At 48.9% G+C, this 144,179-nt stretch overlaps 3 protein-coding genes and 1 long non-coding RNA gene across 9 annotated transcripts; 1 reads left to right on the top strand and 3 right to left on the bottom strand.

The window, feature by feature from the left end:
- Positions 1–68,909: 68,909 nt before the first annotated feature.
- On the bottom strand, positions 68,910–91,617 carry gmeb1 (glucocorticoid modulatory element binding protein 1). 6 transcript variants are annotated; one of them, XM_079259013.1, is made up of 10 exons: positions 91,579–91,617; positions 89,050–89,231; positions 88,925–88,977; positions 88,742–88,851; positions 88,120–88,223; positions 87,867–88,015; positions 75,515–75,643; positions 75,304–75,441; positions 73,181–73,318; positions 68,910–70,260 (listed from the first exon to the last, which is right to left on the bottom strand). In XM_079259013.1, exons 2-10 carry the CDS (start codon positions 89,169–89,171, stop codon positions 69,410–69,412), a joined length of 1,794 nt encoding a protein of 597 aa, XP_079115139.1. In that variant the 5' UTR covers positions 89,172–89,231; positions 91,579–91,617; the 3' UTR covers positions 68,910–69,409. The 6 variants fall into 6 exon arrangements, 5 of the variants coding, with proteins under 5 accessions (XP_079115139.1, XP_079115140.1, XP_079115142.1 ...); XM_079259014.1 differs by lacking the exon at positions 91,579–91,617 and adding an exon at positions 90,171–91,286; XM_079259016.1 differs by lacking the exon at positions 91,579–91,617 and having other exon boundaries at positions 73,181–73,303; positions 89,050–91,286.
- Positions 91,618–106,099: 14,482 nt separating this feature from the next.
- rab42a (RAB42, member RAS oncogene family a) lies at positions 106,100–114,175 on the bottom strand (the record flags this gene model as incomplete). Its single annotated transcript, XM_079259154.1, has 2 exons — positions 113,949–114,175; positions 106,100–106,544 (listed from the first exon to the last, which is right to left on the bottom strand). Exons 1-2 carry the CDS (start codon positions 114,161–114,163, stop codon positions 106,100–106,102), a joined length of 660 nt encoding a protein of 219 aa, XP_079115280.1. The 5' UTR covers positions 114,164–114,175.
- Positions 114,176–114,724: 549 nt separating this feature from the next.
- On the top strand, positions 114,725–116,525 carry LOC306770326. The gene is made up of 5 exons (XR_013771733.1): positions 114,725–114,795; positions 115,613–115,651; positions 115,874–115,923; positions 116,093–116,250; positions 116,419–116,525. It is a non-coding gene; the product is annotated as an uncharacterized lncRNA (long non-coding RNA).
- A 1-nt stretch (position 116,526) lies between these two features.
- ctps1a (CTP synthase 1a) lies at positions 116,527–131,949 on the bottom strand. The gene is made up of 18 exons (XM_079259182.1): positions 131,863–131,949; positions 130,643–130,824; positions 130,395–130,565; positions 130,207–130,307; positions 129,293–129,409; positions 129,064–129,147; positions 124,900–124,980; positions 124,681–124,832; positions 124,471–124,603; positions 123,994–124,082; positions 123,817–123,911; positions 123,659–123,721; positions 117,517–117,560; positions 117,342–117,435; positions 117,215–117,270; positions 117,046–117,142; positions 116,803–116,947; positions 116,527–116,733 (listed from the first exon to the last, which is right to left on the bottom strand). The coding sequence occupies exons 2-18, from the start codon at positions 130,818–130,820 to the stop codon at positions 116,643–116,645; spliced, it is 1,791 nt and encodes a 596-aa protein (XP_079115308.1). The 5' UTR covers positions 130,821–130,824; positions 131,863–131,949; the 3' UTR covers positions 116,527–116,642.
- Positions 131,950–144,179: the final 12,230 nt, after the last annotated feature.

Below are 144,179 nucleotides of genomic sequence, written 5' to 3'. Positions count from 1 at the left end.
TCATGGTGATGTGGTGGAACGGGAGATTCTCATCGTGATGTGGTGGAACGGGAGATTCTCATGGTGATGTGGTGGAAAGGGAGAGTTTCATGGTGATGTGGTGGAACGGGAGATTCTCATGGTGATGAGGTGGACCGGGAGATTCTCATGGTGATGTGGTGGAACGGGAGATTCTCATCGTGATGTGGTGGAACGGGAGATTCTCATGGTGATGTGGTGGAAAGGGAGAGTTTCATGGTGATGTGGTGGAACGGGAGAGTTTCATCATGATGTGGTGGAACGGGAGATTCTCATGGTGATGTGGTGGAACGGGAGATTCTCATCATGATGTGGTGGAACGGGAGATTCTCATGGTGATGTGGTGGAAAGGGAGAGTTTCATGGTGATGTGGTGGAACGGGAGATTCTCATGGTGATGAGGTGGAACAGGAGATTCTCATCATGATGTGGTGGAACAGAGATTCTCATGGTGATGAGGTGGAACGGGAGATTCTCAATGTGATGTGGTGAAATGGGAATTTCTCATGGTTATGACGTTGAACGGGAGATTCTCATCATGATGTGTTGGAACAGAGATTCTCATGGTGATGCGATAGAATGGAATATTCCTATTGTGATGTGGTGGAACGAAAGATTCTCATGGTGATGTGGTGAAATGGGAGATTCTCATCATGATGTGGTGGAACGGGAGATTCTCATGGTGATGTGGTGGAAAGGGAGAGTTTCATGGTGTTGTGGTGGAACGGGAGATTCTCATGGTGATGAGGTGGACCGGGAGATTCTCATCATGATGTGGTGGAACGGGAGATTCTCATGGTGATGTGGTGGAACGGGAGATTCTCATCATGATGTGGTGGAACGGGAGATTCTCATGGTGATGTGGTGGAAAGGGAGAGTTTCATGGTGATGTGGTGGAACGGGAGATTCTCATGGTGATGAGGTGGACCGGGAGATTCTCATCATGATGTGTTGGAACAGAGTTTCTAATAGTGATGAGGTTGAACGGGAGATTCTCATGGTGATGTGGTGGAACGGCAGATTCTCATGGTGATGAGGTGGAAAGGGAGATTCTCATCATGATGTGTTGGAACAGAGACTCTAATGGTGATGAGGTTGAACGGGAGATTGTCATGGTGATGTGGTGGAATGGGAGATTCTCATCATGATGTGGTGGAACGGGAGATTCTCATGGTGATGTGGTGGAATGGGAGATTCTCATCATGATGTGGTGGAACGGGAGATTCTCATGGTGATGAGGTGGAAAGGGAGATTCTCATCATGATGTGTTGGAACAGAGACTCTAATGGTGATGAGGTTGAACGGGAGATTCTCATGGTGATGTGGTGGAACGGGAGATTCTCATCATGATGTGGTGGAACGGGAGATTTTCATGGTGATGTGGTGGAACGGGAGATTCTCATCATGATGATGTGGAACGGGAGAGTTTCATGGTGATGTGGTGGAACAGAGATTCTCATGGTGATGAGGTGGAACGGGAGATTCTCATCGTGATGGGGCAGAACGGGAGATTCTCATGGTGATGAGGTGGAACGGGAGATTTTCATGGAGATGTGGTGGAACGGGAAATTCTCATGGTGATGAGGTGGAACGGGAGATTCTCATGGTGATGAGGTGGAACGGGAGATTCTCATCATGATGTGGTGGAATGGGAGATTCTCATGGTGATGTGGTGGAAAGGGAGATTCTCATGTGATGTGGTGGAACGGGAGATTCTCATGGTGATGTGGTGGAACGGGAGATTCTCAATGTGATGTGGTGGAACGGGAGATTCTCATGGTGATGTGGTGGAATGGGAGATTCTCATCATGATGTGGTGGAACGGGAGAGTTTCATGGTGATGTGGTGGAACGGGAGATTCTCAATGTGATGTGGTGGAACGGGAGATTCTCATGGTGATGTGGTGGAACGGGAGATTCTCATCATGATGTGGTGGAACGGGAGATTCTCATGGTGATGTGGTGGAACGGGAGATTCTCATCATGATGTGGTTGAACGGGAGATTCTCATGGTGATGTGGTGGAACGGGAGATTCTCAATGTGATGTGGTGGAACGGGAGATTCTCATGGTGATGTGGTGGAACGGGAGATTCTCATCATGATGTGGTGGAACGGGAGATTCTCATGGTGATGTGGTGGAATGGGAGATTCTCATCATGATGTGGTGGAACGGGAGAGTTTCATGGTGATGTGGTGGAACGGGAGATTCTCATCATGATGTGGTGGAACGGGAGAGTTTCATGGTGATGTGGTGGAATGGGAGATTCTCATCATGATGTGGTGGAACGGGAGAGTTTCATGGTGATGTGGTGGAACGGAAGATTCTCATGGTTATGAGGTGGAACGGGAGATTCTCATGGTGATGCGGTGGAATGGGAGGTTCTCATCATGATGTGGTGGAACGGGAGAGTTTCATGGTGATGTGGTGGAACGGGAGATTCTCATGGTGATGAGGTGGAACGGGAGATTCTCATGGTGATGAGGTGGAAAGGGAGATTCTCATCATGATGTGTTGGAACAGAGACTCTAATGGTGATGAGGTGGAACGGTAGATTCTCATGGTGATGTGGTGGAACAGAGATTCTCATCATGATGTGGTGGAACGGGAGATTCTCATGGTGATGTGGTGGAACGGGAGATTCTCATGGTGATGAGGTGGAACGGGAGATTCTCAATGTGATGTGGTGAAATGGGAATTTCTCATGGTGATGACGTGGAACGGGAGATTCTCATCATGATGTGTTGGAACAGAGATTCTCATGGTGATGAGGTATAATGGGAGATTCTAATGGTGATGCGATAGAATGGAATATTCCTGTTGTGATGTGGTGGAACGAAAGATTCTCATGGTGATGAGGTGGAACGGTAGATTCTCATGGTGATGAGGTGGAACGGGAGATTCTCATGGTAATGTGGTGGAACGGGAGTTTCTAATAGTGATGAGGTTGAACGGGAGATTCTCATGGTGATGTGGTGGAACGGCAGATTCTCATGGTGATGAGGTGGAAAGGGAGATTCTCATGGTGATGTGTTGGAACAGAGACTCTAATGGTGATGAGGTTGAACGGGAGATTCTCATGGTGATGTGGTGGAATGGGAGATTCTCATCATGATGTGGTGGAACGGGAGATTTTCATGGTGATGTGGTGGAACGGGAGATTCTCATCATGATGATGTGGAACGGGAGATTCTCATGGTGATGTGGTGGAACGGGAGAGTTTCATGGTGATGTGGTGGAACAGAGATTCTCATGGTGATGAGGTGGAACGGGAGATTCTCATCGTGATGGGGCAGAACGGGAGATTCTCATGGTGATGAGGTGGAACGGGAGAGTTTCATGGTGATGTGGTGGAACAGAGATTCTAATGGTGATGAGGTGTAATGGGAGATTCTCAACATGATGTGGTGGAACGGGAGATTTTCATGGAGATGTGGTGGAACGGGAAATTCTCATGGTGATGAGGTGGAACGGGAGATTCTCATGGTGATGAGGTGGAACGGGAGATTCTCATGGTGATGAGGTGGAACGGGAGATTCTCATCATGATGTGGTGGAATGGGAGATTCTCATGGTGATGTGGTGGAAAGGGAGATTCTCATGTGATGTGGTGGAACGGGAGATTCTCATGGTGATGTGGTGGAACGGGAGATTCTCAATGTGATGTGGTGGAACGGGAGATTCTCATGGTGATGTGGTGGAACGGGAGATTCTCATGTGGATGTGGTGGAACGGGAGAGTTTCATGGTGATGTGGTGGAATGGGAGATTCTCATCATGATGTGGTGGAACGGGAGAGTTTCATGGTGATGTGGTGGAACGGGAGATTCTCAATGTGATGTGGTGGAACGGGAGATTCTCATGGTGATGTGGTGGAACGGGAGATTCTCATCATGATGTGGTGGAACGGAAGATTCTCATGGTGATGTGGTGGAATGGGAGATTCTCATCATGATGTGGTGGAACGGGAGAGTTTCATGGTGATGTGGTGGAACGGGAGATTCTCATCATGATGTGGTGGAACGGGAGAGTTTCATGGTGATGTGGTGGAATGGGAGATTCTCATCATGATGTGGTGGAACGGGAGAGTTTCATGGTGATGTGGTGGAACGGAAGATTCTCATGGTTATGAGGTGGAACGGGAGATTCTCATGGTGATGCGGTGGAATGGGAGGTTCTCATCATGATGTGGTGGAACGGGAGAGTTTCATGGTGATGTGGTGGAACGGGAGATTCTCATGGTGATGTGGTGGAACGGGAGATTCCTATGGTGATGTGGTGGAATGGGAGATTCTCATCATGAAGTGGTGGAACGGTAGATTCTCATGGTGATGTGGTGGAACAGAGATTCTCATCATGATGTGGTGGAACGGGAGATTCTCATGGTGATGTGGTGGAACGGGAGATTCTCATGGTGATGAGGTGGAACGGGAGATTCTCATGGTGATGAGGTGAAATGGGAATTTCTCATGGTGATGACGTGGAACGGGAGATTCTCATCTTGATGTGTTGGAACAGAGATTCTCATGGTGATGAGGTATAATGGGAGATTCTAATGGTGATGCGATAGAATGGAATATTCCTATTGTGATGTGGTGGAACGAAAGATTCTCATGGTGATGAGGTGGAACGGTAGATTCCCATGGTGATGAGGTGGAACGGGAGATTCTCATGGTAATGTGGTGGAACGGGAGTTTCTAATAGTGATGAGGTTGAACGGGAGATTCTCATGGTGATGTGGTGGAACGGCAGATTCTCATGGTGATGAGGTGGAAAGGGAGATTCTCATCATGATGTGTTGGAACAGAGACTCTAATGGTGATGAGGTTGAACGGGAGATTGTCATGGTGATGTGGTGGAATGGGAGATTCTCATCATGATGTGGTGGAACGGGAGATTCTCATGGTGATGTGGTGGAATGGGAGATTCTCATCATGATGTGGTGGAACGGGAGATTCTCATGGTGATGAGGTGGAAAGGGAGATTCTCATCATGATGTGTTGGAACAGAGACTCTAATGGTGATGAGGTTGAACGGGAGATTCTCATGGTGATGTGGTGGAATGGGAGATTCTCATCATGATGTGGTGGAACGGGAGATTTTCATGGTGATGTGGTGGAACGGGAGATTCTCATCATGATGATGTGGAACGGGAGATTCTCATGGTGATGTGGTGGAACGGGAGAGTTTCATGGTGATGTGGTGGAACAGAGATTCTCATGGTGATGAGGTGGAACGGGAGATTCTCATCGTGATGGGGCAGAACGGGAGATTCTCATGGTGATGAGGTGGAACGGGAGAGTTTCATGGTGATGTGGTGGAACAGAGATTCTAATGGTGATGAGGTGTAATGGGAGATTCTCAACATGATGTGGTGGAACGGGAGATTTTCATGGAGATGTGGTGGAACGGGAAATTCTCATGGTGATGAGGTGGAACGGGAGATTCTCATGGTGATGAGGTGGAACGGGAGATTCTCATGGTGATGAGGTGGAACGGGAGATTCTCATCATGATGTGGTGGAATGGGAGATTCTCATGGTGATGTGGTGGAACGGGAGATTCTCATGGTGATGTGGTGGAAAGGGAGATTCTCATGTGATGTGGTGGAACGGGAGATTCTCATGGTGATGTGGTGGAACGGGAGATTCTCATGTGGATGTGGTGGAACGGGAGAGTTTCATGGTGATGTGGTGGAATGGGAGATTCTCATCATGATGTGGTGGAACGGGAGAGTTTCATGGTGATGTGGTGGAACGGGAGATTCTCAATGTGATGTGGTGGAACGGGAGATTCTCATCATGATGTGGTGGAACGGGAGATTCTCATCATGATGTGGTGGAACGGAAGATTCTCATGGTGATGTGGTGGAATGGGAGATTCTCATCATGATGTGGTGGAACGGGAGAGTTTCATGGTGATGTGGTGGAACGGGAGATTCTCATCATGATGTGGTGGAACGGGAGAGTTTCATGGTGATGTGGTGGAATGGGAGATTCTCATCATGATGTGGTTGAACGGGAGAGTTTCATGGTGATGTGGTGGAACGGAAGATTCTCATGGTTATGAGGTGGAACGGGAGATTCTCATGGTGATGCGGTGGAATGGGAGGTTCTCATCATGATGTGGTGGAACGGGAGAGTTTCATGGTGATGTGGTGGAACGGGAGATTCTCATGGTGATGTGGTGGAACGGGAGATTCCTATGGTGATGTGGTGGAATGGGAGATTCTCATCATGAAGTGGTGGAACGGTAGATTCTCATGGTGATGTGGTGGAACAGAGATTCTCATCATGACGTGGTGGAACGGGAGATTCTCATGGTGATGTGGTGGAACGGGAGATTCTCATGGTGATGAGGTGGAACGGGAGATTCTCATGGTGATGAGGTGAAATGGGAATTTCTCATGGTGATGACGTGGAACGGGAGATTCTCATCATGATGTGTTGGAACAGAGATTCTCATGGTGATGAGGTATAATGGGAGATTCTAATGGTGATGCGATAGAATGGAATATTCCTATTGTGATGTGGTGGAACGAAAGATTCTCATGGTGATGAGGTGGAACGGTAGATTCTCATGGTGATGAGGTGGAACGGGAGATTCTCATGGTAATGTGGTGGAACGGGAGTTTCTAATAGTGATGAGGTTGAACGGGAGATTCTCATGGTGATGTGGTGGAACGGCAGATTCTCATGGTGATGAGGTGGAAAGGGAGATTCTCATCATGATGTGTTGGAACAGAGACTCTAATGGTGATGAGGTTGAACGGGAGATTGTCATGGTGATGTGGTGGAATGGGAGATTCTCATCATGATGTGGTGGAACGGGAGATTCTCATGGTGATGTGGTGGAATGGGAGATTCTCATCATGATGTGGTGGAACGGGAGATTCTCATGGTGATGTGGTGGAATGGGAGATTCTCATCATGATGTGGTGGAACGGGAGATTCTCATGGTGATGAGGTGGAAAGGGAGATTCTCATCATGATGTGTTGGAACAGAGACTCTAATGGTGATGAGGTTGAACGGGAGATTCTCATGGTGATGTGGTGGAATGGGAGATTCTCATCATGATGTGGTGGAACGGGAGATTTTCATGGTGATGTGGTGGAACGGGAGATTCTCATCATGATGATGTGGAACGGGAGATTCTCATGGTGATGTGGTGGAACGGGAGAGTTTCATGGTGATGTGGTGGAACAGAGATTCTCATGGTGATGAGGTGGAACGGGAGATTCTCATCGTGATGGGGCAGAACGGGAGATTCTCATGGTGATGAGGTGGAACGGGAGAGTTTCATGGTGATGTGGTGGAACAGAGATTCTAATGGTGATGAGGTGTAATGGGAGATTCTCAACATGATGTGGTGGAACGGGAGATTTTCATGGAGATGTGGTGGAACGGGAAATTCTCATGGTGATGAGGTGGAACGGGAGATTCTCATGGTGATGAGGTGGAACGGGAGATTCTCATGGTGATGAGGTGGAACGGGAGATTCTCATCATGATGTGGTGGAATGGGAGATTCTCATGGTGATGTGGTGGAAAGGGAGATTCTCATGTGATGTGGTGGAACGGGAGATTCTCATGGTGATGTGGTGGAACGGGAGATTCTCATGTGGATGTGGTGGAACGGGAGAGTTTCATGGTGATGTGGTGGAATGGGAGATTCTCATCATGATGTGGTGGAACGGGAGAGTTTCATGGTGATGTGGTGGAACGGGAGATTCTCAATGTGATGTGGTGGAACGGGAGATTCTCATCATGATGTGGTGGAACGGGAGATTCTCATCATGATGTGGTGGAACGGAAGATTCTCATGGTGATGTGGTGGAATGGGAGATTCTCATCATGATGTGGTGGAACGGGAGAGTTTCATGGTGATGTGGTGGAACGGGAGATTCTCATCATGATGTGGTGGAACGGGAGAGTTTCATGGTGATGTGGTGGAATGGGAGATTCTCATCATGATGTGGTTGAACGGGAGAGTTTCATGGTGATGTGGTGGAACGGAAGATTCTCATGGTTATGAGGTGGAACGGGAGATTCTCATGGTGATGCGGTGGAATGGGAGGTTCTCATCATGATGTGGTGGAACGGGAGAGTTTCATGGTGATGTGGTGGAACGGGAGATTCTCATGGTGATGTGGTGGAACGGGAGATTCCTATGGTGATGTGGTGGAATGGGAGATTCTCATCATGAAGTGGTGGAACGGTAGATTCTCATGGTGATGTGGTGGAACAGAGATTCTCATCATGACGTGGTGGAACGGGAGATTCTCATGGTGATGTGGTGGAACGGGAGATTCTCATGGTGATGAGGTGGAACGGGAGATTCTCATGGTGATGAGGTGAAATGGGAATTTCTCATGGTGATGACGTGGAACGGGAGATTCTCATCATGATGTGTTGGAACAGAGATTCTCATGGTGATGAGGTATAATGGGAGATTCTAATGGTGATGCGATAGAATGGAATATTCCTATTGTGATGTGGTGGAACGAAAGATTCTCATGGTGATGAGGTGGAACGGTAGATTCTCATGGTGATGAGGTGGAACGGGAGATTCTCATGGTAATGTGGTGGAACGGGAGTTTCTAATAGTGATGAGGTTGAACGGGAGATTCTCATGGTGATGTGGTGGAACGGCAGATTCTCATGGTGATGAGGTGGAAAGGGAGATTCTCATCATGATGTGTTGGAACAGAGACTCTAATGGTGATGAGGTTGAACGGGAGATTGTCATGGTGATGTGGTGGAATGGGAGATTCTCATCATGATGTGGTGGAACGGGAGATTCTCATGGTGATGTGGTGGAATGGGAGATTCTCATCATGATGTGGTGGAACGGGAGATTCTCATGGTGATGAGGTGGAAAGGGAGATTCTCATCATGATGTGTTGGAACAGAGACTCTAATGGTGATGAGGTTGAACGGGAGATTCTCATGGTGATGTGGTGGAACGGGAGATTTTCATGGTGATGTGGTGGAACGGGAGATTCTCATCATGATGATGTGGAACGGGAGATTCTCATGGTGATGTGGTGGAACGGGAGAGTTTCATGGTGATGTGGTGGAACAGAGATTCTCATGGTGATGAGGTGGAACGGGAGATTCTCATCGTGATGGGGCAGAACGGGAGATTCTCATGGTGATGAGGTGGAACGGGAGAGTTTCATGGTGATGTGGTGGAACAGAGATTCTAATGGTGATGAGGTGTAATGGGAGATTCTCAACATGATGTGGTGGAACGGGAGATTTTCATGGAGATGTGGTGGAACGGGAAATTCTCATGGTGATGAGGTGGAACGGGAGATTCTCATGGTGATGAGGTGGAACGGGAGATTCTCATGGTGATGAGGTGGAACGGGAGATTCTCATCATGATGTGGTGGAATGGGAGATTCTCATGGTGATGTGGTGGAAAGGGAGATTCTCATGTGATGTGGTGGAACGGGAGATTCTCATGGTGATGTGGTGGAACGGGAGATTCTCAATGTGATGTGGTGGAACGGGAGATTCTCATGGTGATGTGGTGGAACGGGAGATTCTCATGTGGATGTGGTGGAACGGGAGAGTTTCATGGTGATGTGGTGGAATGGGAGATTCTCATCATGATGTGGTGGAACGGGAGAGTTTCATGGTGATGTGGTGGAACGGGAGATTCTCAATGTGATGTGGTGGAACGGGAGATTCTCATGGTGATGTGGTGGAACGGGAGATTCTCATCATGATGTGGTGGAACGGGAGATTCTCATGGTGATGTGGTGGAATGGGAGATTCTCATCATGATGTGGTGGAACGGGAGAGTTTCATGGTGATGTGGTGGAACGGGAGATTCTCATCATGATGTGGTGGAACGGGAGAGTTTCATGGTGATGTGGTGGAATGGGAGATTCTCATCATGATGTGGTGGAACGGGAGAGTTTCATGGTGATGTGGTGGAACGGAAGATTCTCATGGTTATGAGGTGGAACGGGAGATTCTCATGGTGATGTGGTGGAATGGGAGGTTCTCATCATGATGTGGTGGAACGGGAGAGTTTCATGGTGATGTGGTGGAACGGGAGATTCTCATGGTGATGTGGTGGAACGGGAGATTCCTATGGTGATGTGGTGGAACGGGAGATTCTCATGGTGATGTGGTGGAACAGAGATTCTCATCACGATGTGGTGGAACGGGAGATTCTCATGGTGATGTGGTGGAACGGGAGATTCTCATGGTGATGAGGTGGAACGGGAGATTCTCATCATGATGTGGTGGAACAGAGATTCTCATGGTGATGAGGTGGAACGGGAGATTCTCAATGTGATGTGGTGAAATGGGAATTTCTCATGGTGATGACGTGGAACGGGAGATTCTCATCATGATGTGTTGGAACAGAGATTCTCATGGTGATGAGGTATAATGGGAGATTCTAATGGTGATGCGATAGAATGGAATATTCCTATTGTGATGTGGTGGAACGAAAGATTCTCATGGTGATGAGGTGGAACGGTAGATTCTCATGGTGATGAGGTGGAACGGCAGATTCTCATCATGATGTGGTGGAACGGGAGATTCTCATGGTGATGTGATGGAATGGGAGATTCTCATGGTGATGTGGTGGAACGGGAGATTCTCATCATGATGTGGTGGAACGGGAGATTCTCATGGTGATGTGGTGGAACGGGAGATTCTCATGGTGATGTGGTGGAACGGGAGATTCTCATGGTGATGTGGTGGAACGGGAGATTCTCATGGTGATGTGGTGGAATGGGAGATTCTCATGGTGATGAGGTGGAACGGGAGATTCTCATGGTGATGTGATGGAATGGGAGATTCTCATGGTGATGTGGTGGAACGGGAGATTCTCATGGTGATGTGGTGGAACGGGAAATTCTCATCATGATGTGGTGGAACGGGAGATTCTCATGGTGATGTGGTGGAACGGGAGATTCTCATGGTGATGTGGTGGAACGGGAGATTCTCATGGTGATGTGGTGGAACGGGAGATTCTCATGGTGATGAGGTGGAACGGGAGATTCTAATGGTGATGAGGTGGAACGGGAGATTCTCACGGTGAAGTGGTGGAACGGGAGATTCTATTGGTGATGTGGTGGAAAGGGAGAGTTTCATGGTGATGTGGTGGAACAGAGATTCTCATGGTTATGAGGTGGAACGGGAGATTCTCATCGTGATGGGGCAGAATGGGAGATTCTCATGGTGATGAGGTGGAACGGGAGATTTTCATGGTGATGTGGTGGAACAGAGATTCTCATGGTGATGTGGTGGAACGGGAGAGTTTCATCATGATGTGTTGGAACGGGACATTCTCATCATGATGTGGTGGAACGGGAGATTTTCATCATGATGTGGTGGAATGGGAGATTCTCATGGTGATGTGGTGGAACGGGAGATTCTCAATGTGATGTGGTGGAACGGGAGATTCTCATGATGATGTGGTGGAATGGGAGATTCTCATCATGATGTGGTGGAACGGGAGATTCTCATGGTGATGTGGTGGAACGGGAGAGTTTCATCATGATGTGGTGGAACGGGAGAGTTTCATGGTGATGTGGTGGAACGGGAGATTCTCATGGTGATGAGGTGGAACGGGAGATTCTCATCATGATGTGGTGGAACAGAGATTCTCATGGTGATGGGGTGGAACGGGAGATTCTCAATGTGATGTGGTGAAATGGGAATTTCTAATGGTGATGAGGTGGAACGGGAGATTCTCATCATGATGTGTTGGAACAGAGATTCTAATGGTGATGAGGTATAATGGGAGATTCTCATGGTGATGCGCTAGAATGGAATATTCCTATTGTGATGTGGTGGAACGAAAGATTCTCATGGTGATGAGGTGGAACGGGAGATTCTCATGGTGATGAGGTGGAACGGGAGATTCTCATGGTGATGAGGTGGAACAGAGATTCTCATGGTGATGAGGTGGAACAGAGATTCTCATGGTGATGAGGTGGAACGGGAGATTCTCATGGTGATGTGGTGGAACGGGAGATTCTCATGGTGATGTGGTGGAACGGGAGATTCTCATGGTGATGAGGTGGAACGGGAGATTCTCATGGTGATGAGGTGGAACGGGAGATTCTCATGGTGATGAGGTGGAACGGGAGATTCTCATCATGATGTGGTGGAATGGGAGATTCTCATGGTGATGTGGTGGAAAGGGAGATTCTCATGTGATGTGGTGGAACGGGAGATTCTCATGGTGATGTGGTGGAACGGGAGATTCTCAATGTGATGTGGTGGAACGGGAGATTCTCATGGTGATGTGGTGGAACGGGAGATTCTCATGTGGATGTGGTGGAACGGGAGAGTTTCATGGTGATGTGGTGGAATGGGAGATTCTCATCATGATGTGGTGGAACGGGAGAGTTTCATGGATATGTGGTGGAACGGGAGATTCTCAATGTGATGTGGTGGAACGGGAGATTCTCATGGTGATGTGGTGGAACGGGAGATTCTCATCATGATGTGGTGGAACGGGAGATTCTCATGGTGATGTGGTGGAATGGGAGATTCTCATCATGATGTGGTGGAACGGGAGAGTTTCATGGTGATGTGGTGGAACGGGAGATTCTCATCATGATGTGGTGGAACGGGAGAGTTTCATGGTGATGTGGTGGAATGGGAGATTCTCATCATGATGTGGTGGAACGGGAGAGTTTCATGGTGATGTGGTGGAACGGAAGATTCTCATGGTTATGAGGTGGAACGGGAGATTCTCATGGTGATGTGGTGGAATGGGAGGTTCTCATCATGATGTGGTGGAACGGGAGAGTTTCATGGTGATGTGGTGGAACGGGAGATTCTCATGGTGATGTGGTGGAACGGGAGATTCCTATGGTGATGTGGTGGAATGGGAGATTCTCATCATGAAGTGGTGGAACGGGAGATTCTCATGGTGATGTGGTGGAACAGAGATTCTCATCACGATGTGGTGGAACGGGAGATTCTCATGGTGATGTGGTGGAACGGGAGATTCTCATGGTGATGAGGTGGAACGGGAGATTCTCATCATGATGTGGTGGAACAGAGATTCTCATGGTGATGAGGTGGAACGGGAGATTCTCAATGTGATGTGGTGAAATGGGAATTTCTCATGGTGATGACGTGGAACGGGAGATTCTCATCATGATGTGTTGGAACAGAGATTCTCATGGTGATGAGGTATAATGGGAGATTCTAATGGTGATGCGATAGAATGGAATATTCCTATTGTGATGTGGTGGAACGAAAGATTCTCATGGTGATGAGGTGGAACGGTAGATTCTCATGGTGATGAGGTGGAACGGCAGATTCTCATCATGATGTGGTGGAACGGGAGATTCTCATGGTGATGTGATGGAATGGGAGATTCTCATGGTGATGTGGTGGAACGGGAGATTCTCATCATGATGTGGTGGAACGGGAGATTCTCATGGTGATGTGGTGGAACGGGAGATTCTCATGGTGATGTGGTGGAACGGGAGATTCTCATGGTGATGTGGTGGAACGGGAGATTCTCATGGTGATGTGGTGGAATGGGAGATTCTCATGGTGATGAGGTGGAACGGGAGATTCTCATGGTGATGTGATGGAATGGGAGATTCTCATGGTGATGTGGTGGAACGGGAGATTCTCATGGTGATGTGGTGGAACGGGAAATTCTCATCATGATGTGGTGGAACGGGAGATTCTCATGGTGATGTGGTGGAACGGGAGATTCTCATGGTGATGTGGTGGAACGGGAGATTCTCATGGTGATGTGGTGGAACGGGAGATTCTCATGGTGATGAGGTGGAACGGGAGATTCTAATGGTGATGAGGTGGAACGGGAGATTCTCACGGTGAAGTGGTGGAACGGGAGATTCTATTGGTGATGTGGTGGAAAGGGAGAGTTTCATGGTGATGTGGTGGAACAGAGATTCTCATGGTTATGAGGTGGAACGGGAGATTCTCATCGTGATGGGGCAGAATGGGAGATTCTCATGGTGATGAGGTGGAACGGGAGATTTTCATGGTGATGTGGTGGAACAGAGATTCTCATGGTGATGTGGTGGAACGGGAGAGTTTCATCATGATGTGTTGGAACGGGACATTCTCATCATGATGTGGTGGAACGGGAGATTTTCATCATGATGTGGTGGAATGGGAGATTCTCATGGTGATGTGGTGGAACGGGAGATTCTCAATGTGATGTGGTGGAACGGGAGATTCTCATGATGATGTGGTGGAATGGGAGATTCTCATCATGATGTGGTGGAACGGGAGATTCTCATGGTGATGTGGTGGAACGGGAGAGTTTCATCATGATGTGGTGGAACGGGAGAGTTTCATGGTGATGTGGTGGAACGGGAGATTCTCATGGTGATGAGGTGGAACGGGAGATTCTCATCATGATGTGGTGGAACAGAGATTCTCATGGTGATGGGGTGGAACGGGAGATTCTCAATGTGATGTGGTGAAATGGGAATTTCTAATGGTGATGAGGTGGAACGGGAGATTCTCATCATGATGTGTTGGAACAGAGATTCTAATGGTGATGAGGTATAATGGGAGATTCTCATGGTGATGCGCTAGAATGGAATATTCCTATTGTGATGTGGTGGAACGAAAGATTCTCATGGTGATGAGGTGGAACGGGAGATTCTCATGGTGATGAGGTGGAACGGGAGATTCTCATGGTGATGAGGTGGAACAGAGATTCTCATGGTGATGAGGTGGAACAGAGATTCTCATGGTGATGAGGTGGAACGGGAGATTCTCATGGTGATGTGGTGGAACGGGAGATTCTCATGGTGATGTGGTGGAACGGGAGATTCTCATGGTGATGAGGTGAAACGGGAGATTCTCATGGTGATGAGGTGGAACGGATGAGTTTCATGGTGATGAGGTGGAACGGGAGATTGTCATGGTGATGAGGTGGAACGGGAGATTCTCAATGTGATGTGGTGAAATGGGAATTTCTCATGGTGATGAGGTGGAACGGGAGATTCTCATCATGATGTGTTGGAACAGAGATTCTAATGGTGATGAGGTTGAACGGGAGATTCTCATGGTGATGAGGTGGAACGGGAGATTCTCATCATGATGTGGTGGAACGAGAGATTTTCATGGTGATGTGGTGGAACGGGAGATTCTCATGGTAATGAGGTGGAACGGGAGATTCTCATGGTGATGTGGTGGAACGGGAGATTCTCATGGTGATGAGGTGGAACGGGAGATTCTCATCGTGATGAGGTGGAACGGGAGATTCTCATGGTGATGTGGTGGAACGGGAGATTCTCATGGTGATGTGGTGGAACGGGAGAGTTTCATGGTGATGTGGTGGAACGGGAGATTCTCATCATGATGTGGTGGAACGGGAGATTCTCATGGTGATGTGGTGGAATGGGAGATTCTCATCATGATGTGGTGGAACAGGATTTTCTCATGGTGATGTGGTGGAATGGGAGATTCTCATCATGATGTGGTGGAACGGGAGATTCTCATGGTGATGAGGTGGAATGGGAGATTCTCATGGTGATGAGGTGGAACAGGAGATTCTCATCATGATGTGGTGGAACGGGAGATTCTCATGGTGATGAGGTGGAACGGGAGATTCTCAATGTGATGTGGTGAAATGGGAATTTCTCATGGTGATGAGGTGGAACGGGAGATTCTCATCATGATGTGTTGGAACAGAGATTCTAATGGTGATGAGGTAGAACGGGAGATTCTCATGGTGATGTGGTGGAACGCGAGATTCTCATCATGATGTGGTGGAATGGGAGATTCTCATCATGATGTGGTGGAACGGGAGATTATCATGGTGATGTGGTGGAACGGGAGATTCTCATGGTGATGTGATGGAACGCGAGAGTTTCATGGTGATGTGGTAGAACGGGAGATTCTCATGGTGATGTGGTGGAATGGGAGATTCTCATCATGATGTGGTGGAACGGGAGATTCTCATGGTGATGAGGTGGAACGGGAGATTCTCATGGTGATGTGGTGGAACAGGAGATTCTCAATGTGATGTGGTGAAATGGGAATTTCTCATGGTGATGAGGTGGAACGGGGATTCTCATGGTGATGAGGTGGAACAGGAGATTCTCATCCTGATGTGGTGGAACAGTGATTCTCATGGTGATGAGCTGGAACGGGAGATTCTCAATGTGATGTGGTGAAATGGGAATTTCTCATGGTGATGAGGTGGAACGGGAGATTCTCATCATGATGTTTTGGAACAGAGATTCTAATGGTGATGAGGTGGAACAGGAGATTCTCATGGTGATGTGTTGGAACGGAAGATTCTCGTTCTGATGTGGTGGAACAGGAGATTCTCATGGTGATGAGGTGGAACAGGAGATTCTCATTATGAGGTGGAACGGGAGATTCTCATGGTGATGAGGTGGAACAGGAGATTCTCATGGTGATGAGGTGGAACGGGAGAGTCTCATGGTGATGAGGTGGAACGGGAGAGTCTCATGGTGATGATGTGGAACGGGAGATTCTCATGGTGATGTGGTGGAACGGGAGAGTTTCATGGTGATGTGGTGGAACGGGAGATTCTCATCATGATGTGGTGGAACAGAGATTCTCATGGTGATGAGGTGGAACGGGAGATTCTCATCGTGATGGGGCAGAACGGGAGATTCTCATGGTGATGAGGTAGAACGGGAGAGTTTCATGGTGATGTGGTGGAAAAGAGATTCTCATGGTGATTTGGTGAAATGGGAATTTCTCATGGTGATGAGGTGGAACGGGAGATTCTCAACATGATGTGGTGGAACGGGAGATTTTCATGGAGATGTGGTGGAACGGGAAATTCTCATGGTGATGAGGTGGAACGGGAGATTCTCATGGTGATGAGGTGGAACGGGAGATTCTCATGGTGATGAGGTGGAACGGGAGATTCTCATCATGATGTGGTGGAATGGGAGATTCTCATGGTGATGTGGTGGAAAGGGAGATTCTCATGTGATGTGGTGGAACGGGAGATTCTCATGGTGATGTGGTGGAACGGGAGATTCTCAATGTGATGTGGTGGAACGGGAGATTCTCATGGTGATGTGGTGGAACGGGAGATTCTCATGTGGATGTGGTGGAACGGGAGAGTTTCATGGTGATGTGGTGGAATGGGAGATTCTCATCATGATGTGGTGGAACGGGAGAGTTTCATGGTGATGTGGTGGAACGGGAGATTCTCAATGTGATGTGGTGGAACGGGAGATTCTCATGGTGATGTGGTGGAACGGGAGATTCTCATCATGATGTGGTGGAACGGGAGATTCTCATGGTGATGTGGTGGAATGGGAGATTCTCATCATGATGTGGTGGAACGGGAGAGTTTCATGGTGATGTGGTGGAACGGGAGATTCTCATCATGATGTGGTGGAACGGGAGAGTTTCATGGTGATGTGGTGGAATGGGAGATTCTCATCATGATGTGGTGGAACGGGAGAGTTTCATGGTGATGTGGTGGAACGGAAGATTCTCATGGTTATGAGGTGGAACGGGAGATTCTCATGGTGATGTGGTGGAATTGGAGGTTCTCATCATGATGTGGTGGAACGGGAGAGTTTCATGGTGATGTGGTGGAACGGGAGATTCTCATGGTGATGTGGTGGAACGGGAGATTCCTATGGTGATGTGGTGGAATGGGAGATTCTCATCATGAAGTGGTGGAACGGGAGATTCTCATGGTGATGTGGTGGAACAGAGATTCTCATCATGATGTGGTGGAACGGGAGATTCTCATGGTGATGTGGTGGAACGGGAGATTCTCATGGTGATGAGGTGGAACGGGAGATTCTCATCATGATGTGGTGGAACAGAGATTCTCATGGTGATGAGGTGGAACGGGAGATTCTCAATGTGATGTGGTGAAATGGGAATTTCTCATGGTGATGACGTGGAACGGGAGATTCTCATCATGATGTGTTGGAACAGAGATTCTCATGGTGATGAGGTATAATGGGAGATTCTAATGGTGATGCGATAGAATGGAATATTCCTATTGTGATGTGGTGGAACGAAAGATTCTCATGGTGATGAGGTGGAACGGTAGATTCTCATGGTGATGAGGTGGAACGGCATATTCTCATCATGATGTGGTGGAACGGGAGATTCTCATGGTGATGTGATGGAATGGGAGATTCTCATGGTGATGTGGTGGAACGGGAGATTCTCATCATGATGTGGTGGAACGGGAGATTCTCATGGTGATGTGGTGGAACGGGAGATTCTCATGGTGATGTGGTGGAACGGGAGATTCTCATGGTGATGTGGTGGAACGGGAGATTCTCATGGTGATGTGGTGGAACGGGAGATTCTCATGTTGATGAGGTGGAACGGGAGATTCTCATGGTGATGTGATGGAATGGGAGATTCTCATGGTGATGTGGTGGAACGGGAGATTCTCATGGTGATGTGGTGGAACGGGAAATTCTCATCATGATGTGGTGGAACGGGAGATTCTCATGGTGATGTGGTGGAACGGGAGATTCTCATGGTGATGTGGTGGAACGGGAGATTCTCATGGTGATGTGGTGGAACGGGAGATTCTCATGGTGATGAGGGGGAACGGGAGATTCTAATGGTGATGAGGTGGAACGGGAGATTCTCACGGTGAAGTGGTGGAACGGGAGATTCTATTGGTGATGTGGTGGAAAGGGAGAGTTTCATGGTGATGTGGTGGAACAGAGATTCTCATGGTTATGAGGTTGAACGGGAGATTCTCATCGTGATGGGGCAGAATGGGAGATTCTCATGGTGATGAGGTGGAACGGGAGATTTTCATGGTGATGTGGTGGAACAGAGATTCTCATGGTGATGTGGTGGAACGGGACATTCTCATCATGATGTGGTGGAACGGGAGATTTTCATCATGATGTGGTGGAATGGGAGATTCTCATGGTGATGTGGTGGAACGGGAGATTTTCATCATGATGTGGTGGAACGGGAGAGTTTCATGGTGATGTGGTGGAACGGGAGATTCTCATGGTGATGAGGTGGAACGGGAGATTCTCATCATGATGTGGTGGAACAGAGATTCTCATGGTGATGGGGTGGAACGGGAGATTCTCAATGTGATGTGGTGAAATGGGAATTTCTAATGGTGATGAGGTGGAACGGGAGATTCTCATCATGATGTGTTGGAACAGAGATTCTAATGGTGATGAGGTATAATGGGAGATTCTCATGGTGATGCGCTAGAATGGAATATTCCTATTGTGATGTGGTGGAACGAAAGATTCTCATGGTGATGAGGTGGAACGGGAGATTCTCATGGTGATGAGGTGGAACGGGAGATTCTCATGGTGATGAGGTGGAACAGAGATTCTCATGGTGATGAGGTGGAACAGAGATTCTCATGGTGATGAGGTGGAACGGGAGATTCTCATGGTGATGTGGTGGAACGGGAGATTCTCATGGTGATGTGGTGGAACGGGAGATTCTCATGGTGATGAGGTGAAACGGGAGATTCTCATGGTGATGAGGTGGAACGGATGAGTTTCATGGTGATGAGGTGGAACGGGAGATTGTCATGGTGATGAGGTGGAACGGGAGATTCTCAATGTGATGTGGTGAAATGGGAATTTCTCATGGTGATGAGGTGGAACGGGAGATTCTCATCATGATGTGTTGGAACAGAGATTCTAATGGTGATGAGGTTGAACGGGAGATTCTCATGGTGATGAGGTGGAACGGGAGATTCTCATCATGATGTGGTGGAACGAGAGATTTTCATGGTGATGTGGTGGAACGGGAGATTCTCATGGTAATGAGGTGGAACGGGAGATTCTCATGGTGATGTGGTGGAACGGGAGATTCTCATGGTGATGAGGTGGAACGGGAGATTCTCATCGTGATGAGGTGGAACGGGAGATTCTCATGGTGATGTGGTGGAACGGGAGATTCTCATGGTGATGTGGTGGAACGGGAGAGTTTCATCATGATGTGGTGGAACGGGAGAGTTTCATGGTGATGTGGTGGAACGGGAGATTCTCATGGTGATGAGGTGGAACGGGAGATTCTCATCATGATGTGGTGGAACAGAGATTCTCATGGTGATGGGGTGGAACGGGAGATTCTCAATGTGATGTGGTGGAACGGGAGATTCTCATGGTGATGTGGTGGAATCGGAGATTCTCATCATGATGTGGTGGAACGGGAGAGTTTCATGGTGATGTGATGGAATGGGAGATTCTCATGGTGATGTGGTGGAACGGGAGATTCTCATGGTGATGTGATGGAATGGGAGATTCTCATGGTGATGTGGTGGAACGGGAGAGTTTCATGGTGATGTGGTGGAATCGGAGATTCTCATCATGATGTGGTGGAACGGGAGAGTTTCATGGTGATGTGGTGGAACGGGAGATTCTCATCATGATGTGGTGGAACGGGAGATTCTCATGGTGATGTGGTGGAATGGGAGATTCTCATCATGATGTGGTGGAACGGGACAGTTTCATGGTGATGTGGTGGAACGGGAGATTCTCATCATGATGTGGTGGAACGGGAGAGTTTCATGGTGATGTGGTGGAATGGGAGATTCTCATCATGATGTGGTGGAACAGAGATTCTCATGGTGATGTGGTGAAATGGGAATTTCTCATGGTGATGAGGTGGACCGGGAGATTCTCATCATGATGTGTTGGAACAGAGATTCTAATGGTGATGAGGTGGAATTGGAGATTCTCATCATGATGTGGTGGAACGGGAGATTCTCATGGTGATGTGGTGGAACGGGAGATTCTCATCATGATGTGGTGGAACGGGAGATTTTCATCATGATGTGGTGGAATGGGAGATTCTCATGGTGATGTGGTGGAACGGGAGATTCTCAATGTGATGTGGTGGAACGGGAGATTCTCATGATGATGTGGTGGAATGGGAGATTCTCATCACAATGTGGTGGAACGGGAGATTCTCATGGTGATGTGGTGGAACGGGAGAGTTTCATCATGATGTGGTGGAACGGGAGAGTTTCATGGTGATGTGGTGGAACGGGAGATTCTCATGGTGATGAGGTGGAACAGGAGATTCTCATCATGATGTGGTGGAACAGAGATTCTCATGGTGATGAGGTGGAACGGGAGATTCTCAATGTGATGTGGTGAAATGGGAATTTCTCATGGTGATGAGGTGGAACGGGAGATTCTCATCATGATGTGTTGGAACAGAGATTCTAATGGTGATGAGGTATAATGGGAGATTCTCATGGTGATGCGATAGAATGGAATATTCCTATTGTGATGTGGTGGAACGAAAGATTCTCATGGTGATGAGGTGGAACGGGAGATTCTCATGGTGATGAGGTGGAACGGGAGATTCTCATGGTGATGTGGTGGAACGGGAGAGTTTCATGGTGATGTGGTGGAATGGGAGATTCTCATCATGATGTGGTGGAACGGGAGAGTTTCATGGTGATGTGGTGGAACGGAAGATTCTCATCGTGATGTGGTGGAACGGGAGATTGTCATGGTGATGTGGTGGAATGGGAGATTCTCATCATGATGTGGTGGAACGGGAGAGTTTCATGGTGATGTGGTGGAATGGGAGATTCTCATCATGATGTGGTGGAACGGGAGAGTTTCATGGTGATGTGGTGGAACGGAAGATTCTCATCATGATGTGGTGGAACGGGAGATTCTCATGGTGATGTGGTGGAACGGGAGATTCTCATCATGATGTGGTGGAACGGGAGATTCTCATGGTGATGTGGTGGAATGGGAGATTCTCATCATGATGTGGTGGAACGGGACAGTTTCATGGTGATGTGGTGGAACGGGAGATTCTCATCATGATGTGGTGGAACGGGAGAGTTTCATGGTGATGTGGTGGAATGGGAGATTCTCATCATGATGTGGTGGAACGGGAGAGTTTCATGGTGATGTGGTGGAACGGAAGATTCTCATGGTTATGAGGTGGAACGGGAGATTATCATGGTGATGTGGTGGAACGGGAGATTCTCATCATGATGTGGTGGAACGGGAGATTCTCATGGTGATGTGGTGGAATGGGAGATTCTCATCATGATGTGGTGGAACGGGACAGTTTCATGGTGATGTGGTGGAACGGGAGATTCTCATCATGATGTGGTGGAACGGGAGAGTTTCATGGTGATGTGGTGGAATGGGAGATTCTCATCATGATGTGGTGGAACGGGAGAGTTTCATGGTGATGTGGTGGAACGGAAGATTCTCATGGTTATGAGGTGGAACGGGAGAGTTTCATGGTGATGTGGTGGAATGGGAGATTCTCATCATGATGTGGTGGAACGGGAGGTTTTCATCGTGATGTGGTGGAACAGAGATTCTCATGGTGATGTGGTGAAATGGGAATTTCTCATGGTGATGAGGTGGACCGGGAGATTCTCATCATGATGTGTTGGAACAGAGATTCTAATGGTGATGAGGTGGAACGGGAGATTCTCATGGTGATGTGGTGGAATTGGAGATTCTCATCATGATGTGGTGGAACGGGAGATTCTCATGGTGATGTGGTGGAACGGGAGATTCTCATCATGATGTGGTGGAACGGGAGATTTTCATCATGATGTGGTGGAATGGGAGATTCTCATGGTGATGTGGTGGAACGGGAGATTCTCAATGTGATGTGGTGGAACAGGAGATTCTCATGATGATGTGGTGGAATGGGAGATTCTCATCACAATGTGGTGGAACGGGAGATTCTCATGGTGATGTGGTGGAATTGGAGATTCTCATCATGATGTGGTGGAACGGGACATTCTCATGGTGATGAGGTGGAACAGGAGATTCTCATCATGATGTGGTGGAACAGAGATTCTCATGGTGATGAGGTGGAACGGGAGATTCTCAATGTGATGTGGTGAAATGGGAATTTCTCATGGTGATGAGGAGGAACGGGAGATTCTCATCATGATGTGTTGGAACAGAGATTCTAATGGTGATGAGGTATAATGGGAGATTCTCATGGTGATGCGATAGAATGGAATATTCCTATTGTGATGTGGTGGAACGAGAGATTCTCATGGTGATGAGGTGGAACGGGAGATGCTCATGGTGATGAGGTGGAACGGGAGATTCTCATGGTGATGAGGTGGAACAGAGATTCTCATGGTGATGTGGTGGAACGGGAGATTCTCATGGTGATGAGTTGAAACGGGAGAGTTTCATGGTGATGAGTTGGAACGGGAGATTCTCATGGTGATGAGGTGGAAGGGGAGAGTTTCATGGTGATGAGTTGGAACGGGAGATTCTCATGGTGATGAGTTGGAACGGGAGAGTTTCATGGTGATGAGTTGGAACGGGAGATTCTCATCATGATGTGGTGGAACAGAGATTCTAATGGTGATGAGGTATAATGGCACATTCTCATGGTGATGCGATAGAATGGAATATTCCTATTGTGATGTGGTGGAACGAAAGATTCTCATGGTGATGGGGCAGAACGGGAGATTCTCATGGTGATGGGGTGGAACGGGAGATTCTCAATGTGATGTGGTGAAATGGGAATTTCTCATGGTCATGAGGTGGAACGGGAGATTCTCATCATGATGTGTTGGAACAGAGATTCTAATGGTGATGAGGTATAATGGCACATTCTCATGGTGATGCGATAGAATGGAATATTCCTATTGTGATGTGGTGGAACGAAAGATTCTCATGGTGATGAGGTGGAACGGGAGATTCTCATGGTGATGAGGTGGAACAGAGATTCTCATGGTGATGAGGTGGAACAGAGATTCTCATGGTGATGAGGTGGAACGGGAGATTCTCATGGTGATGAGGTGGAACGGGAGATTCTCATGGTTATGAGGTGAAACGGGAGATTCTCATGGTGATGGGGTGGAACGGGAGATTCACAATGTGATGTGGTGAAATGGGAATTTCTCATGGTGATGAGGTGGAACGGGAGATTCTCATCATGATGTGGTGGAACAGAGATTCTCATGGTGATGGGGTGGAACGGGAGATTCTCAATGTGATGTGGTGAAATGGGAATTTCTCATGGTGATGAGGTGGAACGGGAGATTCTCATCATGATGTGTTGGAACAGAGATTCTAATGGTGATGAGGTATAATGGCACATTCTCATGGTGATGCGATAGAATGGAAGATTCCTATTGTGATGTGGTGGAACGAAAGATTCTCATGGTGATGAGGTGGAACGGGAGATTCTCATGGTGATGAGGTGGAACAGAGATTCTCATGGTGATGGGGTGGAACAGAGATTCTCATGGTGATGAGGTGGAACGGGAGATTCTCATGGTGATGAGGTGAAACGGGAGATTCTCATGGTGATGACGTGGAACGGGAGATTCTCATGGTGATGAGGTGGAACAGAGATTCTCATGGTGATGAGGTGGAACAGAGATTCTCATGGTGATGAGGTGGAACGGGAGATTCTCATCATGATGTGTTGGAACAGAGATTCTAATGGTGATGAGGTATAATGGCACATTCTCATGGTGATGCGATAGAATGGAATATTCCTATTGTGATGTGGTGGAACGAAAGATTCTCATGGTGATGAGGTGGAACGGGAGATTCTCATGGTGATGAGGTGGAACAGAGATTCTCATGGTGATGAGGTGGAACAGAGATTCTCATGGTGATGAGGTGGAACAGAGATTCTCATGGTGATGTGGTGGAACGGGAGATTCTCATGGTGATGAGGTGAAACGGGAGATTCTCATGGTGATGAGGTGGAACGGATGAGTTTCATGGTGATGAGGTGGAACGGGAGATTGTCATGGTGATGAGGTGGAACGGGAGATTCTCATGGTGATGTGGTGGAACGAGAGATTCTCATGGTGATGTGGTGGAACGGGAGATTCTCATCATGATGTGGTGGAACGGGAGATTCTCATGGTGATGAGGTGGAAAAGAAGATTCTCATCGTGAAAGGGGCAGAACGGGAGATTCTCATGGTGATGAGGTGGAATGGGAGAGTTTCATGGTGATGTGGTGGAACAGAGATTCTCATGGTGATGTGGTGAAATGGGAATTTCTCATGGTGATGAGGTGGAACGGGAGATTCTCATCATGATGTGTTGGAACAGAGATTCTAATGGTGATGAGGTTGAACGGGAGATTCTCATGGTGATGAGGTGGAACGGGAGATTCTCATCATGATGTGGTGGAACGAGAGATTCTCATCATGATGTGGTGGAACGGGAGATTCTCATGGTGATGTGGTGGAACGGGAGATTCTCATGGTGATGTGGTGGAACAGGGAGATTCTCATGGTGACGTGGTGGAATGGGAGATAACCTCATCATGATGTGGTGGAACGGGAGATTCTCATGGTGATGTGGTGGAACGGGAGAGTTTCATGGTGATGTGGTGGAACGGGAGATTCTCATGATGTGGTGGAACGGGAGATTCTCAAGGTGATGTGGTGGAACGGGAGATTCTCATCATGATGTGGTGGAACGGGAGATTCTCATGGTGATGTGGTGGAACGGGAGATTCTCATCATGATGTGGTGGAACAGGATTTTCTCATGGTGATGTGGTGGAACGGGAGATTCTCATGGTGATGTGGTGGAATGGGAGATTCTCATCATGATGTGGTGGAACCGGAGATTCTCATGGTGATGTGGTGGAACGGGAGAGTTTCATGGTGATGTGGTGGAAAAGGAGATTCTCATGGTGATGAGGTGGAACGGGAGAGTTTCATGGTGATGAGGTGGAACAGGAGATTCTCATCATGATGTGGTGGAACGGGAGATTCTCATGGTGATGAGGTGGAACGGGAGATTCTCAATGTGATGGGGCAGAACGGGAGATTCTCAAGGTGATGAGGTGGAATGGGAGAGTTTCATGGTGATGTGGTGGAACAGAGATTCTCATGGTGATGTGGTGAAATGGGAATTTCTCATGGTAATGAGGTGGAACGGGAGATTCTCATGGTGATGTGGTGGAACAGAGATTCTAATGGTGATGAGGTTGAACGGGAGATTCTCATGGTGATGAGGTGGAACGGGAGATTCTCATCATGATGTGGTGGAACGAGAGATTTTCATGGTGATGTGGTGGAACGGGAGATTCTCATGGTAATGAGGTGGAACGGGAGATTCTCATGGTGATGTGGTGGAACAGAGATTCTCATCATGATGTGGTGGAACGGGAGAGTTTCATGGTGATGTGGTGGAATGGGAGATTCTCATCATGATGTGGTGGAACGGGAGAGTTTCATGGTGATGTTGTGGAACGGAAGATTCTCATGGTTATGAGGTGGAACGGGAGATTCTCATGGTGATGTGGTGGAATGGGAGGTTTTCATGATGATGTGGTGGAACAGAGATTCTCATGGTGATGTGGTGAAATGGGAATTTCTCATGGTGATGAGGTGGACCGGGAGATTCTCATCATGATGTGTTGGAACAGAGATTCTAATGGTGATGAGGTGGAACGGGAGATTCTCATGGTGATGTGGTGGAATTGGAGATTCTCATCATGATGTGGTGGAACGGGAGATTCTCATGGTGATGTGGTGGAACGGGAGATTCTCATCATGATGTGGTGGAACGGGAGATTTTCATCATGATGTGGTGGAATGGGAGATTCTCATGGTGATGTGGAGGAACGGGAGATTCTCAATGTGATGTGGTGGAACGGGAGATTCTCATGATGATGTGGTGGAATGGGAGATTCTCATCATGATGTGGTGGAACGGGAGATTCTCATGGTGATGTGGTGGAACGGGAGAGTTTCATCATGATGTGGTGGAACGGGAGAGTTTCATGGTGATGTGGTGGAACGGGAGATTCTCATGGTGATGAGGTGGAACAGGAGATTCTCATCATGATGTGGTGGAACAGAGATTCTCATGGTGATGAGGTGAAACGGGAGATTCTCATCATGATGTGTTGGAACAGAGATTCTCATGGTGATGCGATAGAATGGAATATTCCTATTGTGATGTGGTGGAACGAAAGATTCTCATGGTGATGAGGTGGAACGGGAGATTCTCATGGTGATGTGGTGGAACGGGAGATTCTCATGGTAATGAGGTGGAACGGGAGATTCTCATGGTGATGAGGTGGAACGGGAGATTCTCATCATGATGTGGTGGAACGGGAGATTCTCATGGTGATGTGGTGGAACGGGAGATTCTCATGGTGATGAGGTGGAACGGGAGATTCTCATGGTGATGAGTTGGAACGGGAGAGTTTCATGGTGATGAGTTGGAACGGGAGATTCTCATGGTGATGAGGTGGAACGGGAGAGTTTCATGGTGATGAGTTGGAACGGGAGATTCTCATGGTGATGAGTTGGAACGGGAGAGTTTCATGGTGATGAGTTGGAACGGGAGATTCTCATCATGATGTGGTGGAACAGAGATTCTCATGGTGATGAGGTATAATGGCACATTCTCATGGTGATGCGATAGAATGGAATATTCCTATTGTGATGTGGTGGAACGAAAGATTCTCATGGTGATGAGGTGGAACGGGAGATTCTCATGGTGATGAGGTGGAACGGGAGATTCTCATGGTGATGAGGTGGAACAGAGATTCTCATGGTGATGAGGTGGAACAGAGATTCTCATGGTGATGAGGTGGAACGGGAGATTCTCATGGTGATGTGGTGGAACGGGAGATTCTCATGGTGATGTGGTGGAACGGGAGATTCTCATGGTGATGAGGTGAAACGGGAGATTCTCATCGTGATGGGGCAGAACGGGAGATTCTCATGGTGATGAGGTGGAATGGGAGAGTTTCATGGAGATGTGGTGGAACAGAGATTCTCATGGTGATGTGGTGAAATGGGAATTTCTCATGGTGATGAGGTGGAACGGGAGATTCTCATCATGATGTGTTGGAACAGAGATTCTAATGGTGATGAGGTTGAACGGGAGATTCTCATGGTGATGAGGTGGAACGGGAGATTCTCATCATGATGTGGTGGAACGAGAGATTTTCATGGTGATGTGGTGGAACGGGAGATTCTCATGGTAATGAGGTGGAACGGGAGATTCTCATGGTGATGTGGTGGAACGGGAGATTCTCATGGTGATGAGGTGGTACGGGAGATTCTCATGGTGATGTGGTGGAACGGGAGATTCTCATGGTAATGAGGTGGAACGGGAGATTCTCATGGTGATGAGGTGGAATGGGAGATTCTCATCATGATGTGGTGGAACGGGAGATTCTCATGGTGATGTGGTGGAACGGGAGATTCTCATGGTGATGTGGTGGAACGGGAGATTCTCATGGTGACGTGGTGGAATGGGAGATATTCTCATCATGATGTGGTGGAACGGGAGATGCTCATGGTGATGTGGTGGAACGGGAGATTCTCATCATGATGTGGTGGAACGGGAGATTCTCAAGGTGATGTGGTGGAACGGGAGATTCTCATCATGATGTGGTGGAACGGGAGATTCTCATGGTGATGTGGTGGAATGGGAGATTCTCATCATGATGTGGTGGAACAGGATTTTCTCATGGTGATGTGGTGGAACGGGAGATTCTCATGGTGATGTGGTGGAATGGGAGATTCTCATCATGATGTGGTGGAACGGGAGATTCTCATGGTGATGTGGTGGAACGGGAGAGTTTCATGGTGATGTGGTGGAACGGGAGATTCTCATGGTGATGACGTGGAACGGGAGAGTTTCATGGTGATGAGGTGGAACAGGAGATTCTCATCATGATGTGGTGGAACGGGAGATTCTCATGGTGATGAGGTGGAATGGGAGAGTTTCATGGTGATGTGGTGGAACAGAGATTCTCATGGTGATGTGGTGAAATGGGAATTTCTCATGGTAATGAGGTGGAACGGGAGATTCTCATGGTGATGTGGTGGAACAGAGATTCTAATGGTGATGAGGTTCAACGGGAGATTCTCATGGTGATGAGGTGGAACGGGAGATTCTCATCATGATGTGGTGGAACGAGAGATTTTCATGGTGATGTGGTGGAACGGGAGATTCTCATGGTAATGAGGTGGAACGGGAGATTCTCATGGTGATGTGGTGGAACAGAGATTCTCATGGTGATGAGGTGGAACGGGAGATTCTCATCATGATGTGTTGGAACAGAGATTCTTATGGTGATGAGGTATAATGGGAGATTCTCATGGTGATGCGATAGAATGGAATATTCCTATTGTGATGTGGTGGAACGAAAGATTCTCATGGTGATGAGGTGGAACGGGAGATTCTCATGGTGATGTGGTGGAACGGGAGATTCTCATGGTAATGAGGTGGAACGGGAGATTCTCATGGTGATGAGGTGGAACGGGAGATTCTCATCATGATGTGGTGGAACGGGAGATTCTCATGGTGATGTGGTGGAACGGGAGATTCTCATGGTGATGAGGTGGAACGGGAGATTCTCATGGTGATGAGTTGGAACGGGAGAGTTTCATGGTGATGAGTTGGAACGGGAGATTCTCATGGTGATGAGGTGGAACGGGAGAGTTTCATGGTGATGAGTTGGAACGGGAGATTCTCATGGTGATGAGTTGGAACGGGAGAGTTTCATGGTGATGAGTTGGAACGGGAGATTCTCATCATGATGTGGTGGAACAGAGATTCTCATGGTTATGGGGTGGAACGGGAGATTCTCAATGTGATGTGGTGAAATGGGAGATTCTCATCATGATGTTGTGGAACGGGAGATTCTAATGGTGATGAGGTTGAACGGGAGATTCTCATGGTGATGAGGTGGAACGGGAGATTCTCATGATAATGAGGTGGAACGGGAGATTCTCATGGTGATGTGGTGGAACAGAGATTCTCATGGTGATGAGGTGGAACGGGAGATTCTCATGGTGATGTGGTGGAACGGGAGATTCTCATGGTAATGAGGTGGAACGGGAGATTCTCATGGTGATGAGGTGGAACGGGGGATTCTCATCATGATGTGGTGGAACGGGAGATTCTCATGGTGATGTGGTGGAACGGGAGATTCTCATGGTGATGTGGTGGAACGGGAGATTCTCATGGTGACGTGGTGGAATGGGAGATATTCTCATCATGATGTGGTGGAACGGGAGATTCTAATGGTGATGAGGTTGAACGGGAGATTCTCATGGTGATGAGGTGGAACGGGAGATTCTCATCATGATGTGGTGGAACGGGAGATTCTAATGGTGATGAGGTGGAACGGGAGATTCTCATGGTGATGAGGTGGAACGGGAGATTCTCATCATGATGTGGTGGAACGAGAGATTTTCATGGTGATGTGGTGGAACGGGAGATTCTCATGGTGATGTGGTGGAACAGAGATTCTCATGGTGATGAGGTGGAACGGGAGATTCTCATCATGATGTGGTGGAACGGGAGATTCTAATGGTGATGAGGTGGAACGGGAGATTCTCATGGTGATGAGGTGGAACGGGAGATTCTCATCATGATGTGGTGGAACGAGAGATTCTCATGGTGATGTGGTGGAACGGGAGATTCTCATGGTAATGAGGTGGAACGGGAGATTCTCATGGTGATGAGGTGGAACGGGAGATTCTCATCATGATGTGGTGGAACGGGAGATTCTCATGGTGATGTGGTGGAACGGGAGATTCTCATGGTGATGTGTTGGAACGGGAGATTCTCATGGTGATGTGGTGGAATGGGAGATTCTCATGGTGATGAGGTGGAACGGGAGATTCTCATGGTGATGAGGTGGAACGGGAGATTCTCATGGTGATGTGGTGGAACAGGAGATTCTCAATGTGATGTGGTGAAATGGGAATTTGTCATGGTGATGAGGTGGAACGGGAGATTCTCATGGTGATGAGGTGGAACAGGAGATTCTCATCGTGATGTGGTGGAACAGAGATTCTCATGGTGATGAGGTGAAATGGGAATTTCTCATGGTGATGAGGTGGAACGGGAGATTCTCATCATGATGTGTTGGAACAGAGATTCTAATGGTGATGTGTTGGAACGGATGATTCTCATGGTTATGAGGTGGAACGGGAGATTCTCATGGTGATGTGGTGGAATGGGAGGTTCTCATCATTATGTGGTGGAACGGGAGAGTTTCATGGTGATGTGGTGGAATGGGAGATTCTCATTATGATGTGGTGGAACGGGAGATTCGCATGGTGATGTGGTGGAACGGGAGATTCTCATCATGATGTGGTGGAACGGGAGATTCTCATGGTGATGTGGTGGAATGGGAGATTCTCATCATGATGTGGTGGAACGGGAGATTCTCATCATGATGTGGTGGAACGGGAGATTTTCATCATGATGTGGTGGAACGGGAGATTCTCATGATGATGTGGTGGAATGGGAGATTTTCATCATGATGTGGTGGAACGGGAGAGTTTCATGGTGATGTGGTGGAATGGGAGATTCTCAATGTGATGTGGTGAAATGGGAATTTCTCATGGTGATGAGGTGGAACGGGAGATTCTCATCATGATGTGTTGGAACAGAGATTCTAATGGTGATGAGGTATAATGGGAGATTCTCATGGTGATGCGATAGAATGGAATATTCCTATTGTGATGTGGTGGAACGAAAGGTTCTCATGGTGATGAGGTGGAACGGGAGATTCTAAATGTGATGTGGTGAAATGGGAATTTCTCATGGTGATGACGTGGAACGGGAGATTCTCATCATGATGTGTTGGAACAGAGATTCTCATGGTGATGAGGTATAATGGGAGATTCTCATGGTGATGTGGTGGAACGGGAGATTCTCATGGTGATGAGGTGGAACGGTAGATTCTCATGGTGATGAGGTGGAACGGGAGATTCTCATGGTGATGAGGTGGAACGGGAGATTCTCATGGTGATGAGGTGGAACGGCAGATTCTCATGGTGATGTGATGGAATGGGAGATTCTCATGGTGATGAGGTGGAACGGGAGATTCTCATGGTGATGTGGTGGAACGGGAGATTCTCATGGTGATGAGGTGGAACGGGAGATTCTCATGGTGATGAGGTGGAACGGCAGATTCTCATGGTGATGTGATGGAATGGGAGATTCTCATGGTGATGTGGTGGAACGGGAGATTCTCATGGTGATGTGGTGGAACGGGAAATTCTCATCATGATGTGGTGGAACGGCAGATTCTCATGGTGATGTGATGGAATGGGAGATTCTCATGGTGATGTGGTGGAACGGGAGATTCTCATGGTGATGTGGTGGAACGGGAAATTCTCATGGTGATGTGGTGGAACGGAAGATTTTCATGGTTATGAGGTGGAACGGGAGATTCTCATGGTGATGTGGTGGAATGGGAGGTTCTCATCATGATGTGGTGGAACGGGAGAGTTTCATGGTGATGTGGTGGAATGGGAGATTCTCATCATGATGTGGTGGAACGGGAGATTCTCATGGTGATGTGGTGGAATGGAATATTCCTATTGTGATGTGGTGGAACGAAAGATTCTCATGGTGATGAGATGGAACGGTAGATTCTCATGGTGATGAGGTGGAACGGGAGATTCTCATGGTGATGTGGTGGAACGGGAGATTCTCATGGTGATGAGGTGGAACGGGAGATTCTCATGGTGATGTGATGGAATGGGAGATTCTCATGGTGATGTGGTGGAACGGGAGATTCTGTTGGTGATGTCGTGGAACGGGAAATTCTCATCATGATGTGGTGGAACGGGAGATTCTCATGGTGATGTGGTGGAATGGAATATTCCTATTGTGATGTGGTGGAACGAAAGATTCTCATGGTGATGAGATGGAACGGTAGATTCTCATGGTGATGAGGTGGAACGGGAGATTCTCATGGTGATGTGGTGGAACGGGAGATTCTCATGGTGATGAGGTGGAACGGGAGATTCTCATGGTGATGTGATGGAATGGGAGATTCTCATGGTGATGTGGTGGAACGGGAGATTCTCTTGGTGATGTGGTGGAACGGGAAATTCTCATCATGATGTGGTGGAACGGGAGATTCTCATGGTGATGTGGTGGAACGGGAGATTCTCATGGTGATGTGGTGGAACGGGAGATTCTCATGGTGATGTGGTGGAACGGGAGATTCTCATGGTGATGAGGTGGAACGGGAGATTCTCATGGTGATGTGATGGAATGGGAGATTCTCGTGGTGATGTGGTGGAACGGGAGATTCTCATGGTGATGAGGTGGAACGGGATATTCTAATGGTGATGAGGTGGAACGGCAGATTCTCATGGTGATGTGATGGAATGGGAGATTCTCATGGTGATGTGGTGGAACGGGAGATTCTCTTGGTGATGTGGTGGAACGGGAAGTTCTCATCATGATGTGGTGGAACGGGAGATTCTCATGGTGATGTGGTGGAACGGGAGATTCTCATGGTGATGTGGTGGAACGGGAGATTCTCATGGTGATGTGGTGGAACGGGAGATTCTCATGGTGATGAGGTGGAACGGGAGATTCTCATGGTGATGTGGTGGAACGGGAAATTCTCATCATGATGTGGTGGAACGGGAGATTCTCGTGGTGATGTGGTGGAACGGGAGATTCTCATGGTGATGTGGTGGAACGGGAAATTCTCATCATGATGTGGTGGAACGGGAGATTCTCATGGTGATGTGGTGGAACGGGAGATTCTCATGGTGATGTGGTGGAACGGGAGATTCTCAAGGTGATGTGGTGGAACGGGAGATTCTCATGGTGATGTGGTGGAACGGGAGAGTTTCACGGTGATGTGGTGGAACAGAGATTCTCATGGTGATGAGGTGGAACGGGAGATTCTCATCGTGATGGGGTAGAACGGGAGATTCTCATGGTGATGTGGTGGAACAGAGATTCTCATGGTGATGAGGTGGAACGGGAGATTCTCATCGTGATGGGGCAGAATGGGAGATTCTCATGGTGATGAGGTGGAACGGCAGATTCTCATGGTGATGTGATGGAATGGGAGATTCTCATGGTGATGTGGTGGAACGGGAGATTCTCATGGTGATGTGGTGGAACGGGAAATTCTCATCATGATGTGGTGGAACGGCAGATTCTCATGGTGATGTGATGGAATGGGAGATTCTCATGGTGATGTGGTGGAACGGGAGATTCTCATGGTGATGTGGTGGAACGGGAAAATCTCATGGTGATGTGGTGGAACGGGAGATTCTCATGGTGATGTGGTGGAACGGGAGATTCTCATGGTGATGAGGTGGAACGGGAGATTCTCATGGTGATGTGATGGAATGGGAGATTCTCGTGGTGATGTGGTGGAACGGGAGATTCTCATGGTGATGTGGTGGAACGGGAAATTCTCATCATGATGTGGTGGAACGGGAGATTCTCATGGTGATGTGGTGGAACGGGAGATTCTCATGGTGATGTGGTGGAACGGGAGATTCTCATGGTGATGTGGTGGAACGGGAGATTCTCATGGTGATGAGGTGGAACGGGAGATTCTCATGGTGATGTGGTGGAACGGGAAATTCTCATCATGATGTGGTGGAACGGGAGATTCTCGTGGTGATGTGGTGGAACGGGAGATTCTCATGGTGATGTGGTGGAACGGGAAATTCTCATCATGATGTGGTGGAACGGGAGATTCTCATGGTGATGTGGTGGAACGGGAGATTCTCATGGTGATGTGGTGGAACGGGAGATTCTCATGGTGATGTGGTGGAACGGGAGATTCTCATGGTGATGAGGTGGAACGGGAGAGTTTCACGGTGATGTGGTGGAACAGAGATTCTCATGGTGATGAGGTGGAACGGGAGATTCTCATCGTGATGGGGCAGAACGGGAGATTCTCATGGTGATGTGGTGGAACAGAGATTCTCATGGTGATGAGGTGGAACGGGAGATTCTCATCGTGATGGGGCAGAATGGGAGATTCTCATGGTGATGAGGTGGAACGGCAGATTCTCATGGTGATGTGATGGAATGGGAGATTCTCATGGTGATGTGGTGGAACGGGAGATTCTCATGGTGATGTGGTGGAACTGGAAATTCTCATCATGATGTGGTGGAACGGCAGATTCTCATGGTGATGTGATGGAATGGGAGATTCTCATGGTGATGTGGTGGAACGGGAGATTCTCATGGTGATGTGGTGGAACGGGAAATTCTCATGGTGATGTGGTGGAACGGGAGATTCTCATGGTGATGTGGTGGAACGGGAGATTCTCATGGTGATGAGGTGGAACGGGAGATTCTCATGGTGATGTGATGGAATGGGAGATTCTCGTGGTGATGTGGTGGAACGGGAGATTCTCATGGTGATGTGGTGGAACGGGAAATTCTCATCATGATGTGGTGGAACGGGAGATTCTCATGGTGATGTGGTGGAACGGGAGATTCTCATGGTGATGTGGTGGAACGGGAGATTCTCATGGTGATGTGGTGGAACGGGAGATTCTCATGGTGATGTGGTGGAACGGGAGATTCTCATGGTGATGAGGTGGAACGGGAGATTCTCACGGTGAAGTGGTGGAACGGGAGATTCTCATGGTGATGTGGTGGAACGGGAGAGTTTCATGGTGATGTGGTGGAACAGAGATTCTCATGGTGATGAGGTGGAACGGGAGATTCTCATCGAGATGGGCCAGAATGGGAGATTCTCATGGTGATGAGGTGGAACGGGAGATTTTCATGGTGATGTGGTGGAAAAGAGATTCTCATGGTGATGTGGTGAAATGGGAATTTCTCATGGTGATGAGGTGGAACGGGAGATTCTCATCATGATGTGTTGGAACAGAGATTCTAATGGTGATGAGGTTGAACGGGAGATTCTCATGGTGATGTGGTGGAATTGGAGATTCTCATCATGATGTGGTGGAACGGGAGATTCTCATGGTGAAGTGGTGGAACGGGAGATTCTCATCATGATGTGGTGGAACGGGAGATTCTCATGATGATGTGGTGGAATGGGAGATTCTCATCATGATGTGGTGGAACGGGAGAGTTTCATGGTGATGTGGTGGAACGGGAGATTCTCAATGTGATGTGGTGAAATGGGAATTTCTCATGGTGATGAGGTGGAACGGGAGATTCTCATCATGATGTGTTGGAACAGAGATTCTAATGGTGATGAGGTATAATGGGAGATTCTCATGGTGATGCGATAGAATGGAATATTCCTATTGTGATGTGGTGGAACGAAAGGTTCTCATGGTGATGAGGTGGAACGGGAGATTCTAAATGTGATGTGGTGAAATGGGAATTTCTCATGGTGATGACGTGGAACGGGAGATTCTCATCATGATTTGTTGGAACAGAGATTCTCATGGTGATGAGGTATAATGGGAGATTCTCATGGTGATGTGGTGGAACGGGAGATTCTCATGGTGATGTGGTGGAACGGGAGATTCTCATGGTGATGAGGTGGAACGGGAGATTCTCATGGTGATGAGGTGGAACGGCAGATTCTCATGGTGATGTGATGGAATGGGAGATTCTCATGGTGATGTGGTGGAACGGGAGATTCTCATGGTGATGTGGTGGAACGGGAAATTCTCATCATGATGTGGTGGAACGGCAGATTCTCATGGTGATGTGATGGAATGGGAGATTCTCATGGTGATGTGGTGGAACGGGAGATTCTCATGGTGATGTGGTGGAACGGGAAATTCTCATGGTGATGTGGTGGAACGGAAGATTTTCATGGTTATGAGGTGGAATGGGAGATTCTCATGGTGATGTGGTGGAATGGGAGGTTCTCATCATGATGTGGTGGAACGGGAGAGTTTCATGGTGATGTGGTGGAATGGGAGATTCTCATCATGATGTGGTGGAACGGGAGATTCTCATGGTGATGTGGTGGAATGGAATATTCCTATTGTGATGTGGTGGAACGAAAGATTCTCATGGTGATGAGATGGAACGGTAGATTCTCATGGTGATGAGGTGGAACGGGAGATTCTCATGGTGATGTGGTGGAACGGGAGATTCTCATGGTGATGAGGTGGAACGGGAGATTCTCATGGTGATGTGATGGAATGGGAGATTCTCATGGTGATGTGGTGGAACGGGAGATTCTCTTGGTGATGTGATGGAATGGGAGATTCTCATGGTGATGTGGTGGAACGGGAGATTCTCATGGTGATGTGGTGGAACGGGAAATTCTCATGGTGATGTGGTGGAACGGAAGATTTTCATGGTTATGAGGTGGAATGGGAGATTCTCATGGTGATGTGGTGGAATGGGAGGTTCTCATCATGATGTGGTGGAACGGGAGAGTTTCATGGTGATGTGGTGGAATGGGAGATTCTCATCATGATGTGGTGGAACGGGAGATTCTCATGGTGATGTGGTGGAATGGAATATTCCTATTGTGATGTGGTGGAACGAAAGATTCTCATGGTGATGAGATGGAACGGTAGATTCTCATGGTGATGAGGTGGAACGGGAGATTCTCATGGTGATGTGGTGGAATGGAATATTCCTATTGTGATGTGGTGGAACGAAAGATTCTCATGGTGATGAGATGGAACGGTAGATTCTCATGGTGATGAGGTGGAACGGGAGATTCTCATGGTGATGAGATGGAACGGTAGATTCTCATGGTGATGAGATGGAACGGTAGATTCTCATGGTGATGTGGTGGAACGGGAGATTCTCATGGTGATGAGGTGGAACGGGAGATTCTCATGGTGATGTGATGGAATGGGAGATTCTCATGGTGATGTGGTGGAACGGGAGATTCTCTTGGTGATGTGGTGGAACGGGAAATTCTCATCATGATGTGGTGGAACGGGAGATTCTCATGGTGATGTGGTGGAATGGAATATTCCTATTGTGATGTGGTGGAACGAAAGATTCTCATGGTGATGAGATGGAACGGTAGATTCTCATGGTGATGAGGTGGAACTGGAGATTCTCATGGTGATGTGGTGGAACGGGAGATTCTCATGGTGATGAGGTGGAACGGGAGATTCTCATGGTGATGTGATGGAATGGGAGATTCTCATGGTGATGTGGTGGAACGGGAGATTCTCTTGGTGATGTGGTGGAACGGGGAAATTCTCATCATGATGTGGTGGAACGGGAGATTCTCATGGTGATGTGGTGGAACGGGAGATTCTCATGGTGATGTGGTGGAACGGGAGATTCTCATGGTGATGTGGTGGAACGGGAGATTCTCATGGTGATGAGGTGGAACGGGAGATTCTCATGGTGATGTGATGGAATGGGAGATTCTCGTGGTGATGTGGTGGAACGGGAGATTCTCATGGTGATGAGGTGGAACGGGATATTCTAATGGTGATGAGGTGGAACGGCAGATTCTCATGGTGATGTGATGGAATGGGAGATTCTCATGGTGATGTGGTGGAACGGGAGATTCTCTTGGTGATGTGGTGGAACGGGAAATTCTCATCATGATGTGGTGGAACGGGAGATTCTCATGGTGATGTGGTGGAACGGGAGATTCTCATGGTGATGTGGTGGAACGGGATATTCTCATGGTGATGTGGTGGAACGGGAGATTCTCATGGTGATGAGGTGGAACGGGAGATTCTCATGGTGATGTGGTGGAACGGGAAATTCTCATCATGATGTGGTGGAACGGGAGATTCTCGTGGTGATGTGGTGGAACGGGAGATTCTCATGGTGATGTGGTGGAACGGGAAATTCTCATCATGATGTGGTGGAACGGGAGATTCTCATGGTGATGTGGTGGAACGGGAGATTCTCATGGTGATGTGGTGGAACGGGAGATTCTCATGGTGATGTGGTGGAACGGGAGATTCTCATGGTGATGTGGTGGAACGGGAGAGTTTCACGGTGATGTGGTGGAACAGAGATTCTCATGGTGATGAGGTGGAACGGGAGATTCTCATCGTGATGGGGCAGAACGGGAGATTCTCATGGTGATGTGGTGGAACAGAGATTCTCATGGTGATGAGGTGGAACGGGAGATTCTCATCGTGATGGGGCAGAATGGGAGATTCTCATGGTGATGAGGTGGAACGGGAGATTTTCATGGTGATGTGGTGGAACAGAGATTCTCATGGTGATGTGGTGAAATGGGAATTTCTCATGGTGATGAGGTGGAACGGGAGATTCTCATGGTGATGTGGTGGAACGGGAGATTCTCATGGTAATGAGGTGGAACGGGACATTCTCATCATGATGTGGTGGAACAGAGATTCTCATGGTGATGAGGTGGAACGGGAGATTCTCATGGTGATGTGGTGGAACGGGAGATTCTCATGGTAATGAGGTGGAACGGGAGATTCTCATGGTGATGAGGTGGAACGGGAGATTCTCATCATGATGTGGTGGAACGGGAGATTCTCATGGTGATGTGGTGGAACGGGAGATTCTCATGGTGATGTGTTGGAACGGGAGATTCTCATGGTGACGTGGTGGAATGGGAGATATTCTCATCATGATGTGGTGGAACGGGAGATTCTCATGGTGATGTGGTGGAACGGGAGATTCTCATCATGATGTGGTGGAATGGGAGATTCTCATCATGATGTGGTGGAACAGGATTTTTTCATGGTGATGTGGTGGAACGGGAGATTCTCATGGTGATGTGGTGGAATGGGAGATTCTCATCATGATGTGGTGGAACGGGAGATTCTCATGTTGATGTGGTGGAACGGGAGAGTTTCATTGTGATGTGGTGGAACGGGAGATTCTCATGGTGATGAGGTGGAACGGGAGAGTTTCATGGTGATGAGGTGGAACAGGAGATTCTCATCATGATGTGGTGGAACGGGAGATTCTCATGGTGATGAGGTGGAACGGGAGATTCTCAATGTGATGTGGTGAAATGGGTATTTCTCATGGTGATGAGGTGGAACGGGAGATTCTCATCATGATGTGTTGGAACAGAGATTCTAATGGTGATGAGGTATAATGGGAGATTCTCATGGTGATGTGATGGAACGCGAGAGTTTCATGGTGATGTGGTGGAACGGGAGATTCTCATGGTGATGTGATGGAACGCGAGAGTTTCATGGTGATGTGGTGGAACGGGAGATTCTCATGGTGATGTGGTGGAATGGGAGATTCTCATGGTGATGAGGTGGAACGGGAGATTCTCATGGTGATGAGGTGGAACGGGAGATTCTCATGGTGATGTGGTGGAACAGGAGATTCTCAATGTGATGTGGTGAAATGGGAATTTGTCATGGTGATGAGGTGGAACGGGAGATTCTCATGGTGATGAGGTGGAACAGGAGATTCTCATCGTGATGTGGTGGAACAGAGATTCTCATGGTGATGAGGTGAAATGGGAATTTCTCATGGTGATGAGGTGGAACGGGAGATTCTCATCATGATGTGTTGGAACAGAGATTCTAATGGTGATGTGGTGGAACGGATGATTCTCATGGTTATGAGGTGGAACGGGAGATTCTCATGGTGATGTGGTGGAATGGGAGGTTCTCATCATTATGTGGTGGAACGGGAGAGTTTCATGGTGATGTGGTGGAATGGGAGATTCTCATTATGATGTGGTGGAACGGGAGATTCTCATGGTGATGTGGTGGAACGGGAGATTCTCATCATGATGTGGTGGAACGGGAGATTCTCATGGTGATGTGGTGGAATGGGAGATTCTCATCATGATGTGGTGGAACGGGAGAGTTTCATGGTGATGTGGTGGAACGGGAGATTCTCATGGTGATGAGGTGGAACGGGAGATTCTCATGGTGATGTGGTGGAACGGGAGATTCTCATGGTAATGAGGTGGAACGGGAGATTCTCATGGTGATGAGGTGGAACGGGAGATTCTCATCATGATGTGGTGGAACGGGAGATTCTCATGGTGATGTGGTGGAACGGGAGATTCTCATGGTGATGTGTTGGAACGGGAGATTCTCATGGTGACGTGGTGGAATGGGAGATATTCTCATCATGATGTGGTGGAACGGGAGATTCTCATGGTGATGTGGTGGAACGGGAGATTCTCATCATGATGTGGTGGAATGGGAGATTCTCATCATGATGTGGTGGAACAGGATTTTTTCATGGTGATGTGGTGGAACGGGAGATTCTCATGGTGATGTGGTGGAATGGGAGATTCTCATCATGATGTGGTGGAACGGGAGATTCTCATGTTGATGTGGTGGAACGGGAGAGTTTCATTGTGATGTGGTGGAACGGGAGATTCTCATGGTGATGAGGTGGAACGGGAGAGTTTCATGGTGATGAGGTGGAACAGGAGATTCTCATCATGATGTGGTAGAACGGGAGATTCTCATGGTGATGAGGTGGAACGGGAGATTCTCAATGTGATGTGGTGAAATGGGTATTTCTCATGGTGATGAGGTGGAACGGGAGATTCTCATCATGATGTGTTGGAACAGAGATTCTAATGGTGATGAGGTATAATGGGAGATTCTCATGGTGATGTGATGGAACGCGAGAGTTTCATGGTGATGTGGTGGAACGGGAGATTCTCATGGTGATGTGATGGAACGCGAGAGTTTCATGGTGATGTGGTGGAACGGGAGATTCTCATGGTGATGTGGTGGAATGGGAGATTCTCATGGTGATGAGGTGGAACGGGAGATTCTCATGGTGATGAGGTGGAACGGGAGATTCTCATGGTGATGTGGTGGAACAGGAGATTCTCAATGTGATGTGGTGAAATGGGAATTTGTCATGGTGATGAGGTGGAACGGGAGATTCTCATGGTGATGAGGTGGAACAGGAGATTCTCATCGTGATGTGGTGGAACAGAGATTCTCATGGTGATGAGGTGAAATGGGAATTTCTCATGGTGATGAGGTGGAACGGGAGATTCTCATCATGATGTGTTGGAACAGAGATTCTAATGGTGATGTGGTGGAACGGATGATTCTCATGGTTATGAGGTGGAACGGGAGATTCTCATGGTGATGTGGTGGAATGGGAGGTTCTCATCATTATGTGGTGGAACGGGAGAGTTTCATGGTGATGTGGTGGAATGGGAGATTCTCATTATGATGTGGTGGAACGGGAGATTCTCATGGTGATGTGGTGGAACGGGAGATTCTCATCATGATGTGGTGGAACGGGAGATTCTCATGGTGATGTGGTGGAATGGGAGATTCTCATCATGATGTGGTGGAACGGGAGAGTTTCATGGTGATGTGGTGGAACGGGAGATTCTCATGGTGATGAGGTGGAACGGGAGATTCTCATGGTGATGAGGTGGAACAGGAGATTCTCATCATGATGTGGTGGAACAGAGATTCTCATGGTGATGAGGTGGAACGGGAGATTCTAAATGTGATGTGGTGAAATGGGAATTTCTCATGGTGATGACGTGGAACGGGAGATTCTCATCATGATGTGTTGGAACAGAGATTCTCATGGTGATGAGGTATAATGGGAGATTCTCATGGTGATGTGGTGGAACGGGAGATTCTCATGGTGATGAGGTGGAACGGTAGATTCTCATGGTGATGAGGTGGAACGGGAGATTCTCATGGTGATGTGGTGGAACGGGAGATTCTCATGGTGATGAGGTGGAACGGGAGATTCTCATGGTGATGAGGTGGAACGGCAGATTCTCATGGTGATGTGATGGAATGGGAGATTCTCATGGTGATGTGGTGGAACGGGAGATTCTCATGGTGATGTGGTGGAACGGGAAATTCTCATCATGATGTGGTGGAACGGCAGATTCTCATGGTGATGTGATGGAATGGGAGATTCTCATGGTGATGTGGTGGAACGGGAGATTCTCATGGTGATGTGGTGGAACGGGAAATTCTCATGGTGATGTGGTGGAACGGGAGATTCTCATGGTGATGTGGTGGAACGGGAGATTCTCATGGTGATGAGGTGGAACGGGAGATTCTCATGGTGATGTGATGGAATGGGAGATTCTCGTGGTGATGTGGTGGAACGGGAGATTCTCATGGTGATGTGGTGGAACGGGAAATTCTCATCATGATGTGGTGGAACGGGAGATTCTCATGGTGATGTGGTGGAACGGGAGATTCTCATGGTGATGTGGTGGAACGGGAGATTCTCATGGTGATGTGGTGGAACGGGAGATTCTCATGGTGATGAGGTGGAACGGGAGATTCTCATGGTGATGAGGTGGAACGGGAGATTCTCACGGTGAAGTGGTGGAACGGGAGATTCTCATGGTGATGTGGTGGAACGGGAGAGTTTCATGGTGATGTGGTGGAACAGAGATTCTCATGGTGATGAGGTGGAACGGGAGATTCTCATCGAGATGGGCCAGAATGGGAGATTCTCATGGTGATGAGGTGGAACGGGAGATTTTCATGGTGATGTGGTGGAAAAGAGATTCTCATGGTGATGTGGTGAAATGGGAATTTCTCATGGTGATGAGGTGGAACGGGAGATTCTCATCATGATGTGTTGGAACAGAGATTCTAATGGTGATGAGGTTGAACGGGAGATTCTCATGGTGATGTGGTGGAATTGGAGATTCTCATCATGATGTGGTGGAACGGGAGATTCTCATGGTGAAGTGGTGGAACGGGAGATTCTCATCATGATGTGGTGGAACGGGAGATTTTCATCATGATGTGGTGGAACGGGAGATTCTCATGATGATGTGGTGGAATGGGAGATTCTCATCATGATGTGGTGGAACGGGAGAGTTTCATGGTGATGTGGTGGAATGGGAGATTCTCAATGTGATGTGGTGAAATGGGAATTTCTCATGGTGATGAGGTGGAACGGGAGATTCTCATCATGATGTGTTGGAACAGAGATTCTAATGGTGATGAGGTATAATGGGAGATTCTCATGGTGATGCGATAGAATGGAATATTCCTATTGTGATGTGGTGGAACGAAAGGTTCTCATGGTGATGAGGTGGAACGGGAGATTCTAAATGTGATGTGGTGAAATGGGAATTTCTCATGGTGATGACGTGGAACGGGAGATTCTCATCATGATGTGTTGGAACAGAGATTCTCATGGTGATGAGGTATAATGGGAGATTCTCATGGTGATGTGGTGGAACGGGAGATTCTCATGGTGATGAGGTGGAACGGTAGATTCTCATGGTGATGAGGTGGAACGGGAGATTCTCATGGTGATGTGGTGGAACGGGAGATTCTCATGGTGATGAGGTGGAACGGGAGATTCTCATGGTGATGAGGTGGAACGGCAGATTCTCATGGTGATGTGATGGAATGGGAGATTCTCATGGTGATGTGGTGGAACGGGAGATTCTCATGGTGATGTGGTGGAACGGGAAATTCTCATCATGATGTGGTGGAACGGCAGATTCTCATGGTGATGTGATGGAATGGGAGATTCTCATGGTGATGTGGTGGAACGGGAGATTCTCATGGTGATGTGGTGGAACGGGAAATTCTCATGGTGATGTGGTGGAACGGAAGATTTTCATGGTTATGAGGTGGAACGGGAGATTCTCATGGTGATGTGGTGGAATGGGAGGTTCTCATCATGATGTGGTGGAACGGGAGAGTTTCATGGTGATGTGGTGGAATGGGAGATTCTCATCATGATGTGGTGGAACGGGAGATTCTCATGGTGATGTGGTGGAATGGAATATTCCTATTGTGATGTGGTGGAACGGGAGATTCTCATGGTGATGTGATGGAATGGGAGATTCTCATGGTGATGTGGTGGAACGGGAGATTCTCTTGGTGATGTGGTGGAACGGGAAATTCTCATCATGATGTGGTGGAACGGGAGATTCTCATGGTGATGTGGTGGAACGGGAGATTCTCATGGTGATGTGGTGGAACAGAGATTCTCATGGTGATGTGGTGGAACGGGAGATTCTCATGGTGATGAGGTGGAACGGGAGATTCTCATGGTGATGTGATGGAATGGGAGATTCTCGTGGTGATGTGGTGGAACGGGAGATTCTCATGGTGATGAGGTGGAACGGGATATTCTAATGGTGATGAGGTGGAACGGCAGATTCTCATGGTGATGAGGTGGAACGGCAGATTCTCATGGTGATGTGATGGAATGGGAGATTCTCATGGTGATGTGGTGGAACGGGAGATTCTCATGGTGATGTGGTGGAACGGGAAATTCTCATCATGATGTGGTGGAACGGCAGATTCTCATGGTGATGTGATGGAATGGGAGATTCTCATGGTGATGTGGTGGAACGGGAGATTCTCATGGTGATGTGGTGGAACGGGAGATTCTCATGGTGATGAGGTGGAACGGGAGATTATCATGGTGATGTGATGGAATGGGAGATTCTCATGGTGATGTGGTGGAACGGGAGATTCTCATGGTGATGTGATGGAATGGGAGATTCTCGTGGTGATGTGGTGGAACGGGAGATTCTCATGGTGATGTGATGGAATGGGAGATTCTCGTGGTGATGTGGTGGAACGGGAGATTCTCATGGTGATGTGATGGAATGGGAGATTCTCATGGTGATGTGGTGGAACGGGAGATTCTCATGGTGATGTGATGGAATGGGAGATTCTCGTGGTGATGTGGTGGAACGGGAGATTCTCATGGTGATGAGGTGGAACGGGATATTCTAATGGTGATGAGGTGGAACGGCAGATTCTCATGGTGATGTGATGGAATGGGAGATTCTCATGGTGATGTGGTGGAACGGGAGATTCTCTTGGTGATGTGGTGGAACGGGAAATTCTCATCATGATGTGGTGGAACGGGAGATTCTCATGGTGATGTGGTGGAACGGGAGATTCTCATGGTGATGTGGTGGAACGGGAGATTCTCATGGTGATGTGGTGGAACGGGAGATTCTCATGGTGATGAGGTGGAACGGGAGATTCTCATGGTGATGTGGTGGAACGGGAAATTCTCATCATGATGTGGTGGAACGGGAGATTCTCGTGGTGATGTGGTGGAACGGGAGATTCTCATGGTGATGTGGTGGAACGGGAAATTCTCATCATGATGTGGTGGAACGGGAGATTCTCATGGTGATGTGGTGGAACGGGAGATTCTCATGGTGATGTGGTGGAACGGGAGATTCTCATGGTGATGTGGTGGAACGGGAGATTCTCATGGTGATGAGGTGGAACGGTAGATTCTCATGGTGATGAGGTGGAACGGGAGATTCTCATGGTGATGTGGTGGAACGGGAGATTCTCATGGTGATGAGGTGGAACGGGAGATTCTCATGGTGATGAGGTGGAACGGCAGATTCTCATGGTGATGTGATGGAATGGGAGATTCTCATGGTGATGTGGTGGAACGGGAGATTCTCATGGTGATGTGGTGGAACGGGAAATTCTCATCATGATGTGGTGGAACGGCAGATTCTCATGGTGATGTGATGGAATGGGAGATTCTCATGGTGATGTGGTGGAACGGGAGATTCTCATGGTGATGTGGTGGAACGGGAAATTCTCATGGTGATGTGGTGGAACGGAAGATTTTCATGGTTATGAGGTGGAACGGGAGATTCTCATGGTGATGTGGTGGAATGGGAGGTTCTCATCATGATGTGGTGGAACGGGAGAGTTTCATGGTGATGTGGTGGAATGGGAGATTCTCATCATGATGTGGTGGAACGGGAGATTCTCATGGTGATGTGGTGGAATGGAATATTCCTATTGTGATGTGGTGGAACGAAAGATTCTCATGGTGATGAGATGGAACGGTAGATTCTCATGTTGATGTGGTGGAACGGGAGATTCTCATGGTGATGTGGTGGAACGGGAGATTCTCATGGTGATGAGGTGGAACGGGAGATTCTCATGGTGATGTGATGGAATGGGAGATTCTCATGGTGATGTGGTGGAACGGGAGATTCTCTTGGTGATGTGGTGGAACGGGAAATTCTCATCATGATGTGGTGGAACGGGAGATTCTCATGGTGATGTGGTGGAACGGGAGATTCTCATGGTGATGTGGTGGAACAGAGATTCTCATGGTGATGTGGTGGAACGGGAGATTCTCATGGTGATGAGGTGGAACGGGAGATTCTCATGGTGATGTGATGGAATGGGAGATTCTCGTGGTGATGTGGTGGAACGGGAGATTCTCATGGTGATGAGGTGGAACGGGATATTCTAATGGTGATGAGGTGGAACGGCAGATTCTCATGGTGATGAGGTGGAACGGCAGATTCTCATGGTGATGTGATGGAATGGGAGATTCTCATGGTGATGTGGTGGAACGGGAGATTCTCATGGTGATGTGGTGGAACGGGAAATTCTCATCATGATGTGGTGGAACGGCAGATTCTCATGGTGATGTGATGGAATGGGAGATTCTCATGGTGATGTGGTGGAACGGGAGATTCTCATGGTGATGTGGTGGAACGGGAGATTCTCATGGTGATGAGGTGGAACGGGAGATTCTCATGGTGATGTGATGGAATGGGAGATTCTCGTGGTGATGTGGTGGAACGGGAGATTCTCATGGTGATGAGGTGGAACGGGATATTCTAATGGTGATGAGGTGGAACGGCAGATTCTCATGGTGATGTGATGGAATGGGAGATTCTCATGGTGATGTGGTGGAACGGGAGATTCTCTTGGTGATGTGGTGGAACGGGAAATTCTCATCATGATGTGGTGGAACGGGAGATTCTCATGGTGATGTGGTGGAACGGGAGATTCTCATGGTGATGTGGTGGAACGGGAGATTCTCATGGTGATGTGGTGGAACGGGAGATTCTCATGGTGATGAGGTGGAACGGGAGATTCTCATGGTGATGTGGTGGAACGGGAAATTCTCATCATGATGTGGTGGAACGGGAGATTCTCGTGGTGATGTGGTGGAACGGGAGATTCTCATGGTGATGTGGTGGAACGGGAAATTCTCATCATGATGTGGTGGAACGGGAGATTCTCATGGTGATGTGGTGGAACGGGAGATTCTCATGGTGATGTGGTGGAACGGGAGATTCTCATGGTGATGTGGTGGAACGGGAGATTCTCATGGTGATGTGGTGGAACGGGAGAGTTTCACGGTGATGTGGTGGAACAGAGATTCTCATGGTGATGAGGTGGAACGGGAGATTCTCATCGTGATGGGGCAGAACGGGAGATTCTCATGGTGATGTGGTGGAACAGAGATTCTCATGGTGATGAGGTGGAACGGGAGATTCTCATCGTGATGGGGCAGAATGGGAGATTCTCATGGTGATGAGGTGGAACGGGAGATTCTCATGGTGATGAGGTGGAACGGGAGATTCTCACGGTGAAGTGGTGGAACGGGAGATTCTCATGGTGATGTGGTGGAACGGGAGAGTTTCATGGTGATGTGGTGGAACAGAGATTCTCATGGTGATGAGGTGGAACGGGAGATTCTCATCGAGATGGGCCAGAATGGGAGATTCTCATGGTGATGAGGTGGAACGGGAGATTTTCATGGTGATGTGGTGGAAAAGAGATTCTCATGGTGATGTGGTGAAATGGGAATTTCTCATGGTGATGAGGTGGAACGGGAGATTCTCATCATGATGTGTTGGAACAGAGATTCTAATGGTGATGAGGTTGAACGGGAGATTCTCATGGTGATGTGGTGGAATTGGAGATTCTCATCATGATGTGGTGGAACGGGAGATTCTCATGGTGAAGTGGTGGAACGGGAGATTCTCATCATGATGTGGTGGAACGGGAGATTTTCATCATGATGTGGTGGAACGGGAGATTCTCATGATGATGTGGTGGAATGGGAGATTCTCATCATGATGTGGTGGAACGGGAGAGTTTCATGGTGATGTGGTGGAATGGGAGATTCTCAATGTGATGTGGTGAAATGGGAATTTCTCATGGTGATGAGGTGGAACGGGAGATTCTCATCATGATGTGTTGGAACAGAGATTCTAATGGTGATGAGGTATAATGGGAGATTCTCATGGTGATGCGATAGAATGGAATATTCCTATTGTGATGTGGTGGAACGAAAGGTTCTCATGGTGATGAGGTGGAACGGGAGATTCTAAATGTGATGTGGTGAAATGGGAATTTCTCATGGTGATGACGTGGAACGGGAGATTCTCATCATGATGTGTTGGAACAGAGATTCTCATGGTGATGAGGTATAATGGGAGATTCTCATGGTGATGTGGTGGAACGGGAGATTCTCATGGTGATGAGGTGGAACGGTAGATTCTCATGGTGATGAGGTGGAACGGGAGATTCTCATGGTGATGTGGTGGAACGGGAGATTCTCATGGTGATGAGGTGGAACGGGAGATTCTCATGGTGATGAGGTGGAACGGCAGATTCTCATGGTGATGTGATGGAATGGGAGATTCTCATGGTGATGTGGTGGAACGGGAGATTCTCATGGTGATGTGGTGGAACGGGAAATTCTCATCATGATGTGGTGGAACGGCAGATTCTCATGGTGATGTGATGGAATGGGAGATTCTCATGGTGATGTGGTGGAACGGGAGATTCTCATGGTGATGTGGTGGAACGGGAAATTCTCATGGTGATGTGGTGGAACGGAAGATTTTCATGGTTATGAGGTGGAACGGGAGATTCTCATGGTGATGTGGTGGAATGGGAGGTTCTCATCATGATGTGGTGGAACGGGAGAGTTTCATGGTGATGTGGTGGAATGGGAGATTCTCATCATGATGTGGTGGAACGGGAGATTCTCATGGTGATGTGGTGGAATGGAATATTCCTATTGTGATGTGGTGGAACGAAAGATTCTCATGGTGATGAGATGGAACGGTAGATTCTCATGGTGATGTGGTGGAACGGGAGATTCTCATGGTGATGTGGTGGAACGGGAGATTCTCATGGTGATGAGGTGGAACGGGAGATTCTCATGGTGATGTGATGGAATGGGAGATTCTCATGGTGATGTGGTGGAACGGGAGATTCTCTTGGTGATGTGGTGGAACGGGAAATTCTCATCATGATGTGGTGGAACGGGAGATTCTCATGGTGATGTGGTGGAACGGGAGATTCTCATGGTGATGTGGTGGAACAGAGATTCTCATGGTGATGTGGTGGAACGGGAGATTCTCATGGTGATGAGGTGGAACGGGAGATTCTCATGGTGATGTGATGGAATGGGAGATTCTCGTGGTGATGTGGTGGAACGGGAGATTCTCATGGTGATGAGGTGGAACGGGATATTCTAATGGTGATGAGGTGGAACGGCAGATTCTCATGGTGATGTGATGGAATGGGAGATTCTCATGGTGATGTGGTGGAACGGGAGATTCTCTTGGTGATGTGGTGGAACGGGAAATTCTCATCATGATGTGGTGGAACGGGAGATTCTCATGGTGATGTGGTGGAACGGGAGATTCTCATGGTGATGTGGTGGAACGGGAGATTCTCATGGTGATGTGGTGGAACGGGAGATTCTCATGGTGATGAGGTGGAACGGGAGATTCTCATGGTGATGTGGTGGAACGGGAAATTCTCATCATGATGTGGTGGAACGGGAGATTCTCGTGGTGATGTGGTGGAACGGGAGATTCTCATGGTGATGTGGTGGAACGGGAAATTCTCATCATGATGTGGTGGAACGGGAGATTCTCATGGTGATGTGGTGGAACGGGAGATTCTCATGGTGATGTGGTGGAACGGGAGATTCTCATGGTGATGTGGTGGAACGGGAGATTCTCATGGTGATGTGGTGGAACGGGAGAGTTTCACGGTGATGTGGTGGAACAGAGATTCTCATGGTGATGAGGTGGAACGGGAGATTCTCATCGTGATGGGGCAGAACGGGAGATTCTCATGGTGATGTGGTGGAACAGAGATTCTCATGGTGATGAGGTGGAACGGGAGATTCTCATCGTGATGGGGCAGAATGGGAGATTCTCATGGTGATGAGGTGGAACGGCAGATTCTCATGGTGATGTGATGGAATGGGAGATTCTCATGGTGATGTGGTGGAACGGGAGATTCTCATGGTGATGTGGTGGAACGGGAAATTCTCATCATGATGTGGTGGAACGGCAGATTCTCATGGTGATGTGATGGAACGGGAGATTCTCATGGTGATGTGGTGGAACGGGAAATTCTCATGGTGATGTGGTGGAACGGGAGATTCTCATGGTGATGTGGTGGAACGGGAAATTCTCATGGTGATGTGGTGGAACGGGAGATTCTCATGGTGATGTGGTGGAACGGGAGATTCTCATGGTGATGTGGTGGAACGGGAAATTCTCATGGTGATGTGGTGGAACGGGAGATTCTCATGGTGATGTGGTGGAACGGGAGATTCTCATGGTGATGAGGTGGAACGGGAGATTCTCATGGTGATGTGATGGAATGGGAGATTCTCGTGGTGATGTGGTGGAACGGGAGATTCTCATGGTGATGTGGTGGAACGGGAAATTCTCATCATGATGTGGTGGAACGGGAGATTCTCATGGTGATGTGGTGGAACGGGAGATTCTCATGGTGATGTGGTGGAACGGGAGATTCTCATGGTGATGTGGTGGAACGGGAGATTCTCATGGTGATGAGGTGGAACGGGAGATTCTCATGGTGATGAGGTGGAACGGGAGATTCTCACGGTGAAGTGGTGGAACGGGAGATTCTCATGGTGATGTGGTGGAACGGGAGAGTTTCATGGTGATGTGGTGGAAAAGAGATTCTCATGGTGATGTGGTGAAATGGGAATTTCTCATGGTGATGAGGTGGAACGGGAGATTCTCATCATGATGTGTTGGAACAGAGATTCTAATGGTGATGAGGTTGAACGGGAGATTCTCATGGTGATGTGGTGGAATTGGAGATTCTCATCATGATGTGGTGGAACGGGAGATTCTCATGGTGAAGTGGTGGAACGGGAGATTCTCATCATGATGTGGTGGAACGGGAGATTTTCATCATGATGTGGTGGAACGGGAGATTCTCATGATGATGTGGTGGAATGGGAGATTCTCATCATGATGTGGTGGAACGGGAGAGTTTCATGGTGATGTGGTGGAACGGGAGATTCTCAATGTGATGTGGTGAAATGGGAATTTCTCATGGTGATGAGGTGGAACGGGAGATTCTCATCATGATGTGTTGGAACAGAGATTCTAATGGTGATGAGGTATAATGGGAGATTCTCATGGTGATGCGATAGAATGGAATATTCCTATTGTGATGTGGTGGAACGAAAGGTTCTCATGGTGATGAGGTGGAACGGGAGATTCTAAATGTGATGTGGTGAAATGGGAATTTCTCATGGTGATGACGTGGAACGGGAGATTCTCATCATGATGTGTTGGAACAGAGATTCTCATGGTGATGAGGTATAATGGGAGATTCTCATGGTGATGTGGTGGAACGGGAGATTCTCATGGTGATGAGGTGGAACGGGAGATTCTCATGGTGATGAGGTGGAACGGGAGATTCTCATGGTGATGTGGTGGAACGGGAGTATCTCATGGTGATGAGGTGGAACGGGAGATTCTCATGGTGATGAGGTGGAACGGCAGATTCTCATGGTGATGTGATGGAATGGGAGATTCTCATGGTGATGTGGTGGAACGGGAGATTCTCATGGTGATGTGGTGGAACGGGAAATTCTCATCATGATGTGGTGGAACGGCAGATTCTCATGGTGATGTGATGGAATGGGAGATTCTCATGGTGATGTGGTGGAACGGGAGATTCTCATGGTGATGTGGTGGAACGGGAAATTCTCATGGTGATGTGGTGGAACGGAAGATTTTCATGGTTATGAGGTGGAACGGGAGATTCTCATGGTGATGTGGTGGAATGGGAGGTTCTCATCATGATGTGGTGGAACGGGAGAGTTTCATGGTGATGTGGTGGAATGGGAGATTCTCATCATGATGTGGTGGAACGGGAGATTCTCATGGTGATGTGGTGGAATGGAATATTCCTATTGTGATGTGGTGGAACGAAAGATTCTCATGGTGATGAGATGGAACGGTAGATTCTCATGGTGATGAGGTGGAACGGGAGATTCTCATGGTGATGTGGTGGAACGGGAGATTCTCATGGTGATGAGGTGGAACGGGAGATTCTCATGGTGATGTGATGGAATGGGAGATTCTCATGGTGATGTGGTGGAACGGGAGATTCTCTTGGTGATGTGGTGGAACGGGAAATTCTCATCATGATGTGGTGGAACGGGAGATTCTCATGGTGATGTGGTGGAATGGAATATTCCTATTGTGATGTGGTGGAACGAAAGATTCTCATGGTGATGAGATGGAACGGTAGATTCTCATGGTGATGAGGTGGAACGGGAGATTCTCATGGTGATGTGGTGGAACGGGAGATTCTCATGGTGATGAGGTGGAACGGGAGATTCTCATGGTGATGTGATGGAATGGGAGATTCTCATGGTGATGTGGTGGAACGGGAGATTCTCTTGGTGATGTGGTGGAACGGGAAATTCTCATCATGATGTGGTGGAACGGGAGATTCTCATGGTGATGTGGTGGAACGGGAGATTCTCATGGTGATGTGGTGGAACGGGAGATTCTCATGGTGATGTGGTGGAACGGGAGATTCTCATGGTGATGAGGTGGAACGGGAGATTCTCATGGTGATGTGATGGAATGGGAGATTCTCGTGGTGATGTGGTGGAACGGGAGATTCTCATGGTGATGAGGTGGAACGGGATATTCTAATGGTGATGAGGTGGAACAGCAGATTCTCATGGTGATGTGATGGAATGGGAGATTCTCATGGTGATGTGGTGGAACGGGAGATTCTCATGGTGATGTGGTGGAACGGGAAATTCTCATCATGATGTGGTGGAACGGGAGATTCTCATGGTGATGTGGTGGAACGGGAGATTCTCATGGTGATGTGGTGGAACGGGAGATTCTCATGGTGATGTGGTGGAACGGGAGATTCTCATGGTGATGAGGTGGAACGGGAGATTCTCATGGTGATGTGGTGGAACGGGAAATTCTCATCATGATGTGGTGGAACGGGAGATTCTCGTGGTGATGTGGTGGAACGGGAGATTCTCATGGTGATGTGGTGGAACGGGAAATTCTCATCATGATGTGGTGGAACGGGAGATTCTCATGGTGATGTGGTGGAACGGGAGATTCTCATGGTGATGTGGTGGAACGGGAGATTCTCATGGTGATGTGGTGGAACGGGAGATTCTCATGGTGATGTGGTGGAACGGGAGAGTTTCACGGTGATGTGGTGGAACAGAGATTCTCATGGTGATGAGGTGGAACGGGAGATTCTCATCGTGATGGGGCAGAACGGGAGATTCTCATGGTGATGTGGTGGAACAGAGATTCTCATGGTGATGAGGTGGAACGGGAGATTCTCATCGTGATGGGGCAGAATGGGAGATTCTCATGGTGATGAGGTGGAACGGGAGATTTTCATGGTGATGTGGTGGAACAGAGATTCTCATGGTGATGTGGTGAAATGGGAATTTCTCATGGTGATGAGGTGGAACGGGAGATTCTCATCATGATGTGTTGGAACAGAGATTCTAATGGTGATGAGTTTGAACGGGAGATTCTCATGGTGATGTGGTGGAATTCGAGATTCTCATCATGATGTGGTGGAACGGGAGATTCTCATGGTGATGTGGTGGAACGGGAGATTCTCATCATGATGTGGTGGAATGGGAGATTCTCATCATGATGTGGTGGAACGGGAGATTCTCATGGTGATGTGGTGGAACGGGAGAGTTTCATCATGATGTGGTGGAACGGGAGATTCTCATGGTGATGTGGTGGAACAGAGATTCTCATGGTGATGAGGTGGAACGGGAGATTCTCAATGTGATGTGGTGAAATGGGAATTTCTCATGGTGATGAGGTGGAACGGGAGATTCTCATCGTGATGGGGCAGAACGGGAGATTCTCATGGTGATGAGGGGGAATGGGAGATTCTCATGGTGATGTGGTGGAACGAGAGATTTTCATGGTGATGTGGTGGAACGGGAGATTCTCATGGTAATGAGGTGGAACGGGAGATTCTCATGGTGATGTGATGGAACGCGAGAGTTTCATGGTGATGTGGTGGAACGGGAGATTCTCATGGTGATGTGGTGGAATGGGAGATTCTCATCATGATGTGGTGGAACGGGAGATTCTCATGGTGATGTGGTGGAACGGGAGATTCTCATGGTGATGTGATGGAACGCGAGAGTTTCATGGTGATGTGGTGGAACGGGAGATTCTCATGGTGATGAGGTGGAACGGGAGATTCTCATGGTGATGTGGTGGAACAGGAGATTCTCAATGTGATGTGTTGGAACAGAGATTCTAATGGTGATGTGGTGGAACGGAAGATTCTCATGGTGATGAGGTGGAACGGGAGATTCTCATGGTGATGTGGTGGAACAGGAGATTCTCAATGTGATGTGTTGGAACAGAGATTCTCATGGTGATGAGGTGGAACGGGAGATTCTCATGGTGATGTGGTGGAATGGGAGGTTCTCATCATGATGTGGTGGAACGGGAGAGTTTCATGGTGATGTGGTGGAATGGGAGATTCTCATCATGATGTGGTGGAACGGGAGATTCTCATGGTGATGTGGTGGAACGGGAGATTCTCATCATGATGTGGTGGAACGGGAGATTCTCATGGTGATGTGGTGGAATGGGAGATTCTCATCATGATGTGGTGGAACGGGAGAGTTTCATGGTGATGTGGTGGAACGGGAGATTCTCATGGTGATGAGGTGGAACGGGAGATTCTCATGGTGATGAGGTGGAACAGGAGATTCTCATCATGATGTGGTGGAACAGAGATTCTCATGGTGATGAGGTGGAACGGGAGATTCTCAATGTGATGTGGTGAAATGGGAATTTCTCATGGTGATGACGTGGAACGGGAGATTCTCATCATGATGTGTTGGAACAGAGATTCTCATGGTGATGAGGTATAATGGGAGATTCTCATGGTGATGTGGTGGAACGGGAGATTCTCATGGTGATGAGGTGGAACGGTAGATTCTCATGGTGATGAGGTGGAACGGGAGATTCTCATGGTGATGTGGTGGAACGGGAGATTCTCATGGTGATTAGGTGGAACGGGAGATTCTCATGGTGATGAGGTGGAACGGCAGATTCTCATGGTGATGTGATGGAATGGGAGATTCTCATGGTGATGTGGTGGAACGGGAGATTCTCATGGTGATGTGGTGGAACGGGAAATTCTCATCATGATGTGGTGGAACGGGAGATTCTCATGGTGATGTGGTGGAACGGGAGATTCTCATGGTGATGTGGTGGAACGGGAGATTCTCATGGTGATGTGGTGGAACGGGAGATTCTCATGGTGATGAGGTGGAACGGGAGATTCTCATGGTGATGTGATGGAATGGGAGATTCTCGTGGTGATGTGGTGGAACGGGAGATTCTCATGGTGATGTGGTGGAACGGGAAATTCTCATCATGATGTGGTGGAACGGGAGATTCTCGTGGTGATGTGGTGGAACGGGAGATTCTCATGGTGATGAGGTGGAACGGGAGATTCTCACGGTGAAGTGGTGGAACGGGAGATTCTCATGGTGATGAGGTGGAACGGGAGATTCTCATCATGATGTGTTGGAACAGAGATTCTAATGGTGATGAGGTTGAACGGGAGATTCTCATGGTGATGTGGTGGAATTGGAGATTCTCATCATGATGTGGTGGAACGGGAGATTCTCATGGTGATGTGGTGGAACGGGAGATTCTCATCATGATGTGGTGGAACGGGAGATTCTCATGGTGATGTGGTGGAACGGGAGAGTTTCATCATGATGTGGTGGAACGGGAGAGTTTCATGGTGATGTGGTGGAACGGGAGATTCTCATGGTGATGAGGTGGAACAGGAGATTCTCATCATGATGTGGTGGAACAGAGATTCTCATGGTGATGAGGTGGAACGGGAGATTCTCAATGTGATGTGGTGAAATGGGAATTTCTCATGGTGATGAGGTGGAACGGGAGATTCTCATCATGATGTGTTGGAACAGAGATTCTAATGGTGATGAGGGATAATGGGAGATTCTCATGGTGATGCGATAGAATGGAATATTCCTATTGTGATGTGGTGGAACGGGAGATTCTCATGGTGATGAGGTGGAACGGGAGATTCTCATGGTGATGAGGTGGAACGGGAGATTCTCATCATGATGTGTTGGAACAGAGATTCTAATGGTGATGTGGTGGAACGGAAGATTTTCATGGTTATGAGGTGGAACGGGAGATTCTCATGGTGATGTGGTGGAATGGGAGATTCTCATCATGATGTGGTGGAACGGGAGATTCTCATGGTGATGTGGTGGAATGGAATATTCCTATTGTGATGTGGTGGAACGAAAGATTCTCATGGTGATGAGGTGGAACGGTAGATTCTCATGGTGATGAGGTGGAACGGGAGATTCTCATGGTGATGTGATGGAATGGGAGATTCTCGTGGTGATGTGGTGGAACGGGAGATTCTCTTGGTGATGTGGTGGAACGGGAAATTCTCATCATGATGTGGTGGAACGGGAGATTCTCATGGTGATGTGGTGGAACGGGAGATTCTCATGGTGATGAGGTGGAACGGGAGATTCTCATGGTGATGTGATGGAATGGGAGATTCTCGTGGTGATGTGGTGGAACGGGAGATTCTCATGGTGATGAGGTGGAACGGGAGATTCTAATGGTGATGAGGTGGAACGGCAGATTCTCATGGTGATGTGATGGAATGGGAGATTCTCATGGTGATGTGGTGGAACGGGAGATTCTCTTGGTGATGTGGTGGAACGGGAAATTCTCATCATGATGTGGTGGAACGGGAGATTCTCATGGTGATGTGGTGGAACGGGAGATTCTCATGGCGATGTGGTGGAACGGGAGATTCTCATAGTGATGTGGTGGAATGGGAGATTCTCATGGTGATGAGGTGGAACGGGAGATTCTCATGGTGATGTGGTGGAACGGGAAATTCTCATCATGATGTGGTGGAACGGGAGATTCTCGTGGTGATGTGGTGGAACGGGAGATTCTCATGGTGATGTGGTGGAACGGGAAATTCTCATCATGATGTGGTGGAACGGGAGATTCTCATGGTGATGTGGTGGAACGGGAGATTCTCATGGTGATGTGGTGGAACAGAGATTCTCATGGTGATGAGGTGGAACGGGAGATTCTCATCGTGATGGGGCAGAACGGGAGATTCTCATGGTGATGTGGTGGAACAGAGATTCTCATGGTGATGAGGTGGAACGGGAGATTCTCATCGTGATGGGGCAGAATGGGAGATTCTCATGGTGATGAGGTGGAACGGGAGATTTTCATGGTGATGTGGTGGAACAGAGATTCTCATGGTGATGTGGTGAAATGGGAATTTCTAATGGTGATGAGGTTGAACGGGAGATTCTCATGGTGATGTGGTGGAATTGGAGATTCTCATCATGATGTGGTGGAACGGGAGATTCTCATGGTGATGTGGTGGAACGGGGGATTCTCATCATGATGTGGTGGAATGGGAGATTCTCATCATGATGTGGTGGAACGGGAGATTCTCATGGTGATGTGGTGGAACGGGAGATTCTCATCATGATGTGGTGGAATGGGAGATTCTCATCATGATGTGGTGGAACGGGAGATTCTCATGGTGATGTGGTGGAACGGGAGAGTTTCATCATGATGTGGTGGAACGGGAGATTCTCATGGTGATGAGGTGGAACAGGAGATTCTCATCATGATGTGGTGGAACAGAGATTCTCATGGTGATGAGGTGGAACGGGAGATTCTCAATGTGATGTGGTGAAATGGGAATTTCACATGGTGATGAGGTGGAACGGGAGATTCTCATCGTGATGGGGCAGAACGGGAGATTCTCATCGTGATGAGGTGGAATGGGAGAGTTTCATGGTGATGTGGTGGAACGAGAGATTTTCATGGTGATGTGGTGGAACGGGAGATTCTCATGGTAATGAGGTGGAACGGTAGATTCTCATGGTGATGAGGTGGAACGGGAGATTCTCATGGTGATGTGGTGGAACGGGAGAGTTTCATGGTGATGTGGTGGAACGGGAGATTCTCATGGTAATGAGGTGGAACGGGAGATTCTCATCATGATGTGGTGGAACGAGAGATTTTCATGGTGATGTGGTGGAACGGGAGATTCTCATGGTAATGAGGTGGAACGGGAGATTCTCATGGTGATGAGGTGGAACGGGAGATTCTCATCATGATGTGGTGGAACAGGAGATTCTCATGGTGATGAGGTTGAACGGGAGATTCTCATCATGATGTGGTGGAACGAGAGATTCTCATGGTGACGTGGTGGAATGGGAGATATTCTCATCATGATGTGGTGGAACGGGAGATTCTCATGGTGATGTGGTGGAACGGGAGAGTTTCATGGTGATGTGGTGGAACGGGAGATTCTATTCATGATGTGGTGGAACAGGATTTTCTCAGGGTGATGTGGTGGAACGGGAGATTCTCATGGTGATGCGATAGAATGGAATATTCCTATTGTGATGAGGTAGAACGGGAGATTCTCATGGTGATGTGGTGGAACGCGAGATTCTCATCATGATGTGGTGGAACGGGAGATTCTCATGGTGATGTGGTGGAACGGGAGATTCTCATGGTGATGTGATGGAACGCGAGAGTTTCATGGTGATGTGGTGGAACGGGAGATTCTCATGGTGATGTGGTGGAACGGGAGATTCTCATGGTGATGTGGTGGAACGGGAGATTCTCATGGTGATGTGATGGAACGCGAGAGTTTCATGGTGATGTGGTGGAACGGGAGATTCTCATGGTGATGAGGTGGAACGGGAGATTCTCATGGTGATGTGGTGGAACGGGAGATTCTCAATGTGATGTGGTGAAATGGGAATTTCTCATGGTGATGAGGTGGAACGGGAGATTCTCATGGTGATGAGGTGGAACAGGAGATTCTCATGGTGATGTGGTGGAACAGAGATTCTCATGGTGATGAGCTGGAACGGGAGATTCTCAATGTGATGTGGTGAAATGGGAATTTCTCATGGTGATGAGGTGGAACGGGAGATTCTCATCATGATGTGTTGGAACAGAGATCCTAATGGTGATGAGGTGGAACAGGAGATTCTCATGGTGATGAAGTGGAACAGGAGATTCTCATTATGAGGTGGAACGGGAGATTCTCATGGTGATGAGGTGGAACAGGAGATTCTCATGGTGATGAGGTGGAACGGGACAGTTTCATGGTGATGTGTTTGAACGGAAGATTCTCGTTCTGATGTGGTGGAACAGGAGGTTCTCATTATGATGAGGTGGAACGGGAGATTCTAATGGTGATGAGGTGGAACGGGACAGAGTCATGGTGATGTGTTGGAACGGAAGATTCTCGTTCTGATGTGGTGGAACAGGAGGTTCTCATTATGATTTGGTGGAACGGGAGATTCTCATGGTGATGAGGTGGAACAGGAGATTCTCATGGTGATGAGGTGGAACGGGAGAGTCTCATGGTGATGAGGTGGAATGGGAGATTGTCATAGTGATGTGGTGGAACGGGAGATTCTCACAATGATGAGGTATAATGGGAGATTCTTATGGTGATGAGATTGAATGGAATATTCCTCTTGTGATTTGGTGGAACAAAAGATTCTCATGGTGATGAGGTGGAACGGGAGATTCTCATGGTGATGAGGTGGAACGGGAGATTCTCATGGCGATGAGGTGGAACGGGAGAGTTTCATGGTGATGTGGTGGAACGGGAGAGTTTCATGGTGATGAGGTGGAACGGGAGATTCTCATGTTGATGTGCAACAACCTTGTCCAATCTATCAGACTAAGATTTAGGACAGGGTGTGTGAGCTGGTACTAGAAGGTGCACCTGATAACAAAGGGGGTGACTTGATTCTTGTAATTTGGACTTGTAGCTCATTATCAGCATGTTCACTCTCCACTCCTGCTCTCAGCGAAGGCGAATGCTTTCTCTCTGTGCTCCTGTTTCCTCCCTCTCCTCCCACTCTGCCCTGTGACTTTGTCCTGTCTGACTCTGAGCCTCTTTTGACATCTCTTTCCTTCCACTCAAACTACATCATGGATTTGATCGGCTGGTCTCTCAATGCAGAAGGGAGCCTGCATGTCCTGACGGGACGCTTCCAGCTGGATACGTTCAGGAGTCATGGGCCAGGTGGAGACCGATGTGTCTGGCAGTTCTGTCCTCTGAGGATGTGGAGGATGTTTACATCTTTGGATTATTGGTGATCGGGATTCTGCTGATTGGCGCTGGTGGAGTCCTGATCGACCTCAAGACCCGTGAGATTCTGGCAACAACTGGCAGGTTGCCAGAATTCTATAACGGTATGTGCCGGGCTAGCAGTGCACAGACTCTTGTGTTGACTGGACTCGACCATAAGCAGGATGCCAGTCTGGTCCAAACTGGACATCTGGCCGTGGTCCCGGAGCAGGTCCACAAAATCGACAACAACATGGAGAAAACATCTGCTAGAATCGGTGGAAAGTGACCCCCCATTCGGCGGTCTGGAGCTGCCTGCCTGAGATCTGCTATGGACTCAAGGCCGAGGGCAAATTGTTTTCCTCGCCTGGAACCCAAACAACAATCATATCTGGATTCGGCTTCCCAACGACCTTGGGCCAGCGCAACCCCCCCTGAGAACGGAAGAAGACATGTTCATAGACACTCTGTCCCCCTCCTCAACAACCCCCGGTCCCCTCCCACATGACTCACCGCCTTTATGGACTTTGTGTGTCTTGTTTTAGTTTGTGATTCAATGTATGAGGTTTTTTTTCTCTATTTTCGGACCCTGTCTTCCTGGCGCGGCCCGGAGTTACATGACCTTTATTGCCCTCGACCCCTTATGATCCTACTGTATCTCTGTTCTTATCTATTGTAAGGCAGCACTGGTATAATAGCTACAAGGCCTGAGCTTAGCTCGGTTCTGTTTTTCTCTTTTGTCATGAATGTTACATGTTTGTATGTCTGACCTTGGACGAGCTGGCTTGAACTCTGAATTTCCCCTCGGGGATGAATAAAGTATCTTTGATTTGATTTGATTATACTGAATATCATAGTTGAATTTGTCATTTTCTCTGCTAATCAGGTGTACACATCTGACCTGCTACAGTTCTGTGTTTGAGTCTGATACCTTCTGATACCAAGTGGAGAGCTCACTGAGTAGCAGATGTATCAAACTGGGCTGATAATCTACAGTTTGTGCACCATGTGGGACTCTCTGAAGCCCCGAAGACAACAGTTCAGTAACGGACACCTGGACTCAGCCAGCTTTCTTTGTGTTGTAAACACTACATACAGAAACCTGAGCTGATGATGGAGCGCGCTCAGAAAGACTCCAGTGGTTCAGTTTAGCTGACTCTTCAACCCCCTCCCCCCCGCTGAGGGTAATGGGCTGGGGGCTCTGTTCCTTTATTATACACAACAAAAACACAAGCGAAATCTTGTCACATGGGCTTTCATTTCAGCCCTCTGGTTCGTGTGCTCGTACAGCTAAAGGTCTCCTTGCATTTCTCATGTGGGGCTGGGTTTAGCTGTAGGAAGCTACGAGAGGACTGTAATGCTACAGCCGAGGCGACAGCAGGAGACAGAGCCACCGTCTATTCGTCCAGCTTCAGTATGAACGGAAATGGAGTGGAAGCTCAGCTCCCTCTGGTGGTGAAACACTGAACAACACTTCTGTATTTGTTTTAATCTGATATTAAAACACTTTACAAATTCAATATGCAAATCCCCTTGTTTAAATTAGATCATTGGAAAAAGCACAAGTTTTGAACAAGTTCTCGTTGGTGTGAGCCATCACAAAGAGCTTAAATTAATCCGTGTTTGCACCTTAAAGTAGGCCCACCTCTACAGTCTGAACTAATAAATATGTCACTACTTCACAAAATATAAAATACAGGCAGATTCAACATCATGGATATATGTACTTTTATATCCTAACTTAAATAATCGCCCTGATAGCTCACGTTACCTAAAGAAAGCAACACTGGCACACGCTGGGAAGAGATGCAGTTCCAGTGACAAATTCAGTCCAAAAACACGTTGCAACAGCGGGGAGAGAAATGTTACCGCTGTGTGCAAAAACAACACCGTCTGGGTGCCACGGCAACACAACAAACAGTGCAATTACTCCCAGCCTCATTAACGCCAACACTGGTACTGGTAATAAGTCTGTTGGGTGGAGGGTGGGGGGGGGGGGGGGGGGGGGGGGGGGGGGGGGGGGGGGTTAGGGTCATGTTCACATTGTTCACAGAGGCTGGATGAAACTCGTGTTTTATAACAACTTTAAATCAGATTTATCTTTTTTCCTGCTTCCGGTGTGCAGGATATCAGGACGTCTGGATGTCGGAACGTCTGGATGTCGGGACGTCTGGATGTCTGGATGTCTGGATGTCTGGATGTCGGGACGTCTGGATGTCGAGACATCATGATGTCTGGATGTCGGGACATCATAATGTCTGGATGTCGGGACGTCTGGATGTCGGGACGTCGGGATGTCGGGACGTCTGGATGTCGGGACGTCTTGATGTCGGGACGTCTTGATGTCGGGACGTCTGGATGTCTGGATGTCGGGACGTCTGGATGTCGGGACGTCGGGATGTAGGGACATCTGGATGTCGGGATGACTGGATGTCCGGACGTCTGGATGTCGGGACATCATGACGTCTGGATGTCGGGACGTCTGGATGTCGGGACATCATGACGTCTGGATGTCGGGACGTCTGGATGTCGGGACATGATGACGTCTGGATGTCGGGACATCATGACGTCTGGATTTAGGGACGGCAGGACGTCAGGATGTCTGGATGTCGGGACGTCTGGATGTCGGGACGTCATGACGTCTGGATGTCGGGACGTCATGACGTCTGGATGTCGGGACGTCTGGATTTCGGGACGTCAGGATGTCGGGACATTGGGACGTCTGGATGTCGGGACGTCTGGATTTCGGGACGTCAGGATGTCGGGACATTGGGACATCTGGATGTCGGGACGTCTGGATTTCGGGACGTCAGGATGTTGGGACATTGGGACGTCTGGATGTCAGGATGTCTGGATGTCGGGACATTGGGACGTCTGGATGTCGGGACATTGGGACGTCTGGATGTCGGGACATTGGGACGTCTGGATGTCGGGACATTGGGACGTCTGGATGTCGTGACATTGGGACGTCTGGATGTCGGGACGTCAGGATGTCAGGACATTGGGACGTCTGGATGTCGGGACGTCAGGATGTCGAGACGTCATGACGTCTGGATGTCGGGACGTCAGGATGTCAGGACATTGGGACGTCTGGATGTCGGGACGTTATGACGTCTGGATGTCGGGACGTCATGACGTCTGGATGTCGGGACGTCTGGATGTCGGGACGACTGGATGTCGGGACGTCAGGATGTCAGGACATTGGGACGTCTGGATGTCGGGACGTCTGGATTTCGGGACGTCTGGATGTCAGGACATTGGGACGTCTGGATGTCGGGACGTCTGGATGTCAGGACATTGGGACGTCTGGATGTCGGGACGTCTGGATTTCGGGACGTCTGGATGTCGGGACATCATGACGTCTGGATGTCGGGACATCATGACGTCTGGATATCGGGACGTCAGGATGTCTGGATGTCGGGACATCTGGATGTCGGGACGTCATGACGTCTGCATGTCGGGGGGTCTGGATTTTGGGACGTCAGGATGTCAGGACATTGGGACTTCTGGATGTCGGGACGTCTGGATGTCGGGATGACTGGATGTCGGGACGTCTGGATTTCGGGACGTCTGGATGTCGGGACATCATGACGTCTGGATGTCGGGATGTCATGACATCTGGATGTCGGGACGTCTGGATGTCGGGACATCATGACGTCTGGATGTCGGGACGTCAGGATGTCAGGACATTGGGACGTCTGGATGTCGGCACGTTGGGACGTCTGGATGTCGGGACGTCATGTCGTCTGGATGTCGGGACGTCAGGATGTCGGGACATTGGGACGTCTGGATGTCGGGACGTCTGGATTTCGGGACGTCAGGATGTCGGGACATTGGGACGTCTGGATGTCGGGACGTCAGGATGTCGGGACATTGGGACGTCTGGATGTCGGGATGACTGGATGTCGGGACGTCTGGATTTCGGGACGTCTGGATGTCGGGATGTCATGACGTCTGGATGTCGGGACGTCAGGATGTCAGGACATTGGGACGTCTGGATGTCGGGATGTCATGACGTCTGGATGTCGGGACGTCAGGATGTCGGGACGTCTGGATGTCGGGACGTTTGGACGTCTGGATGTCGGGACGTCTGGATTTCGGGACGTCAGGATGTCGGGACATTGGGACGTCTGGATGTCGGGACGTCTGGATTTCGGGACGTCAGGATGTCGGGACATTGGGACGTCTGGATGTCGGGACGTCTGGATGTCGGGAAGTCATGACGTCTGGATGTCGGGACGTCAGGATGTCAGGACATTGGGACGTCTGGATGTCGGGACGACTGGATGTCGGGACGTCATGACGTCTGGATGTCGGGACGTCAGGACATTGGGACGTCTGGATGTCGGGACGTCAGGATGTCAGGACATTGGGACGTCTGGATGTCGGGACGTCTGGATTTCGGGACGTCAGGATGTTTGGACATTGGGACGTCTGGATGTCGGGACGTCATGACGTCAGGATGTCGGGACATTGGGACGTCTGGATGTTGGGACGTCTGGATGTCGGGACGTCTGGATTTCGGGAGGTCAGGATGTCGGGACATTGGGACGTCTGGATGTCGGGACGTCTGGATTTCGGGACGTCTGGATTTCGGGACGTCAGGATGTTTGGACATTGGGACGTCTGGATGTCAGGATGTCGGGACATTGGGACGTCTGGATGTCGGGACGTCTGGATGTCGGGACGTCATGACGTCTGGATGTCGGGACGTCATGACGTCTGGATGTCGGGACGTCAGGACATTGGGACGTCTGGATGTCGGGACGTCAGGATGTCGGGACATTGGGACGTCTGGATGTCGGGATGACTGGATGTCGGGACGTCTGGATTTCGGGACATTGGGACGTCTGGATGTCGGGACGTCAGGATGTCGGGACATTGGGACGTCTGGATGTCGGGATGACTGGATGTCGGGACGTCTGGATTTCGGGACGTCTGGATGTCGGGACATCATGACGTCTGGATGTCGGGACATCATGACGTCTGGATATCGGGACGTCAGGATGTCTGGACAATGGGACGTCATGACGTCTGGATGTCGGGACGTCTGGATTTCGGGACGTCAGGATGTCGGGACATTGGGACGTCTGGATGTCGGGACGTCTGGATTTCGGGACGTCAGGATGTTTGGACATTGGGACGTCTGGATGTCGGGACATTGGGACGTCTGGATGTCGGGACGTTGGGACGTCTGGATGTCGGGACGTCAGGATGTTTGGACATTGGGATGTCTGGATGTCGGGACGTCATGACGTCTGGATGTCGGGACATTGGGACGTCTGGATGTTGGGACGTCTGGATGTCGGGACGTCTGGATTTCGGGACGTCAGGATGTCGGGACATTGGGACGTCTGGATGTCGGGACGTCTGGATTTCGGGACGTCAGGATGTTTGGACATTGGGACGTCTGGATGTCAGGATGTCGGGACATTGGGACGTCTGGATGTCGGGACGTCTGGATTTCGGGACGTCAGGATGTTTGGACATTGGGACGTCTGGATGTCAGGATGTCGGGACATTGGGACGTCTGGATGTTGGGACGTCTGGATGTCGGGACGTCTGGATTTCGGGACGTCAGGATGTCGGGACATTGGGACGTCTGGATGTCGGGACGTCTGGATGTCGGGACGTCTGGATTTCGGGACGTCAGGATGTTTGGACATTGGGACGTCTGGATGTCAGGATGTCGGGACATTGGGACGTCTGGATGTTGGGACGTCTGGATGTCGGGACGTCTGGATTTCGGGACGTCAGGATGTCGGGACATTGGGACGTCTGGATGTCGGGACGTCTGGATTTCGGGACGTCAGGATGTTTGGACATTGGGACGTCTGGATGTCAGGATGTCGGGACATTGGGACGTCTGGATGTCGGGACGTCAGGATGTCGGGACATTGGGACGTCTGGATGTCGGGATGACTGGATGTCGGGACGTCTGGATTTCGGGACATTGGGACGTCTGGATGTCGGGACGTCAGGATGTCGGGACATTGGGACGTCTGGATGTCGGGATGACTGGATGTCGGGACGTCTGGATTTCGGGACGTCTGGATGTCGGGACATCATGACGTCTGGATGTCGGGACATCATGACGTCTGGATATCGGGACGTCAGGATGTCTGGACAATGGGACGTCATGACGTCTGGATGTCGGGACGTCTGGATTTCGGGACGTCAGGATGTCGGGACATTGGGACGTCTGGATGTCGGGACGTCTGGATTTCGGGACGTCAGGATGTTTGGACATTGGGACGTCTGGATGTCTGGATGTCGGGACATTGGGACGTCTGGATGTCGGGACGTTGGGACGTCTGGATGTCGGGACGTCAGGATGTTTGGACATTGGGATGTCTGGATGTCGGGACATTGGGACGTCTGGATGTCGGGACATTGGGACGTCTGGATGTCGGGACATCATGACGTCTGGATGTCGGGACGTCATGACGTCTGGATGTCGGGACATCATGACGTCTGGATATCAGGACGTCAGGATGTCTGGATGTCGGGACAATGGGACGTCATGACGTCTGGATGTCGGGACGTCTGGATTTCGGGACGTCTGGATGTCGGGACGTCTGGATGTCGGGACGTCAGGATGTCAGGACATTGGGACGTCTGGATGTCAGGATGTCTGGATGTCGGGACGTCAGGACATTGGGACGTCTGGATGTCGGGACGTCAGGATGTCGGGACATTGGGACGTCTGGATGTCGGGATGACTGGATGTCGGGACGTCTGGATTTCGGGACATTGGGACGTCTGGATGTCGGGACGTCAGGATGTCGGGACATTGGGACGTCTGGATGTCGGGATGACTGGATGTCGGGACGTCTGGATTTCGGGACGTCTGGATGTCGGGACATCATGACGTCTGGATGTCGGGACATCATGACGTCTGGATATCGGGACGTAAGGATGTCTGGACAATGGGACGTCATGACGTCTGGATGTCGGGACGTCTGGATTTCGGGACGTCTGGATGTCGGGATGACTGGATGTCGGGACGTCTGGATTTCGGGACATTGGGACGTCTGGATGTCGGGACGTCAGGATGTCGGGACATTGGGACGTCTGGATGTCGGGATGACTGGATGTCGGGACGTCTGGATTTCGGGACGTCTGGATGTCGGGACATCATGACGTCTGGATGTCGGGACATCATGACGTCTGGATATCGGGACGTCAGGATGTCTGGACAATGGGACGTCATGACGTCTGGATTTCGGGACGTCTGGATTTCGAGACGTCAGGATGTTTGGACATTGGGACGTCTGGATATCAGGATGTCTGGATGTCGGGACGTTGGGACGTCTGGATGTCGGGACGTCTGGATTTCGGGACGTCAGGATGTTTGGACATTGGGACGTCTGGATGTCAGGATGTCTGGATGTCGGGACATTGGGACGTCTGGATGTCGGGACGTCTGGATGTCGGGACGTCAGGATGTTTGGACATTGGGATGTCTGGATGTCGGGACATTGGGACGTCTGGATGTCGGGATGACTGGATGTCGGGACGACTGGATGTCGGGACGTTGGGACATCATGACGTCTGGATGTCGGGACATCATGACGTCTGGATATCGGGACGTCAGGATGTCTGGATGTCGGGACAATGGGAGGTCATGACGTCTGGATGTCGGGACGTCTGGATTTCGGGACGTCTGGATGTTTGGACATTGGGACGTCTGGATGTCAGGATGTCTGGATGTCGGGACATTGGGACGTCTGGATGTTGGGATGTTGGGACGTCTGGATGTCGGGACATTGGGACGTTTGGATGTCGGGATGACTGGATGTCGGGACGTCTGGATGTCGGGATGACTGGATGTCGGGATGACTGGATGTCGGGACATTGGGACGTTTGGATGTCGGGATGACTGGATGTCGGGACGTCTGGATGTCGGGATGACTGGATGTCGGGATGACTGGATGTCGGGACATTGGGACGTTTGGATGTCGGGATGACTGGATGTCGGGACATTGGGACGTTTGGATGTCGGGATGACTGGATGTCGGGACGTCTGGATGTCGGGATGACTGGATGTCGGGACGTCTGGATGTCGGGACGTCTGGATGTCGGGATGACTGGATGTCGGGACGTCTGGATGTCGGGACGTCTGGATGTCGGGATGACTGGATGTCGGGACGTCTGGATGTCGGGACGTCTGGATGTCGGGATGACTGGATGTCGGGACGTCTGGATGTCGGGACGTCAGGATGTCTGGGAGCCAAGATACTTTTTATGATCTGTCTGCTGGCGTCCATTTCTGACGCTGATGTGTTTATTGTTTGGGTCAACATAAAACGACATGACAGTTGAAGCTGGAGATGAGTCAAGGTTCTGATCCAGCAGGTTTAAACTGGGCTGAAACCAGAGAAGAGTTCCTGAACCAGAACCAGCCTTCAGGTGGTGAGTTTGCTTTGTCGCCTCTTTGTCTCAGCGGGAAGCGAGGAAACGAGGATTAACAGCGATGGTGGAGAAATGGTTGGTGGGTTTCTGTGTATTTACAGTCTGATGAGTGATTTTCTACCTGCAGTGCTCGGGGGCTGGGGGGGTGAATATGGCCTTCATTTGACCTTATTTTCGTCCTGAGTATTCTCTTCGATCACCACGATCTGAACCCCCGACAGCTGGCCGCTGGCGTCCAACTGCAGCCCCTCGACACCTTCAGTCTGCGCCTCCTGCATCTGGCACTGTGTCTCCTCAGCCCCGGCCATGGTCACCTCCATCCCGCTCTGGACCACCATGGCAGCCCCGTCTCTGGCCGACTCCTCGGCCAGCTGCAGCTCCATCACCCCCACCGCCTGCTCCACGGGGGAGGGGTTGATCTCGATGACGGTGTGCTCCTGGCCGGCCTCCACCTCGGCCTGCATCACCTCCTGCTGCACCAGCATGGTGCCGTCCATTACCTGGCCTTCGATGGGGACCACCTCTGCGCTGCCGGCCTGCTGGCTCAGGTGCACCAGCTCCATGGGACTCACCACGGTGCCCACCTGGCCGGAGTCCTGCATAGCGGTGGTACCCACCAGTGTGAGGCCTGAAGACGGGTGCAAGGTAATGGTGTCCGCCTTTCCGTCTCCGGCAACCATGTAGCGGGTGAAGAGCTGGGAGCCGGCAGGGAGCAGGGTGACGGTGTTGGAGGACTGAGCCAGGGAGACGATGGGCAGCCCCGCCACAGTGAACGGCTGTCCCACAGAGGACAGCGAGATGGGGGACAGGACGGTGAACTGCTGAGGCTGCAGGGCGGCCTGCTGGCTGATGGGGGACGTCAGGAGGGTGGTGGTGGACGCAGGCCTCTGAAGACGAGGCCTCTTGGTCGGTCGCTTGTTGGGGGTTTTGTTTTTGGTGCTCTGTGGGCTGGAGAGAAGAGCTCGAACCTGCTGCTGCTTCTTCTGCTCCTCCAACTGGACCTCCAGGTCTGAGGAGACACAATGAGGACAGTCAGCCAGAAGACATTTATCAACATTCAGCAAAGATTGAGTCAAACGTGACTTCCGGCAAGGACGTTTAGCCACATCAAAGATGTTTATCCAGCAGAGGTCATTATTACAAAGCCTGCACCGACCACGCATTGAAGCCAAAAAAACTTTTTCCTTCATAATTTTACGTTCACATCCAGAGTTAAAATCGGCTGTATTGTAGCTTATTGTACCGTATTCTAAAGCATCGCAGCCCATTCTATTGTGGCATACCATGTCTTAGCGTATCATAGCAGAGCACATATCACAGCTAGCGTATCACACCGCAGCGTATCACAGCGCGGCGTATCACAGCGCGGCGTATCACACCGCGGCTTATCACGGCGCGGCGTATCACGGCGCGGCGTATCACACCGCAGCGTATCACACCGCAGCTTATCACACCGCAGCATATCACACCGCAGCTTATCACACCGCAGCATATCACACCGCAGCATATCACACCGCAGCATATCACACCGCAGCATATCACACCGCAGCTTATCACACCGCAGCGTATCACACCGCAGCGTATCACACCGCAGCGTATCACACCGCAGCGTATCACACCGCAGCGTATCACACCGCAGCGTATCACACCGCAGCTTATCACACCGCAGCATATCACACCGCAGCTTATCACACCGCAGCATATCACACCGCAGCATATCACACCGCAGCATATCACACCGCAGCATATCACACCGCAGCTTATCACACCGCAGCGTATCACACCGCAGCGTATCACACCGCAGCGTATCACACCGCAGCGTATCACACCGCAGCGTATCACACCGCAGCGTATCACACCGCAGCTTATCACACCGCAGCATATCACACCGCAGCATATCACACCGCAGCATATCACACCGCAGCATATCACACCGCAGCGTATCACACCGCAGCGTATCACACCGCAGCGTATCACACCGCAGCTTATCACACCGCAGCGTATCACACCGCAGCTTATCACACCGCAGCATATCACACCGCAGCTTATCACACCGCAGCATATCACACCGCAGCATATCACACCGCAGCATATCACACCGCAGCATATCACACCGCAGCTTATCACACCGCAGCGTATCACACCGCAGCGTATCACACCGCAGCGTATCACACCGCAGCGTATCACACCGCAGCGTATCACACCGCAGCGTATCACACCGCAGCTTATCACACCGCAGCATATCACACCGCAGCTTATCACACCGCAGCATATCACACCGCAGCATATCACACCGCAGCATATCACACCGCAGCTTATCACACCGCAGCATATCACACCGCAGCATATCACACCGCAGCATATCACACCGCAGCTTATCACACCGCAGCTTATCACACCGCAGCGTATCACACCGCAGCGTATCACACCGCAGCGTATCACACCGCAGCGTATCACACCGCAGCGTATCACACCGCAGCGTATCACACCGCAGCTTATCACACCGCAGCATATCACACCGCAGCTTATCACACCGCAGCATATCACACCGCAGCATATCACACCGCAGCATATCACACCGCAGCATATCACACCGCAGCTTATCACACCGCAGCGTATCACACCGCAGCGTATCACACCGCAGCGTATCACACCGCAGCGTATCACACCGCAGCGTATCACACCGCAGCGTATCACACCGCAGCTTATCACACCGCAGCATATCACACCGCAGCATATCACACCGCAGCATATCACACCGCAGCATATCACACCGCAGCGTATCACACCGCAGCGTATCACACCGCAGCGTATCACACCGCAGCTTATCACACCGCAGCGTATCACACCGCAGCTTATCACACCGCAGCATATCACACCGCAGCTTATCACACCGCAGCATATCACACCGCAGCATATCACACCGCAGCATATCACACCGCAGCATATCACACCGCAGCTTATCACACCGCAGCGTATCACACCGCAGCGTATCACACCGCAGCGTATCACACCGCAGCGTATCACACCGCAGCGTATCACACCGCAGCGTATCACACCGCAGCTTATCACACCGCAGCATATCACACCGCAGCTTATCACACCGCAGCATATCACACCGCAGCATATCACACCGCAGCATATCACACCGCAGCTTATCACACCGCAGCATATCACACCGCAGCATATCACACCGCAGCTTATCACACCGCAGCATATCACACCGCAGCATATCACACCGCGGCATATCACACCGCAGCTTATCACACCGCAGCTTATCACACCGCAGCATATCACACCGCAGCATATCACACCGCAGCTTATCACACCGCAGCATATCACACCGCAGCATATCACACCGCAGCTTATCACACCGCAGCATATCACACCGCAGCATATCACACCGCAGCTTATCACACCGCAGCATATCACACCGCAGCATATCACACCGCAGCTTATCACACCGCAGCATATCACACCGCAGCATATCACACCGCGGCTTATCACGGCGTGGCGTATCACACCGCAGCTTATCACACCGCAGCGTATCACACCGCAGCTTATCACACCGCAGCATATCACACCGCAGCATATCACACCGCAGCTTATCACACCGCAGCTTATCACACCGCAGCGTATTTTAATGCACCATATCACATCATATAGTAGTGTATGGTACCACATGTATGCATTGAAAGTGTATTGCAATGTATTGTAGAGAAACCAGTCGCTCTTTCCAACCATCACTACACCAGATGACCCAGTGTAATCAGATGAGCTCCACTGCAGGCAGACGAGCCTGAAAACACCTGTTCTAAATGCATCGTCAGATCCAAGAACATGGCAGGACTTCTACTATATTTTTACTTGTACTTCAACTTTATACACCTCTGATGGCATCGTATGGTATCTGCTGTTGCATTACTTACTGGCCAGCGTGGTGAGGACCTGCTCCTGACTGGGATCAGTCTGCTTCTTCCTCTTCTCCAGAATCTTCTTAACGGAGTCCAGCAGGCTGAAAACCTGAGCCAGATTACTGAGGACCGCCACCTCTATCAGACAGGAATCTGGGATCAGTGTGGCAACCAATCAAAAGGACACTTGGTCAGTAGGAAAGAAGGAAGAAATTCAGCTGATAAAAATGAAAAATCGTTTAAACAGCTGAATTTGTTCTTTCTTTCTGAGTTACAAGATCTACGGCTTTCTGGAGAGAAAATCGATTTAATGAAGGCTTTGGGTTAAACTTTAGGTAAAATGCCAATATGTCAAAATGCATCAACATTCATATGTAAAAACTAGGGGTGAGGCCCAGTTAAGTAAAAAGTAATTAATTACAAACTTTCTAATAAATAGATTTTCAATCAACATATTTTAATCATATACCAATATTTGCCACGAAAAGCAACATTTTTTTTTATTTAAATGGATTTAACTCAGGCTCTACATGTTAAAGTTTGTCTTACTTTTGTTTTTGTTTTTTTATTATTCATTTATTAAATATCTTTTTAAAAAGCGCTCATTCACCTTCGACCTAATGGATGTGATCATTCAAATCATTACACGTGTGTCACACGTTTTTTCCATGTAGAACTGAAGAATTCAGGGATTTGATCATGGAACAAATATGGGATCAAATAATCTGTGCAGATGAAGGCTGGAGACATTTTTCCTGCATACAAACTCCTCAGTTACATGGTGCATTTAGGTGATGTTTGGGGACTGGGACATCTGCATTTCAACTGGATGGATGGATAGGACGATGTTGGATGGATGGATGGTTGGTTGGATGGATGGATGATGGATGGTTGGATGGATGGATGGACGGATGGTTGGATGAATGATGGATGGATGGTTGGTTGGATGGATGGTTGGATGGATGGTGGGATGGATGGTGGATGGATGGATGGTGGGATGGATGGTGGATGGATGATGGACTGATGGATGATGGACTGATGGATGGATGGTTGGATGGACGAATGGATGGATGGACGGATGGTTGGATGGATGGATGGTTGGACGGATGGTTGGACGGATGGTTGGATGGACGGATGGTTGGATGGACGGATGGATGGATGGTTGGATGGATGGACGGATGGTTGGATGGACGGATGGTTGGATGGATGGTTGGATGGACGGATGGATGGATGGACGGATGGATGGTTGGACGGATGGTTGGATGGATGGACGGATGGTTGGATGGACGGATGGATGGATGGTTGGATGGACGGATGGTTGGTTGGATGGACGGATGGTTGGTTGGATGGACGGATGGTTGGATGGATGGACGGATGGTTGGATGGATGGACGGATGGTTGGTTGGATGGACGGATGGTTGGATGGATGGACGGATGGTTGGATGGATGGACGGATGGTTGGATGGATGGATGGATGGATGGATGGTTGGATGGATGGACGGATGGTTGGATGGACGGATGGATGGATGGATGGACGGATGGTTGGGAGGAGGAAATGTTTCGACCAATGAGAAACGTGATGGGAAATGGGACCAGCAGTGAAATGCAGAGTTTTCTGCAGGGAAACGAGGGAGAAGAGCCATAAAACATGGTGGAAAATCCAGATGGTAGAAACACGGAAACAAACCTACATCAGATGTAGGGGAACGGCAGCTTGTGTGCTTTAACACAACTAAACAGAAATATCTGCAAATAGAGTTGTTTGTCAAAATTTTAGAAATATTTCTTTTATTTTGCATGAATGTGTGATGGAAACAGCGCCCTGCTCTCATGGTGTCTGGTTATTGTAGAGCATGTTAAGGTGTGTGTATGTCAGGAAGGGGAACGACTCGTGATGGCGGCGACGGTTTAGGTGCATTCGGTCTTATTTCTGATTTGGCTTCTTTCCTGATGAGTACGATGTTTTTTCTGATGAAGAATTCTTTGCATGCCACACAGTAGCTCAGGAATTTCCAGCAGTTTTCTTTCGTTAACATGGAAACAATCACATGAGTGAAGTTCCGCGTAGAAACATGCTGCGTGTGAAGGTTTTAGCAGGTTGTAATGCCATACAGCGTCTCTGCAGACATGTGGTGTACCTGCATCCTGTAGGACTGGCTGCTCTCTGTGCTGGAGAACTCCTTCCAGCAGCTGAACCAGTTCCATGTTGATGTTGGTCACCACCTCGCCCAGTAAACCCACATCGGCGATGCCCTTCCAGAAGTTCAGCGTGTCCTCTGTGGACAGAGACAGAATCTCAGATGTCTCCTCATCCTCAATCAGCCTGCAGTGATCTGCGCTGGTTGCAACCTGAGATCTCGTTGGAGCCCTTCTTGTCTCCAGAATCCAGGGAGCTTGTGATCCAGTCCGACTTCCCGCCCAGAACCTCAGCTCGCTCTTCACTCGCCGCCCCACCGTTACCGAGGACTGCTTGAACTGCTGACGACACCAGACAGCAAACGGAAACTCACATTCAAGGGAATAAATAAGAAACATGATATTTGTATGAAAATAAACTGCTCAAAAAACTAAAGGGAACACTTAAACAACACGATGTAACTCCAAGTCAACCAGACTTCTGTGAAATGGAACTGTCCACTTAGGAAGCAACACTGATTGACAATCAGTTCCACCTGCTGTTGTGCAAATGGAATAGACAACAGGTGGAAATTATAGGCAACTGGCAAGACACACCCAATAAAGGAGTGGTTCTGCAGGTGGAGACCACAGACCACTTCTCAGTTCCGGTGCTTTCTGGCTGATGATTTGGTCTGAATGCTGGCGGTGCTTTCACTCTAGTGGTAGCATGAGACGGAGTCTACAACCCACACAAGTGGCTCAGGTAGTGCAGCTCATCCAGGATGGCACATCAATGCCAGCTGTGGCAAGAAGGTTTGCTGTGTCTGTCAGCGTGGTGTCCAGAGCATGGAGGTGCTACCAGGAGACAGGCCAGTACATCAGGAGACGTGGAGGAGGCCGTGGGAGGGCAACAACCCAGCAGCAGGACCGCTACCTCCTTCTTTGTGCAAGGAGGAACAGGAGGAGCACTGCCAGAGCCCTGCAGAATGAGCTCCAGCAGGACACAAATGTGCATGTGTCTGCTCCAACAGTCAGAAACAGACTCCATGAGGGTGGTATGAGGGCCCGACGTCCACAGGTGGGGGTTGTGCTTACAGCCCAACACCTGCCTGCAACATGATCGGTTTGGCAGTGGGTCAGTAATGGTGTGGGGGGGGCTTTTTTTTTTTTTTGTCTTTTTCTTTTGTCTTGTCCAGCATTTAAGCAAGCAGACTGATGTTCTGGATACTGTGTTCTGCTGAGCAAATTTATTTTGCCAAGGGGAACTTTTATAGATGTAATGAGGGGGCATTTCTTTGGAGGGCCGCACAGCCCTCCATGTGCTCGCCAGAGGTAGCCTGACTGCCATTAGGTACCGAGATGAGATCCTCAGACCCCTTGTGGGACCATATGCTGGTGCGGTTGGCCCTGGGTTCCTCCTAATGCAAGACAATGCTAGACCTCATGTGTCTGGAGTGTGTCAGCAGTTCCTGCAACACCAAGGCATTGATGTTATGGACCGGCCCGCCCGTTCCCCAGACCTGGATCCAGCTGAGCACATCTGGGACATCATGTCTCGCTCCATCCACCAACGGCAAGTTGCACCACAGACTGTCCAGGAGTTGGTGGATCCTTTAGTCCAGGTCTGGGAGGAGATCCCTCAGGAGAACATCCACCGCCTCATCAGGAGCATGCCCAGGCGTTGTAGGGAGGTCATACAGGCACGCGGAGGCCACACACACTACTGAGCCTCATTCTGACTTGTTTAAAGGACATTACATCAAAGCTGGATCAGCCTGTAGTGTGTTTTTCCACTTTCATTTGGAGTAGAACTCCAAATCCAGACCTCCATGGGTTGATATGTTTGATTTTCATAGATAATTTTTGTGTGATTTTGTTGTCAGAACATTCAGCTATGGAAAGAACAAAGTATTTAATAAAGATATTTCATTCATTCAGATCTACAACATGTTATTGTAGTGTTCCCGTAAATTTTTTGAGCAGTGTATATTTTCTGCACGAAACGGAGCAGTACTTGCAGAATTCAGAACCAAATTTACAGGAAGTGTTTGTTATGAACCAAAAGGTAGATATGTAGGATTCTAGATTTATAGACATCTGCAGAAATACAGTGGAGGAAAGTTTTTGATCCCTGCTTCCAGACAAGCAAACAGACTCATTTTTATGGTTGTTTATTGATTATGGGAGGAGAAAACGCAAAAACACACATTAGAAAAGTTGGAAATTGTTGTGCAATAAGTGGATGAAGTATCTGATCATCAACGAAGTTGTCCCTGTCATATGAAAGCTCTCTGGTCTCGTCCACGGCGCTGTCCAAGCTACAACGTAAAAAAGTGACATGGGAGCAGCAGCTTTGAATACATGACCAGCAAGGAGCAGGTGTATTGGTAAATGGTTGACTGGGAACAGGTGTGTGTCACCAGCCAACATGCGGAAGCCAGAATTCTGACTTATTGGGGATCAAATACTTAATCGACTTATTGCACAACAATTTCTAACTTTTCTAATGTGTGTTTATGTGTTTTCTCCTCCAATCATTGATAAACCGCAAGAAAAACCGCAATTTATTCCAATAACTGGATATTTACTCCTGGAACTGGATATTTACTCCTGGAACTGGATATTTACTCCAATGACTGGATATTTACTCCTGGAACTGGATATTTACTCCTGGAACTGGATATTTACTCCAATGACTGGATATTTACTCCAATGACTGGATATTTACTCCTGTAACTGGATATTTACTCCTGGAACTGGATATTTACTCCAGTAACTGGATATTTATTCCCGTAACTGGATATTTACTCCTGTAACTGGATATTTACTCCCGTAACTGGATATTTACTCCTGTAACTGGATATTTAATCCCGTAACTGGATATTTACTCCTGTAACTGGATATTTAATCCAGGAACTGGATATATACTCAAGTAACTGGATATTTACTGCCATAAATAGATATTTACTCCTTTAACTGGATATTTAGTCCCGTAACTGGATATTTAGTCCCGTAACTGGATATTTACTCCCGTAACTGGATATTTAATCCCGGAACTGGATATATACTCAAGTAACTGGTTAATTACTCCGATAACTGGAAATTTACTGCCGTAACTAGATATTTACTTCTGTCACTGGATATTTACTCCCGTAACTAGATATTTACTCCCGTAACTAGATATTTACTCCCGTAACTGGATATTTACTCCCGTAACTGGATATTTACTCCCGTAACTGGATATTTACTCCCGTAACTGGATATTTACTCCTGTAACTGGATATTTACTCCTGTAACTGGATATTTACTCCCGTAACTGGATATTTAATCCTGTAACTGGATATTTACTCCTGTAACTGGATATTTAATCCAGGAACTGGATATATACTCAAGTAACTGGTTAATTACTCTGATAACTGGATATTTACTGCCATAAATAGATATTTACTCCTTTAACTGGATATTTAGTCCCGTAACTGGATATTTAGTCCCGTAACTGGATATTTAGTCCCGTAACTGGATATTTAGTCCCGTAACTGGACATTTACTCCTTTAACTGGATATTTACTCCTGTAACTGGATATTTACTCCAATGACTGGATATTTACTCCAATGACTGGATATTTACTACAATGACTGGATATTTACTCCAATGACTGGATATTTACTACAATGACTGGATATTTACCCCCGTAACTGGATATTTACTCCTTTAACTGGATATTTACTACCGGAACTGGATATTTACTCCTGTAACTGGATATTTACTCCAATGACTGGATATTTACTCCAATGACTGGATATTTACTACAATGACTGGATATTTACCCCCGTAACTGGATATTTACTCCCGTAACTGGATATTTACTATCGTAACTGGATATTTACTCCTTTAACTGGATATTTACTCCAATGACTGGATATTTATTCTCGTAACTGGATATTCACTCCCGTAACTGGATATTTACTATCGTAACTGGATATTTACTATCGAAACTGGATATTTACTTCCGTAACTGGATATTTAATCCCGTAACTGGATATTTACTCCTGTAACTGGATATTTAATCCAGGAACTGGATATATACTCAAGTAACTGGTTAATTACTCTGATAACTGGATATTTACTGCCATAAATAGATATTTACTCCTTTAACTGGATATTTAGTCCCGTAACTGGATATTTAGTCCCGTAACTGGATATTTAGTCCCGTAACTGGACATTTACTCCTTTAACTGGATATTTACTCCTGTAACTGGATATTTACTCCAATGACTGGATATTTACTCCAATGACTGGATATTTACTACAATGACTGGATATTTACTCCAATGACTGGATATTTACTACAATGACTGGATATTTACCCCCGTAACTGGATATTTACTCCTTTAACTGGATATTTACTACCGGAACTGGATATTTACTCCTGTAACTGGATATTTACTCCAATGACTGGATATTTACTCCAATGACTGGATATTTACTACAATGACTGGATATTTACCCCCGTAACTGGATATTTACTCCCGTAACTGGATATTTACTATCGTAACTGGATATTTACTCCTTTAACTGGATATTTACTCCAATGACTGGATATTTATTCTCGTAACTGGATATTCACTCCCGTAACTGGATATTTACTATCGTAACTGGATATTTACTATCGAAACTGGATATTTACTTCCGTAACTGGATATTTAATCCTGGAACTGGATATTTACTCCTGTAACTGGATATTTACTCCCGTAACTAGTAATTTACTCCCGTAACTGGATATTTACTCCCGAGAGTGGATATTTACTCCCGAGAGTGGATATTTACTCCCGTAACTGGATATTTACTCCCGTGACTGGATATTTACTCCCGTGACTGGATATTTACTCCCGTGACTGGATATTTACTCCCGTGACTGGATATTTACTCCCGAGACTGGATATTTACTCCCGAGACTGGATATTTACTCCCGAGACTGGATATTTACTCCCGAGACTGGATATTTACTCCCGAGACTGGATATTTACTCCCGAGACTGGATATTTACTCCCGTAACTGGATATTTACTCCAATGACTGGATATTTACTCTCGTAACTGGATATTCACTCCCGTAACTGGATACTTACTTCCGTAACTGGATATTTACTCTCGTAACTGGATATTTACTCCTTTAACTGGATATTTACTCCTGTAACTGGATATTTACTCCTGTAACTGGATATTTACTACCGGAACTGGATATTTACTCCTGTAACTGGATATTTACTCCAATGACTGGATATTTACTCCAATGACTGGATATTTACCCCCGTAACTGGATATTTACTCCCGTAACTGGATATTTACTCCCGTAACTGGATATTTACTCCCGTAACTGGATATTTACTCCCGTAACTGGATATTTACTCCAATGACTGGATATTTACTCCAATGACTGGATATTTACCCCCGTAACTGGATATTTACTCCCGTAACTGGATATTTACTCCCGTAACTGGATATTTAGTCCCGTAACTGGATATTTAGTCCCGTAACTGGATATTTACCCCCGTAACTGGATATTTACTCCCGTAACTGGATAATTACTCCCGTAACTGGATAATTACTCCCGTAACTGGATATTTACTATCGTAACTGGATATTTACTCCTTTAACTGGATATTTACTCCAATGACTGGATATTTATTCTCGTAACTGGATATTCACTCCCGTAACTGGATATTTACTATCGTAACTGGATATTTACTATCGAAACTGGATATTTACTTCCGTAACTGGATATTTAATCCTGGAACTGGATATTTACTCCTGTAACTGGATATTTACTCCAGTAACTAGTAATTTACTCCCGAGAGTGGATATTTACTCCAGAGAGTGGATATTTACTCTCGTAACTGGATATTTACTCCCGTAACTGGATATTTACTCCCGTAACTGGATATTTACTCCCGTGACTGGATATTTACTCCCGTGACTGGATATTTACTCCCGTGACTGGATATTTACTCCCGTGACTGGATATTTACTCCCGAGACTGGATATTTACTCCCGAGACTGGATATTTACTCCAATGACTGGATATTTACTCCAATGACTGGATATTTACTCCCGTAACTGGATATTTACTCCAATGACTGGATATTTACTCTCGTAACTGGATATTCACTCCCGTAACTGGATACTTACTCCCGTAACTGGATATTTACTCTCGTAACTGGATATTTACTCCCGTAACTGGATATTTACTCAACTAACTGGATATTTACTCCCTTAAATGGATACTTACTCCAATGACTGGATATTTACTCCCGTAACTGGATATTTGCTCCAATGACTGGATATTTACTCCCGTAACTGGGTATTTACTCTCGTAACTGGATATTTACTCCCGTAACTGGATATTTACTCCTGTAACTGGATATTTACTCCTGTAACTGGATGTTTACTATCGTAACTGGATATTTACTCCCGTAACTGGATATTTACTATCGTAACTGGATATTTACTCCCGTAACTGGATATTTACTCCCGTAACTGGATATTTACTATCGTAACTGGATATTTACTCCCGTAACTGGATATTTACTCCCGTAACTGGATATTTACTCCCGTAACTGGATATTTACTCCCGTAACTGGATATTTAATCCCGTAACTGGATATTTACTCCAATGATTGGATATTTACTCCAATGACTGGATATTTACTCCAATGACTGGATATTTACTCCAATGACTGGATATTTACCCCCGTAACTGGATATTTACTCCCGTAACTGGATATTTACTTCCGTAACTGGATATTTACTCCCGTAACTGGATATTTACTCCCGTAACTGGATATTTACTATCGTAACTGGATATTTATTCCCGTAACTGGATATTTACTCCTGTAACTGGATATTTACTCCCGTAACTGGATATTTACTCCCGTAACTGGATATTTACTCCCATGACTGGATATTTACTCGCTTAACTGGATATTTACTCCCTTAACTGGATATTTACTATCGTAACTGGATATTTACTCCCGTAACTGGATATTTACTCCAATGACTGGATATTTACTCCAATGACTGGATATTTACTCCCGTAACTGGATATTTACTCCCGTAACTGGATATTTACTCCAATGACTGGATATTTACTCCAATGACTGGATATTTACTCCAATGACTGGATATTTACTCGCTTAACTGGATATTTACTCCCGTAACTGGAAATTTACTATCGTAACTGGATATTTACTCCCGTAACTGGATATTTACTCCCATGACTGGATATTTACTCGCTTAACTGGATATTTACTCCCTTAACTGGATATTTACTCCCTTAACTGGATATTTACTCCAATGACTGGATATTTACTCCAATGACTGGATATTTACTCCAATGACTGGATATTTACTCCCGTAACTGGATATTTACTATCGTAACTGGATATTTACTCCCGTAACTGGATATTTACTCCCGTAACTGGATATTTACTCCCTTAACTGGATATTTACTCCCTTAACTGGATATTTACTCCCATAACTGGATATTTACTCCCGTAACTGGATATTTACTCCAATGACTGGATATTTACTCCAATGACTGGATATTTACTCCAATGACTGGATATTTACCCCCGTAACTGGATATTTACTCCCGTAACTGGATATTTACTCCCGTAACTGGATATTTAGTCCCGTAACTGGATATTTAGTCCCGTAACTGGATATTTACCCCCGTAACTGGATATTTACTCCCGTAACTGGATAATTACTCCCGTAACTGGATAATTACTCCCGTAACTGGATATTTACTATCGTAACTGGATATTTACTCCTTTAACTGGATATTTACTCCAATGACTGGATATTTATTCTCGTAACTGGATATTCACTCCCGTAACTGGATATTTACTATCGTAACTGGATATTTACTATCGAAACTGGATATTTACTTCCGTAACTGGATATTTAATCCTGGAACTGGATATTTACTCCTGTAACTGGATATTTACTCCAGTAACTAGTAATTTACTCCCGAGAGTGGATATTTACTCCAGAGAGTGGATATTTACTCTCGTAACTGGATATTTACTCCCGTAACTGGATATTTACTCCCGTAACTGGATATTTACTCCCGTGACTGGATATTTACTCCCGTGACTGGAAATTTACTCCCGTGACTGGATATTTACTCCCGTGACTGGATATTTACTCCCGAGACTGGATATTTACTCCCGAGACTGGATATTTACTCCAATGACTGGATATTTACTCCAATGACTGGATATTTACTCCCGTAACTGGATATTTACTCCAATGACTGGATATTTACTCTCGTAACTGGATATTCACTCCCGTAACTGGATACTTACTCCCGTAACTGGATATTTACTCTCGTAACTGGATATTTACTCCCGTAACTGGATATTTACTCAACTAACTGGATATTTACTCCCTTAAATGGATACTTACTCCAATGACTGGATATTTACTCCCGTAACTGGATATTTGCTCCAATGACTGGATATTTACTCCCGTAACTGGGTATTTACTCTCGTAACTGGATATTTACTCCCGTAACTGGATATTTACTCCTGTAACTGGATATTTACTCCTGTAACTGGATGTTTACTATCGTAACTGGATATTTACTCCCGTAACTGGATATTTACTATCGTAACTGGATATTTACTCCCGTAACTGGATATTTACTCCCGTAACTGGATATTTACTCCCGTAACTGGATATTTACTCCCGTAACTGGATATTTACTCCCGTAACTGGATATTTACTCCCGTAACTGGATATTTAATCCCGTAACTGGATATTTACTCCAATGATTGGATATTTACTCCAATGACTGGATATTTACTCCAATGACTGGATATTTACTCCAATGACTGGATATTTACCCCCGTAACTGGATATTTACTCCCGTAACTGGATATTTACTTCCGTAACTGGATATTTACTCCCGTAACTGGATATTTACTCCCGTAACTGGATATTTACTATCGTAACTGGATATTTATTCCCGTAACTGGATATTTACTCCTGTAACTGGATATTTACTCCCGTAACTGGATATTTACTCCCGTAACTGGATATTTACTCCCATGACTGGATATTTACTCGCTTAACTGGATATTTACTCCCTTAACTGGATATTTACTATCGTAACTGGATATTTACTCCCGTAACTGGATATTTACTCCAATGACTGGATATTTACTCCAATGACTGGATATTTACTCCCGTAACTGGATATTTACTCCCGTAACTGGATATTTACTCCAATGACTGGATATTTACTCCAATGACTGGATATTTACTCCAATGACTGGATATTTACTCGCTTAACTGGATATTTACTCCCGTAACTGGAAATTTACTATCGTAACTGGATATTTACTCCCGTAACTGGATATTTACTCCCATGACTGGATATTTACTCGCTTAACTGGATATTTACTCCCTTAACTGGATATTTACTCCCTTAACTGGATATTTACTCCAATGACTGGATATTTACTCCAATGACTGGATATTTACTCCAATGACTGGATATTTACTCCCGTAACTGGATATTTACTATCGTAACTGGATATTTACTCCCGTAACTGGATATTTACTCCCGTAACTGGATATTTACTCCCTTAACTGGATATTTACTCCCTTAACTGGATATTTACTCCCATAACTGGATATTTACTCCTGTCACTGGATATTTACTCCCATAACTGGATATTTACTATCGTAACTGAATATTTACTCCCGTAACTGGATATTTACTCCCGTGACTGGATATTTACTCCCGTGACTGGATATTTACTCCCGTGACTGGATATTTACTCCCGTAACTGGATATTTACTCCAATGACTGGATATTTACTCCCGTAACTGGATATTTACTCCCGGAACTGGGTATTTACTCCCGGAACTGGTTATTTACTCCCGGAACTGGATATTTACTCCAATGACTGGATATTTACTCCCGTAACTGGATATTTACTCCCGGAACTGGGTATTTACTCCCGGAACTGGTTATTTACTCCCGGAACTGGATATTTACTCCCGGAACTGGATATTTACTCCCGGAACTGGATATTTACTCCAGTAACTGGATAATCACTCCAATAACTGGATATTTACTCCAGGAACTGGATATTTACTCCCGGAACTGGATATTTACTCCCGGAACTGGATATTTACTCCCAGAGCTGGATATTTAATCCCGGAGCTGGATATTTAATCCCGGAACTGGATATTTAGTCCCGGAACTGGATATTTAATCCCGGAGCTGGATATGTACTCAACTGGTTAATTACTCCGATAACTGGATATTTACTATCGTAACTGGATATTTACTATCGTAACTGGATATTTACTATCGTAACTGGATATTTACTCCCTTAACTGGATACTTACTCCCGTAACTGGATATTTACTCCCGTAAGTGGATATTTACTTCCCTAACTGGATATTTACTCCTGTAACTGGATATTTACTCCGATAACTGGATATTAACTGCCGAAACTAGATATTTACTCCCGTAACTGGATATTTACTCCCGGAACTGGATATTTACTCCCGGAACTGAATATTTACTCAAGTAACTGGATAATTACTCCAATAACTGGATATTTACTGCCGAAACTAGATATTTACTGCCGTAACAAGAGATTTACTCACGTAACTAGATAAATACTTCTGTCACTGGATATTTACTCCCGTAACTAGATATTTACTCCCGTAACTGAATATTTACTCAAGTAACTGGATAATTACTCCAATAACTGGATATTTACTCCCGGAACTGGATATTTACTCCCTGAACTGGATATTTACTACCGGAACTGGATATTTACTCAAGTAACTAGATATTTAATCAAGTAACTGGTTAATGACTCCGATAACTGGATATTTACTCCTTCATCTTCATCTTCTGCCGCTTATCCGGGGTCGGGTCGCGGGGGCAGCAGCCTAAGCAGGGAAGCCCAGACTTCCCTCTCCCCAGCCACATTTGCCAACTCTGCGGGGGTGATCCCGAGGCGTTCCCAGGCCAGCCAAGAGATATAATCCCTCCAGCGTGTCCTGGGTCTTCCCCGGGGTCTCCTCCCAGAGGGACGTGCCTGGAACACCTCACCAGGGAGGTCCAGGAGGCATCCTGACCAGATGCCCGAGCCACCTCAACTGGTTCCTCTCGATGCGGAGGAGCAGCGGCTCTACTCTGAGCCCCTCCAGGATGACCGAGCTCCTCACCCTATCTCTAAGGGTGAGCCCGGCCACCCTGCGGAGGAAACCCATTTCAGCCGCCTGTATACGAGATCTCCTTCTTTCGGTCACGACCCACAGCTCATGACCATAGGTGAGGGTAGGAACGTAGATCGACTGGTAAATCGAGAGCTTCGCCTTCTGGTTCAGCTCCTTCTTCACCACGACAGACCGGCGCAGAGTCCGCATTACTGCAGACGCCGCACCGATCCATCTGTTGATCTCGCGCTCCATCCTTCCCTCACTCTTGGACAAAACCCCGAGATATTTAAACTCCTCCACTTGAGGCAGGACCTGACTCCCGACCCGGAGAGGGCAATCCACCCTATTCCAGCTGAGGACCATGGTCTCAGATTTGGAGGTGCTGATTCTCATTCCAGCCGCTTCACACTCAGCCGCAAATCGCTCAAGTGAGAGCTGGAGATCACGACCAGATGAAGCCAACAGGACCACGTCATCTGCAAAAAGCAGGGACCCAATCCTGAGGCCACCAAGCCGGATCCCCTCAACACCTCGGCTGCACCTAGAAATTCTGTCCATATAAGTTATGAACAGAATCGGTGATAAAGGGCAGCCTTGGCGGAGTCCAACCCTCACCGGAAACGAATCTGACTTACTACCGGCAATGTGGACCAAGCTCTGACACCTGTCGTACAGGGACCGGACAGCTTGCACAAGGGGGTCCGGTACCCCATACTCCCAGAGTACCCCCCCACAGGAGCCCCCGGGGGACACGGTCGAATGCCTTCTCCAGGTCCACAAAGCACATGTAGACTGGTTGGGCAAACTCCCATGCCCCCTCCAGGACCCCAAAGAGGGTATAGAGCTGGTCCACTGTTCCGCAACCAGGAGGAAAACCACACTGCTCCTCTTCAATCCGGGATTCGACTATCCAGGACCCCTGAATAGACCTTACCAGGGAGGCTGAGGAGTGTGATTCCCCTGTAATTGGAACACACCCTCCGGTCCCCCTTCTTAAAAAGGGCCGACCCACAACGTCCCGAGTTGAGGTCAGCAGCTCCCCACCTCCACTGTACACAGTATTGATGGAGCACTGCTTCCCCCTCCTGAGCCGCCGGATGGTGGACCAGAATCTCCTCGAAGCCATCTGGAAGTCTTTCTCCATGGCCTCGCTGACCTCCTCCCATGCCTGAGTTTTTGCCTCGGCAACAGCTGAAGCCGCATGCCGCTTAGCCCGTCGTTACCCATCAGCTGCCTCTGTATATTAACTGGATATTTACTCCTGTAACCAGATATTTACTCCCGTAACTGGATATTTACTCCAATTATAGTGTCATGGAGAGCGTCCTCACCCTGAGCGGTTGTGGGCGTGGTGAGCCCGCTGCTGCCTGGTGGGAAGCGAGTATTGTTGATCAAAAGGTCGAACTTGGTGCTGCGACACGTGTTGGTGCACAGCGTGCTGTGCTGATAAAAGTCCAGTTGACCTGAATCCATCATTTTCCTGGAAGGAAACGGAGGAGGAGGAGTCAAGGAAGAAAAGATTTGTTTCCATGCAGCATACAGACGTGTTGGGGACAGTTAGTGCGCTGAGACCATCTGCTTCACCTCAGCATGACTCCCCCCATCCTGATGGCTCTCTTCCAGTCCTTCAGGGTGGCTTTTCCAGAGATGTGTACAAACTGCTTGGGACTGATGAGCTGGTCTTCATACTGCAGGAAGGAGGAGAAGCACTTCATTAGAATCAACCTGCTTATTACGTCTGCACAGGCCCCCTGCAGAGAAACAGCCCCCACCAGAAGCAAGCTGGAAAACTTTTAGCTGAGATTCCTTTTTTATCTAGAGAAACCCGGTTTACTTGTGAACATTGGTTTCTTTGCTCTTCGGGGCCATGGAGGACCTGAGAGCATCTCAGCCTTTTTTCCCGCCTGGTAGCTGGAACGCAGTTCAGAACCGCGTTCACTTGCTTCCAGCTGCGGCGGACAGAAATACTTTCAACGTTTCTGTCACCTTAATGACCAAACTTCACCCCTTGCCGTATATGTAACCTCTGTGTATTTATACTTTACTGCTATCGCAAACATAAGAAAATATGAGAAAAGCTGATTTTACATCCCATGCAGGAACCGGAGGCTGGATGGAATCAACCCAGCGGAATAGCTAATGGCTTGCGTTAGAGGCTGGAGGTGTCAAACTGCTCGTTGGCGGTAAAACCACGGTGCGGACCAACCTTCACACACTTCACGTTGATCCCCGGACACACGAACTTGTTGACCAGCAGCACAGCTTTACAGTCGCCGCATGTGATTGGACAGCCAATCTCCACGTCATCCGGTGGGTCTGCGGGAGAGAAACATTCACCAACCTGCTGCTCGTCAAACACGATTGGCTGACAGTAAAGCCTCCATCTTACCTGGCCCCGCCTCCACGGCCATGACGGCTGCGTCCGTCTCGGCCGACTCGTCTCTGAAAAGACAACAGACATCATAAAGGCCGTTGCCGTGGCTGCGTAGCGCGCATCCTGCCGTCGCTACATACCCGGCTGTAATTGGCTGCAGCTGGAGGATGACCTGAGTCTTACTGGGATCTTCCCCCCCGCCATCGGCCTTCATCATCACCACGTTTCCCACAGACACCGTCACCTCATCGGCGGTCTCCATCTCTCCCGACTACAGACGGGGGGCCGTGTCCACGCAACAGCTGCCGAGGAGACTCTTCATCTGGAAAACATCATCATCATCATCCTCAGATTAATCAGCCAATGACACGGCAGCAACCGTAGCGGCCCTCAGTCCGGTGACGAAGAGGAGCGACACCAGAACATCCTGACGAAGAGGACGGGTCTGTTCGCCGTATTTCCATCGAAGTATGCAGACTGAATTCAGTTGTATTGGCTTTGCGTGAGGTGTCAGCTGCGATGGGGTTAAACGGCGGCGTCAGCTGCGATGGGGTTAAACGGCGGCGTCAGCTGCGATGGGGTTAAACGGCGGCATCAGCTGCAATGGGCTTAAACGGCGGCATCAGCTGCGGCGGCATCCTCTCGGCAGCGAGGAAGCGCAGAGCGCCGTCGCATGACAACCTGATGGTTTGTGGTAAAACAAGAAACAAACCGTGGTACAGCAGAAACATGGCGCCATTTCTTGCAAATGAAACATGTCTCTGAGTTCCTTGCCGTTTACTGAAAGCTAAATTGGAAACCATGACGGCTTCCTGCGGCGGTCTCCTCGTTCAGAGATCAAACGACTGAAGCGCCACATTGCGGTGCAGCAAGTGTGAAACCAGTGTTTACCAGGTTTAGGGGTCAGGGGTTAAGGTTAGGTTTAGGGATTGTAGTTTTTCTCGATGACTCCCCCTGAATCAGTTCATTCACAGAAACAGTTTGGAGTAGGGAGCCAAAGGCAATGCACGGGCCGACGCTTGTCACTCCGGGCTCCATTTCTCTGAGTGGTTTAACCAAGAGCATATTGTGGTCGTGTTGGACTTGCTTTTTTTGTTTTTAAGAAGTATAATCTTGATTATTTTGGCCAGTATCAGGTGAGTGTTGTTATTTGGTTGAGTATTTCCTCAGTTTCAAGGTTTGTTTTCCATTAATTGACATTAAGTATTTTGGTCTCTTGGTTTACTCTCTAGTTTGTTCTTTAATATTGGTTGTGTTTTACCTTTGTTTTAGAACACATCATCAGTAATGGACCTCAGGATCACAGGATGTTTCAGCCATTATCACTAGACACCCTCCCCAAAGGAAGTGTGTCCCATCGCCAACTGGGGTTAGAGTTATTTTAAACGTACACATTTGTATCTGTTTCTTAGTTTGTGTAAGGATGAGTACTTTAGGGTTAGGCAAAGGTTATTTGGTAAAGTAACAAATTGAAGCGAGTAAGTTACGTTTAGGAAAGAATTACCGGGTCAGGTAGTAAGTTCTAGAAGGTTAGTTATTAGGGTGGAGTTGGTTAAGTTTAGGAAAGAATTACCGGGTCAGGTAGTAAGTTCTAGAAGGTTAGTTATTAGGGTGGAGTTGGTTAAGTTTAGGAAAGAATTACCGGGTCAGGTAGTAAGTTCTAGAAGGTTCGTTATTAGGGTGGAGTTGGTTAAGTTTAGGAAAGAATTACCGGGTCAGGTAGTAAGTTCTAGAAGGTTAGTTATTAGGGTGGAGTTGGTTAAGTTCAGGAAAGAATTACCGGGTCAGGCAGTAAGTTCTAGAAGGTTAGTTATTAGGGTGGAGTTGGTTAAGTTTAGGAAAGGATTACCGGGTCAGGTAGTAAGTTCTAGAAGGTTCGTTATTAGGGTGGGGTTGGTTAAGTTTAGGAAAGAATTACTGGGTAAGGTAGTAAGTTCTAGAAGGTTAGTTATTAGGGTGGGGTTGGTTAAGTTTAGGAAAGAATTACTGGGTAAGGTAGTAAGTTCTAGAAGGTTAGTTATTAGGGTGGGGTTGGTTAAGTTTAGGAAAGAATTACTGGGTAAGGTAGTAAGTTTAAAAAGGCTAGGTATCAGGGGAAGGCGACATCGGAGCGTTAACCCGCAGCTAGCTTCAGGCTAGCGGCGACGTTTCAGCTGGTCTGTCTCCGCCTGGCTGCTGCTTCCTCCGGCTGCTGCTGTGGGTTGTTCCTCCGTCTGCTGAAGCTGGCGGAGCCGTCCCGCAGCGGGGACCTGCTGCTCTCCGCGTTAGGAGCAGACCAGAGACCAGGAGCAGACTAGCTGGTAGCCATTACAGGGCGTAACTTGTCGCGGGGGAACAGTGGTGTAACCGGGAGCAGGACGCTCCCAGACCGCTGAACGTTTGCATCTAAAGCATGACGACTACGTGCCGCCTGCCTGTGGACCGTACGTCCTTCCGTAACTCTGCATTTTAACTCTGCGCTCCCCTGAAAATGACGTCTCCTCGTGCGGCGGCACGTACAGCGAACAACGGCGCCGCGTCGCGCTCCGTCTGCACGAACCAGGCTGCACGAGCCCTTCCGCGGGATATGCACCGCAAACCACGCCACCGAAACGCCCGTCTGTGCCGTAAGGATGGCTGTCGCTTTGTAGCAACGTGAAAATAATTTTATAGCGCAGAAAAGGCCTTACCTTCCGTTTTATGGAGACATCTCTAGATGTGGAGAAGCTCGGCGCATGCGTACTAGCGTGGTGTAGCTTAACTTCCTGCTGAACAGCTCGCGCCCTGTCTTCACGCGCCGACTGTCAACATGCAACAGATCTGCACGACTCTTTGGTACAAATACATGACTCTTTGGTACAAATACACGACTCTTTGGTACAAATACACGACTCTTTGGTACAAATACACGACTCTTTGGTACAAATACACGACTCGGTACTAATACCACGACTCATTGGTACATGACTCATAGGTACAAATACACAATTCGTTGGTACAAATTTATGACTCTTGGGTACAAATACATGACTCTTTGGAACAAATACCATGACTCTTTGGTACAAATACCACGACTCTTTGGTACAAATACACGACTCTGTGGTACAAATACACGACTCTTTGTTACAATTACCACGACTGTTTGGTACAAATACACGACTCTGTGGTACAAATGCACGAGTCTTTGGTACAATTACCATGACTCTTTGGTACAAATACCACGACTTTGTGGTACAAATACACGACTCTTTGGTACAAATACCACGACTCATTGGTACAAATACACGACTTGGTACTAATACCACGACTCATTGGTACAAATACCACGACTCATTGGTACAAATACACGACTTGGTACTAATACCACGACTCATTGGTACAAATACACGACTTGGTACTAATACCACGACTCATTGGTACAAGTACGTGACTCGTTGGTACAAATACACAATTCGTTGGTACAAAGTCATGACTCTTTGGTACAAATACATGACTCTTTGGTACAAATACATGACTCTTTGGTACAAATACACGACTCTGGTACAAATACCACGACTCGGTGGTACAAATACATGACTAGTTGGTACAAATACTTGACTCGGACAAATACACGACTCGTTGGTATAACTGGGACAGTTTGGTGACTTTGTGCGTTATTCGCCGAGTTATACTTGATATATTCTGCTTGTGTTCTGGTCAGTTTGTGGTTTAACGTGTGTTTTTATCATTAATGCTTAAAAAACACAGATCTACTGTGTGATATAACACAGATTAGATCTGATAAAGTCCTGCTGAGATAAACACATTTCCTGCTTGATGGCGGAGAGTCCGGCCTTCAGCAGCGGGACGTCTGCTTCGTGAAGAAGACTATTTATTGTAACGTGAGCTAGATAGATATGGCCCACGAGGACATTTTTTTATATGTTAGACAGAGCCACTGCCCAAACAAACATGTTTTGTATAAAAGACATATCCCTCTCTTTTAACATAGATCAGGGAGGCGCTGGGACGACCGATCACCAGCAGCCTCAGGGGGTAAAAATTATGCTTCCGAAATCTCTTGATGGCGATTCCGCAGCAGAAGTGAGAATTTTCACCTCCGCTGTACCACACATGGTAGAAGCCCTTTTTAAAAGACTCCTCGCTTCCCCAGGCTTCATACCCAGGAAACATGTCCCGAACTCAGGGTTTCAGCCCAACAACCTCCCTCAGGCGCTGTTTTATGAGTGCAATAGTAATTATAATAATTACCGAATTCCAAATAAAACATCCATTTGTTGATTATGATATAAATGTGATATTTTCTATAAGAGATTTGACCTTTCGAAAAGCATGCTGGGTAAGAAAAGGCGGGGCGATCTAGTATCGTTGTCTCTTATTGGATGCCGCGTTTTTTCCATGCTGCTTTCAGGTTTTGTAGGAAAACTTGCAATTCCGAAAAGCCATCGCTGAACATTGTCTCACTTCGTTAGTGCATAGTGTGCACTACGCACTTTTCTCTGTAGTGCTCACTACGGTGGGTAAGTGTTGTCCCAAATGGAACATGGACGTAGAGCACTAACCGGTGGTGATGAACTCACATTTGACCACAATTATTCTGCCACCAAAAGTAAAACAAAGCGCTAAATTAGGAGAATGAATTTGCTTCTCATGAAACTCCATCGCATTAAAGGTGACGAAGGATCCTCCTCTGATTGGCTGAACATGAGTTGGTACGTATATTTATTTATTTCTAACGTGTATGACCCGCCTGCATACGTACCCAGAGTACGGACCTGTTGCCAGTCCCGCTTCATTGTTGGCTCATCGTTTCAGAGACGGTTCGTCCCACTAAATTCTTTTTAGGAAGTTGTAATAAATAAATGAACAAATCCAGCAAACATAACTTTATGTATCATATCATCATATATTATGGCCTACACTAGAGGGATCTATCTCAGTTGTTAACTATATAAAGCAACATCAGACTGTCATGTGTCTCTGCATGTCTCCCTCATGCTTATTAGTATCATAAAGTTTAAATCAAAACACTAATAAAACAGCTTTTAAATATGCAAAGATATTGTCAGTATAAAAATGTCCTTTACATGAAACACGTGTTTTAACTGGTGTTTACTCTGATGCTGTGCACATCTGGCAACAGGAAAGGGATTATAAATGATAATGTAGGGAATGTAATGCTGTAAAGAAGATGCTCAGACACAGAGATGCAGCAAAGTTGTTACAGAAACATTTTATTGAATCCTTTATTGAATCTCCTCCTGCTTGTAGCGGTCCATCTTCCTCATGACGCTCCTCAGGCAGCCTGTCTGAACCCACCTGCAAGCTCGCTTCACCTGCTGCCTGTCAGAAGCCAGGTGTGTGTGGAGAGGTCTTTCAGGACCCTAGAGACCAGGTGGAGGTCCGTCTTTCAGGATCCTAGAGACCAGGTGGAGGTCCGTCTTTCAGGATCCTGGAGACCAGGTGGAGGTCCGTCTTTCAGGATCCTAGAGACCAGGTGGAGGTCCGTCTTTCAGGATCCTAGAGACCAGGTGGAGGTCCGTCTTTCAGGATCCTAGAGACCAGGTGGAGGTCCGTCTTTCAGGATCCTAGAGACCAGGTGGAGGTCCGTCTTTCAGGATCCCAGAGACCAGGTGGAGGTCCGTCTTTCAGGATCCTAGAGACCAGGTGGAGGTCCGTCTTTCAGGATCCTAGAGACCAGGTGGAGGTCCGTCTTTCAGGATCCTAGAGACCAGGTGGAGGTCCGTCTTTCAGGACCCCAGAGACCAGGTGGAGGTCCGTCTTTCAGGATCCTAGAGACCAGGTGGAGGTCCGTCTTTCAGGATCCTAGAGACCAGGTGGAGGTCCGTCTTTCAGGATCCTAGAGACCAGGTGGAGGTCCGTCTTCCAGGATCCTAGAGACCAGGTGGAGGTCCGTCTTTCAGGATCCTAAAGACCAGGTGGAGGTCCGTCTTTCAGGACCCTAGAGACCAGGTGGAGGTCCGTCTTTCAGGATCCTAGAGACCAGGTGGAGGTCCGTCTTTCAGGATCCTAGAGACCAGGTGGAGGTCCGTCTTTCAGGATCCTAGAGACCAGGTGGAGGTCTGTCTTTCAGGATCCTAGAGACCAGGTGGAGGTCCGTCTTTCAGGACCCTAGAGATCAGGTGGAGGTCCGTCTTTCAGGACCCTAGAGACCAGGTGGAGGTCCGTCTTTCAGGATCCTAGAGACCAGGTGGAGGTCCGTCTTTCAGGATCCCAGAGACCAGGTGGAGGTCCGTCTTTCAGGATCCTAGAGACCAGGTGGAGGTCCGTCTTTCAGGATCCTAGAGACCAGGTGGAGGTCCGTCTTTCAGGATCCTAGAGACCAGGTGGAGGTCCGTCTTTCAGGATCCTAGAGACCAGGTGGAGGTCCGTCTTTCAGGATCCTAGAGACCAGGTGGAGGTCCGTCTTTCAGGATCCTAGAGACCAGGTGGAGGTCCGTCTTTCAGGATCCCAGAGACCAGGTGGAGGTCCGTCTTTCAGGATCCTAGAGACCAGGTGGAGGTCCGTCTTTCAGGATCCTAGAGACCAGGTGGAGGTCCGTCTTTCAGGATCCCAGAGACCAGGTGGAGGTCCGTCTTTCAGGACCCCAGAGACCAGGTGGAGGTCCGTCTTTCAGGATCCTAGAGACCAGGTGGAGGTCCGTCTTTCAGGATCCTAGAGACCAGGTGGAGGTCCGTCTTTCAGGATCCTAGAGACCAGGTGGAGGTCCGTCTTCCAGGATCCTAGAGACCAGGTGGAGGTCCGTCTTTCAGGATCCTAAAGACCAGGTGGAGGTCCGTCTTTCAGGACCCTAGAGACCAGGTGGAGGTCCGTCTTTCAGGATCCTAGAGACCAGGTGGAGGTCCGTCTTTCAGGATCCCAGAGACCAGGTGGAGGTCCGTCTTTCAGGATCCCAGAGACCAGGTGGAGGTCCGTCTTTCAGGATCCCAGAGACCAGGTGGAGGTCTGTCTTTCAGGACCCTAGAGACCCAGGTGGAGGTCCGTCTTTCAGGATCCCAGAGACCAGGTGGAGGTCCGTCTTTCAGGACCCTAGAGACCAGGTGGAGGTCCGTCTTTCAGGATCCCAGAGACCAGGTGGAGGTCTGTCTTTCAGGACCCTAGAGACCAGGTGGAGGTCCGTCTTTCAGGACCCTAGAGACCAGGTGGAGGTCCGTCTTTCAGGATCCCAGAGACCAGGTGGAGGTCCGTCTTTCAGGACCCTAGAGACCAGGTGGAGGTCCGTCTTTCAGGACCCTAGAGACCAGGTGGAGGTCCGTCTTTCAGGATCCTAGAGACCAGGTGGAGGTCCGTCTTCCAGGATCCTAGAGACCAGGTGGAGGTCCGTCTTTCAGGATCCTAGAGACCAGGTGGAGGTCCCTCTTTCAGGACCCTAGAGACCAGGTGGAGGTCCGTCTTTCAGGACCCTAGAGACCAGGTGGAGGTCCGTCTTTCAGGATCCTAGAGACCAGGTGGAGGTCCGTCTTTCAGGATCCTAGAGACCAGGTGGAGGTCCGTCTTTCAGGACCCTAGAGACCAGGTGGAGGTCCGTCTTTCAGGATCCTAGAGACCAGGTGGAGGTCCGTCTTTCAGGATCCTAGAGACCAGGTGGAGGTCCGTCTTTCAGGATCCTAGAGACCAGGCGGAGGTCCGTCTTTCAGGATCCTAGAGACCAGGCGGAGGTCCGTCTTTCAGGATCCTAGAGACCAGGCGGAGGTCCGTCTTTCAGGATCCTAGAGACCAGGTGGAGGTCCGTCTTTCATAATCCTAGAGACCAGGTGGAGGTCCGTCTTTCAGGATCCTAGAGACCAGGTGGAGGTCCGTCTTTCAGGATCCTAGATACCAGGTGGAGGTCCGTCTTTCAGGATCCCAGAGACCAGGTGGAGGTCCGTCTTTCAGGATCCTAGAGACCAGGTGGAGGTCCGTCTTTCAGGATCCTAGAGACCAGGTGGAGGTCCGTCTTTCAGGACCCTAGAGACCAGGTGGAGGTCCGTCTTTCAGGATCCTAGAGACCAGGTGGAGGTCCGTCTTTCAGGATCCCAGAGACCAGGTGGAGGTCTGTCTTTCAGGATCCCAGAGACCAGGTGGAGGTCCGTCTTTCAGGATCCCAGAGACCAGGTGGAGGTCCGTCTTTCAGGATCCCAGAGACCAGGTGGAGGTCCGTCTTTCAGGATCCTAGAGACCAGGTGGAGGTCCGTCTTTCAGGATCCCAGAGACCAGGTGGAGGTCTGTCTTTCAGGATCCCAGAGACCAGGTGGAGGTCCGTCTTTCAGGATCCCAGAGACCAGGTGGAGGTCCGTCTTTCAGGATCCTAGAGACCAGGTGGAGGTCCGTCTTTCAGGATCCCAGAGACCAGGTGGAGGTCTGTCTTTCAGGATCCCAGAGACCAGGTGGAGGTCCGTCTTTCAGGATCCTAGAGACCAGGTGGAGGTCCGTCTTTCAGGATCCTAGAGACCAGGTGGAGGTCCGTCTTTCAGGATCCTAGAGACCAGGTGGAGGTCCGTCTTTCAGGATCCTAGAGACCAGGTGGAGGTCCGTCTTTCAGGATCCTAGAGACCAGGTGGAGGTCCGTCTTTCAGGGTCCTAGAGACCAGGTGGAGGTCCGTCTTTCAGGACCCTAGAGACCAGGTGGAGGTCCGTCTTTCAGGATCCCAGAGACCAGGTGGAGGTCCGTCTTTCAGGATCCTAGAGACCAGGTGGAGGTCCGTCTTTCAGGATCCCAGAGACCAGGTGGAGGTCCGTCTTTCAGGATCCTAGAGACCAGGTGGAGGTCCGTCTTCCAGGATCCTAGAGACCAGGTGGAGGTCAGTCTTTCAGGACCCTAGAGACCAGGTGGAGGTCCGTCTTTCAGGATCCCAGAGACCAGGTGGAGGTCCGTCTCTCAGGATCCTAGAGACCAGGTGGAGGTCCGTCTTTCAGGATCCCAGAGACCAGGTGGAGGTCCGTCTTTCATGATCCTAGAGACCAGGTGGAGGTCCGTCTTTCAGGATCCTAGAGACCAGGTGGAGGTCCGTCTTTCAGGATCCTAGAGACCAGGTGGAGGTCCGTCTTTCAGGATCCCAGAGACCAGGTGGAGGTCCGTCTTTCAGGATCCCAGAGACCAGGTGGAGGTCCGTCTCTCAGGATCCTAGAGACCAGGTGGAGGTCCATCTTTCAGGATCCTAGAGACCAGGTGGAGGTCCGTCTCTCAGGGTCCTAGAGACCAGGTGGAGGTCCGTCTTTCAGGATCCTAGAGACCAGGTGGAGGTCCGTCTCTCAGGGTCCTAGAGACCAGGTGGAGGTCCGTCTTTCAGGATCCTAAAGACCAGGTGGAGGTCCCTCTTTCAGGATCCTAGAGACCAGGTGGAGGTCCGTCTTTCAGGATCCTAGAGACCAGGTGGAGGTCCGTCTTTCAGGATCCCAGAGACCAGGTGGAGGTCCGTCTTTCAGGATCCTAGAGACCAGGTGGAGGTCCGTCTTTCAGGATCCTAGAGACCAGGTGGAGGTCCGTCTTTCAGGATCCTAGAGACCAGGTGGAGGTCCGTCTGCTGGGGAACAACCAGCAGGAGAACCAGCAGCGTCTCCAGGAACCGTCTGTGAGGCTGATGAGAGGCAGAGGATGGTAATGATGTGTTACTCCCCAGATCATGACTGCATTTATATCTAAACAATAAATAATTTGGCGAATGGGAAACAAATTGTGTGTCTCTATATGATGAAGATCTACAATGAACTTCTCTTTACATTTTTCTAATATAATTATATATTTTGTAACTATTAATTTATTACCATACACAAAACACACGAAACATCCAGTAAATATTACATGACACCAACTACAATGTAAACTAAACACACACACACACACTCGATGGATTTCCAATCAGGGACAGACGAGGTGGAGCCATGCAGAAGAAAGTTACACACTTTGCATTCTAATAATCAAACCAACTAAATTCACTACTATGTTTATTTTCTCAGCAGTTCAGATCTGACGATTCGATGCAGATTTATGGCATCAGTGGTAACCATAGTAACGGACCGCTCTCTAAAAACTGGCGCTATATCGGTATTAATAGTTTACGTTATAAACACCACAATGCTTCATCTGGACGTTCAACAAGGATGAATGAACATACAGAACCTATAACAGTCATCATTTATAACACATATAACCTGTATACGTCCACTACAGCGGATAAAAACTGCTAACAGTGTGCTAAGCTACGGTGCTAACTACCGAGTCTGACAAATGGTCAGATCCATAACTGTCGTCAGGGATAGATTAGCAGGTTGCAGTATACATCACAATCATAACGGAATAATTTAATACTTACATTTATACAAATGAATCCCCGCCTGGACCGGCGTTAAACTCCGCCATTATTTACCTGGTAAACTGATGGAAAGTCCATCCTCTTCCGCTACGTCAGCAAAATGGCGTCGATTTAGTGCGCGAAGTGTCCATCGTTCCACACTACATTTATGGGCGGGTTTAGGGCAGCATCCGGGTACTTTCAGGGCACTGAGTTTTTTGCACAAAAGTCAGTGTAAACGCACTGAAACATAGTGCGCGAAGTAGTGTTAGTGCGCTGATTGAGACACAGCCATTGCCTTGCCGTGTTCCTTCTGGCTTGTACAAGAGACAAACAAACTAATGAAAGAAAAACGTCATATTTGCTCTCCTTACTATTTCTGCCCATATGTCGTGAATAAAAGTGACACAGTAACGAAGAGGAAATTAAATTATTTTGTAATGGAAAAAACAGTACAATTTAGAGGTATGAACAGAATGTCGTTCATCAAACCGATAAGTTAGGCGCGTCTTAACTTTTGACTGATATGTAGTAACACAAATTAATAACCCTAACCCGAGTAGTAGAATGGGGGAGTAGAATGCAATACTGTTTGACATATACACAATGAGCTGATAAGCAATGAACCAATTCAAGGTAAAAGAAAAGTTCTTCTTATTATTATTATCAATGCTCATCTTGACAACTAGATATGAATCAGATAGACAAATTTAGGTAATTGTTATAGAATGGGTCACAAGATGGCGCCAAACCCTGGTGTGGAAAGGAGGGGTGAGAAAAAGAGGATGAAGAAAAAACTCCAAGTAGAACAGAGAATTTAATTAACATCTATTTATTTATTTAAACAATAAATAAAATCACATTAAAGAAAGGATAAACCCTTTTACATATTATGTATAAAATGAAGAAAAACATTTCTTGAATTACGTGGAATGTGGCGCCTGCAGAACAGACGCTGTTCGATCTCATGTTTTCAGACCAAACAGATGCTGATTCTGGTGGAGAAGGCTGATCAGGGATTTAAAACAATAAAACAAGATTAAACGGTGTAGTTACACAGATTAAAATGTGCGTCTTAGATTTCTTCCTTCAGAGTGAGCTCAGATTCGCCTTGCTTCCTACCCCGCTGCCGCCAAACAACACAATGTTTAGGTCTCCTGGTAGGTGTTGTTTTACAATGCAGAGAAACGTGGCCTTAGATGGCATTTTCCTCTACAGAAATAGAAAGTTAATCTTTAGCCCGCAAAGAGCAACGTTTACATGAAATTTTACTTCTACAATACAAACAGAAATGATTAATTTAGTAAAAACGTCTTTGCACAACATTTTTGAGTGTAAAAATCCAACTTCTACTCTCACTAATTAATCGCAAACTACTATATAAGATAGTCTTAGCATAAGCCAACTGAGCCACTGGATTAACATCGACCGCTTGTGCACCATCTTGAGCAGAGTTGCCACCTCCTCAGTAAGAAAAGTCGCTATTGGCTGTCCTAAAAGTCGCTATATGATGTCATCACCTAATTTGCATAGTCCAGCTGCTACACATGGTTGTAACGGACGTTGGAGAGGAATAATGTCATGGGGGAGGCTAAATTGATGATTTAAAACCTTAAATATGTGTAGAACATAAAAAGTTTATTGTCAGTATTTTCTATGATTTTATTTTAGTTTTCATTAAATGTAGTTTAGAAGTTGACAACATGTTACAGTACTTCTAACTTATGTTTATGTTATTCTGTCAGACATTATCATGTGGCGCTGGATGGGATCAGCCAGCAGCAGCTTCCTGGCCCGGTCATGGAGGTGACGGCTTCCCACTCCCACTGCAGCTGAGAGCTCGGACTGCTGCGCCACAAATATACCTGCTTTCATATCAGTCTCAAAGTCTCCCGTAACAGCAGAAAAAGTTGCTGCAGTGGTCGCTAGTCGCTTTTTTGGAAAAAAACAAAAGTTGCTACAAGTGTCCGAAAGTGACAAAGTCGCTAAGATGGCAACGCTGATCTTGAGTTTGTTATATTAAACAAATAATACAGCTGATGGATGCAATTAAAGTATCATAATTTATTCACATGTAGGTTAAGAATAGACAGAATAAATTGTGACGCTAAAAGCGAATCACTAACTGCCTTCTGTTGAATATATAGAACTTTGTTAGTTTATACTTTGTTAGTTTATATTTATTGCATATAAAAAATGTGTACAAAATAAGTCAATATTTTTAAATCAAAACATAAAACTTGTGTTTTATAGCTTGAGTAACCTTCACAAGTTTTAGCTGAGAGACTTCACATTTTAAGCCCAACTTAGTTAGCCTCCCGCCTCCAGCCTTTATGTTAAACTCCACTCGCTGACTCAGATCATGGCATAAATCTTTCATCATACTTTATAGAAAAAGCAAATACACAGATTTTCGAAAAAAGGAATCTTCTCTCGAGGCTAGATTTGGACTGAAAGTAGTTATGGTCGCCATCATCAGGACAGTTGCTGTTAATGTAATAGAACAACTCATAAGATAAAAATGCATTTGAAAATGTAAATGTTTGGCTGTTTCTCACTGGTTATTATTGAGGTGTCTCATAACGCATCTCTTGTTCTGTTAGCTGAATCGTCTGCCATCTGTACTGTATGTGGAGCATGAAGAAATGACAGTCATGCTCACTGGAGAACAGCTTCCAGACATGATTAGCATACAATATTTGACATTTTACCCCTGTATATATGAGAGATGCAAGTGATGAAGGTAGTGAAAGAGTCAGAATATTTTAAGTGAAAGAAGATCTAACAGGGTTTCAGGGTGTGACACTCCAACTACAAAGCCTTTGTCCGTACTGAGGAAATGCTAACATTAATATATATAGAGCGCACAGTCCTCATGTGAATCTGATGTACCAGAATACATTCCTTACAAATGACCGAGCTGAAACAAAATACTGTACACTATATTACTCAGATATTACATACAAGTGATTAATACATAAGTAATCTTTTTCTAAGTGAGTTCGGTCACCGTAACGCAAAGTAAAATGTGCAGAATGCATCATCTCTGGTTCTTTGCTGTGTGTACATGTGCTTTTGTGAAAGGTTGTTGGTGTTATGATCTGATCAACATTCCAGGCTTGTTTTCAGCAGAGTATTTGGCCCTGTAGTCAAAAGCCTTCATGGACATCTCAGAAAGAATTAACGCAAGTTCCTGTGTGCAGATATGCATGAACACAGCTTACTGCTAAGAAAAGACCAACTTAGAACTGACTGAAAACAAAATACTTTCACCCATGAAAAACCCACGTTATATCATCAGTATATCAGCAGTGAGCCAAAAAAAGAGACTTTATATTTAAAACGTTTCCCTTTGAGATTTCTGTAAGTGTTATCTGTCAGGACAGCTCTCTAGAAATGACGAGAAAAACTCTTGAGTTTGAAATCTAGCTGACTCGATGAAGGCTTGTGTCATGTCTGGAGCAAGGATGCTACTAGCCTAGCTAAGCTTGCTAAGTGCGGAAAAGGAAGCAGCTAGCTTGGGTCTTTTTTACATGACAAAAAGGGAAAAACATTTTCATACATTTGGGTATCTGAGGCAACCTCCAAGTCAGCAACTGTAGCCTAGTTCAGTATTTTGGCCTAAAAATGATGTTTTCATTGGGCTAGTTCGCATCAGACTCTGCTACTGATGCCAAACTGGAGAAGTCTAGCACAAGCTAGTACACAAGCTGCTCTTCTGTTAGCTGCAGGGAGAGGTGGCCATCTTCCCATCCATCCACCGGATATCAGACCCAAGTACAGATTTTGTTTTGGAACTCATTATTCTAGCAACAGTTAGCTAAAACAGTTAACTAAAATTTGTTAGCTCAAAACCACATAGGATTGTTTTATCAACCCGGCCCAGTTCAAAGTTTTACTCGCGAGTCGAATTTAGCCAAAACATGGAGCAGAACCACTTGTTCATGTTCACAGCGCAGAGGAGAAAAACATTTTAGCGTTGTTAAAAGTTAGCATGCTAAATGGTGATTTACGTTCTGTAATTTATCTAACATTAGACACCTTAAAGTTTCTAACTTTTCTTTTTAGCTTGTTTCTGTGTTGCTGTAAGAATGACTTTGGAGAAAATTGTAATTTAAAAACACATTCACAGCATAATAAAATTAGGGTTTTTTTGTTGTTGTTCTATGTGCGATATGGACTCAGTTTGCTGTGTCGTACTCTGCGTTCTCAGCTTACGGAGTGTTTGCTCTGATATGAACTTCAGTGGTTATTAAGTGTATTTGTGTCGCAGTTTCCATTTGAAGGCTAGCACAATTCTGTCCTACCCAATTCAAAGGATGGACTATAAACCTGCCGTAAACGTGTTTATTCCTGCTGTAAATATGCTGCTGGTCGTTTTAACATGGGAGTCTATGGGGATTTGCTCTGTTTTGCAGCCCCTAGTGGATGAAGGGGGAACTGCAGTTTTATGTACTACCGTATAGGCTTCACTTTTAACCACAGGAGGCTCCGTCCATCTTTCATGTGCTGTCTATAAGAGGGTCACTCCATGGAGGAGGATGTCACTCCAACGGCTCTAAACATGTGTTGTCCTCAGAATTTGTAATATTAAGAAAATTTTGCCCGAAATGATGAAGCAATCTCGGAACACCAAGCTGGGAACTCATAATTCACAAAGGAACCCAAGATTCTAAATTTAAAGATTGTACCACCAGTAGCTAATTATCTTTATTAAAATTCTTTTTGATTTATTTTGTATCTGTTAAGTTTCAAGTGCAGCGTTGGACTGGCAAGCTGTCCAGGGTGTACCTCGCCTTTCGCCCAAAAACTGCTGGGATAGACTCCAACTTCCCCGCGACCCTTCATCGGATGAAGCGGTTCGGATAATGAATGAATGAATGAATGAAGTTTCAAGTGCAAACAGCAGTGAGTTGTTGTGAGTTCATAAAACTATCCATTAATATTTGGCTTATCAATCATAACCACCTAAATTGGCTGGTGTTCTTGGTGACATTTAGCTTTTTGATTTTTCTTTCATACATTTGTAACGCTCACAAATTGGCTATTTTAGAGGCAACTACTTTTTACCAGTTGGTGCAACTAAAACACCAGCTACCTGCTTACCGTCTCCTACTCTGGGCTGCTTGGATTTCTGAGGCTGCTTAAACGCACCATACAGCCTTGCTTACGGCACGACCCTGAAGCAGTATCATGTTGGAGTTTTACATTCTGGCCTCCTGTTTCCACAGTTTTGGGTGGATAAAACCACAAAAATATGGTAACTGTCCTGAATCTTTTCTTTTTGCACTTCTGAATTCTGTTGAAGCAAAACTTGCTATTTGTCTGAACATTTATGCCGACACACATGCGCCAGTAATCAGCAAGGGTTACCCTGGATGAGACCTGACGACTAGTCCAATTGTGAGAACTGCATTATTGGCGAGCCAGCATGGCGGTTGGAGCACAGCGCTCTTGTTGTTGTGTTTTCTGGTCCTATGAGACTGTGGCGCACATCGGGGTGTGTTGTTGAGTCACTGCCCTCCAGAGGTCTGGCATGTGCACAACATCATTTCTGGTTCTATTTTCATTTTCGTGCATGAAGTTTTTATTCTACTGGGGTGTAAATGCAATTTTTTTCATAATCGCAGGCAAAAGTTTCACGTTTTGCATGGAAAGGGTGTGTAAACAGGGTCTGCATCCAACAGGGCTGTAAAAACACAGCAGATGAAGGCGCTGCCGTACTTTCTCCATGGATTTGACCAAACAACTAAGAAAAGCCTAAAGCTTCCATACATATGTACCTTCTTTTATGGTTTATTTGTGATTGTTTTACATTGAAACTGCTTCTCTTCAGTCTCCAGCTGGTGTGAAACAGCAGAAAAACAAATTAGTCACATATAGACATACATCACATATCAGTGTTCTCAATGAATTCCATGAAAAAGTGTGAATTAATTAAATGGCGACATCCTGGATGAACATTTTCCACAATAACACCCAAAGCTCCTGCTCTGCTATGTGTTTGGAACACATGATCAACACATCCATGTAAACAGAGAATTTTTTGAGTTAGCACTCTTCTTTCTTCTGGCCTGTGTGATGTTTTTGAGGACAAATCTATAGGCATTATTAATGGATGTTTATTGAAACTGCAAATGGCTGCAGGTGAAATTCAACCTAATGACTGAGAGAAGACCCTGTTGCATGCAGCTGGCTGATGTTGACACTACATACAGCTACCTTAATGGGATTGCCTATCTTAATGACAACGATTTATTTTTTTATGTGTACACCTTAACTACAAATAGTCTCTATTTATAGACATTACTCATCTATTCACAAAGTGATCAAATGCCAGTTTGGCCTAAGTGCACACAGCTTACAACAGCAGGAGGAGCTGATTAGTTGAAGATGGTGACACTCATTGCAGTTAATTAGCTTTCATTGACTTTAAGTCTACATCTCTGTTGTCATTATTATTTACAATTTCAGAGTAACAACAGATTGCAGGCAAAGCGTTGCACAAATCTTGACAGGTAGAAACCCACAACAGTACCGGGAAATGGAAGCAACACCGGACCCATAATGACCCATAGCGCTCCTTCTGCCCATTCTTTCACCAGCTTGCCCATGTGCGCCACTATGAAGAAAATGGGAAACGGCTACAGTCTAAACCCCAAAAACTGGATCACACTGGCATGTTTTGGAGGTTCTCCAAGCCAGAACAAGGCCCAGAACATCTCATGCTACGCCATGTGGACAATGAGAATCAGCCTGCTTTGTTGTCAACGTGACCCACACATAGAGCAGAAATTACAAGGTGGGGAAGTGATGCGTGGTGATGTCCCAGGGTGTCGCGCCTGAGTGATGGGATTTGGATGGACGAGCTGAGCTCACAGTGTGATGGGATGGTGTTCAGATACTAATGGTTCTCATTCAGCAGTGGCATCCCTTTTCAGCAGAAGCTTGTTGAGGTATTTCCTCCTCATCCTCTCCTGGGTAAAGGACCTTGGCAGTGAGGCCGCTTTTCACGCCGTCCCAGCCATCACGGGTCACAATCTCCCCCATCTTCATCAGCTCGTAGATGTCTCTGGTCAGCAGCTCAAAGGCCCGGTCCACATTGCTGTTGCACTTGGCCGACGTCTCAACGTAGCGGATGCCCAGCTCGGCAGCGAGTTGCTCCGCCTCGTCCCGGCTCACCTTGCGGTCCTTGTTGAGGTCGCTCTTGTGGCCGATAAGGATGTAGACCATGTGGTGAGGCAGGATGTGCTCACTCACCTCTTTGTGCCATTCCCTTATGTGCTCAAAGGTCTTGCGGTTGGTAAGGTCAAAGACTAGCAGGCCTCCAACGGAGTTACGGTAATATGATGTTGTGATGGACCTGGTGGGAAAACATAACAATGACATGTTAGCAGGTGAAGGCTGAATCATCATGAGATATTGGGTCTGAACCAGACAGCATTACAGACCCACTGTAGAACTGTAGAACCATTTTCCAACTTGCACTGGGACTCACACAGCGACTCATACAGGGACTCGCTCTGGGACTCGTGCTAGGACTTGCTCTGGGACTTGCTCTGGGACTCTAGGACTCTCTCTGTGACTCGAGCTGTGACTCGTGCTGGGACTCACTCTGCGACTCGTGCTGGGATACGTGCTGGGACTCATGTTGGGACTCATGTAGGAATTCGCTCTGGGACCCGTGCTGGGACTTGTGCAGGGACTCATGTAGCATGTAGAGACTCGAGCTGGGGCTCGCGCTGGGACCCGTGCTGGGACTCACGCTGGGACTCATGCTGGGACTCATGCTGGGACTCACGCTGGGACCCACGCTGGGACTCGCGCTTGGACTCATGTAGGGACTCGCGCTGGGACTCATGCTCAGACCCGTGCTTGGACTCACGCTGGGACCCACGCTGGGACTCGCACTTGGACTCATGTAGGGACTCTTGCTGGGACTCATGCTGGGACACATGCTGGGACTCACGCTGGGACTCACACTGGGACTCGCTCTTGAACTCATGTAAGGACTCATTTAGGGACTCGCGCCGGGACTCATGTAGGGACTCGCACTGGGACTCATGCTGGGACCCGTGCTGGGACTCATGCTAGGACTCGCGCTGGGACTCATGTAGGAGCAGGTTCTACAAGCAACACATCCAGTCTGCTAGTCTGATAGTTTCCAGTCCGTTTTTTAAACGTAGAGCAGAAATGAGGCTTGAAAACATCTGCATTCAGCTGCCTCTAAGACTCATCATCATTAGGTTAGGTGTGAAATCTGCATGACTTTAATAAATACCTCCCTAACATCCTCTTATCATCTGTTCAGATGTTTCCTGAAATGTGACTGGTCAGCAGGAGTTTTAGGAGCCTGGCATGGTTCTGGTTCTGCTTCGCTTGGTACTACACACAGCGTTTCTTCCAGATTGGGTCAGTCTATAACTACGTGGACCGGTCTAAGCTATTGGCTATTCTTGCTAGTATCAGTGGGGCCTTTAGCTTGGCGATGCTACAGAAGGAAAAGCAGGAGAACAAGTACTTTCCTGGTTTTCAGGGGTTTTAACTCAGGTCTGCCTACACCCATCTCCAGTGATCTCTCTATGAAGGCCAACAGCCAGGCCCATCTGTGTTGGTTGCATAACCACAACCCTTCCCTCTGTGTGTGGTGAGAGCTCTGCAACAGTTGTATGTTATAGAGAGTGTAGCTTAGCTTGTGTGAATGTGCTCAAGCTGAACAGAGTGTGTTTACACCAGAAGGCTGCCCAGTTGTGCCCACATGTAACTGATATTAAACACTGTGGGTTTTCTGTGCACAGATGCATTTCCTTAATCTAAAACATATAACAGACATCATATGTTACCAAAAGGTCTTAATGGAGCTCACCAGGCTCCCTTATTAATGAATGGCATCATACGGTCATATAATGAAGCTAATGACGAGCATCAGAGCGAGAATAAAGCAGGTTGTTGGTCTGAGTATTTACTGGGATTTTCACCCACAACCATCTCCAGGAGAGAAGGTCTGAAGAAGAGAAAACATCCAGCAGCAGCAGTGGAACGGGAGATTCTCATGGTGATGAGGTGGAACGGGAGATTCTCATGGTGATGTGGTTGAACGGGAGATTCTCATGGTGATGAGGTGGAACGGGAGATTCTCATGGTGATGAGGTGGAACGGGAGATTCTCATGGTGATGTGGTGGAACGGGAGATTCTCTTGGTGATGAGGTGGAACGGGAGATTCTCATGGTGATGTGGTGGAACGGGAGATTCTCATGGTGATGTGGTGGAACGGGAGATTCTCTTGGTGATGAGGTGGAACGGGAGATTCTCATCATGATGAGGTGGAATGGGAGATTCTCATGGTGATGTGGTGGAACGGGAGATTCTCATGGTGATGTGGTGGAACGGGAGATTCTCATGGTGATGAGGTGGAACAGGAGATTCTCATCATGATGAGGTGGAACGGGAGATTCTCATGGTGATGTGGTGGAACGGGAGATTGTCATGGTGATGAGGTGGAACAGGAGATTCTCATCACCATGAGGTGGAACGGGAGATTCTCATGGTGATGAGGTGGAACGGGAGATTCTCATGGTGATGAGGTGGAACGGGAGATTCTCATGGTGATGTGGTGGAACGGGAGACTCTCATGGTGATGTGGTGGAACGTGAGATTCTCATGGTGATGAGGTGGAACGGGAGATTCTCTTGGTGATGAGGTGGAACGGGAGATTCTCATGGTGATGAGGTGGAACAGGAGATTCTCATCATGATGAGGTGGAACGGGAGATTCTCATGGTGATGAGGTGGAACGGGAGATTCTCATGGTGATGAGGTGGAACGGGAGATTCTCATGGTGATGTGATGGAACGGGAGATTCTCATTATGATGAGTTGGAACGGGAGATTCTCATGGTGATGAAGTGGAACGGGAGATTCTCATGGTGATGAGGTGGAACGGGAGATTCTCATTATGATGAGGTGGAACAGGAGATTCTCATCATGATGAGGTGGAACGGGAGATTCTCATGGTGATGAGGTGGAACGGGAGATTCTCATGGTGATGAGGTGGAACGGGAGATTCTCATGGTGATGAGGTGGAACGGGAGATTCTCAATGTGATGTGGTGGAACGTGAGATTCTCATGGTGATGAGGTGGAACGGGAGATTCTCATGGTGATGAGGTGGAACGGGAGATTCTCATGGTGATGTGGTGGAACGTGAGATTCTCATGGTGATGAGGTGGAACGGGAGATTCTCATGGTGATGAGGTGGAACGGGAGATTCTCATGGTGATGAGGTGGAACGGGAGATTCTCATGGTGATGAGGTGAAACGGGAGATTCTCATGGTGATGAGGTGGAACAGGAGATTCTCATGATGATGAGGTGGAACGGGAGATTCTCATGGTGATGAGGTGGAACGGGAGATTCTCATTATGATGAGGTGGAACGGGAGACTCTCATGGTGATGTGGTGGAACGTGAGATTCTCATGGTGATGAGGTGGAACGGGAGATTCTCTTGGTGATGAGGTGGAACGGGAGATTCTCATGGTGATGAGGTGGAACAGGAGATTCTCATCATGATGAGGTGGAACGGGAGATTCTCATGGTGATGAGGTGGAACGGGAGATTCTCATGGTGATGAGGTGGAACGGGAGATTCTCATGGTGATGAGGTGGAACGGGAGATTCTCATTATGATGAGGTGGAACGGGAGATTCTCTTGGTGATGAGGTGGAACGGGAGATTCTCATGGTGATGAGGTGGAACGGGAGATTCTCATGGTGATGAGGTGGAAAGGGAGATTCTCATGGTGATGAGGTGGAACGGGAGATTCTCATGGTGATGAGGTGGAACGGGAGATTCTCATGGTGATGAGGTGGAACGGGAGATTCTCATGGTGATGAGGTGGAAAGGGAGATTCTCATGGTGATGAGGTGGAACGGGAGATTCTCTTGGTGATGAGGTGGAAAGGGAGATTCTCATGGTGATGAGGTGGAACGGGAGATTCTCATGGTGATGAGGTGGAACGGGAGATTCTCATGGTGATGAGGTGGAACGGGAGATTGTCATGGTGATGAGGTGGAACGGGAGATTCTCTTGGTGATGAGGTGGAACGGGAGATTCTCATGGTGATGAGGTGGAACGGGAGATTCTCATGGTGATGTGGTGGAACGGGAGATTCTCATGGCGATGTGGTGGAACGGGAGATTGTCATGGTGATGAGGTGGAACGGGAGATTCTCTTGGTGATGTGGTGGAACGGGAGATTCTCATGGTGATGTGGTGGAACGGGAGATTCTCATGGTGATGAGGTGGAACGGGAAATTCTCATGGTGATGTGGTGGAACGGGAGATTGTCATGGTGATGAGGTGGAACGGGAGATTCTCATGGTGATGAGGTGGAACGGGAGATTCTCATGGTGATGAGGTGGAACTGGAGATTCTCATGGTGATGAGGTGGAACGGGAGATTCTCTTGGTGATGAGGATGAACGGGAGATTCTCATCATGATGAGGTGGAATGGGAGATTCTCATGGTGATGAGGTGGAACGGGAGATTCTCATGGTGATGAGGTGGAACGGGAGATTCTCATGGTGATGAGGTGGAACGGGAGATTCTCATGGTGATGAGGTGGAACGGGAGACTCTCATGGTGATGTGGTGGAACGTGAGATTCTCATGGTGATGAGATGGAACGGGAGATTCTCTTGGTGATGAGGTGGAACGGGAGATTCTCATGGTGATGAGGTGGAACAGGAGATTCTCATCATGATGAGGTGGAACGGGAGATTCTCATGGTGATGAGGTGGAACGGGAGATTCTCATGGTGATGTGATGGAACGGGAGATTCTCATTATGATGAGGTGGAACGGGAGATTCTCATGGTGATGAAGTGGAACGGGAGATTCTCATGGTGATGAGGTGGAACGGGAGATTCTCATCATGATGAGGTGGAACGGGAGATTCTCATGGTGATGAGGTGGAACGGGAGATTCTCATGGTGATGAGGTGGAACGGGAGATTCTCATGGTGATGAGGTGGAACAGGAGATTCTCATCATGATGAGGTGGAACGGGAGATTCTCATGGTGATGAGGTGGAACGGGAGATTCTCATGGTGATGAGGTGGAACGGGAGATTCTCATGGTGATGAGGTGGAACGGGAGACTCTCATGGTGATGTGGTGGAACGTGAGATTCTCATGGTGATGAGGTGGAACGGGAGATTCTCATGGTGATGAGGTGGAACGGGAGATTCTCATGGCTATGAGGTGGAACGGGAGACTCTCATGGTGATGTGGTGGAACGTGAGATTCTCATGGTGATGAGGTGGAACGGGAGATTCTCATGGTGATGAGGTGGAACGGGAGATTCTCATTATGATGAGGTGGAACGGGAGATTCTCTTGGTGATGAGGTGGAACGGGAGATTCTCATGGTGATGAGGTGGAACGGGAGATTCTCATGGTGATGAGGTGGAACGGGAGATTCTCATGGTGATGAGGTGGAACGGGAGATTCTCATGGTGATGAGGTGGAACGGGAGATTCTCATGGTGATGAGGTGGAACGGGAGACTCTCATGGTGATGTGGTGGAACGTGAGATTCTCATGGTGATGAGGTGGAACGGGAGATTCTCATGGTGATGAGGTGGAACGGGAGATTCTCATGGTGATGAGGTGGAACGGGAGACTCTCATGGTGATGTGGTGGAATGGGAGATTCTCATGGTGATGAGGTGGAACGGGAGATTCTCATGGTGATGAGGTGGAACGGGAGATTCTCATTATGATGAGGTGGAACGGGAGATTGTCATGGTGATGAGGTGGAACGGGAGATTCTCATGGTGATGAGGTGGAACGGGATATTCTCATGGTGATGAGGTGGAACGGGAGATTGTCATGGTGATGAGGTGGAACGGGAGATTCTCATGGTGATGAGGTGGAACGGGAGATTCTCATGGTGATGAGGTGGAACGGGAGATTCTCATGGTGATGAGATGGAACGGGAGATTCTCATGGTGATGAGGTGGAACGGGAGATTCTCATTATGATGAGGTGGAACAGGAGATTCTCATCATGATGAGGTGGAACGGGAGATTCTCATGGTGATGAGGTGGAATGGGAGATTCTCATGGTGATGAGGTGGAACGGGAGATTCTCATGGTGATGAGGTGGAATGGGAGATTCTCATGGTGATGAGGTGGAACGGGAGATTCTCATGGTGATGAGGTGGAATGGGAGATTCTCATGGTGATGAGGTGGAACAGGAGATTCTCATCATGATGAGGTGGAACGGGAGATTCTCATGGTGATGAGGTGGAACGGGAGATTCTCATGGTGATGAGGTGGAACGGGAGATTCTCATGGTGATGAGGTGGAACGGGAGATTGTCATGGTGATGAGGTGGAACGGGAGATTCTCATGGTGATGAGGTGGAACGGGAGATTGTCATGGTGATGAGGTGGAACGGGAGATTCTCATGCTGATGAGGTGGAACGGGAGATTGTCATGGTGATGAGGTGGAACGGGAGATTCTCTTGGTGATGAGGTGGAACGGGAGATTCTCTTGGTGATGAGGTGGAACGGGAGATTCTCTTGGTGATGAGGTGGAACGGGAGATTCTCATGGTGATGAGGTGGAACGGGAGATTGTCATGGTGATGAGGTGGAACGGGAGATTCTCATGCTGATGAGGTGGAACGGGAGATTGTCATGGTGATGAGGTGGAACGGGAGATTCTCTTGGTGATGAGGTGGAACGGGAGATTGTCATGGTGATGAGGTGGAACGGGAGATTCTCATGCTGATGAGGTGGAACGGGAGATTGTCATGGTGATGAGGTGGAACGGGAGATTCTCTTGGTGATGAGGTGGAACGGGAGATTCTCATGGTGATGTGGTGGAACGGGAGATTCTCATGCTGATGAGGTGGAACGGGAGATTCTCTTGGTGATGAGGTGGAACGGGAGATTCTCATGCTGATGAGGTGGAACGGGAGATTCTCTTGGTGATGAGGTGGAACGGGAGATTCTCTTGGTGATGAGGTGGAACGGGAGATTCTCATGCTGATGAGGTGGAACGGGAGATTCTCATGAATATGTGCAGAAACTGTTTGATGTTTCATGTCAATATGGAACAAAATCTCTGAGGAATGTTTCCACCTTGTTCAGTCACAGTAAGAAGACAGGGGTCCACCTCCATAGAAGATGGACGGTGAAGAGAGATTTCCATGTCCGTGTGGGGTCTTCATTCAGACTCACAGTTTGAAAAGCTGCAGATAATTTTAAGGAGACTTCCCGGAGCCACTGTGAGCCAAGTGAAAGTACAGCATGAGGAAAACACCCTTCAGACGCTTCAAAGGGTGCGATGATCTAAGCAGAAGCTGCTTCTGAGGAAAATCACGTCTGACAGGAGGGATGCTGAGGTAGAAGCAGCAACAGGGAGGATGAACGGAAAATACACACACCTGAAGAATTCATGACACGAAGAGATTGTCATCCCTGCGTTGCCCTGGAGACAGAGGAGTCAGGATGGAAGGGGATCAAACTGAGGCCTAAATATGAGGAGGCTGCCCATCATCCGTGAGGAGTTGCAGCTCGATGTGTGCTGCATCCTGACCCTTATTTACACACACACACACTGCATCACATCCCGGTGGGACGGGAAATTTCCTACTTTATCACACAAAAAGGTTTTCAAACAGCAGGAAACGCGACGTGGCTGGAAGGCCTAGAGAGACGCAGGAGCTGTGCGCGTCCACGTCGAGCCGAGCCCCGCATCGCTGCCTACCTGAACCGCTCCTGGCCGGCCGTGTCCCACAGCTGCAGCTTTATCTTCACCCCGGGCTCCACGTCGAGCGAGCGGGCGTAAAAATCCACGCCGACCGTGGGGTCCGCCACGTCGCTGTAGATGCCGTCCGTGAAGCGTTTCAGCAGCGACGACTTCCCCACCGTGGAGTCCCCCAGCAGGATGATTCGGAACTGGTATTGCCACAAAATATCCATGGCATGACGAGAGGACGGGATGCGTCGGTGTGTGCGTCGCTGTGCGCGTGTGGAACAAAGCCCTGCGCGCGCGGCGTGTCTGCTGAGAGAGAGACGCCGCGCGCGGCGCTCGCAGGGATCATGTGATGGGTTTACCTCTGCCCAGTCATAACCTGCTGGAAACCACAACCCTGCGCGGGATCGAACCGCTACCGTGTCAGCACTAAGAAGGTCTGAAACCGCGAGAAACCAGCGCCAGGATGGGATCTGGTTACTGGGAACAGACCAGTAAAGATTTGTTGCTGTCCGTGGTTCTGAAAGGGGGAACTTACTTCTCTTCATATATACTTGTTACTTACTCTAACATATAACTCTCTCTTTTTGCGTGTCATAGTTTGCCTGAGAGGGGAGAAAAGAAGCTTAGTGAAGAATGAAACCTTAGCCGTGGGATTACAGTGTTTAAACAGGTAGTAACCCCCCCCAGATAAGTTAGATTACCAGAAGACTGCATTTCCCATGATGCAAACTGACCATGTGATCTACACAAGCCAATCAGCGAACGGCTGCTGATGCTATATAAAGCCAGCGGCCGCCGCGGCCTGCCTCTCTTCACCCCGTTTTCCGCCGTGAGAAGAGCGGAAGAAAGCTGTCCGGTAAGGCTGCACCGAGTTTGGCTTCGCTTCAGGTCTCCTTGGTATTTAACCTGACATTTATCTCCGTAACATAAGATCGCAACAACTGAAAAAGATGGCGGTAATTTCAATATTGAATACATTTATAGTTAGCCACTAGTTAGCAGGCGTGTTCGCTGATCTTACCAAAGACTTAATGTAACACTTTACATATTTATTACATATTTAACTGCAGTTAAGTGTTTATCTCACATGTACATGGCTCAAGCTGTCTTACTGATAATTAAAACTTCCCTTTAAAACTAGGGAAGTTTGCTTTAGCTTAGCGCTGCTAATGGTGAGCTGCTAATGTGTGGAAAACACGTGGCGCTGATACGTCATCAGGCCTCGTCATCATCCTCAGGCCTCGTCATCATCCTCAGGCCTCATTATCATCATCATCCTCAGGCCTCATTATCATTATCATCCTCAGGCCTCATTATCATTATCATCCTCAGGCCTCATTATCATTATCATCCTCAGGCCTCATCGTGGTCTGATACCTCCTCTGCCCCATGACTTGCTAATCCCAACATGGAGACGCCGTTGTCCTGCGCCATGAAAATTTTCCTCAGTTGTGGGATTTTGAAAAAGATGAAGTTCTTAATTTGCCTTACATTTTGCTGAACAAACAATAAAAGCAATTTTATTGTGAAAGGGACTTTTAAAGAACATACCTCTACGTGTAAACCTGACATCCTGTCCATCAGGGCCACTTGCTGCTGTGTGTGTGTGTGTTCTGGATTTGATTCTTTTAAACCATTCAGTTAATTTTGACACGTTATCATCTCCTTGGCAGGACCCACCCTCTGCAACCATGGATACCGGCACAGAGCAGGTGAGGTGTCGTCTGCATCGTTTGCCGCAGGCTCCAATCGAAGCCGTTCATGTTTGCATGTAGCAGCGAACGGTCAAAAGGCAGCCGAGAGGAAGACTTCCACCGACGGTCGCTGTTCAGTTCACATGTAACTGTTTCAGCAACATTCAGGGGAAGGACACGGACATTTCAGCACGAACACTCGGACATCAGAGTAGAAATTAACTTGAATTCTTCTTGCAGATCTGCAGCCACATGGATGCTGACTGTTGCCATAGATACGCCCCACACAGGTAAGCGCTGACCGTAGAACCGGTCTGGTGGATAACCGGCTGTGATGACAAACTTGCCCTCACTGAGATTCATCCTGATTGATGTTTTAAGTCGCTGAGCCTGAATTCTGACCGGTAGAATAAAATAAGGGCTGATTGCTGGTTTCTAACTGGACACGTCTGCTTTCAGGGGGCGGCTGATCCGGAATGGAGCCCCGTAGCGTCCCAGCACATTGCTCATGAAGCTGTGCACGTTGTCCTCCGGCTCATGCCGAGGCCAGACCGGAAGAGGGAACTGGGCGGCCTGAGGCTGCTGTGGCCGCCGCCTCAGGAAACGGCACTGGGAAGGTACGTGTTTAAATGGATCCTGTAATAAATGACATCTGATCGGGGATGATTCTTCATTACGATGCGGACTGTTGGATGAAGCTTGCGGATATGGGACTGAGATCAGACGCTTGTGCACGTGTTCAGGAGACGTTTCTGGTGAAGGCTAAGCCAGCGTTTGTTTTCCAGGTGCGAAGGATGGACGGCGTGCCGCGGCGGCGGTCCAGAGACGAGTTCTGCTGGTGAAAGACTGAACATAAAACCTGTAAAACATGGTGAATAAAAAGTAAACTCCACTCAAGTCTTTATTTCATCATTCCTTCACACAGCATACATGTAGAACATATTTACAAGGAGCCACAGCCGGTGTGGGACGCCGCTTCATGGCACCCCCCCCGCCGCCGGCATTCGGTTCATGCTGAGTCCGGTGTGCCTGCAGGCAGCTTCAGGTCTGCGATCTCAGAGTCTGGCGTGCTGCTGCCACTCCGGTCGCTGTACGTGTCCCTGGAAAGACGGCGGCGGTTAAGTCTGTGTTTGTAATTCAGCGGATGATGTGGCATGTCCGGTGGTTACCGTGGCGACAGGCGGCAGCCCTTCTGAAGGTAGCTCTGCAGTTTGCCTGCAGCAGCCAGAAGCAAACCCAGGTAGGGAGGCGATGGCTTGATGGGGCGAGAGGTGAACTCGGGGTGGTACTGCACTCCAACGAAATACGGGTGATCTGGAAAAGTCACGTTTACACACACGCATCCACAAGACAAATGCTGCACAACACGTTGCCATGGACACGTGGACACGTTGCCATGGAAACGGCCTCACCATCCAGCTCGATGACCTCCATCCTCTCTCCTTCCACATCCTGACCAACGAAGCGGAAACCTTTGTCTTCAAAGTGGTTTTTCAGCTCCGGGTTCACCTGAAGAATAAACCACACTAAATCCACACGAACTGAACGCTTCCTCTGTAAACGCTGGCGGCGTGTCGCTACCTCAAAGCGATGTCTGTGCCTCTCCTCCACGTATTCTGCATCTCCGTAGAGTTTACCTGCAACAGAAGCGCCGTGAGCCGAGGAAAAGCAGAGCACATGCGGCCTCGCGCACCGGAAGCTTTCTTACGCAGCACGCTTGTGCCGTTGAAGAGGGTCCGTCTCTTCCCGAGTCTCATCGTGCCGCCCATCTGCCCGGGGTTGTGCTCCGGCATGTCGATCACCTGGTTGGTCAGTTAGAGAGAACGGGGATGAAAGCGTGTGTGTGTGCAGAGATGAAGCAAGTGGTTGGAGGGGAAACCTACCACCGGGTGCTCCGACTCCGGCTGGAACTCAGTGGAGTTGGCATCTAAAAGCAACACAAGACACGTTAACGCATACCGGGCACGATGGCAACGGCTTACACTTCCATAACTTCTGATCAGAGGTAGAAGTCATCCATCAGATGTGCTTTATTGTAAAGTTTGGGAGCATGTCCTTTTGACTGACAGCTATCCTGCTGCAAGAATGTAGCACAACCGGTTCTAGGCGGTTAGCTAGCCAGTTCCTCTGGTGTCTGCAGAGACCTGCTGCAGATGTTCTACCACACCGTCATCGACAGTGTCTGCTGGGGGAGCAGAATTACAAACAAGGTCTACAAACATCAGGAAGGCTGGTTCTGTCCTCGGCAGAAGTCGAGAAGAAAACTTCAGGCTAATAAACATCTCCATCACACCCTGGCAGGACAGTGGAGCAGCTGCAGGACAGATTCAGAAGGTCCCTCATTCCAGCTGCAGTTAGACTGATATTAATCTATTATTTAATCTATTTATCTTTTATGAAAAGGAACTGTTGGAACAGCCTGAATTTTCCCCCCGGGGATGAATCAAGTCTCTATCAAGCAGCCTGGTTGCCAGCTGTCCTGTTAGATACAGAATCCCCCTTTTAAGCTGAGGTAGGTCCTCCTGCTCAGAGACATGTTCCTCTGGGTGAAGTGGTTCCTCGTCCTGATAGTCCCCGACCCGGCTCGGTTTATTTGCCATCTCCCGATAAACAGCCAAGAAAGAGAAAATTGTTGGTGGAAATAGCTGCGAATAAAAAAAACAGAGCACCTCCGCCACGGCCTTTACGAAGTTCCTGGATCCAAACGGTGATCCAGATCACCAAGATTAAATCAGTTTTTCTTTTTCACATTTCCAACAAGTCCATGGAATTTAGTTAAAATCCATCCAGAACTTTCTGAGTTATCTTGAACACAAACGGATAAATGCCTTGGCGGAGGTAAGAAAATAAGCCTTGGATCACGCAAAGAGCAAAACCAGGGAGGGAGGAGCCAAAGCTGGGGGAAGACCAAGCGGCAACCTCCAGCAGTTAAAAGTGAAGCCTATGCAGAAGTGCATAAAACTGCAGTTCCCCCTTCATCCACTAGGGGCTGCAAAACAGCAAATCCCCATAGACTCCCATGTTAAAAAGACCAACTTCACAGCAGGAATAAACATGTTTACAGCAGAAATAAACACGTTTACAGCAGGAATAAACATGTTTACAGCAGAAATAAACACGTTTACAGCAGGAATAAACATGTTTACAGCAGAAATAAACACGTTTACAGCAGAAATAAACACGTTTACAGCAGAAATAAACACGTTTACAGCAGGAATAAACATGTTTACAGCAGAAATAAACATGTTTACAGCAGAAATAAACATGTTTACAGCCTGGTTCAAAAATCCATTTTAGGTTTAATAGGTCAGGTTTACCTTCATGACAACTGTGGGGGGAGTGAATTTTTTTCTAACTCGCCTGTTTAAAAGTAATTTAATCTCAGAGTTTGGCATATTTAGGGGCGTGTCCTTTTGACTGACAGGTACCTGATCTCCCGCTTCAAGTAAGAAGAACGTAGAACAACCGCGGTTTTTAGCCAGTTAACAACATGACTTAGCTTTAGACCGCTTACCTCCGTTAGCTGGTTAGCTCCTGTTATCTCCGGGTTAGCTCTTAGCTACAGAAAGCTCAGAGTTCGCTCAATGTCAATCATCCACCATGACACTCACAGCCCCCCTCTCAGCTCCACCTCTTTGCCCATTTCTGTGTTTTCCGGGCGAGACGACGCGCATGTCCCTGCCAAGATGGCGATGATAGGAACCGCCCACCGAGCTTCAATTCAGCTCTTCAGAAACCTACGGGTGACGTCACAGAGGCTCCGCCCGTCCCTTTATATACAGTCTATGGGGAAGACCCAAGACTGGGTCCTGCTAGCTCCCCAACATTATTTAGCCCAGCTTTGACTGACAAATGTTGCGTTGAATCTAAGAGATCCGCTGTATTTTCATCACTTCCAACAGCTACACGTCAGTCACAGACAGAAAACAGTAAATACAACAAATGTCTTTTCAGCCAGAATCTGCACAGATGTAAAGATTTATTTTGGGAAATGTTTATTTTAAATAATATGCATTTCTACATTATATTTTCAGCTTTGTTATTTTTTTAGTTGTTAACCCGTTGTGATGACATGACTTCCCTTCTAGTCACGAGACAAGGCAAACAGTCTAATATGTAAGATTAAACACCTCAGAGCTGTGCATTTCTCTGTTCTAATGCACGACGAGTCTAGAACACCATGAGGCACAGCGTCCCATCACGGTCCCATCACGTTTCCATCACGGTCCCATCACGTTTCCATCACGGTCCCATCACGTTTCCATCACGGTCCCATCACGGTCCCATCACGTTTCCATCACGGTCCCATCACGGTTCCATCACGGTCCCATCACGGTCCCATCATGGTGACAGCGTGACTTTGTAGCGGCGATTCCGACGTCAGGCGGATGTAAATGCTACACAATGTCCCTTTAAACCTAAAATGGATTTTGCACCAGGCTGTGAACATGTTTACTTCTGCTGTAAACATGTTTACTTCTGCTGTAAACATGTTTACTTCTGCTGTAAACATGTTTACTTCTGCTGTAAACATGTTTATTTCTGCTGTAAACATGTTTACTTCTGCTGTAAACATGTTTATTTCTGCTGTAAACATGTTTATTTCTGCTGTGAAGTTGGTCTTTTTAACATGGGAGTCTATGGGGATTTGCTCTGTTTTGGAGCCCCTAGTGGATGAAGGGGGAACTGCAGTTGTAGGCTTCACTTTTAAGGTTGCTGCATTAGAGCATATACCTGGAAGCCTCTCGGCTGTGTTAGCAGCACTTTGTTGCTGTTCAGCAGTAAATGAAGTTTCTCTTCGTGAAAATGTGATGAAGATAGTAGCATGTGACAAATTCAACCTTCAGCATGTTGTAAACCAGATATGTTTAATTGTTAATGAAAAGTAACATTTTTCCTTCTTGGTGCCAATAAATACCATAAAATATCAATTTTTTCCCTCACATAAACAATAACTTCTAAGTAAAACATGAAACGCTTTGGGGAACTTTCCACAGCTGGAGATCTGACTCCCATCCTGCCACCAGTTCTGCTGCTGCTGTCAAACTGACCAGCTCATTGTAAGCTAAACCTGCTAGCTGAACGTGCAGGCTAAATCTGCTAGCTGAACATGCTAGCTGATCCTGCTAGCTGAACCTGCTACCTAAAACTGCCAGCTAAATCTGCTAGCTGAACCTGTTAGCTAAATCTGCTAGCTGAACCTGTTAGCTAAATCTGCTAGTTGAACCTGCTAGCTAAATCTGCGAGCTGAACCTGCTCGCTGAACCTGCTATCTAAATCTGCTACCTGAATCTGCTACCTAAACCTGCTAACTAAATCTGCTAGCTAAACCTGCTGGCTGAACCTGCTAGCTAAATCTGCTAGCTGAACATGCTAGCTAAATCTGCTGGCTGAACCTGCTAGCTGATCTTGCTAGCTAAATCTGCTCGCTGAACCTGCTAGCTAAACCTCCATCTGTTGGCAGTTTTGGAGGTTTGTGAACCAGGATTTAGCTTTAGCCTCCAACACAGTGACTTAAATGTCACTGAGAAAGGTCTATAAGAGACATTTTAAAACCAGAATATTTGGATGTCATTACTGCAGCACACATTTCTCATTTTAAGATTCTTTTACTTGTTTATAAATGCCTTAATGGTCTTGGGCCTTCTTATTTATCCGACCTTTTTAATTATGAGCCTTCGCAGACCCTGAGGTCCTCTGGTACCAACCTTTTAGTGGTTCCTAAAGTCAGAACTAAGACATACGGTGAGACCTCTTTCCATTGTTATGGTCCTCGACTGTGGACCAGCCTGCCAGAGGACCTCAGGGCCGCGGAGACTGTTGATGTTTTTAAGAAGAGGCTCAAGACACACCTTTTTAGCTTAGCATTTAACTGAATTTTATTTTATTTACTTATCTTAATTTACTTCATTTATTAATTTATTTATTTTTAAATTGTTTTATTAGATTTCTTATTTTTAATACATTATTGTAAAGTATATATATATATATATATATGTATATTTTCTTTTATTGTTGCTCTTATTTCTCACTGCTTCTTAAGGTTATTTAACTTCTGGTTTTAACTCCAGTGTTTTCCTTATGGGGATCCAGCACGCTGGGGGCCCTGCCTGTTTGGTCTGGGGGCTGTTGTCATGGCGACCGCTGCTGTTTGGGTGGCGCGGGGTGGCCCCGTTGCTGCCTAGGAGTTGTGCGGTTGCTGTGGCAGCGGCCCCTATGAGCATGCGGGGGACTGGCTCCTGGTGTGGATGGATCCCGAGGTATTGTCTCCTCACATCAGCATCAAGTCAGAATTTTTATCACTTACTGAATGTTTTTAGTTGTTTTATTAACCAGAATTCAGTTAAAGAGACAGTATTCAGGGAATGATGTTTTTCGGGGAATGTGGGTGTGTGTGTGTGTGGGTGGGTGTGGGGGGGGGGGGGGGGGGGTTCTTTGCTCTTTGTCCTTGTGTGTGTGTGTGTGTGTGTGTGTGTGGAAAGAGCTTGTCGATTATTTTTAAATGCCTTTTTATCCACTGTTTGTTTTAATCCTTTTGACTTCATTTTATCCTGTAAAGCACTTTGTGTTGCCTGAGGCATGAAAAGTGCTCAAGAAATAAAGTTTGATTTGATTTGATTGGCTTGGGTATCAATAGTCTCTGTTTCCTTGGGATCACTGAAATATTTTTCATTTAATCTGATGATGCTGGATTAAAATTTGGTGAAAATATAAAGATTGAATTAAACTTAAAGCAGAAGTGGTTGAATTTCCTGATAAAATCCGCTCTATGGTTGCTGTATGCCAGATGAACTCATTTCTACTTCCCAAATTATATCCAACGGTAAGCTCTTCCGCAGCGTCCACTATCAGGCTGGGATTTGTCCTGGTTCTGACTGGGTTGCTGAAAGACGCATGCAGAACCTCTCTCACTGTCTGAAACAACCAGGAAGAAAATTTAGCTCCCTGATTGGCTGGGACAGAAAACAGCTCATAAACAAAGCAGCAACAATATATTCAGTTTCAGCAGGATGTGTCCAGTCTGAGCAACCGGATGTCCACCATGCTGACCTACAGCACTTCCTGTCCGCTTCTCCTGATCTGGGTTCGCTACGTTCAGACTATTCAAAGACATTTAAAGACTAAAATATGAATTTTAGACCAGAAACATTCAAATCCTCCCAGATGTGTACATCCCGTTTTTTTCTAGGACAAGCAGCCAACGTGCCTGAACATGCTGCCAACGGTGGCAAACTGGGCCATTTACTGCCTACGGGAATGTTTTTAATACTTTTTTAGGCCTTTAATGTGAAGTTCAGACATTAAAGACTCCGTGGGAACAGTGCTGATGCTCTTTGTTTTTGCACGGCAAGCAAACACACCATGGTTCACCTGCAAGAGAACCGAGAACCTCGGTTCTCTAATGGACGAGAGTTCTCTTATTTGATCCGCATCAGAGCAAGTATAAGCTCAGAATGAACCGGGCCAGGTGTGGAACCGGACTGGGCATGGAATCGGACCAGTGGACCAAACAGCACCAGTGTCAACAAGCAGCTACGTATCCACGTCCCCTCAGCGCGCATTCACACCGGCGCAGTCTGAACCACTTTAAACGAACTCTGTCCTGCAGGACGGAAAGGTTCAGATCCTTCCTGACAGCCTTCGTAATAAATTCATTGCATAAATCATTATGATTTAATCAACCACTACAACCTTGTAAATCCTTCTGGGTTACATATTTTCCTTTCCACAGACAGGCCGGTTGGTTTGGACCCGAGACAAGAACCAGTTGCTCTCAAGCCAACATGGAAGGATTTCCGTGTTCAGTCCTGCTGTCTTCCTCCCCGCTCAGCGGTCATTTCAGGGAGAAGCGCCCCCTACAGGCGGTTCCATTAAAGCGCAGGGTGAAAGCGAGTCCTCTGCCCAAATCCTGCGCCGGGAACTTTCTATCCACCAGGATGTGAGCAGCGTGTTGCCTCCACATGCCACAGATGCTGGATGAACTCAGTAAATTGCGATGCAGATAGAAGAACATGGTTGAGTTACCTGCCCAGCCGAGCTCGTTCCTGGCAAACTCACAAACAGCTAGCTGCATTCCCAGACACACTCCTGTGGAAACACCAAGCAGAGTTACTGATGTCGCTTTTGCATCTTCACCCAACAGGAACTCCAGCATGCAGATCCTCCAAACGACCGCCTCGTACCCAAGAAGGGCTTCTTCTGTCTCCTGGCCCAGCTGATGGCGTGAATCTTTCCTTCCGTTCCTCTCACACCGAACCCTCCAGGAACCAGGATGCCACTGAGGTCGTAAGAAGGGAAAGTGCTTGTTAGTGAGGCAGCTTTTACTAAAACAAGGACATTTTCCTGACTTTCAAACTCACTCAGCGCTGCAGAGCTTCTGCCATGCCTTGTGGTACTTCACCGGCTCATCCTGCAGAGTCCCGGGCTCCAAATACGCTGAATCGATATACTGACAAGAAGAAGCTGCAATCAGACGTTTACTCCAGCGCCTCCACAAGGAGCAAGACGAGCCCAGTGTGAGGCTTTGTCTCCTCGCAGGTTTCCCCTCCTGTTAAACTGGGACCCACCGACCCCCCTAGTAGCTGCTGTTAATTTAGTTTGATCTGGTTTCACCACCAGGTCACAATAGGTTTATCATCCTGAGCTCCTTTAATAAAACTAAACACTCCCATACCACTGGTCTGATGGACATAACTGTTGGTTCCTTCGGTCGATGGCAGAAAAACTCAGACTGGTCCCAGAAATAACTGGAATATGACTAAAGTAATAATAAATAAAGATTTGATCAAACTTAACTGATGAAAGTGAGACGTTGCGGTTCTAAGCCGCCTTCGTACCTTCACCTCCAGTCGGTGGCTGATGGCCAGAGCAGAGTGTTCCAGAGCTTTAATAACAGAGGCGTAGGAGTCAGAGAACTTTGTGTACTTCCCCACCAGAGCTATGGAGCACTGCTCCAGCAGCCGGTCTGACCTGCGAAGGCAACACCGCTGGATCAGTTCATGTTGTCTCAAGAGGAGCTTCTAACTCCCCCTCCGTCCGGGACTCACCGGTCCGACATCTCCTTCCACTTGGTCAGCATCTTCCTGGGTTTGGCCTCGATGGGCATGTTCAGCCTCTCACTCAGGTAGCCCACCACGCCCTGGTCCTCCAGCAGCAAGGGCACTCTGTAGATGGACGAGACGTCGTGCACGCAGATGACCTGCAGGGAGACGGCTTGATGGGTTTACCAGTGCAGAGACGAGCCGGAGGTCTGAGGCTCCACCTACCTGTTTAGGTTCTACGTGGCAGAACATGGAGATCTTTTCTTTGACAGAGTTCTCCAGAGCGGTGGCACAGCGGCACATGATCTGCACACAAAGACCAGAGATGGAGCGTTCATCAGCTCGACTTTGCAGAGATAAACCCCGTTTTCACACCCTGCAGACATTTCTACAAACACCTTTAACACCTGATAACTGTTGATAAAACACTGAGCGCTGACATGAGCATCAAAGTAATCAGATTACTGTAATCATCTGGAACACGCCTTACTAGACGCAGGATGAGCAGCGGCAACATTTAGCAACGGGTTGGATGACATTAACCTGCAGGGTTTGGTCACTTCAGGAAGCGAAGGACAACGAGAAGGTGACGGCGGCATAACGGACAGCGGCGTGCAAACAAAATGAGTCATGACATCATCGCTCTGCTTGTGTGTTTTGACTCAGACGTTTGAGGAGGTTCTTCATACACATTGAACTGTGTCGCTGTAGTTCGTACTCCTGGATAACGTGTTCTCAACGTGTTCTCAACATGGAACCTTTACATGACAGAACCAACCAGCTGGCCTACAGCTGCTCTACACTTGGCATACAACTGGCCTACAACTGGCACGCAACTGGCCTACAACTGGCACGCAACTGGCCTACAACTGGCACGCAACTGGCCTACAACTGGCACGCAACTGGCCTACAACTGGCACGCAACTGGCCTACAACTGGCATACAACTGGCCTACAACTGGCACACAACTGGCCTACAACTGGCACACAACTGGCCTGCAACTGGCCTGCAACTGGCCTACAACTGGCCTACAACTGGCATACAACTGGCCTACAACTGGCACACAACTGGCACACAACTGGCCTGCAACTGGCCTACAACTGGCATACAACTGGCCTACAACTGGCATACAACTGGCCTACAACTGGCATACAACTGGCATACAACTGGCATACAGCTGCCCTAAAACTGGCACACAACTAGCAGTTCAGAGTACCCACCCTTTCTGGAGTCCTTGGAGGGAGTGCTGGAGGGTGCTCCTTCTTGGGACTCCATTGTTCTGCTGGGGGACTTCAATGCTCACGTGGGCAATGACAGTGAGACCTGGAGGGGAGTGATTGGGAGGCATGGTCCCCCCCCTCTGAACCCAAATGGTGTTTTGTTATTGGACTTCTGTGCTCGTCATGGATTGTCCATAACGAACACCATGTTCCAACATAAAAGTGTCCATATGTACACCTGGCATCAGGATTCCCTGGGCCGCAGTTCGACGATCGATTTTGTAGTCGTATCGTCGGACCTGCGGCCACATGCCTTGGACACTCGGGTGAAGAGGGGGGCAGAGCTTCAACTGATCACCACCTGGTGGTGAGTTGGCTCAGATGGTGGGGGAGGAAGCCGGTCAGATCTGGCAGGCCCAAACGTGTTGTGAGGGTCTGCTGGGAACGTCTGGCTGAGTCCCCCGTCAGAGCGAGCTTCAACTCCCACCTTCAGCAGAGCTTCGAACATGTCCCGGGTGAGGCGGGGGACATTGAGTCCGAATGGGCTGTGTTCCGTGCCTCTATTGCTGAGGCGGCCAGCCAGAGTTGTGGCCGTAGGGTCATTAGTGCCTGTCGTGGCGGTAATCCCAGGACTCGTTGGTGGACACCAGCAGTGAGGGATGCCGTCAAGCTGAAGAAGGAGTCCTATCGGGCCTTCTTGGCCTGTGGGACTCTGGAGGCAGCTGATGGGTACCGACAGGCTAAGCAGCATGCGGCTTCGGCTGTTGCCGAGGCAAAAACTCGGGCATGGGAGGAGTTCGGCGAGGCCATGGAGAAAGACTTCCGGACGGCTTCGACGCGATTCTGGTCCACCATCCGGCGGCTCAGGAGGGGGAAGCAGTGCTCCGTCAATACTGTGTACAGTGGAGATGGGGAGCTGCTGACCTCAACTCGGGATGTAGTGGGTCGGTGGAAGGAATACTTCGAAGACCTCCTCAATCCTACCAACACGTCTTCCGATGATGAAGCAGAGCTGGTGGACTCAGGGGTGGACTCTCCTATCTCTGGGGCTGAAGTCGCTGAGGTGGTCAAAAAGCTCCTTGGCGGCAAGGCCCCGGGGGTGGATGAGATCCGCCCGGAGTTCCTTAAGGCTCTGGATGCTGTAGTGCTGTCCTGGCTGACACACCTCGCGTGGACATCGGGGACAGTGCCGCTGGATTGGCAGACTGGGGTGGTGGTCCCCCTTTTTAAGAAGGGGGACCGGAGGGTGTGTTCCAGTTACAGGGGAATCACACTCCTCAGCCTCCCTGGTAAGGTCTATTCAGGGGTCCTGGAGAGGAGGGTCCGCCGGATTGTCGAATCCCGGATTGAGGAGGAGCAGTGTGGTTTTCGTCCTGGTCGCGGAATAGTGGACCAGCTCTATACCCTCTTTGGGGTCCTGGAGGGGGCGTGGGAGTTTGCCCAACCAGTCTACATGTGCTTTGTGGACCTGGAGAAGGCATTCGACCGTGTCCCCCGGGGGCTCCTGTGGGGGGTACTCCGGGAGTATGGGGTACCCCTTGTACGAGCTGTCCGGTCCCTGTACGACAGGTGTCAGAGCTTGGTTCGCGTTGCCGGTAGTAAGTCGGATTCGTTTCCGGTGAGGGTTGGACTCCGCCAAGGCTGCCCTTTATCACCGATTCTGTTCATAACTTATATGGACAGAATTTCTAGGCGCAGCCGAGGTGTTGAGGGGATCCGGCTTGGTGGCCTCAGGATTGGGTCCCTGCTTTTTGCGGATGACGTGGTCCTGTTGGCTTCATCTGGTCGTGATCTCCAGCTCTCACTTGAGCGATTCGCGGCCGAGTGTGAAGCGGCTGGGATGAGAATCAGCACCTCCAAATCTGAGACCATGGTCCTCAGCCGGAATAGGGTGGATTGCCATCTCCGGGTTGGGAGTCAGGTCCTGCTTCAAGTGGAGGAGTTTAAATATCTCGGGGTCTTGTTTGTTCACGAGTGAGGGAAGGATGGAGCGCGAGATCGACAGATGGATCGGTGCGGCGTCTGCAGTAATGCGGACTCTGCGCCGGTCTGTCGTGGTGAAGAAGGAGCTGAGCCAGAAGGCGAAGCTCTCGATTTACCAGTCGATCTACGTTCCTACCCTCACCTATGGTCATGAGCTGTGGGTCGTGACCGAAAGAAGGAGATCTCGTATACAGGCGGCTGAAATGAGTTTCCTCCGCAGGGTGGCCGGGCTCTCCCTTAGAGATAGGGTGAGGAGCTCGGTCATCCGGGAGGAGAACAGAGTAGAGCCGCTGCTCCTCCGCATCGAGAGGAACCAGTTGAGGTGGCTCGGGCATCTGGTCAGGATGCCTCCTGGACCTCCCTGGTGAGGAGGTTCCGGGCACGTCCCTCCAGCGTGTCCTGGGTCTTCCCCGGGGTCTCCTCCCAGAGGGATTATATCTCTCGGCTGGCCTGGGAACGCCTCGGGATCCCCCCCGCAGAGTTGGCAAATGTGGCTGGGGAGAGGGAAGTCTGGGCTTCCCTGCTTAGGCTGCTGCCCCCGCGACCCGACCCCGGATAAGCAGCAGAAGATGAAGACGAAGACATTTCATTCATTACAACTGGCCTATAGCTGCTTTACATCTGGCATACTGCTGGCAGATCACTGCCTTACTGCAGGCCTACTACTGGCTTACAGCTGGCTTACCGCTCAGTTGGTGTTATTTAACTATTGATTTCTAAGAAGATAAGCAGTGGGTTGGCAGACTGATGGACCAATTCTGGTCCGTGGGCCATCAGCTGAACAGCTGTGCTTTATACCACCATAAGTCTCCTCCGCCCCAGTGTGCAAAGACATGTGCACACTGGGGCGGAAACAGGTGAAACATGTCCCGTTAATAACTGATAATTACCCTATGATGTTAACAGTAGTTTTATTTAACATTTACTGCTGTTTATCATCTCTGAGCTCCAACTCTATCGTAGATTTAGGTTGCAGCTGGATCTCTGTTTTCCACAGTCCAGCTCACGCTACTGCTAGACAAACGCGATGACAGTCCACATTATCGCACGCTGCAGATCAGGCACGCTGCTGGAACACTCTCAGACCCGGTGAATGCAAGATGTCATGTTGCTGCTCAGATAAAGTTTTTACCACATTTTAACATCTGCAAAAAACCAGGCGGCCATGCAGGTGAAAGAACCTCACCAAGTCAGGAGAAAGTCCGAGGCCTCTCAGCTCCCTCACGCTGTTCTGTGTTGGTTTGGTCTTCTGCTCTCCTGTTGCACTGGGCTGTGGACGTAACACACACACTTTACCAACACACACACACACATAACCAACGCCAACACACACACATAACCAACGCCAACACACACATAACCAACGCCAACGCTGACCGTCGTCTGCTTGTCCACGACTTCAACACAGACCTCACCTGTGGGATCAGACTAACGTGGATGTTGCAGAAGTTCTCCCTCTTCACTTTAAACTGGAACTGCCTGAAGGCCTCCACGAAAGGCATGCTCTCGATGTCTCCAACGGTTCCTCCCAGCTGTAAACACACACAGCATCACTGCAGCTCCACCTGCAGTTCCACCTGCCAGCAGTGTCAGAGGCTGGAACAAGCAGCTGCAGCAGCTACTCCAGGAGCGCAACACGAGACGTGCACACACACTGAACTACAGACACACACACACTGAACAACAGACACATACAGCACGCTCCCTGAACCACAATGCATCAACCTCCGGTGGTTAAAGTGAAGCCCTGAGGTTCCCCCCTCCTCCACTAGGGGCTCCAAAAGGGAGTCAGACCCCACAGACTCCCCCCATTGGGGGGTGGGGGGATGTTAGCTGGTTAGCTCCAGGTAAGCTGGTTAGCTTCTGTTAGCTGCCGTTAGCTCCAGGTTACCTCGGTTAGCTACTGTTAGCTGCCGTTAGCTCCGGGTTAGCTGGTTAGCTCCTGTTAGCTGCCGTTAGCTCCGGGTTACCTCGGTTAACTCCTGTTAGCTCCAGGTTAGTTGATTAGCTCCTGTTAGCTGCCGTTAGCTCCAGGTTAGCTGGTTAGCTTCCGTTAGCTCCAGGTTATCTCGGTTAGCTCCTGTTAGCTGCCGTTAGCTCCAGGTTACCTCGGTTAGATCCTGTTAGCTGCCGTTAGCTCCAGGTTAGCTGGTTAGCTCCTGTTAGCTTCCGTTAGCTCCAGGTTGTCTCGGTTAGCTCCTGTTAGCTCCAGGTTAGTTGGTTAGCTTCTGTTAGCTGTCGTTAGCTCCGGGTTACCTCGGTTAGCTCCTGGTTACCTCAGCTAGCTCTTAGCTACAGGCAGGTTGCCGTACACTGACCACCAGCTCACCTCTATCACACACACTTGGGGCTCGACTTGATCGTCATCGACCGGCACTTTGGCCTGTTTCACCACCCACTCCTGGATGGCGTCCGTGATGTGCGGCACCACTGAGACAGAACAAAGCATAAAATATTCTCTGTTAAATGCGAATGTTCAGGCAGATCCCACCGTTCCCAGCAGCAGTCACTGGTTACCCTGCACGGTCTTCCCCAGGTAGTCTCCCCTCCTCTCCTTATTGATCACTGACTGGTAGATCTTCCCCGTGGTCAGGTTGTTATCTCTCGTCAGCCGGATGTCCAGGAAGCGTTCGTAGTTCCCCAGATCCAAGTCCACTTCACCGCCATCGTCAAGTACAAACACCTCACCTGGACACAGTCAGAGAGGGCCAATCAGAATGGCGGCTTACTCGCAGACGTGCTGTTTACGCTCACCGCTGCCGTACCGTGCTCATACGGAGAAAAAGTGCCTGCGTCTATGTTGATGTAAGGGTCAATCTTGATGGCTGTTACGTGCAGACCACATGACTTGAGGATGGTGCCCACGCTGCTGGCGATGATGCCTTTGCCAATGCCGGAGATGACGCCGCCGGTTACCAGGATGTATTTCATCATTCTGCTCATTGATCTGCAAACAGATGGCTGATTAGAACCAATCAGAGGTCAAGCGCTGACAGTGCCATCATGTTGGACTTCAAACAGGTTTTAATCATCAGATAATCAATAAAACATAAAAGTCGCAATGGACTTTAAACCAGGGAGCTCTCCTCTGGGTAAAACGTCATTTCTAAGATATTTTTTTCTTTTTTCAGGAGTTTAAATCGTGTTTTACACATATTTTACGTGTGACGAGCGTTTCCAGTCCCAAACCAAGTCTCGCGTGATTTGTAACGTGACCCTCCAAGAAACAGGAAGGAAAGTCATTAATGGTGACTTACAAGTCAAATGTTTAGAAATTAGACTTAATGGTTCAGAAAAGATTATTTTTCATTTAATCTTTAAGATGAAATTCGCCACTTTAAGTTTCTATAATGAATCAAATAAAGTTAAACAAAATCCTTTGTTTATTTTAGCCGCATGGTTTCTAGTCTTACACAGTCCCCGCGGGCGGGGCAGTGCCAGCACCACAGGAGTCAGTCGCGACACCGCATCCGGAATGACGCTGTACGCTAATCAAACGCAACAAAGCCACGAGCGCCTGCTCGTTAGCTTTAGGCTAATAAGAGTTCGTTTTGGTAAAAGAGGTCCGCCAGGCCCTAAAACCAAGCCTTCCATAATCGTCTATGGTGGAAAATATTCCCATCAACATGATCCGAACAAAACCTTGAAATTAAATGTGATAAAAGTATTCGCTAATTCTATGACAAGTTAGCAAAAAACAAAACAAACAAAAAACCGCTTCACTTCCGGTTTAAAAATAAAAGCATCGTAGGACAGAAACAAGTTAATCATCTCTAACAGCAGAATATACAAACGTTTATTGTGGGGAATTTTTAACCGGAAGCGCAGAACAATAACATCATTTAAGTGACGGCAAAAATGGTAAACTGGCCAAAACCTGCCTTTCCACTGCATCAGATTTCACCTCACCAAAATACTCCTGCGCGTGCTCGTAAACAGTCTGCAGAGAATCCTGACACAATATTTCAGTCAAAGACAAACTTACAACTCGAACCCACGCTTTTTCGCTCCGGAGCCCCTCACAGACCCACAAGGGACCCACGCAGCTTCAAACACACGTGCGTGAAGCGCGATTTGCTGCGCATCTTTCCTGCAACACAGAGATGCCTCCACGGACACCTCGGAAATTCCTACATCCAGCGGCTGGGACGTTTTCCACGTGTCAAATGATAAGAAACATAAAAAGCATATACCCATATTCATGTATGCTTACATCGGCATACAACGCGCACAGACACTCACACAGACACTACAGTGTACACTACACATGCATACACATCCAAACCTGTAAATACCTACAGTGGGGATGGAAAGTTTGGGCACCGGTGGTAAAAAATTATTTTAATGTGCAAAAAGAAAACAACAAAAGATGGGAAATCCCCAAAAGGCCTCAAATGACAGATTACACAATCTTATAACGTTTAACCAAAAACAAAAAGTTTTGTCTGTAAAAGTTTGGGCACCCTGCTGAGTTAGTACCTTGTACTCCCCCCTTTGGACAGCGGAGACCTGACAGTGTCCTGGATTGTTTGCAAGCAGTGTCTGGAAAGACCAGGTGATGTAAATCTCACAGGTTTTAAATGCCCAGACTCATCTGAGCCCATGGTGCCTCAACAAGTGGCACCATGGGCTCCTCTCAGCAGCTGTCATGAACACTGACACGGAGAATCGTTGATGCTCGCTAAGCAGGAGAAGGCTGTAAGAAGACAGCAAAGCGATTTCAGATGCCAATGTCCTCTGTTCGGAGTGAAATCAAGAAATGGCCGTCATCAGGAAGAGTGGAAGTTAAAGCAAGATCCGGAAGAACAAGAAAATACCAGACCGAACATCTCGCAGGATTGTAGTCAAAACCCAGGTTTAGCTGCACGACCCCTCCAGGAAGATCTGGCAGACACCATTCCACTATGAACAGATACTTGTACTAATGTGGTTTCCATCAGAAGTAAACCTCTTCTACATCCTCACCACAAACATCAGCGTTTGAAGTTTACAAAGGAACATAAAGACGAGCCTGATGCATTTTGGAAAGAGGTTCTGTGGACTGATGATGTTAAAACAGAACTTTTTGGCCGGAATGAGCACAGCAACGTTTGGAGAAGAAAGGGCCAAGAACCAAGGGCGTAGCCATCATTTGAGAAGTGAGGGGGACAAATTCCGTCAATCTATAGAATGATTTGTCATCTTCTTGCATTTAATCAATCAAAACTTTATTGGCAGAGCACTGTCACATACCACAAAGTAACCAAAGTGTTGTACAGGTTAATGAAATAACTCAACATGTGAATCAAACACTACAGGCTAAAAAACTATGTTACAAAAAGATAGCATGAGCTCTAAATTTCATTTTTCATGCTATCAGAAACAGTACTATGATCAAAATAAATAACAGTTTATATTAATGTTTGAGTTGGGGGTATACCTAAATAAATAAAAATGAATTAACTAAACATACAAGTAAAATTGTTGTCGAATTTAATCTCAAAATCCCTTTGATGCAATCAATTTTTCCTCTTACTCAGTTATACCAGACAAGTTCTACAGCAGGACGTTAGTTAAAATTTCTCCTGCTGTGAAGACCGTCAATGTCCACCCTGCTGCTGGTCTCTGGACCACTGTCTCCATCCTGCTGCTGGTCTCTGGACCACTGTCTCCACCCTGCTGCTGGTCTCTGGACCACTGTCTCCACCCTGCTGCTGGTCTCTGGACCACTGTCTCCACCCTGCTGCTGGTCTCTGGACCACTGTCTCCACCCTGCTGCTGGTCTCTGGACCACTGTCTCCACCCTGCTGCTGGTCTCTGGACCACTGTCTCCACCCTGCTGCTGGTCTCTGGACCACTGTCTCCACCCTGCTGCTGGTCTCTGGACCACTGTCTCCATCCTGCTGCTGGTCTCTGGACCACTGTCTCCATCCTGCTGGTCTCTGGACCACTGTCTCCATCCTGCTGCTGGTCTCTGGACCACTGTCTCCATCCTGCTGGTCTCTGGACCACTGTCTCCACCCTGCTGGTCTCTGGACCACTGTCTCCATCCTGCTGGTCTCTGGACCACTGTCTCCATCCTGCTGCTGGTCTCTGGACCACTGTCTCCATCCTGCTGGTCTCTGGACCACTGTCTCCACCCTGCTGGTCTCTGGACCACTGTCTCCATCCTGCTGGTCTCTGGACCACTGTCTCCATCCTGCTGCTGGTCTCTGGACCACTGTCTCCATCCTGCTGGTCTCTGGACCACTGTCTCCACCCTGCTGGTCTCTGGACCACTGTCTCCACCCTGCTGGTCTCTGGACCACTGTCTCCATCCTGCTGCTGGTCTCTGGACCACTGTCTCCATCCTGCTGGTCTCTGGACCACTGTCTCCATCCTGCTGCTGGTCTCTGGACCACTGTCTCCATCCTGCTGCTGGTCTCTGGACCACTGTCTCCATCCTGCTGCTGGTCTCTGGACCACTGTCTCCACCCTGCTGCTGGTCTCTGGACAACTGTCTCCATCCTGCTGGTCTCTGGACCACTGTCTCCATCCTGCTGGTCTCTGGACCACTGTCTCCACCCTGCTGGTCTCTGGACCACTGTATCCACCCTGCTGGTCTCTGGACAACTGTCTCCACCCTGCTGGTCTCTGGACCACTGTCTCCATCCTGCTGGTCTCTGGACCACTGTCTCCACCCTGCTGCTGGTCTCTGGACCACTGTCTCCATCCTGCTGGTCTCTGGACCACTGTCTCCATCCTGCTGCTGGTCTCTGGACCACTGTCTCCATCCTGCTGGTCTCTGGACCACTGTCTCCATCCTGCTGGTCTCTGGACCACTGTCTCCACCCTGCTGGTCTCTGGACCACTGTCTCCATCCTGCAGGTCTCTGGACCACTGTCTCCATCCTGCTGGTCACTGGACCACTGTCTCCATCCTGCTGGTCTCTGGACCACTGTCTCCATCCTGCTGCTGGTCTCTGGACCACTGTCTCCATCCTGCTGGTCTCTGGACCACTGTCTCCATCCTGCTGGTCTCTGGACCACTGTCTCCACCCTGCTGGTCTCTGGACCACTGTCTCCATCCTGCTGGTCTCTGGACCACTGTCTCCATCCTGCTGGTCTCTGGACCACTGTCTCCATCCTGCTGGTCTCTGGACCACTGTCTCCACCCTGCTGGTCTCTGGACCACTGTCTCCACCCTGCTGGTCTCTGGACCACTGTCTCCACCCTGCTGGTCTCTGGACCACTGTCTCCACCCTGCTGCTGGTCTCTGGACCACTGTCTCCACCCTGCTGCTGGTCTCTGGACAACTGTCTCCATCCTGCTGGTCTCTGGACCACTGTCTCCATCCTGCTGGTCTCTGGACCACTGTCTCCACCCTGCTGGTCTCTGGACCACTGTCTCCATCCTGCTGGTCTCTGGACCACTGTCTCCATCCTGCTGCTGGTCTCTGGACCACTGTCTCCACCCTGCTGCTGGTCTCTGGACCACTGTCTCCACCCTGCTGGTCTCTGGACCACTGTCTCCATCCTGCTGCTGGTCTCTGGACCACTGTCTCCACCCTGCTGGTCTCTGGACCACTGTCTCCACCCTGCTGCTGGTCTCTGGACCACTTTCTCCATCCTGCTGCTGGTCTCTGGACCACTGTCTCCACCCTGCTGCTGGTCTCTGGACCACTGTCTCCACACTGCTGCTGGTCTCTGGACCACTGTCTCCATCCTGCTGCTGGTCTCTGGACCACTGTCTCCATCCTGCTGGTCTCTGGACCACTGTCTCCATCCTGCTGCTGGTCTCTGGACCACTGTCTCCATCCTGCTGGTCACTGGACCACTGTCTCCATCCTGCTGGTCTCTGGACCACTGTCTCCATCCTGCTGGTCTCTGGACCACTGTCTCCACCCAGCTGGTCTCTGGACCACTGTCTCCACCCTGCTGGTCTCTGGACCACTGTCTCCACCCTGCTGGTCTCTGGACCACTGTCTCCACCCTGCTGGTCTCTGGACCACTGTCTCCATCCTGCTGCTGGTCTCTGGACCACTGTCTCCACCCTGCTGGTCTCTGGACCACTGTCTCCATCCTGCTGGTCTCTGGACCACTGTCTCCATCCTGCTGGTCTCTGGACCACTGTCTCCATCCTGCTGGTCTCTGGACCACTGTCTCCATCCTGCTGGTCTCTGGACCACTGTCTCCACCCTGCTGGTCTCTGGACCACTGTCTCCATCCTGCTGCTGGTCTCTGGACCACTGTCTCCACCCTGCTGCTGGTCTCTGGACCACTGTCTCCACCCTGCTGGTCTCTGGACCACTGTCTCCACCCTGCTGGTCTCTGGACCACTGTCTCCACCCTGCTGGTCTCTGGACCACTGTCTCCATCCTGCTGGTCTCTGGACCACTGTCTCCACCCTGCTGGTCTCTGGACCACTGTCTCCACCCGCCTGGTCTCTGGACCACTGTCTCCACCCGCCTGGTCTTTGGACCGGTCTCCACCCTGCTGGTCTCTGGACCACTGTCTCCACCCGCCTGGTCTTTGGACCGGTCTCCACCCTGCTGGTCTCTGGACCACTGTCTCCATCCTGCTGGTCTCTGGACCACTGTCTCCACCCTGCTGGTCTCTGGACCACTGTCTCCACCCTGCTGGTCTCTGGACCACTGTCTCCACCCTGCTGCTGGTCTCTGGACCACTGTCTCCATCCTGCTGGTCTCTGGACCACTGTCTCCATCCTGCTGGTCTCTGGACCACTGTCTCCACCCTGCTGGTCTCTGGACCACTGTCTCCACCCTGCTGGTCTCTGGACCACTGTCTCCACCCTGCTGGTCTCTGGACCACTGTCTCCATCCTGCTGCTGGTCTCTGGACCACTGTCTCCATCCTGCTGCTGGTCTCTGGACCACTGTCTCCATCCTGCTGCTGGTCTCTGGACCACTGTCTCCATCCTGCTGCTGGTCTCTGGACCACTGTCTCCATCCTGCTGGTCTCTGGACCACTGTCTCCACCCTGCTGCTGGTCTCTGGACAACTGTCTCCATCCTGCTGGTCTCTGGACCACTGTCTCCATCCTGCTGGTCTCTGGACAACTGTCTCCACCCTGCTGGTCTCTGGACCACTGTCTCCATCCTGCTGCTGGTCTCTGGACCACTGTCTCCACCCTGCTGGTCTCTGGACCACTGTCTCCATCCTGCTGGTCTCTGGACCACTGTCTCCATCCTGCTGCTGGTCTCTGGACAACTGTCTCCACCCTGCTGGTCTCTGGACCACTGTCTCCATCCTGCTGCTGGTCTCTGGACCACTGTCTCCACCCTGCTGGTCTCTGGACCACTGTCTCCACCCTGCTTGTCTCTGGACCACTGTCTCCACCCTGCTGCTGGTCTCTGGACAACTGTCTCCATCCTGCTGGTCTCTGGACCACTGTCTCCACCCTGCTGGTCTGTGGACCACTGTCTCCATCCTGCTGCTGGTCTCTGGACCACTGTCTCCACCCTGCTGCTGGTCTCTGGACCACTGTCTCCATCCTGCTGCTGGTCTCTGGACCACTGTCTCCATCCTGCTGGTCTCTGGACCACTGTCTCCATCCTGCTGGTCTCTGGACCACTGTCTCCATCCTGCTGGTCTCTGGACCACTGTCTCCATCCTGCTGGTCTCTGGACCACAGTCTCCATCCTGCTGGTCTCTGGACCACTGTCTCCATCCTGCTGGTCTCTGGACCACTGTCTCCATCCTGCTGGTCTCTGGACCACTGTCTCCATCCTGCTGGTCTCTGGACCACTGTCTCCATCCTGCTGGTCTCTGGACCACTGTCTCCATCCTGCTGGTCTCTGGACCACTGTCTCCACCCTGCTGGTCTCTGGACCACTGTCTCCATCCTGCTGGTCTCTGGACCACTGTCTCCACCCTGCTGGTCTCTGGACCACTGTCTCCATCCTGCTGCTGGTCTCTGGACCACTGTCTCCACCCTGCTGGTCTCTGGACCACTGTCTCCACCCTGCTGGTCTCTGGACCACTGTCTTCACCCGCCTGGTCTTTGGACCACTGTCTCCACCCTGCTGGTCTCTGGACCACTGTCTCCACCCTGCTGGTCTCTGGACCACTGTCTCCACCCTGCTGGTCTCTGGACCACGGTCTCCACCCTGCTGGTCTCTGGACCACTGTCTCCATCCTGCTGGTCTCTGGACCACTGTCTCCACCCTGCTGGTCTCTGGACCACTGTCTCCACCCTGCTGGTCTCTGGACCACTGTCTCCACCCTGCTGGTCTCTGGACCACTGTCTCCACCCTGCTGGTCTCTGGACCACTGTCTCCACCCTGCTGGTCTCTGGACCACTGTCTCCATCCTGCTGGTCTCTGGACCACTGTCTCCACCCTGCTGGTCTCTGGACCACTGTCCCCACCCTGCTGGTCTCTGGACAACTGTCTCCATCCTGCTGGTCTCTGGACCACTGTCTCCATCCTGCTGGTCTCTGGACCACTGTCTCCATCCTGCTGGTCTCTGGACCACTGTCTCCACCCTGCTGCTGGTCTCTGGACCACTGTCTCCACCCTGCTGGTCTCTGGACAACAGTCTCCATCCTGCTGCTGGTCTCTGGACCACTGTCTCCATCCTGCTGCTGGTCTCTGGACCACTGTCTCCACCCTGCTGGTCTCTGGACCACTGTCTCCACCCTGCTGCTGGTCTCTGGACCACTGTCTCCACCCTGCTGGTCTCTGGACCACTGTCTCCATCCTGCTGCTGGTCTCTGGACCACTGTCTCCATCCTGCTGCTGGTCTCTGGACCACTGTCTCCACCCTGCTGGTCTCTGGACCACTGTCTCCATCCTGCTGGTCTCTGGACCACTGTCTCAATCCTGCTGCTGGTCTCTGGACCACTGTCTCCACCCTGCTGGTCTCTGGACCACTGTCTCCATCCTGCTGCTGGTCTCTGGACCACTGTCTCCATCCTGCTGCTGGTCTCTGGACCACTGTCTCCACCCTGCTGGTCTCTGGACCACTGTCTCCATCCTGCTGGTCTCTGGACCACTGTCTCCACCCTGCTGGTCTCTGGACCACTGTCTCCACCCTGCTGGTCTCTGGACAACAGTCTCCATCCTTCTGCTGGTCTCTGGACCACTGTCTCCATCCTTCTGGTCTCTGGACCACTGTCTCCATCCTGCTGGTCTCTGGACCACTGTCTCCATCCTGCTGGTCTCTGGACCACTGACTCCATCCTGCTGGTCTCTGGACAACTGTCTCCACCCTGTTGGTCTCTGGACCACTGTCTCCATCCTGCTGGTCTCTGGACCACTGTCTCCATCCTGCTGGTCTCTGGACCACTGTCTCCATCCTGCTGCTGGTCTCTGGACCACTGTCTCCATCCTGCTGGTCTCTGGACCACTGTCTCCACCCTGCTGGTCTCTGGACCACTGTCTCCACCCTGCTGCTGGTCTCTGGACCACTGTCTCCACCCTGCTGGTCTCTGGACCACTGTCTCCACCCTGCTGGTCTCAGGACCACTGTCTCCACCCTGCTGCTGGTCTCTGGACCACTGTCTCCACCCTGCTGGTCTCTGGACCACTGACTCCATCCTGCTGGTCTCTGGACAACTGTCTCCACCCTGTTGGTCTCTGGACCACTGTCTCCATCCTGCTGCTGGTCTCTGGACCACTGTCTCCATCCTGCTGGTCTCTGGACCACTGTCTCCATCCTGCTGCTGGTCTCTGGACCACTGTCTCCACCCTGTTGGTCTCTGGACCACTGACTCCATCCTGCTGGTCTCTGGACAACTGTCTCCACCCTGTTGGTCTCTGGACCACTGTCTCCATCCTGCTGCTGGTCTCTGGACCACTGTCTCCATCCTGCTGCTGGTCTCTGGACCACTGTCTCCATCCTGCTGCTGGTCTCTGGACCACTGTCTCCATCCTGCTGCTGGTCTCTGGACCACTGTCTCCATCCTGCTGGTCTCTGGACCACTGTCTCCATCCTGCTGCTGGTCTCTGGACCACTGTCTCCACCATGTTGGTGTCTGGACCACTGTCTCCACCCTGCTGGTCTCTGGACAACTGTCTCCACCCTGTTGGTCTCTGGACCACTGTCTCCACCCTGCTGGTCTCTGGACCACTGTCTCCATCCTGCTGGTCTCTGGACCACTGTCTCCACCCTGCTGGTCTCTGGACCACTGTCTCCATCCTGCTGGTCTCTGGACCACTGTCTCCATCCTGCTGGTCTCTGGACCACTGTCTCCATCCTGCTGCTGGTCTCTGGACCACTGTCTCCACCCTGCTGGTCTCTGGACCACTGTCTCCATCCTGCTGGTCTCTGGACCACTGTCTCCACCCTGCTGGTCTCTGGACCACTGTCTCCATCCTGCTGCTGGTCTCTGGACCACTGTCTCCACCCTGCTGGTCTCTGGACCACTGTCTCCATCCTGCTGCTGGTCTCTGGACCACTGTCTCCATCCTGCTGCTGGTCTCTGGACCACTGTCTCCACCCTGCTGGTCTCTGGACAACAGTCTCCATCCTGCTGCTGGTCTCTGGACCACTGTCTCCACCCTGCTGGTCTCTGGACAACAGTCTCCATCCTGCTGCTGGTCTCTGGACCACTGTCTCCATCCTGCTGGTCTCTGGACCACTGTCTCCATCCTGCTGGTCTCTGGACCACTGTCTCCATCCTGCTGGTCTCTGGACCACTGTCTCCACCCTGCTGCTGGTCTCTGGACCACTGTCTCCACCCTGCTGGTCTCTGGACCAATGTCTACATCCTGCTGGTCTCTGGACCACTGTCTCCATCCTGCTGGTCTCTGGACCAATGTCTCCATCCTGCTGGTCTCTGGACCAATGTCTCCATCCTGCTGCTGGTCTCTGGACCACTGTCTCCATCCTGCTGGTCTCTGGACCAATGTCTCCATCCTGCTGGTCTCTGGACCAATGTCTCCATCCTGCTGGTCTCTGGACCACTGTCTCCATCCTGCTGGTCTCTGGACCAATGTCTCCATCCTGCTGGTCTCTGGACCACTGTCTCCATCCTGCTGCTGGTCTCTGGACCACTGTCTCCATCCTGCTGGTCTCTGGACAACTGTCTCCACCCTGTTGGTCTCTGGACCACTGTCTCCATCCTGCTGGTCTCTGGACCACTGTCTCCACCCTGCTGCTGGTCTCTGGACCACTGTCTCCACCCTGCTGGTCTCTGGACCACTGTCTCCATCTTGCTGGTCTCTGGACAACTGTCTCCAACCGTTTGGTCTCTGGACCACTGTCTCCATCCTGCTGGTCTCTGGACCACTGTCTCCATCCTGCTGCTGGTCTCTGGACCAATGTCTCCATCCTGCTGGTCTCTGGACCAATGTCTCCATCCTGCTGGTCTCTGGACCACTGTCTCCATCCTGCTGGTCTCTGGACCACTGTCTCCATCCTGCTGGTCTCTGGACCAATGTCTCCATCCTGCTGGTCTCTGGACCACTGTCCCCATCCTGCTGCTGGTCTCTGGACCACTGTCTCCATCCTGCTGGTCTCTGGACAACTGTCTCCATCCTGCTGCTGGTCTCTGGACCACTGTCTCCATCCTGCTGGTCTCTGGACAACTGTCTCCACCCTGTTGGTCTCTGGACCACTGTCTCCATCCTGCTGGTCTCTGGACCACTGTCTCCACCCTGCTGCTGGTCTCTGGACCACTGTCTCCACCCTGTTGGTCTCTGGACCACTGACTCCATCCTGCTGGTCTCTGGACAACTGTCTCCACCCTGTTGGTCTCTGGACCACTGTCTCCATCCTGCTGCTGGTCTCTGGACCACTGACTCCATCCTGCTGGTCTCTGGACCACTGTCTCCATCCTGCTGGTGGTCTCTGGACCACTGTCTCCATCCTGCTGCTGGTCTCTGGACCACTGTCTCCATCCTGCTGCTGGTCTCTGGACCACTGTCTCCATCCTGCTGGTCTCTGGACCACTGTCTCCATCCTGCTGCTGGTCTCTGGACCACTGTCTCCACCCTGCTGGTCTCTGGACCACTGTCTCCATCCTGCTGGTCTCTGGACCACTGTCTCCACCCTGTTGGTCTCTGGACAACTGTCTCCACCCTGTTGGTCTCTGGACCACTGTCTCCACCCTGTTGGTCTCTGGACCACTGTCTCCACCCTGTTGGTCTCTGGACAACTGTCTCTACCCTGTTGCTGTCTGGACCACTGTCTCCACCCTGCTGGTCTCTGGACAACTGTCTCCACCCTTCTGGTCTCTGGACCACTGTCTCCATCCTGTTGGTCTCTGGACAACTGTCTCTACCCTGTTGCTGTCTGGACCACTGTCTCCACCCTGCTGGTCTCTGGACCACTGTCTCCACCCTGCTGGTCTCTGGACCACTGTCTCCATCCTGCTGCTGGTCTCTGGACCACTGTCTCCATCCTGCTGGTGTCTGGACCACTGTCTCCATCCTGCTGGTCTCTGGACAACTGTCTCCACCATGTTGGTGTCTGGACCACTGTCTCCACCCTGCTGGTCTCTGGACCACTGTCCCCACCCTGCTGGTCTCTGGACCACTGTCTCCACCCTGCTGGTCTCTGGACCACTGTCTCCACCCTGCTGGTCTCTGGACCACTGTCTCCACCCTGCTGGTCTCTGGACCACTGTCTCCACCCTGCTGGTCTCTGGACCACTGTCTCCATCCTACTGGTCTCTGGACCACTGTCTCCACCCTGCTGGTCTCTGGACCACTGTCACCACCCTGCTGGTCTCTGGACCACTGTCTCCACCCTGCTGGTCTCTGGACCACTGTCTCCATCCTGCTGGTCTCTGGACAACTGTCTCCACCCTGTTGGTCTCTGGACCACTGTCTCCATCCTGCTGCTGGTCTCTGGACCACTCTCTCCACCATGTTGGTGTCTGGACAACTGTCTCCACCCTGTTGGTCTCTGGACCACTGTCTCCAACCTGCTGCTGGTCTCTGGACCACTGTCTCCACCATGTTGGTGTCTGGACAACTGTCTCCACCATGTTGGTGTCTGGACAACTGTCTCCATCCTGCTGGTCTCTGGACCACTGTCTCCATCCTGCTGCTGGTCTCTGGACCACTGTCTCCATCCTGCTGGTCTCTGGACAACTGTCTCCACCCTGTTGGTCTCTGGACCACTGTCTCCATCCTGCTGGTCTCTGGACAACTGTCTCCACCCTGTTGGTCTCTGGACAACTGTCTCCACCATGTTGGTGTCTGGACAACTGTCTCCACCCTGCTGGTCTCGGTACCACTGTCTCCACCATGTTGGTGTCTGGACCACTGTCTCCATCCTCCTGGTCTCTGGACCACTGTCTCCATCCTGCTGCTGGTCTCTGGACCACTGTCTCCATCCTGCTGGTCTCTGGACCACTGTCTCCATCCTGCTGGTCTCTGGACCACTGTCTCCATCCTGCTGCTGGTCTCTGGACCACTGTCTCCACCCTGCTGGTCTCTGGACCACTGTCTCCACCCTGCTGGTGTCTGGACAACTGTCTCCACCCTGTTGGTCTCTGGACCACTGTCTCCAACCTGCTGCTGGTCTCTGGACCACTGTCTCCACCATGTTGGTGTCTGGACAACTGTCTCCACCATGTTGGTGTCTGGACAACTGTCTCCATCCTGCTGGTCTCTGGACCACTGTCTCCATCCTGCTGCTGGTCTCTGGACCACTGTCTCCATCCTGCTGGTCTCTGGACAACTGTCTCCACCCTGTTGGTCTCTGGACCACTGTCTCCATCCTGCTGGTCTCTGGACAACTGTCTCCACCCTGTTGGTCTCTGGACAACTGTCTCCACCATGTTGGTGTCTGGACAACTGTCTCCACCCTGCTGGTCTCGGTACCACTGTCTCCACCATGTTGGTGTCTGGACCACTGTCTCCATCCTCCTGGTCTCTGGACCACTGTCTCCATCCTGCTGCTGGTCTCTGGACCACTGTCTCCATCCTGCTGGTCTCTGGACCACTGTCTCCATCCTGCTGGTCTCTGGACCACTGTCTCCATCCTGCTGCTGGTCTCTGGACCACTGTCTCCACCCTGCTGGTCTCTGGACCACTGTCTCCACCCTGCTGGTGTCTGGACAACTGTCTCCACCCTGTTGGTCTCTGGACCACTGTCTCCAACCTGCTGCTGGTCTCTGGACCACTGTCTCCACCATGTTGGTGTCTGGACAACTGTCTCCACCATGTTGGTGTCTGGACAACTGTCTCCATCCTGCTGGTCTCTGGACCACTGTCTCCATCCTGCTGCTGGTCTCTGGACCACTGTCTCCATCCTGCTGGTCTCTGGACAACTGTCTCCACCCTGTTGGTCTCTGGACCACTGTCTCCATCCTGCTGGTCTCTGGACAACTGTCTCCACCCTGTTGGTCTCTGGACAACTGTCTCCACCATGT

This window comes from Telmatherina bonti, assembly GCF_933228915.1.
Source record: "Telmatherina bonti genome assembly, chromosome: 19".
Classification (NCBI taxonomy): Eukaryota; Metazoa; Chordata; class Actinopteri; order Atheriniformes; family Telmatherinidae; genus Telmatherina; species Telmatherina bonti.
The sequence above is the reverse complement of the archived record's forward strand: the minus strand, read 5'-3'. Positions and strand labels throughout refer to the sequence as shown.

Coding starts and splice junctions, on each gene's coding strand:
- gmeb1 (XM_079259013.1), bottom strand. CDS start 89,171: ATGGAGACCGCCGATGAGGTGACGGTGTCTGTGGGAAACGTGGTGATG. Junction 88,016..88,119: donor ATGGGGGGAGTCATGCTGAG/GTGAAGCAGATG, acceptor GTTTCCTTCCAG/GAAAATGATGGATTCAGGTC. Junction 70,261..73,180: donor GGTCCTCACCACGCTGGCCA/GTAAGTAATGCA, acceptor GTGTCTCCTCAG/ACCTGGAGGTCCAGTTGGAG.
- ctps1a (XM_079259182.1), bottom strand. CDS start 130,820: ATGAGCAGAATGATGAAATACATCCTGGTAACCGGCGGCGTCATCTCC. Junction 129,148..129,292: donor ACGTTAGTCTGATCCCACAG/GTGAGGTCTGTG, acceptor TTACGTCCACAG/CCCAGTGCAACAGGAGAGCA. Junction 124,083..124,470: donor GCCACCGACTGGAGGTGAAG/GTACGAAGGCGG, acceptor TCTTCTTGTCAG/TATATCGATTCAGCGTATTT.